Raw genomic sequence first — 143,429 nt, 5'->3', positions numbered from 1 at the left:
TTTCAAAAAAGCGGGCTTCTTTTATTTCATATCGCCATCGCTTATATAGGGGAGCCGAGCCAATCAGCATAGACAGCGATATGCATCCACCAATCTTAAGCTTGTTACCAAGTACCCACAGCATAGCAATAGTTCAACAGCCAATAGGTAGTACTTCCTGTTTACAATCAGTCACTCTAGACACACCTTCTGGCAAATCGCCAGGCGCCATTTTGCAAAGCTCTGCGGTTGACGGATCTCCGGGCCCCTGGAGCATCCGCCCTCAACACCCACGGATGCCTGAAACCACAGATAGCACCGAACCCCATATAGACTATGTTCTTTCCTGTGCAAAATCATGATAAAGTTTAATTTATGAATTAGGCAGAGGAAGACATGAACAGCAATAACTACAATTAAAATAAAACAACTATAGCCATCTGCAGTAGTAAAGTTAAAATAGCTTATTGTTCTGTCCTCACCCTTCTTCTTCTTGTGATGATGTGAGATGACAAAATGCCTGTGGGATGAGATGAAGTGAGGTGGATGATGTAGGCATTTGATTACCATCAGGCTGCTCTTGACCTTCTGATGATGTGTCAGGGGGAGGATCATCTGCTTCTGGACAGTGGCTGGCTGTAAGTAACAGAGACCATGGAAAGTGAAACTGAACAAGAGGGGACTGACTACAAGTCACTCAGAGAAAGACAAACACCATATGGCTTCACGGATTCATGGAATTTAAGAAACAAAACAGATGAACAAAGTCGAGGGGGGGGGGGGATAAACCAAAAGACCGACTCTGAACTAGAGAGAACAAATTGGTGGTTTCCAGAGGGAAGGTGGTGGAGGGATGGGGGACATAGGTGAAGGGGGTGAAGGGTACACTTATCATAAAGTACACTGAGAAATATAGTAGGGAGGTTTTGAATTACTATTGTACACCTGAAACTCAGATAACGTTGTATGTCAATTACATTGAAATTAAAATTTTAAAACATATACACAAACAACAACAAAAACAAACAAACAAAGGAGACTGCTAGATATTCAGAGTTGTACAGCTATCACCACTACCTAATTCCAGAACATTTTCATCAGCCCCAAAAGAAACATTGTACCTTCAGTAGACACTCTTCATGGTCTCCTACTTCTAGCCCCTTGAAACCACTAATCTCCTTTCTCACTCTATGGATTTACCTTTTCTAGAGAGTTCATAGCAATAAAACCATACAATATGTGGCCTTTTGTATCCAGCTTCTTTCACTTGCATAGTGTTTCACAGGTACATTCATATCGTGATCAGTACTTTGTTCCTTTTTATGGCTGTGTAATATTCCATTGTATGGCTAGACCACATTTTGTTTATCTATTCATCAATTAGATGGATCTTCAGGTTGTTTCCTTCTTTGTTTCAATTATTTTGGGCATATGAAGAGGAGTGAAATTGCTGCATCATATGGCAAGTTATCTAACGTGCTGTCCTACAACTATTCATAGTATCCTCTTATAATCCCTTTTGTTTGGTACAGTCAGTAGCAGTATATCCTCTTTCATTCCTGATTTTCGGAATTTGAGTCTTCTATCTTTTTTACTGTTAGCATAGCTAAAGATTTGTCAGTTTTGGTGACCTTTCAAAGTTTTGTTGCTTTATTGGATTATTTTTCTGTTCTCTATATCATTTAATCTTTATTATTGCCTTTCCTTTGCTTGTTTTCAGTTTAGTTTGCTCATTTTTTTTATAGTTTATGAAGCTTAATATAGTTTATTAAGCTGTTAGTTTGAGATCTTTAATATATGTGTCACAGCTATAAATTTCCCTCTTAGCTCTGCTATTGCTGCAGCCCGTAAATTTTCCTTTTCACTCATCCAAAAGTATCTTTAATTCCCTTTGCAATTTCTTCTTTGACTCATTGATTATTTAGAAGTATGTTCTTGACTTTCCACATACTTGTTATTGGTTTTTAATTTTATTTCATTGTGGTCAGAGTACCTATTATGACTTAAATCCTTTTAAATTTATTGTTTTATGTCCTAAACTATGGTCTGTCCTATGGAATCTTCCATGTGCACCTTAAAAGGATGTGTTTCCACCATTGTTGCATGGAGTTGCCTATAGGTATATGTTGGTTCTAGATTTTCTATGGTATTGCTCAGGACTTCTGTTTCCTTGCTGGTCTTCTGTCAAGTTGTCCTATAACTGGATGTGGGTATTGAAGTTTCTAAATATTGCTGTTAAATTGTAATTTTTGCTTATAACACTTTTTTCTCCTATCTTATTTAAAAGACAACTGTGTAAAGTAATAATTATAAATGTATACTGATGACTATAAAATGGATAAAGCTGTGATTTGTATAACGTGACAACATAAAGGAGAAGGGAGGGAAAGATGATATATAGGATCAATGGGGCTTTTTAAAGATTTATTTATTTATCTGAGAGAAAGAGTGGGGTGGGAGGGGCAGACAGAGAGGGAAAGAGAATCTTAAGCAGGCCCCATGCCCAGCACAGAGCTCGATGCAGGGCTCTATCTCATGACCCTGAGATCATGACCTGAGCCAAAATCACGAGTTGGATGCTTACCTGACTGAGCTACCCAGGCACTCCAGGGATCAATGTTTTTATATACTATTGAAATTTCGTGGGGTGCCTGGGTGGCTCAGTCATTAAGCATCTGCCTTTGGCTCAGGTCATGATCCTAGGGTCCTGGGATCGAGCCCCTCATCAGGCTCCCTGCTTAGCAGGGAGCCTGCTTCTCCCTCTTCCACTCTCTCTGCATGTGTTCCCTGTCTCACTGTGTCTCTCTCAGACAAATAAATAAATAAATTCTTTAAATAAAAAGAATTGATACTAATGTGAACTAGATTATTATGGTAAGATGTTAATTGCAATACCCAGGGCAACCGCTAAGAAAATAACTCATAGAATACCATAAAGTAAATGGCACAAGTATTAAAATAGTAAATAAGAAAATATCAATTTAACATAAAAGAAAGTGTTAATGGGTGAATAAGTGAACAAAATAAAAATAAAACATAGAAAACAAAGAACAAAATGATGTGTATATCTGACCTTATCACTAATTATGCTAAGTGTAAATCAATTAAGCACTTTAATTAAAAGGCAGGCTTAACCCACTGAGCCACCCAGGTGCCCCTACAATTTCATTTTTTTAAATAGACTTTATTTTTAAAGTGGTTTCAGCGGCCACTCAGGTGGCTTGTGGGTTAAGCCTCTGCTTTCAGTTCAGATCATGATCCCAGGGTTCTTGGATAGAGCCCCACATCGGGCTCTCTGCTCAGCAGAGCTTGAGCTCCCTGCTTCTCCCACTGCCTGCTGCACCCCTGCTTGTGCTCTCTCTCTCTCTCCCTCTCTGACAAGTAAAATCTTAAAAAATAATAAAAAATAAAGTGGTTTTAAGTTCACAACAAAGTTGGGCAGAGAGTAGAGTTCCCATTTTCCCCCTGCCTCCACACAACCCTCCCCCCTTGATGAACTTACTTGACACATCATTATCATCCGAAGTCCATAGTTTACGCTAGGTTTCACTCTTGTATGTGCTATGGATTTGGACAAATGCATGATGATATGTATTCGCCTTATAGTGTCATGCAGAATATTTTTACAGGTCTAAAAAAATCCTCTGTGCTTTGCCCATTTTTTTCCCTCCCTCCCTAACCCCTGGCAACCACTAATTTTTTTTTTATTTACTGTCTCCATAGTTTTGTCTTTTTCAGGATATCGTAGAGTCGAAATCACACAGGATGCAGCCTTTTCGGATTGGCTTCTTTCACTTAGTAGCATGCATTTAAGGTTCCTCCATGTCTTTTCAAGGCTTGATGCTCATTTCTTTCTAACACTGAATAATATTCCATTGTTTGGAAGTACCGCGTCTATTTATTTATTTTTTTAAAAGATTTTATTTATTTATTTGACAGAGATCACAAGTAGGCAGAGAGCCAGACTGAGAGAGAGGGAGAAGCAGGCTCCCTGCTGAGCAGAGAGCCCGTTGCAGTACTCGATCCCAGGACCTTGAGATCATGACCTGAGCTGAAGGCAGAGGCTTAACCCATGGAGCCACCCAGGCGCCCCAGTACCACGTCTATTTAATTATTCACCTACTGAAAGACATCTTGTTGCTTCCAAGTTTGACAATGATGAATAAAGCTGCTCTCAACATCCATGTACAGATTCTTGTATGGACATGTTTTTAACTCCTTTGGGTAAATACTGAGAAACACAATTGCTGTATCGGGTGGTAAGAAAATGTTTAGTTTGGTCGGAAATGACAAACTATCTTCCAAAATGGCTGTAACCTTTCACATTCCCACCAGCAATGAAGTGTTCTCCTCACTCTACATCCTTGTCAGCATTTTGTGTTGTCTGTGTTCTGGATTCTGGTCACTCTAATAGGTATATAATGGCGTCTCCTTGTTACTTTAACTTGCAATTCCCTAATGACCTAATTATCTAATTTGTTGTATTTGAGTCTAGTTGACACACAACGTTACATGAGTCTCAGGTGTACAACATAGTGTTTCAACAAGTCTACATGTTCTGCTGTGCTCCCCACAAATGTGGCTGCCTTCTTTCCCCACATAGCACTGTTACAGTACCATTGACTGTATTCCCTATGCTGTGCCTTTCGTCCCTGTGACTTGATCATTCTATACCTGAAGCCTGTATTTCTCCCTCCCCTTCACCCGCTTTGCCCAGTCCCCCAAAGCATCTCTTTCAGACACTTATTTGCCATGGGTATGGCTCCATCAGTGAGGTGTCTCTTCAGATGTCACCCATTTTTAAATTGGATTGTTTGGCTCCTTATTGTGGAGTTGTAAGCATTCTTTGTAGCTCTGTTCATTTTTCTTCATTCTTTCTTCTTTCTGTTCTTTCCATTCCTCAGACTAGATCATCTTACGTTCCTTCATTCTTTTACCCAAGCACATTTGCTGAGGAGCTGCTCTAGTGAGTTTTTCATTTCAGTTGTTCTGCTTTTCATCTCTAGAATTTTCATTTGGTTCTTCTTTTTTATTTAAAAAACAATTTAAGAGGGCCATCTGGGTGGCTCAGTTAAGTGTCCTGCTCTGGATTTGGGCTCAGGTCATGAGCTCAGGGTTTCGAGATCAAGCCTTGTGTCAGGCTCTGAGCTCAGTGGGGAGCTTGGGGTTCTCTCCCTCTGCCCCTCCCCCATCTCTCTCTCTCTTCCTCTCTAAAAAAATAATAATTTATGATATTTTGCAACTCTTCTTTCTCATACTTTCCTTTAGTTCTTTAGACATGGTTTCCTTTAGTTCTTAAATATATTTAAAATAGCTTAGTTTACCATCTAGTAAATTCTCCATCTAAACTTCCTCAAAGACACATTTCTATTCATTAATTTTTCCCTTTGTATGGACCATAATATCTTGGGGGTGGGGTTTTTACTTTTTTTGCATGCTTCGTAACTTTTGCTGCAAACTGGACATTTTATTTTATTTTTTATTTTTAAAGATTTTATCCTTTTATCTGTCAGAGAGAGAGAGAGAGAGCCCAAGCAGGGAGAATAGCAGGCAGATGGAGAAGCAGGCTCCCCGCTGAGCAAGGAGCCTGATGCGGGGCTCTATCCCAGGACCCTGGGATCATGACGTGAGCCGAAGGGCAGATGCTTAATCCACTGAGCCACCCAGGTGTCCCCAAACTGGGCATTTTAAACACTATAATGTGACAATCCTGCACATCAGATTCTGTCCCCTCGCAGAGTTTGTTGTTGCTCCTGTTTGTTGCTATTGTGATATGTTTGTTCCGTGACTTTCCTGAGTAAATTATGCAGTCTGTATTCTTTTTGTGTGCAGTGTCGGAAAAGTTTGAATCAGTTGGGAAGGTCTTATTCAAATGTTCCGTCTCTGAGTCCTACCACACAATGCACACACGTCACCCCCTACAATCAGCCACACTGACTTATACTTAAGGGAGAGTTTAGTAATCCATGGTGGTTAAGAAGATAGGCTTGAAGGTCAGGTTCCCTGGGTTCGAAGTCTTACTCTGACACTTACCAGCCATATGAATCTCAGCAACTTCTTGATTTTACTCTCAGTTTCCTCATCTTCAAAATGGGTCTACTAACTGTCTCATAGATTTACTGTGTAGAGTCATAATGATATAATAAAAGCGAGGTACTTAAAATAGGTGTCTGGTATAACACAAATGACATGGTCAACAACCATCAGCTAGTATTTTCTTTTTAAGGTTTTATTTATTTATTTGACCGAAAGAGACACAGCAGTGAGAGAGGGAGAGGGAGAAGCAGGCTTCTTGCTGAGCAGGGAGCCCGGGTTGGGGCTGGATCCCAGCACCCTGGGATCATGACCTAAGCCGAAGGCAGACGCTTAACGACTGAGCCACCCAGGCGCCCCTCATCAGCTCTCATGATTAGGAATATTGACATTATGCTATTTCTCAACAAGCCCTTTGCCCTTGGTATATTCTCTGGATGTACTATTCTTTCCCTAGGATTTCTTGTGGCCTCCCTCTGCTTGGCATTTGAGGTTCTTCCCAAATATTACCTCCTCAGAGAGGCTTGAATGACTATTTTCTCTAATGTTTTAAAGGATTTATTTATTTATTTTTTATTTATTTATTTAGGAGAGGGAGAGCAAGAGAGCAGGTGGAGTGGGGGTGGTGTGGGGGAGGGGCAGAGTCTCCCTCTGTGCTGAGTGCTGAGCCTCATACAGGACTTGATCTCTTGACCCTGAGATCATGACCTGAGCTGAATTCAAGAGTCGGACAGTGCAACTGAGTGTAGGCTGGAATGACTATTTAATCTAATGAAACTGTCCTTCACCATTTCATTACATTACCCTGTTTTGCTTCTTTTAGAGGCTGTGTCATCCTTTGGACTATTCTATTTATTTGTTACTTCTCTAGTAGGTCCTCGTTCACTGTACCTCCAGATATAAGGCTCCAAGAAGATAGGGACCATGTCTACTTTTGGTTACTCGTCATCAGATCCTTAGGGCCTGTAACAGTGCCTGATGCAAAATGGGGACTCAATATATATTTGATCAATCGACTTCCTTTGCACCACCTTTATTGAAAGAAAAAAAAATAATAGAATTTATGGGAAAGCAAATTCAAGACCTAAATGGAGCAACATACTGTATTCTTGGGTAAGAAGACACAATATCATAAAGGTAAGAATTTTTATTTCCCATGAGAAGGGAGAAGCAGACTCCCCAAGGACCTGGGAGCCTGATGTGGGACTCGATCCCAGAACTCCGGGATCATGACCTGAGCTGAAGGCAGTGGCTTAACCCACTGAGCCACCCAGGCATCCCATCAATAAATTTTTTTAAAAATCAAATAATACAGGGGCACCTTGTGGCTCAGTCAGTTGAATGTGCAACTCTTGGTTTCAGCTCAGGTTATGATCTCTGGGTCCTGGGATCACCCCCCTTTGGGCTCTAGGCTCAGTGTGGTGTAGGCTTCTTTCCCTCTGCCCCTCCCCCACCATGATCTCCATCTGTGTATATATGTGTGTGTGTGTGTGTGCATGCACGTGAAATAAACAAACCTTTATAAAAAGAAATAACCTAAAAAATAAAATATGAATAAATAAATAAAAATTTAGGGGCACCTGGGTGGCTCAGTCAAGTTAAGTGTCTGACCTTGATCTCAGCTCAGGTCTTGATCTCAGGGTCGTGAGTTCAGGCCCTGCATTGGGTTCCATGCTGGGCTTAAAAATATATATATTTAGAAATAACTGAAATGTCCATTTGCTGTGGAAAAGGCTAAAGAAATTATGACCCATGCAGATTATGAAATAGTATGTATGTAGCAGATTAATAGAATAAATTAGATCTACACTTGTCAGCACGGAAAGACCTCCAGAGCTTACAAGGACTTGTAAGCAGGGGGCTAGGCACCCCTTTTACTTCTCACTGCTATGTTCTCCCTTCCTCCCTTAAAAAAAAATCCTTCAGTTTTGGGGTGCCTGACTGGCTCATTTGGTGGAACATGGGACTCTCTATCTCAGGATCATGATTTCGAGCCCTGTGCAGGGTGGAGAGATTGCTTTAAAAAATAAAATCTGTTTTTTTAATAAAATCTTTTTTTCTTAATCCCTCAGCTTTGAATCTTGTAATCAGCCTAACCCCTCTTGTTGCCCATGTTTTGCCGATGGGGGAGTGAGCACCATTCTCTAGTTAAACGCAAACAGCAGAAAAAGGTATTAGATCACCTTGTTCCCTTTGCAAGGGAAAAGGCCCAGAGCAGTTAAAGAGGCAGGCCTGAGAAAGAAATAGTATTCTGTGATAATTGTTGTTAAGAGGGGAAAGTCACACCTCTCCACCCGGATTTCTGAGGATCTTAAAATGCAGTATCTGCCAGGCCACAGGGGAGCAGGGGATGGGGACCGTAAAGCAAGCGTTCTTTTCACACAGGAAGTTCTCTACTAGCGGATTTTTAAAGATGTCGGAATGTCTTATTGGATCAATTTACTGAACTTGATAAAAAACACTGTGTAACCGAGAAAGCACTGGTGGTGCGAAGCAAACGTGACTTTTGTTTTACTTAAAAATGTTTCTGACATTCCCAGCTCAATTATAGCCAGCGCTTCTGTCTTTTTTCTTCCATTGAAAAGCATAAAAACAATAAGTAACTTCAGGATGAAGAAAGGTTTGCAAGCGCTTTAAAACTATGAATGACAACGTGATGGTTGGAACAATGAGAAAAAGGGGGAGGAAGAGGGAGGAGGAGGAAGCAGGGAAAGAGAAGGACAAAGAGGAAGGGACAGGCAGGGCTAGGAGCGCTCTCTGCTTTAGAGAAAGAAGTCAACCGACCAGGCCACCGACCAGGGCAGTAATATCACAAAATGGCCTTCTGGAGTAGATTTGCTTTCTTTTATAAGCTTATAGTTTCTGTTTACACTGTCAAAGCTTTTTGAAGAATATGATACTACTTCTGGCTTGTAAATTCCTAGAGGGCACAGGCCGTGTCTTACAGATTTTCCTATCTCACATAGCATCTAGACAATTCCTAGCCACCGGTGGAAGGAATGAGGGCAGAAGCTGGTGGATGTGAAGTATTTTTAAAAAGCAGTAAAAAAATGTAGTTGAATAAAATTTAAAAATGCGTTTTTCCACCTATGACGTTAGGTTAGTTGTGAATCCATACTTCCCAAAATAAACATAATCTCTATTTTGCCCAGGCATTTATAGTTTATTTATGTATTATTAACTTTTTAGTTGCCTTAATAGGCACCAAAACTTTCATGGCTCGTTAAACTTGTATTTTTCTGTGTGTCCCGGACTTTTCATTTTTAAAGTTTTAGAGCAACAGACAAATTCACCTAAATGCATCAGTTGTTAATACTTTGGCAAACTGATTTTATAGAGCTATTAAGTAGCCAAAAAGAACATGCTTTTGGAACCACTTCAATAATACAAAGAGTGTTGAAGGTTTTTTTGTAGAAAGCAGAAAGAGGATTTCATCAACTCTGATGAGACAGTCCAACCTCGAACATTTCTAAGACTTTAGGGCCATGATGAAAGGGACTGCCAGACTGATTTTAGCTCACAATTTTAAATCAGCCTGAGACAAGTAATTTACAACAGTTCTTTTAACATTCACATTTAAATAGAGCGTGGCTGTAGATTTTAATTAAAACATGGAATTTTTTGGTTGTAAATCTATAAATGATTTTGCTTAATAGGCATACCATATAGTAGTCTTTTAACTGGTGGTGTATACTGAGTATAATTTTTTTTTAAAGATAAATGTGTCATTTAGCACAGAACCTGGCATGGAAGCATGCATTCTTTTTATTTTACCTGCGCTGTAGAGGAGAGTGGAATCTGTAAATTTAGAATTAAGTATGGCATTTGCCCTCCCCTGTCAGGATTGAGTTCTAGCCTGGGTAATAAACATTTGAAACCCCATTGTATATATCCTGGGAATTACTCAAATATCTGAGCTAGTTTCCTGCAATGCGGTTATCTTTGCTCACAGTACATTGCCAGTTTTTCTTTCAATAACATAAGAACAAAATTTAGAACTTCGTGATTTGTCTCCGTTGAATTCTGGTGCCTGCCTCGAGGTTCATATGCAAATTAGGATCTTATCTTAATGTAGCATCCATATCAGTTTTGAGGAATATGAGTATTTATTTAGCTCTCCCACAATACAGCGTTTTCACTAATGTTACCTCATTGGTTCTTCGCAATATTGCTAGGAACCAGCTGAGGCTGTAGAGGGACATGGAAATGTACTCATCCCATGCACGGATCAAAAACTTCTGACATTTTTCCAGAGGGAAGATTCAGAAAGGTGGAGATTCTTCACATACGCTAACTGCTACCTCAAGGAAGAGGCTGTGTGTTTATTATGTTGCTTCCAGGACAGAACTAAAACTAATGGGGTAAAAAATGATAGTGATAATAACAAGATCAATTTCAACATACATGATGTGCTGGGCACTTATAATTATCACTTTACATACCTTCTTTCCTTTTACAGTGGAAAAGATATTATGCCCATTTTGCAGATGAGAAACGGAAGCTTTGAGACCTTGGGTAACTTGCCTAAGGTCACAGAGATAATCAGAGCTGGTGCAGAGATCTGAATACGTGTCTGCCTCCAGAGCCAGTGACTTTGTCCTCTATGCTGTAACTTGTTTTCTTTATGTCGTACTGCCTATACACGGCAAACAGCAGTACCTGAAGGAGTCATTCCAGAACACTTTAGGGGTAAATGGAGAACTGATGGTGGCCATGCAAACTAGTGAACAAGGTGTTGGCTCATATTGAATGCTGCAACTGAGTGGGGAGAACCTGGGGCATTCTGAGCATTCTGGGACAAAAGCATGGACATCTGTCCTGGAAAAGAACAAGAGGTGTTAGCTGACAGTTCCTAGAAGTCAGAAGGCAAGATGGCACCCAGAAGCCACATGGGTCAAGAGTGGAAAAGAAGCTGAATACCACCGTCCATCTAGCTGCTCAAATCCAAACTGATCAGCCATCTTCGATTGGCTCCTTTTTTTTCTTACCCTCCTTCAGCTGGTTCACCGGGAGGTCCCACTGGCTCTGACACCAACATCTGTGCTGAATGCCTCCAGGTCTCTGTCACCAGCATCCTGGTCTCAGTCCTCCTCATCTACAGTAGCTTCTAGCTGATGGCGCTGACTCAAGCCTTTGTTCCTGTGGTCTGTTCTCAGCAAGAAGCCAGAGTGATTTTGGGAGAGTGTAAACTAGGTCATGCCATTCCTCTGCTCAAAACATGTCAGGGGTTCCCCCGCTGCTCTTAGGATAAAGACACCTTCCTTCTCAAGACCTAGAAAGATCCCGCATGGGCAGGCCTCCATCCGCCTCCCCAGCCTTCACTCACCCTGCATTCGCCCTTGCTCTCTCACGCTCCAAGAGATACAGGACAGCAGGGAAGAGCCAGGACTCTGTGGTCTGGCGGCCTGGACTTGACTTCTGGCTCAATCACTTCACAACTCTGACCCTGGGCAACTTACTCGATGTTTCTGTACCTCAATGTCTCCTATCTGTAGGATGGAAACAATAATAATACCTAGCTCATAAATACTAACTCCCTTAATTGAGAGAATTAAGTGAGATTACATATGAAAAGTTCCTCAAGGGGCTCCTGGGTGGCTCAGTGGGTTAAAGCCTCTGCCTTCAGCTCAGGTCATGATCCCAGGGTCCTGGGATCGAGCCCTGCATTGGGAGCTCTGCTCAGCGGGGAGCCTGCTTCCCTTCCTCTCTCTCTGCCTGCCTCTCTGCCTATTTGTGATCTCTGTCTGTCAAATAAATAAATAAAATCTTTAAAAAAAAAGATTTTATGAAAAGTTCCTCAAATAGTGCCTAGAATATAGTGAGTATTATTGTTATTATTATTCCCAACTCAGTCTTGCTTCAAGGCACTTACACTTGCTGCTCCTTCTATCTAGAATGTTCTTATTGTGGGTCTTCACTAGGCCAGCACCTTCTTCCTCCCTAAGACTGCAACACAAATACCACCTTACTAGAAAACATCCCGACCTCTCCCACCCCAACCCAGTCAACTCTGTTACAATACCTGCTTTCATAGCACTAAACTTTGGTAAGTGAAGGAAAAAATGCACCTGTCTTCTGCATTAGAACATAGAATGGACTTATGAGGTTCTTTGCAACCTTGACTGAGATCAAGGGATCAGAAACCTCTGTTTTAGAAATCTAGCTTTATGCTGCTCATTTATTCCATAATTGTTTCCTTTTTTATATCTCCTGAATGATTGGTAAAGTTCTCTTGGAAAATGTCAAGCTCTCCCAGCTGTGGTAAAGGGCAAAGACCCATCTAACTACAGATACAAAGATAAGAGTCTACAGATACAAAGATAGGGGGTTTTTGTACCCAACTGAGCTGGATTCGGAGACTAGGAATGGGGAGAGTGGGAGAGGCCTGGGGAATCCAAGGGAGAGAGCCCCAGGAGTGTGGGGAAGAAACAAGGACTAAGGACACGGCTACAGCTGGTGACTCTTCTTAGGGGAACTGTCATGTTTTGCAGCCAACTGTGTTAATAAGGAGGGCTGAGCCGTCGCCAGGCCCATGTGTCACTACCGTGGAACACAAGTTCCACGGGGAAGGGAAGAGCCTCAAACTCTGCTTGGTGCACAGTAGGTGTACTATGGGACTGACTATAGCAGATGCTTAGTACTTGCCTACTGTGTGCCAGGAGCTGTGCTAAGCCCTGGGCATGCATTACCTGCTTTACACCCCACATAGATCTTTTGATGGGCATTTTACAGAGAAGGAAACCGAGACTCAGGGAGGTAAAGTGACTGCCCTAAGGTCACAGAACTAGTGTATAGAATTTACACCCAAGTCTAGGCTCTTAGCACTAGTGAATCTCTAAGCTCTTTGCTGACTTTAGTACGATGTGTTTTATCTTACACTAGTTAGAACGGCCAGAATTAACCAGACGGTGAACAACTATGTTGGAGAGGATGTGGAGAAAGGGGAACCCTCTTACTCTGTTGGTGGGAATGCAAGTTGGTGCAGCCACTTTGGAGAACAGTGTGGAGATTCCTCAAGAAATGACCTGCAATTGCATTCCTGGGTATTTACCCCAAAGATACAGATGTAGTGAAAAGGACCATTGGTACCCCAATGTTCATAGCAGCAATGGCCACAGTCACCAAACTGTGAAAACAGCCAAGACGCCCTTCAACAGACTAGTAGATAAAGAAGATGTGGTCCATATATATAATGGACTATTACGCAGCCATCAGAAAGGATGAACACCCAACTTCTGTATCAACATGGACGGGACTGGAGGGGATGATGCTGAGTGAAATAAGTCAAGCAGAGAGAGTCAATTTTCATCTGGTTCCACTTACTTGTGGAGCATAAGGAATAACACGGAGGACATGGGGAGATGGAGAGGAGAAGGGAGTTGGGGGAAATCGGAGGGGGAGATGAAGCATGAGAGACTGTGGACCCTTGGAGGGGAGGGGGTTAGGGGTTGGGTGATCTTGGTGGTGGGTATTGTGGAGGGCGCCTATTGCATGGAGCACTGGGTGTGGTGCATAAACAATGAATCTTGGAACACTGAAAAAATATAATTAAATTAAAAAAAAGAAAGATGGTGTGTTTCAGCGACAACTACACTTCACAAAAACAAAACTTCAGTTCTAATCATTATGCATTATAGTAACGAATACTGTGAATTAAGAGACAAGACAGTATATTTTACAAAATTACAAAATTCAATCAAAAAAGAAAACCAGTTATTTCCAAATCAAATATAACACTAGAACAGTGATTCTCAGCCAGGGACGATTTTGACCCCAAGGGGACATTTGACAAGTTCTGGAGACATTTTTCATTGCTACAACTATTGGCATTTAATGGTTTGGGGCCAAGGAGGCTGCCACAGAGCCCAGAAGGTAGAGGGCAGCTTTCCGCAACAGGGAACTGTTTGAAAAAGTCAATAGTGATATTGAAAAAGTCAATAGCGATACGGTTGGAAAACCGTGTGGCAAAAGAATGCTTAAGGCCAAAAAGAAATAAGCTTCTTTGGGAAAATGTCTCAGAGGAATGGAACAGTTCTAGGTAGCACTCTTTATCTCCCCCTCATGATGGGCTAGTTCAAAAATTAAACAGAAGGGGCCCCTAGGTGGCTCAGTGGGTTAAAGCCTCTGCCTTTGGCTCAGGTCATGATCCCAGGGTCCTGGGATCGAGCCCCGCATCGGGCTCTCTGCTCAGGAGGGAGCCTGCTTCCCCCTCTCTCTCTGCCTGCTTCTCTGCCTACTTGTGATCTCTGTCTGTCAAATAAAGAAATAAAATCTTTAAAAAAAAATTAAACAGAAAACGTGCCATTTGTAATTTATCCCTGTGGGTCAAAATCAGCTTACTCCTCTGAAACTTACCATCTCCAAGCAGAATGAATCAAACTGTCCAGCTGCAGAACTGACCGCCTGTGATTTTGTCCACCAACACATTTCTTTGCTCCTTTAATTCTCAGCAATCCAGGGGAGCAGACAGGGTTCAGAAACCTGTCTGAAACCATAAGAGACTCTTAATTCTAGGAAACAAAGTAAGGGTTGCTGCAGGGGAGAGGGGCAGGAGGAGGGGTCACTGGGGGATGGGCATTAAGGAGGGCAAGGGACGGAATGAGCACTGGGGGTTATAGGCAACTGATGGATCACTGACCTCCACCTCTAAAATTAATAATACACCATGTATTAATTAAATTGGATTTAAGTAAAAATTTCAATTAAAAAAAACCACACACACACACACACACACACACACACACACACACACACACAAAACCTGTCTAAGCTCATGATTCCCGGCCAGCCCTAACCTCTGGCTATCATCTTAACTGCAGTAGCTTCTCCTCGGGCCTGAGACACTGGAGTCCTGGTTCCGTGAATGATAGCTTCGATTTTGATTAAAATTCTTTAGCCGCAATCATATTTCCTTTGGTCTTTGTGGTGAACCGTGTGACATAAATGAATGCATCAGCACACACAGGACCGAAGAGATAGAACTCTGACGATTCTCAGCTCTTCACAAAGTTCTTCCATAATTGTGAATTCAGGGCACAGTTTTGATGCCAGAAACAAACGGTTTGCAAAAACTCATCTTAGTGCTCTTTTCTCCAAAAGGTGGATGATAACTATTGCTTTGTTAAACTTTATGAATTACATTACAAAAGAGAAAATGCCACTCTAATCCACTTTCTACTGATGACAGCAAGATTAACTGTTGCCTCAAACTCCTGTCCCTCCCACGGACTGACAAAGTATTTGTTAAGTGTTGCCCAGGGATCCACCCACTCATTAAAAAGGCCCACGTTGCAAATACCAATCTGGAAACCTTCTATTGGCTTCTAGAGCAAATACAAATAAGCAGATTATGTCGATTTTCCCCTGTCTCTTTGTATCTGTAGCTAGATGTGTGGAATGCAACATGATGAAATAGGTAGATTTTAAGGAAATCGTAGCATACAGAAATTTTGCTGCTGGGGAAAATACATATTTTAAGAGATACTAGCACCAATAAAAAGTCCTGCCAGGGGCTGGGAGTTGGGGAGAATGGGGAGTAGTGATTTATTGGGTACAGTGTTTTATTTTGGGTCAATGATCACGGTTATTTTTCATTTCGTTTCGTTTGGACTTGGGGTATTTTAGGAATACGTGTTTTTGTATGATTGGATTAGGATTGAATTTAGTAATGAGAACAAATTAACTTTAAAAATTTACTATTTTAACCACTTTAAAGTATTCGGTTCTATCACACTCGATACATTCCTGTCATCTTGATCCTTGATGAACACGTTTTGGAACTAAACAGTGGTGGCTGTTGAACCACATTGGGAATGTACTAAATACCACTGAGTTGTTTCATTCTAAAATGGTCAGTTTTATGTGGTGTAAACTGCACCTCAGTTTTTTAAAAAGTGTATGTGCATGGCTGTCAAAATGTGGGATTCTATGATGTACATTTAACTTGGTGTTCACAGGGTTAACTTGCGTGTTTGCATACTGAAGGTGTTTATACATATTATAATTTTCCCCCTTTTTGATAAAACAGGATTTAAGCTAATAAAGGTAACCAAATTACCAAGAAATATAATCCAAGAATATTAAAAATATGTCATTGAATTTTAAATGATTGGGGAACGTAAGTCCTGGGAATGCAGGATATGTCCTGAATGTCTAAGTCAATTCCAGTCCTTCAGCTCTGTAATGAACAGCAGTAGGTCTTTCATGCACTGAAACCAATATGATTTTTTTTCCCCTACCGTGCATGTCTATTTCAGCTGAAAGAAAAAGAGGGGGAAAAACACGCTTATGAAATATTCGACCTTTCTATTTATTGTAGATCACTTCCTAGCTGATTCAGACAACTGGCTTTTTGTCCAGGTGTCTTGTTTATCTCTCCCTGTGTTATGGCGATAACCCAGCCATTCTGAAATCCCCATCTGCAAAACCAGGTGGGAAACTAACACAGCATTACTACATTCCTCTAGAGCCTCTTTTAAAAAAGCCTTCGGCAGAAATAGATACCCCCCCACCCCACCTTCTCCGAGGCCAGCATAACTCAAAGCAGCGATTTCAGAGAACAATTTCATTTATAGGTTAATTCGTCCAACCCCCTGTACTCTCCCCCAAAGGCCAATGTATCTCCTGTGGTGTTTGGTATTTCCCTAAACTGAGAGGTGGAAATAAAAAAATTTTATATGCACGCACCACAGAGAGAATCAGAAAAGTGGAAAGAAGTAACTCTGGGGCAGTGCTAAAATCTTGGAGAGACAGGCTCGCGCGCGCGCGCGCGCGCGCACACACACACACACACACGCAGCCAATCCTTAAAGCCTAGTGCCTTCCCTCAGGCTGGTTTTTTCTACTCCCTCTTTTCTGCCTGGATGCACGTGTTGGGGGAGGGGACCAGAGGCAAAGTTCGCCCAGCTTCCTTTCTCTCGCTAGCAGCCCGGGCCGGGAGCCCCCGAGTTCCCTCCCCTCCACCCACCCCCGCCCGCATCCAAGGAATAGCCCCTTGCATCCCCCACCGCCCCCCCTCACCCCCGGGGGTTTGGGGAGGGGAGGGCCAGCGGGGGCGGTAATGACACCTCGGACCAAACACAAACGACAATTATTAGACTGTATTAAATTTTTAATGAATCATCAAGAGAAATGGGGCCATTTTCGTTTCCACTGGACCCGTCTCCTTTCCATGGGCATCTCTTGGCCGCGCGGACCGTCCCCACCTCCCCGGAGCCTCGCAGCTCGAAGGCGAGCAAAGAGTCCCCAGATAACTATTTAGTATAAACAAACCGTGCGGCTTTAATGGAATTACCTCAGCCTGCTAGTAAATAATTTATAGTAGGCAGTAAATAAAATATGGTTCTATGTCTTTAAAAGAGTTGTCAAGTGGAAAACACTCACCAGAGGGACGTAAACCCCGAAGATTGCCACGCTTACAGACGCCGGTTGGGCTCGAACGCCGGGGCAAGACAACGCGTTTTCATACCCCGAAGGAAGGCGTTGGTGCTCCCGGAGCCGAGCGGGCAGCTCGCAGGGAAGGTTCCCGCGGGGAGAAGGAAAGAGACACGGTGTCTTTTTTCACTGAGCTGAGGGGCAAGTGATTAAAATGCAAAGGAAGGGGGCAGCACGTTCAGAATAATACCTTGCATTTGAAAGCCTAGACGCTTTCAAATTCGTTGTCGCGCTTAATCCTTGCCGCCCGCTCTTGCGGTAGAAGCAGGCCGGGCCCCTGATTCCCATTTTGCGGATGGGTACAAAAAAGGCTCTGAGGCTAAGGGACGTCTTCCAGGGCTGCCTGCTGGGGACTACCAAGTAGGACGCGAGAGCTCAAGGGGTCTTTGCAAGTCCCGCCCGCGCAGCTGGGGTTCCCCGCGGCTCCCCCTGGAGAAGCTGCTGCCCTCCACCACACACACTCAGGCTGTCCAGCCCAGCACACTTGCCTAGTATTACAGCTCTTCGGCATCTCTTCTGTTTTCCGTGACCTAAGGACCCTCTAGATAAATTTTTTGCCCCCCTCTTCCCCACATCATCCCCCCTGGAAGGCGCATCCCCAGCTCGGAGAGGAGGACAGATTTATGAGCGTCTCCTCAAGGTTACCCCCAAGACAACCTTGACCATGAAACCAGAATCTTGAACACTTGACCTAAATTTCCAAGGGCATCTGTTTCCGTCTGTAATTGTCACCAGGCTTCATTTGAAATTCGATCCTGTGTCACTAATGGTATTAACAGGAGCTGAGGTCCAACCTTCCAACGGGAGACTGTTGCATATGATTTTACTTCCAAACGAAAGTAAATCAGTTTCTATAAACCTCCAACAACCCCCTCTCCGCGTACAATAAAACTGTTGTCGCAATCAATAAATCTCTGGTTTGGAGCAATGAAAATTAGATAACTGTTCTCTCTTTCTGTCTCTACCCCCTTCCCCATAAGACAAAGCCACTATTCAAAGAATGGGGCGTCTTGTTAACCATTTCTGCAGTCCCTGGCTGTACCCGGCGCCTTTCAGACACGCACCTCTCAGTCATAGGAGAGAACCAGACGTTTAATTATGGTGACTTTTGTTCTATCATTAAGGATAATAAAGGCAACCTTTTCGCTAGATACAATTATAGCGCAAGCTGCTCGAACACCTGCACGGATCGCATTTGTCTCCAGCGCGTTTTCTCTCTCCTCCTCTAAACTGCCTTTGAATTTCTCCTTCTCTTCTGACCACAAGATTTAATATGTTGCAAGAGATAGATTTCACGAAAACGCGTTGTCCCTTCTGTAGCTACATCTGCTCCGACCTATTAGGAAAAGTAAGACATTTTGATACTAATTGCAAATAAATTGTGATGTGTTCACCGAGTAATTGATTTAATGAAGTTCATATGAAACTCCTGAGATTGGCCAAGTGAAAAACCCCCTGGTGTGTCTATTGTGGAGGGAAAGGAAGGTTGGTTTTTCGTTTTCTTTCTTTCTTTAAAAAAAAAAAAAATAGAGGTGGCGTGGCGGGTGAAGGGGGCTGAGAAGGGAGGGGGGGTCGGCACAGATGTTACCTCCGCAGCCGGCGCAGTGGCGGGAAGGGGCAGCGGGGATCGCTTCGCCCGCCCGCCGCGAGCCCCCAGTCCAGCCAAACCGAGCGCAGGCGGCCGCGCCCCGGCCAGGTCCCGGTGGCCGGAGGAGTCGGTTCAGTGGCGGACGCGGGCCGCCAGCGTCCTGGAAGCTGGCGAGGTTGCATGGGGGTGCTGCGGCTAAGCTCTGTTTCCCGCTCCCCGTAGGGCTCGACGCCGGTCTCTAAATCCCTTTCTCGGCCCGAAGGCCAACGGCCAGCAGGCTAGGGGGTGAGGAGGGGGCTCCAGGCGGCTCTGATCTCCACCCTGGCCCCCCAGGCCGCAGGCCCGGAGAGTCGCGGGGGCCAGTACTCGCCGCCCCGCGTGCGGGCCGTGGGCTCCGGGGTGAGGGGCCCGGGCCCCCTCACAGACAGGAATCGAGAATCTCGACAACCGAGCCTCCTTCGGCGCTCAGGCGGGGTTTTCTTTTTCAACCTTTGCAAGTTCAGGGGCTGGGGCTTGCGGCAGAAAGGGAACACGAGCTTTCTCAGCACCTGCCGTACGCCAGACCCTGAGCTTCACAGCTAGCTGCCCCTCCGCGAGCAAAGGGTCCTATCGTTCCCCCTGAACAGAAGTAGAAACTGAGGCCGGAAGGACCCTTGGCAGCATCCCGCCCACAAAGTCCCGGCTACCCTGGGCCACCCGCGGAGCCTGGCTCTTTGGGAAGGAGAAGGCAAGTTCTCACAAAAGCTTTCCTAGTTTAGCCCCCCGGCCCCCGCCAGCCCTCCAAGTACTCTCCTGGGTGACTCAGCGCGGGGAGCCTGGGGACAGGGCGGAACCGGCCGCAGGGCCCGGCCCAGATCTCCGAGCCCGCGGCGCGCTGTCCGAGGCCCGAGGGTGGAATTTTTGTTTCGTTTCGTTTTAAAGAAAGAAGAGCTCGTTTGAATCGTCAGGGCCCAAGCTGAGCTACCGGCCGGCTCCAAGTTCCTCGGAGTTGCCCTGCTGGTGAACTTTCCCCGACCGGCTCCCTCGCGGTCCGGGAGCCGCTAATCTGGGTCCCCGAGCGCCAGCGGGCCGCGGCGGGGTCGGGGGCGGTGCGCGCAGGGCCGCGACCCGCGAGCCCGGGGGCAGCGCTGAGGGGTGGCCCTCCCGGCCCCTCTGTCCCCTGGGGAAGCCGCGCCGGCTCCGCGCGCCTGGCGGACCGCCCGCCTCGATCTGGCCGGTCCCCACCCAGGAGGGGGCCAGGCGTTTAAAACCCCGGCGGAGGCCCACAGTCGGCGCCGGGGTCGGACCGTGGCCACGTTCTCTGCCCACGAGGCAACGCCCGGCGCGAACCCGGGCGAAGAAATCGGCCCTTCGCTGCCTGCCCCCGACATTTCCGGCTGGGTGGCGCTCCCCGGCCGGCCCCGGAGCGTCCGAGGAGCGAGCGGGCCCCGCCTGGGCCGGGCCGCCGAGGGGCCCCCTCGTCCGCGGGCGGAACCGGGCACTTCCGGGGAAGCGCCGCTGCCCGGCTTCGGTCCCGGCCCGCCCGGCGCAGGCCCACCCCTGCGGGCGCTCTCGGTCGGCCGCCTTCGTTGCTCACGCCCCAGGACCTCTCCGTGTGACCTTGGTGGGGCCCTTTCCCCCGCTTGGGGGTGGGGGGCGCAGAAGGAAGGGGGCTGGCCCTCCTCGCTCCGGAACGAGGGGACCCAGCTAGGCGTCCCCTGCCCCGGGCTCAGCATTTCTGGGACCCAAGAGGGACCGCCTGGCCCTCTGGAGCTCCTCCCCCACCCCCAGGGCCGCGGCGTCGGTGAACTGGGAGCAGCTTTCTTCCCTTCCAAGGTCATGAGCACACCCTCCTGGGCCGCGAATCCCAGGCCCCACAGCCCCCCTCCCGCCCCGCTACGGCCCGGTGGCCGTTCGAGGGCCCGGGGCGTCGAGGAAGGGCTGGGCTCCGGCGCCGCGGGGCTGGAGGACGGGGGCCTGGGGCGAAAGGGTCTTCCGGATTGTGGAGGGAGGCGCGGCCTGGGAGAGAAAAGTTCGGATTTGAGCCGCCTGGCCCCCCAGGATTGTCGGGACGACCTTTCCTCTCCAATACGTGGGCACCAGCCCCTGATGATCTCGGGCAAGGGGCAAGCGTGCGGCCATTGTGAGCATTTTTCACATTCCTGGGGCCCGGAGAAGATTGACGGGGGACTTGGGAGACCTGGGAGCCGCAGCGTCCCGCTTAGTTTGAAGTTGCAGCCCGCGCGCTTCAGGGCTTTCCCCCTCCCGGGCTCGGCGCGTCCCAGGACGCTGCTGCACCCCGAGCCCCGGCTGCCCTCTCCCCGCCCCCACCCGCGCGCTGCAGCGCCCCCTACGGCCGGGAGGTGGCACCGACGGGCGCGGGGAACCCGGAGTCCCGGATTGGGGGCGGGAAGCTCGATGCGCGCCAGCCCCGCCTGAGAAGCGGTCACCCGCGGGGGCTTGGCATCTGAAAGTGCGATTTGGGTAGCTGGGAGTGGAGATTTACGATCCTGGAGGACAGAGCGTGAAAGGGGTATCATCATCAGTTTTGACTGAAAGAAAGAAAACATATCTTTAACAAAAAGAAGGGCCCTTGCCATTCACCCCCGTTGTTAGGACAACGTGAACTATCCTTGAAATGATTAGTTCCACTTCAAAGGAATTTACATTCAATAGTGAAAACTCGGCCTCTTTTTATTTATTCGAAAAGACTTTTCACTACGGCGAGTCATATGTTCGGTCCTTCTATTTATTTTTCCGCATTCACGGTGCACTTGTATTAAATCAACACAGAGAGCTGCACAACGTCCTCATTATGCTGACCAGCCCGGGTTCCGGGACCGCGAGCTACAGGTAGACGGGGTGGGGGAGAGGGTGCTGGGCTTTAGGTCCGGGGCCACGCAGGCACCCTCCAGCCCCGGGGGATGGAGCGGAAAGTGAGGGAAATAGGTCTGCAGAGAGGGACGCACTCCCGAAAAACCCAGACCTACGCCCAGCCTAAGCACAGTAACCCCAGATCTTGAGCGCTTGGTACAGTGCCAGGCACGCTTTAGGTGTCCAGTGAAGGAAGTGGACGCGAAGTTCCCAGGGACACCCCGGAAACATCTGTGAAAAACCAATCGCGATGGCACAACTTCGCCAGGTCCAGTTCAAGGCGATCTCCACGAATCAAGGAGACAAACCCTACCTGTTAGCAGCCTGGGACGTTTGCTGGCACGCACTCCCAGGGGCCACACTTCGACGCCCCCACCCTCCTCCCTGGGCCTCCACTTGTCGCCAAATCCAGGAAATCTCTGATCAAAGGGACAGAAACAAAAAATTTAGGAGTGGACGGTGGTCGGGGCTGGGCGCTCCCTCCTCAGCTGTCCCTGATGCACTTCTGGGCAATGGCTAAAAGAAGGTTCCAGCCCTCCAGAGACCGAAAGGCATCCACTTGCTCTCGGCTTCACCCCACCCCCCACCCCAGCCCCTTCATCCCCACTCCCCACTCATATCTGCTCTTTTCTTCAGCTCCGGGCTGAGTTTTTTTTTAACAGAAGGACCATAGCAAACTTTCTATTGGTGATCCTTTTCAGCTTCTAATTAAATAGGAAAGAATCTGTGTTTGACATAGTATTCAAGAGTTTGTCCAGCATTTCCTAACATGTCTTGATTCAACAACCCCCCCCCCCCGCCCCGGGAAAAAATTTGAGCCCATACCTTGAACTACTGTCAACAGGAATTCTAACAGTGGTCCTTTCTAACTGGGTTTTGGGGTCTCCTTCACTGGATTCAGAAAAAGGGAGCACAGGCTGTTAGGCTAGGAGTTAAAGGCCGCTGGCCTCTGCTGCTTGCTTGGCAGCAAGGATGTGCGTGGGGAAGGCCCTCATTTTCCTGCCTTGGCACCAGATTTTTTGGGTTGAATGAAGACTCGGGTTTTGTTCCTATCCCTCTTTCCTCCTGGATTTGCTTCACTTTGGTCTGGTGCTTTCTTTTTTTCTTCTCTCCAAACCTGAAGCTTATTGTGAGGAATCCTCCCCTGCACCAACCCCCCTTCCTGCTCTAAAGCTCTGGGACAGCTCCGCCCCCGTCCTGTCATCTCCTGACCCTTATGGACCGTCCCACTACACAGTTGAGTCAGAACCCCAAGCAGAACTCTGGATGTGCTGAGCCCCAGGTGGCTTGAGAGAATGCCTGGTCACCTCACAGAGCCCCCAACCCCCATCCCTCCCCACCCCCAGCCAGATCTCTGCTTTAATCCTAACGTTGAACTCCTGGAGACTTCCCAACAGGCTGGTGTTTGCCGTGGTATCAACACTTGACTGCAAACACATTCCAGTGTCCATCCCAGGGGGGCTGCCTTGGAGGTGCCTCTCTTATCTCAGGCAGGAAAGAAAGGAGAGAAGGAAGGAGAGAAGGAAATAAAGGAAGAGAGAGAAAGAGAAAGAAAGAGAAGAAAAAGGAGAGGCCCCAGTAGAAAGCAATCCGGGGAGGGCGCTGGGAGGCCTCCAGCTGAAAAGGCCAGAGAATGAGAGGCTCAGGTCTCCCAAGGCAACTCTGGTGGGGGGAGGGCAGGAGGAGGCGTGTGACAAAAGTGACACATCCTAAAGCACACCCCAGGAGACCTGGGGATCTAGGAAGGACTCAAAATGTATTTCTAATTACTTTTCATGCTCCCAGGAAAGGGGCGCCTTTTAAGTTCTATTTTAAAAGCTTGTTATTGTACTGGCTTATCGTCCACAATCGGAAAGTGCTGTGTTTATACATTTTAACTTTTTTGTCCAGGGCAAGAGGATGGCAAAAGCTAGAAATGTACTTCTCTGGCTAACTCTGAACAAAATCAGAGCCTAGACACTTCTTGAATAATAGTTTTCCCACTCTAAACATTGATGAAGAGTGTCAGGGATGCTGGTTTGCCAAAAAAAGAAAAATGTATAGATTCTCTGGAAAGAGTAAGGGAACGTTCGCTCATTCATGTCTCCTTTCTGTTTGTCTCTCAGGTGGCCTGAGGCTCCCAAAGCCCAAGTGTTTGGGTCCTGCGGACATGAGTGCAGAGCAGACATCCGGTCAGCAGAGGGCACACTCGTCACTGTCAAACCCCATTTCCAGATTGGGAGGCGACAATGGTAGGTGGGGGCAGGAATGGTGGGCCTAAACTGGTTGGAATGGGGCTCCCATGGAGATCTAGGAGATGAGAATAAATGACTGTTTCTTGCAGGTTAAACACAAAGAGAACAGGAGAGGACATGTCGCTAAGTTTTACAGGGACAGAGTTTCTGAAAAGTAGGACTATCGCAGGACTGGAAAAACAGACCTGTAAAATCTTGATTTGATGAGTATGAGGTTGGGGTCAGAGTTTTCAGTGAACGCAGACCCGATGTCTGCTGTCTGGCCATGATGCCTTGAAACACTTGGGCCTTCTCAAAAGCAGGAAATGCTGTAAAGAGAACACCGGATGTGACACTGAAAGTCCTTGGTTCTAGAACCTCCCAGGGAGTTGTTAGGCAAGTCTCTTCCCATCTCTGAGTTTCTGAGTCTTCACCTACAATATTAAGGCAAAGACAGGGAACCAGATCGTCTCTAAGGCCCCCTCCTGCTCTAACAATATGCGATTGGGGGAAGAGAATGAATGTACACTTAGAATGTAACCCTCATGTTCTAGGGCTCTCAAACCATGGTTTCTAAAAGAGTAACAGGCAGGCAGGGGTGAAGGTGGCAAGCAACACTGACCACTGTGATACGAACTTCTTGCATTGTGCAGTCTTTCGGAGAGCTTTTTGGAGAACGACACTCGTTCTTGAGTGATGGGAGCCACACGTTCCCAGAGGCTCCCAGGCGGGACTCTGGTAGCACGTGGGGAGTTGCAGGTAGAGATTCTGGAGAAAACAAAAGCCAGAAGCCAGGGCGTTGTTCCCAAAGGGGAGATTCGAGGCGTGGGACCAGGCCCCAAGACTAAAGTGGGAGTGGGCCCTTCATTCTCGTGGGTTCTCTCAGATTCAAGAATGCCATTGTCACTTCTTGTGACAGATCTGTGCTCCTTGGGGCTTTTCAGCAGCAAGGTTTGGTTTTCCTCTATGGTGCGAGTTTTTACACTGATGTGAACACCTGAAGCGGTGGCCTGAACTGGGTGTTCTCGTTTTTGTCTGGAGAGTAGAGTAGACTTGTTTAGCACAGAGTACCCCCATCACTGATTCTGTTATTCCACTTTTTTGGTAAGATTTTATTTATTTATTAGAGAGCGCGCGTGTATGTGCATGAGCTGGGCGAGAGGCAGAGGGAGAGGGAGAAGCAGACCTCTCTCTGAGCAGGGAGCCCAACACAGGGCTTGATCCAGGAATCCTGTGATCATGACCTGAGCTGAAGGCAAATGCTTAAGACGCTTAACCGACTAAGCCACTCAGGCACCCCCCTGGTATTCCGCTTTTAATTGGCATGAAACTTCTAAAATCAACAACAACAAAGCCAAGTACAGCTGCGAATGTGTCCTTGAGCCTTGGCTGAGCGGCTGAGGACCTGAACAGGCAAAATCAGGAACTCCTTGAAGGCTTGAGATCTACCATGTTCTGGAACCTTCCTCTCCCCCGCTTCCCCTCCACCACTGCGCCTCTCAGCCTTACGTGGTCCCGCTGAGGGCACATGGATGATAAAACTGCAGATGGGGGAACCTGGAGGTTGGCAAAGTTCGGTGTCTGGGACACCCTTGGGGACAGCGGTCACTGGGCCCACTTGGCTATTGAGCCCATGATGTGTGGCGAGTCAGACTGACGCATGCTCTAAGTGGAAAATGCACAACAGATTTTAAAGGTCTCGTACAAAAAAAGAATGCTAAATATCTCATTAATAATTTTCATATTTTACATGTGGAAATGATTCTGGCTTAAATACAGCATATTATTAAAATTACTTTCGGCTGTGCCTTTTAACTGTTCTCCAGTGGGGCTACCAGAAAATAGAAGTTACACATCCAGTGCACAATGGTGCCTCGAATTCTGTTTCTATTGGGCAGCCCTCCCTAGGCAGCTGGCAGAGTTCCTGAACGCGGACTCTGGGCCCAGCACCAGAACAGACCATGCTTCCTTGCTTGGCGCATCTCTGGAGTCAAGTACGGTGCCTGACATGTGGCCGGTGCTTCCTCTCCGGTGAATGAATGAATGGATGCCCCGTCCCGGGTGCCAGCCCTAGGCAACACTGACTGTGGAATGGTCAGCCAAGATGACATGCTTTGCCCAAGCAGCTCCGCCAAGCCCTAGTGGGGCTGTAAGTGCAAAGAGCAGAGGGAGTTGCAGGAGCCCTCCGTTCATCATCCAGTTCAGCCAGCCACACACTAGCTGTGTGACCTTGCGCAAGTTGAGTCTCTCCAGATGTCCTTCCCTCCCTTGGGGACAGCAAGAAGGTCAGGCCAGACAGTTGCTCTAGGCCCGGTCTGGTGCTGATATTCTGAGTCTGTGTGCAGGGAGGGGCAGAGAAACCTTTCAGCAGAGTTCCTATCCCATCCAGGATCTCGGTGGAAGGGCTCTGCATGCGCCCTCTTGCCTGCTTTGCTGCCTGGCATCCTCTTGGCCTTGTTCTGTCGCACCTTCCGGTGCCCCAGGCAATGCTCGACCATCTTTCTCCTGTATTGCTCCGCCTGTCCGGTTGCTGGTGATGGGAAATGAGCAAGGACCAAACCTTTCCATAGAGGGGGAGTGGGAGGGTCCGGGACTCCTTGTCTCTTTTCACTTTTGGCACTCGGGCAGCGGTAAGGGACAGTGCTGGCAGATGAGAAGCGCAAGAGTTAGAGCCATGGGGACCTGGGACAGCATCCCAGTGGGACACTTTCAGTTTCCCTCACTAGCGTTTGCTGACCCGCTGGCGCTCTTAAAATTCCTGCAATGGGCGCCTGGGTGGCACAGTCTGGGAAGTGAGAGACTATTGATTTCCACGTGATCTCAGGTTGGTGATCTCAGGTTGTGAACTCAGGTTGGTGAGATGGAGCCTCAGGGCCGGGATCTGCACTCAGCATAGTCTGCTTGAGACTCTCTCTCCCTCTCCTTCTGCCCACCCAACCCCTACCCTCTCTAAAATAAATAAATCGAAAACCAGAATTTCCCCTAAAGATGGGGTTCTGGGGTATCATTTCAAAGCATTTGCTCATCTAGCAATTGAATGGGAACAAAAAGTCCCTAGATCAGGGGTCCCAAATGTAAATGCTTTCCGAGGGGTCCGGCCAGGAACTTCATAGGGCCAGGTGGGTGAGCGGAAGGCAATCAGGAGTGGTAGGAGCTGGTTCAAACCGGAGGGCTCATCCTGGCTAGGGACATTCAAATTCTTCTTCCTTTTTAAAAACACAATGCTGTCGTGACTAAACAAAACACAGGCCGGGCTAGAACTCTTAGCCACTGTGCTTCCGTTTGCCGTCCTGCCTGCCTTACAGGTTCTGACTAGATTCTTTCTAAAATTCGTGATTTTCTGTCACAATGTTGGATCCCACTAAGCAGGGTTGTGGGAGCATTAGCTATGTTTAAACTTCACACCAAAGCAGAGTCTTTGTGAGATTGGCACCGTTTGAAATCTGATTACACATTTTCTGCAGATTTGCCCCCAAACTTAAAAAACTAGCAGTTGTATACACATAAGCTAAGCTTCATGATAACTTGGCATTTCTTCCGATGGGGAGACTTGCTCTTGGCTCATGATTTCAGGGTCCTGGGATCGAGTCCCATGTGGGGCTCCTGGCTCCGTGAAGCGCCTGCTTCTCCCTCTCCCCTGCCACTCCCCCTGCTCGTGTGCTTGCTCTCTGTCAAACAAATTAATAAAACCTTTAAAAAAAAAGAGAGAGAGAGAGAATGGAAAGGGGAAAATGTGCAAGCAGCTGCTTTGTCTTACAATCTTTCTGAGGAAAGACTAACATTCAGGGTCGCATTTGTCACATGCCTACGATGGGCCAAGCGAGGTGACTGACATCCCTGCTCTCCTAGAGCTCCTGACTGATGAGAGCAAAGGCTGGGTTTTGGTGAAGCTCAGACCTCACTTCTTCTCCCCAGCGCCCTCCCTGGACCCTCTTGAGCAGTTAGTGCATCCTTGGCCACAGCCCTTGTTAGGCCACATTCTAGTCACCTATTTACTTGAAGGTCTCCCAGTGTAGACTCCGAGCTGCCCGCAGGCAGCACTCAGGCTTCATCATTGGAGTATCCCCAGGACCTAACACGGTTCCCGCCACGGAAGTTGCATACCATAAAAGTGTGCTGAATTCATGGGCGAAGATGGGACAATGCCATGGACTGTTTGAAAATGACCAAGGAGGGGCGCCTGGGTGGCTCAGTGGGTTAAAGCCTCTGCTCTCGGCTCAGGTCATGATCCTAGGGTCCTGGGATCGAGCCCCGCATCGGGCTCTCTGCTCGGTGGGGAGCCTGCTTCCTCCTCTCTCTCTGCCTGCCTCTCTGCCTACTTGTGATCTCTCTCTGTCGAATAAATAAAATCTTAAAAAAAAAAAAAAAAGAAAAGAAAATGACCAAGGAGATTCGAGGATAGTGGACTCAGAACAATCTGTAGTTTCATAAATTGAGGCAGAGCACTCAGCAGTGGGTTACTAGAGGTCAAAGGAGAGAACAGCTTGATTCTGGGGTAACATAGGGCTTATGCTAGAATCCGCTCTGACCACGTTCATTTCAGCAGGCCATGGAACACAGTAACACTGCCATTCAGTGGAAAACCACTAGATTTTGGAGGAGGTAGTAATTTGAAGCAGAAGTGTAAGAATATCCTTAGAGTATATTTCCCCTCTTCTGGGTTTGAACTTTTTTTTTTCCTTTCCTTTTCTTTTTTCCTGTTTTCTTTTCTTCTTCTTTTCATGGGGTGGGTGGTGGGGTGGATTTTTTTTTTAAGATTTTATTTATTTACTTGACAGAGAGAGATCACAAGTAGGCAGAGAGGCAGGCAGAAAGAGAGAGGGGGAAGCAGGCTCCCTGCTGAGCAGAGAGCCTGATGTGGGACTCGATCCCAGGACCCTAGGATCATGACCTGAGCCGAGAGCAGCGGCTTAACCCACTGAGCTACCCAGGCGCCCGGGGTGGAGTTTTTAAAACCCAGTGTGCAGCTTTTTGATTTAAAGGCAATTGTTGGGGACTTGGGCATTATTTTTCGGTTTGTACTGATAAGAAATTCAAGTCCATTTAGATTCCCATGGATCTTGCCTTCCTTTAAAAAAAAAACTATAACTTTTATGCCTTTTTTCCTATCTCTTTTTCCGCTCATTGCACATTCGTATTTTCTAGAACAGCACCCTCCTAACCTCAGACACAAAACACCCCCAGAGACATTTGGGAGAGCATCTTAACATGGGGACAGTGCTTAAAACATGTCCTATCCCCCATGACATTTCCAAAAAATTGTTTTAAACTCAATATACCCCATCTTACAGCCCTTGCTTGATCTCCATCTTTTCCTTGTTACCATTCACTCGGTAAGCTTCCAAGGAGGGATGATTTCACCAGGCTGATGCAAAGGGTCCTGTAAAATGCTTCCAATTTTCTTTCCTGCATGCAGCCATTTGATTCTGTGTTTTTCCAGAGCCCTTGACTTTGTACTCAGGCAGATCATGGTCAGCATCTGTACCTCCTGAAATGCCCGCCCCCCCAGCATCTGTATTTTGCAGCTCTGGGGCCAGGTCATCCATGACAACCAGGGTCCCCTACCTGGCTCCCTGCGTGTTTCCAACTGGCTCCCAGTCAGAGCACTGTGTGAAAAAGGAGCCCTTTGAGTTGTGGGTTGGAGCCTTGGCAGGGAAGCTCCCTCTGCAGTGATCACAACGCACCTCATTAAGCATTCTTTTCTGCCCCATTTTCTCCAGAGAGGAGGCTTGGGGTCTGTCATGTTGGAGAACTGCATGATTCCCCAAGACATTTCAACCCTGCCATGTGTTTGTTCCCAGTTGACTGAGTTCCTGTCAGTTGAGGAGGGAGTTCAACATGGTTCCAGCCTGAGGAGCAGTGGTTCTCTTGACCTTGGCTGACGGGGCTGCCCGCCTTATCAGCAATGGAAAGTGCTTCTGGCCATTCCTCCTTTTCCTGCACACTTCTTGGCTGTGGGGAAACAGACACACACAAGTGCCATAATCACTTTTCCTGTCTGACCCCAGGCCAGGGAAGCGCTAAAAGGAGATCCCTTATTTCTAGGAAATAGAGTAGTGTGTGCATGCATGTGGGGAGGGGCTGGGGGCAGGAAGGAGGCAATTCAAGTCAATCTAAGATCTTCTGGCCTCATGTTTGCATTTGAATATGTGAAAGGAAAAATCCGAAGAATTAGTCATCCCGCTGCCAACTCTGTCTTCGTTCTACAGTAGAGGCAAAAGCACCTGCTGTGTGTCCAGCTTGGCGCCTGGTACAGAAGGAAACTTAGGGGACAACATCTTTGCCCTCTAGCTATGGCCCATCTTTCTTTGGCTCTGTGAGGCCTTGCAGGAACTGTCTATCCTTGAGGCCTCTAGTTCTTTCCTTCAGGCCACGTCTCAGGGTGGGTTCTTTGGGAAGCAGATTTGGAGACAGAGTTAGAACGCAATGGATTTATGAGTGGGCTCCCTAGGGATGAGCATCTGTGGAAGGCAGGGAGAGGAAGCCTGATTAGGCTGAGGGAGATGTGCTGGGATGCAGGCCCCATGATTGCTCTGCTGGCCTCACAGGGCTCTCCAGAGGGAGATGGCCCTTCAGTTGCCCTGCATTAGGCTGCCATGGCTAGCCCTTCATGCTGCCATGGGATCAGTCAGTAGATGTGTGCCAGCCTGAAAAGAAGTCTGACCTGGGGTGGGATGACTCTGTGAAGCTAAGGCAGTTTCTGAAGTGTTGGCTGCCAAAGACCACACGTACAAAGTACCGCCAGCCGCCGCAGAGCAACCCACCTGGTCCCTGGAAGGAGCCCCTGGGGGAGGGGGGGTTACAGTGACGACACAACCCACTGTAAGCTGGCTTTTCAGAAGCCAAACAATCCTGCTCACTGAAGTCAGCAATGACCCCCTAATTCAAAATCGGCCTGTCCTGATCCTCTTTTATACTTATTTTCTGAGTAGTTGGCACTGTTGATCCACTTCTCTGGCTTCCAAATCTCCCTTTGCTTCTGCTGTGCTTGACTTTTACCTTCAAAGCCATCACTCTGTCTTCTTCATTGAACCGTTCAGTTGTAGGTGCGATCCCCAGCCCCTCCTGCTGTTCTAGCTCCCATCCTCTGTCTCCGTGCGTTCTTTTTTTCTGGGGCTGATCTAGCTCATCTGTCTCCAAATGCCAGTGATCTGATGACTCACTAGCCACATCTCCCTTCTGAGCTCCAGCTGTATTTCCAACTCATCACTAGATATCCTCACCGGGAATGGCCTGCTGCAGCAAACTCAACCTGTCCATCTCCCCTTGCACTGCCAGAACAGAATACCACAGGAGGCGTGGCTTAAGCAGCAGAAATGTGTTTCCTCACAGTTCTGGAAACTTGAAGTACAAGATAAAGGTGCCAGCAGGGTCGTGGTCTGGTGAGAGCTACTTCCTTGGGGTAAAGACTACCACCTTCTTGCTGTATCCTCATGTGGCCCCTTCCCTGTACACACATGGAGAGAAAGAGAGAGATCTCTCGTGTCCCTTTGTCTTCCAATAAGGACACCAGTCCTATTGGAGTAGGGCCCCACCTGTATGATGTCAGTTAGCCTTAATTACTCCCCCAAAGGCCCTATTTGCAAACAATCACATTAGGGGGTCGGACTTCAGCAGATAAATTTTGAGGGGAGATACAAGTCAGTCCAAAACACTGTCCTAAAATGAATCCTTCATCTTCTCCTACCTCTGTCCCTCAGACCTGCTCTTCCTCTCTTACTCTTTTCTCTCACCTTCTATATCCCAGATATACTATTTATCTCTTGCTGTGTAACAAACTATCCCAGAACTTAACATCTTGATGTAGTAAACACTTAATATCTCACTCAATTTCTGTGGGTGAGGAATCCAGCAACACCTTAGACCAGGTGGCTCTGGCTCAGAGTCTCTCACGAGGTTGTGGTCAAAATGTCGGCTAAGGATGTAGTCATCTGAAGGCCTGACTGGTTACTTAGTGGCCATTAGCAGGAGACCTCAGCTCCTTATTAGCTATGACAAAAGGAATTAATTCCTCCAGAGACGGGCCTCTCCATTGAGCTGCTTGAGTGACCTCATGATGGGACAGCTAGCTTCCCCCAGATGGAGGAAACCAAAAGACCACCTGCCTTTTGTGACCGAGTTTTAGAAGTCACATGCCCCTCACTCACCGTATCCTACTCAATGGAGACAAGTTACTGAGCACAGCCCACACTCAGAAAGAACAATGAATTTCCTCTTTAAAAGAGGAGTATCAGATGATTTGTGGACATAGATTAAAGTCTTCCGAACATCTCTCATAGCCACTCAACTTCCATACGTTCTTAGACCACTACACCGGCCTCCTAAATGGCCTCCTCTCATTCCTTTCAGTGTTACTAAAACCGGCTATAATCACGTGAGCCCCACTGGCTCCCTCGAACCTGTGGAAGAAAGCCCATGTTCCACAGCGTGATCAAAGCTCTCCATAACTTTGCTGGAAACTTTTTTTAAATTTAACTTTAAGTTTTATCCTATTATCTCCTGGTAAACAATCCATATACATTCTGACCTCCGTGCTTTTGATTATCTCTTTACTCTCTCCACCTGGGATTGTCATAGCTGTTCCAAATCATTCCCTTGTCCTGTATCCAGGCCCGGTGACCTTGCAGTTCCACGAGAGGGAGAACATATTTCTCGGCCCTCTGACTTTGGACTCAGTTCTGTGCTTTACTCTGGTCTGGAGGATGTTAGTTGTGACGGACTAGTCGGACGTACTCTCTGTGAGAACAGCTGTCTTTGTGTAGCTCCTGCCCTTTCAGCCTGGGCTCTAGAAAGGACACAGGCATGTACACACACACACACACACACACACTCACACACACACACATACGTGTGCGTGTGCGCACACACACACACATATGCATGCACACACGCACATACCTGCATCATGGATCCAAGCCCCAGTGGAGCCCAGCCTAGATCAGCTGACCTATAGAGAACATATAGTTGTATAAGAACAAATGATTGTCTTAACAAGCCCCTTCATTTTGAGGTGGTTTGTTACACAGCACAATTGTGGCAACAGCTAACCTCATCTGCTCTTCTTCCCTCCTTTCTTTGCTGGTGAAAATTCCACTCACCCTTCAAACTTCGGCTCAGGAGACACCTCCTCTATGAAGCCTTCCCCAGCCTTTACAAGGAAAACTAATGGCTCCTTCCTCTGAAATCTTATGTTTTATTGGCATTTTATTACAGAGGCTGTTTCTTTTTGCTTTGTACTTTCCAATTGCTAATGAATTTGTAAGTTTGTTGAAAGCAGGTGTCCCATCCTGTCCTTGATGTGATCTTCTGAACATCGAGCATGTGGTAGCCTCCCAAGAAATGTTCAGTGACTAGATGAATGAATAAAAATGGTAGATAACTTACTACTCAATTAGGGGATATGAAACACACACATTGGAAGTTTTCAGAGTCAATCACAATGGACCAGGATACTCCAGATTTAGTAAGTAAGGTGTTCATTGACTAGTAGCTTCTCAGTGAAGGTTTTATTTTAGTGGTTCATGAGTCCTTGGATGCAAGGAAGAGACACTCACCCAACCTAGCTCCAAAAAAAGGAGAGTTCATTGAAAATAAATGACAGGGGGGATTATCAGAGAACCAAAAGTCAATAAACAAGGTAAGCCCAGCCTTGTAAGAGCTGAAAGCCATCAGGACTTGACACTACACAGATCACACAGTCCTTGTCCCCTGGCATCTCCAATCTCTCTGCCTCTGTCACTGTGGACCAGCTTTCTTACTTCTCCTCCCCCCTTGCACACGAAGCATCAAGATCATGTTCACACGGCTGTTTCCCATAGCTACCTGCCTTGGTCTCCTGGGGCCTCAGTTCCATATTCTCGGCAGGGGAATTAGATTGGACCAACTCGATTTAGGTAGATGGATTTAATCAGCTGAGGGCAAGATGGGTGGATTGACTGGGACAGCTTAGGCTCCCCTCTTCATCGGTGACCACAGATGGGAAGCAGTTCTGAGAGAGTATGTGGGTAGACAGGCCCCTCCAACTTGCCCGCTAAATGGCTATTGCATCAGAAGGTCAAGACCATGTCTTAGAGGATGGGGATTAATAGCTTTTGTTTCGTGGGCATACTCAGCTGCCTTAAAGCTGCCTTAAAGTCTGAGATTGTCAGAACTTGTGTGGGCTGTAGAAGGAGAGCCTCACTGTCCCGCGGCCATCTTGCCTGATGCCTACAGTAGGCTGGCCTCCCGAGAGCACTCAGCACAGTGTCTGCCGGATGACAAGCGGTCCATCGGTGCTAGCTGTTACGATCTGGAGTTGTGGCAAAAGGGCTGCGTTCCTGAAGATTTGGATCTGCGGACTTCTAGATTTGGATCTGCAGCACCGTCAGGCCCTGAGACTCAGGATGGAACAGGAGGCTAAAAGGACACAGCAGCCCTTTCGGCCCTCTGTGCAGTAACCATCTTGCAGTTATCACAGTTTAGTTAACTTGATCCACCAACTGGAAGACAAGACATTCTCAGAGGCCACTGGTTAGAAGGAGATGGAAAACCTAGGGATCAGGCATGTAGATGAGGTTGTGGACTGTCTGTATTACTTCTTCAGAGGTGTGTAGGGCTCGGAGTCCCCGCCCCTGTGTGATCACGGTGATCTCCCCTCTCGGCTTGCTGATGAGAACCAAAGGGACCAGAACACAGCTACTCAGGAGTCATGCTATGGAGTTGGGAGGCTGTTTGACAGAAGAAGTGTTACAGAGGGGAGAGCTTTCAGGTGATTATCTGAGAGTGGGAATAGGGCTCAACAGGGGACAGGGAAGTGCCTACCCCAAGCAAATACAAAGATGGGGGCTTTCAGAGCACCCCAAAGACAAGACAAATGTGGGTCTGGATAGAGGGGACAGTTTTGCTATTTGAGCAAGCTGCTCTGGGCCTCGAAAAGGCACTGGGTTGGGCTAGCTCCTAAGCTTCGTTAAAGCTGACTGGGGGGAAGAAGAAAGAACATTTGGCCTTGGGTCTGTCACGTTCACCGGTATTTCCTGAGAGCCTCGCACGGAACCTGCCCCACGGTACTGACTGGAGGCTTTACCAGCTAGCATTCGTTCATTGATCCCTTTGTTTCTTGTTTCTTCATTTACTTGATGGTTTATTCATTTGTCTGTCCAATCGTTTGGGTATTCATGCCTTACAGGTTTTTCCAACTTCAGGACCATTGATATTTTGAGCCAGATTGTTCTTTATGGTGGGAGACTGTCCTGTGATCTGTCGAGAATGCGGAGGATTCTGTGTTCTTTCTACCTGCTGGGTGCCTGGAGCAGACCTCCCCATGCGGGGGGCAGAGTCACCCCTGATGGAGATTCACTGAGATTCCCCGACAATGATGATTTCAATCTGAAATCAAGAGGTACCCCTAGTGTTCATCTTTTCCATGGATAGAGGGAGCTGAGAAGAAGAACCATCTTAGACTGGGAGTGTATACCATGTAACTGAGGAGGAATTGGCAAGAAAGGAGTCAGAGCAAAGATATTCAAACTTTTTGGCCTTGTGCCCTTCTAAAATAATTTTGAAAAAATAAGCATCCCGCACACATATTCTTTACTTATTTTTTAGGCTAGTGCAGTATCATGCACAACATACTTTTTTAAAAATGGTTTTCTACAGCTTTATCATGATCTTTTTGACATATAACCTGTAATGGTTTAAGGTATATTGCGTGATGATTTGATACATATATATACTACGTAATTATGATTAGTTCACACCTCCATCCACTGACATAATCTGTTCTTGTGGTGCTAACATTTCCGGTCTATTCTTGTAACAACTTCCAAGTATATAATAGGGTGCCATTGCTTACGGGCACTACGCTGGATGTTTACTCCCCAGACCTCGTTCATCTTAGAGCTGGAAGTTTATACTCTTTGACCAGCATCTCCCCATTTCCCCTGCCCCCTCAAACCCTGGCAACCACTGTCCTACTCTCTATTTCGATGGGTTCGGCTTCTTTGGATTCCACATATAAGTGAGAACATATAGGATTTCTCTTTCTCCATCTGACTCCTCTCACTTAGCTTAATGCCCATTCATTATCCCTTCATCCGTCAATGGATTGTTTGCACGTCTCAACTATTGTGAATGATGCTCCAGTGAACGTGCAGGGGCAGGTATCACTTTGAGATAGTGTTCTTATTTCCTTTGAATATATACCCCAAAGTAGAATTGCTGGGTCATACAGTAGCTATTTTTTTTTTTTTTTTAGGTACCTCCATACTGTTCTCTAGAGTGGCTGTACCAGTCTGCTTTCCCACCAACGGTGCCTGGGATTTCCCTTTTCTCCGCAACCTCCCCAGACAGTGGTTGATGAGGATTTTCTGCCTGATTAGTCCATGTTCCTGAGATCACTGTTCCTCATTGCTAGATGGCAATAGGATTCCATATTGATTTTCTTTCCATTTTTTTCATTTTATAGCTATTTAGGAAGGACTCTGACATAAATAGGTGTATTGGACTAGAAGGAGGAGTGGAGTTTTGTTAGAGCAAATGTCACCTGACTTTTCCAAACTCGTTTCACCTTGCATGCTCCCCAAAGCACAGAATGATTGTCACTGAGAATTGTTTTACATGATGGTAAAATATACATCACACAATTTCCTGTTTTAGCTATTTTAAGTGCTCGGTTCAGTGAATTTAAGTACACGCCACCATCCCTCTCTACAAACCTTCCACTTTCCCGAACTGAAACTCTGCCCCGACTAAACACTGACTCTGCATTCCCCCCTGCCCCAGGCCATCCTGCTATAGACCACCTTTCCCCTTTCTGTCACTAGGAATTGGAGCACTGTAGGTTCCCTGGACAAGTAGGACCAGACAGTGTGTGTCCCTTTGTGGCTGGCTTATTTCCCTTAGCATCATGTCTTCAGGGTTCATCCGTGTTGGAACACGGAACAGGTGTCAGAACTTCTTTCTTTGTTCAGGCCGAGTACGAGTCCATTCTGCGTCTGTACTGTATTTTGTTTATTTATCGAGTGATGGGTTTTCCAGTCACTTCCACTGGTTGGCTCTTGTCAGTAAAGCTGCTTCCCACCTTTTTGCTGTCTCAACCAATAATAGCAGCTGCTTCTACCCCTGGGCTGTGGTGAATAATGAGACAAGAAATAGCCCTTTGAATCTCTGCTTTCAGTATTTTTGGGTTTATACCCAGAAATAGAATTGTTGGATCACAGGGTAGTTTTATTTTTAAATAAAATATTGTCTGCTGGGCTGGCTGCCTCCTGACCAGCAATGCCCAAGAGTTCCATTGAAAAACATTTTTAAATGATCCCTCAGCTGACAATACAACTCCGCCTTCCTTCAATTTTGTTGAAAGCAAAGAACTGGAGACCACCTACTTGCAAAGAGATGTGTTACCCACTTTTTTGACACTAGCACAGTATTTCAAATTGCCTCCTTGTTTGTTTTCCCCAGACGTATTGACATTCCTGGAGCAATGCACCAGAGTGAGAGTTGGGATGGGCGAAAGCTAGCCTTTCTTTGGTGAAGTGTGAGAAGTTTGGAGGCGACAGGAAAGGTAGACAAGCCAGACTGACTTGCTGCTCCCACCATGGATGCTTTCTCAAGTGGATAGGTTTTAGGGGAAAAAAGTACATATTGAAATTGAGGACCTGGAACTTAGTTCTCTTAAAACTTCATCCAAAGTCTTCATGGATTCTCGGGAACATACAGACCCTGGTTCGAAGACCAATGGGACCTCTTCGGAGAAGGGATGGGTTGAACTGGAAGAACTTGGAGAGATGAGTAATATCATAAGTCAGTGCATCGGAATGGCTTGTCGTGGGGGAGCTTGTTGTGACACGGTTCGCTGGGCGCTACCCACGGCATTTCCAAGTCAGTAGGTCTAGGGCAGGGCCCAAGAGTTGGCATCATTCATAAGCTCCCAGGTGATGCTGCTGCTGTCCTGGGCCCCACACTGAGAAGCACTGCTCTTAACATCAGTCAAGGGAACCATGGGCATCCATGCACAGACCTCCATAACTGGCTGATTCTTGCCTCGAGATTTCCCACACTGTACGTAGCAAATGAGCTTATCCACCTTCATGGACGGCTGCAGTGTTTGGACACTGCAGGGGAGAAATTCAGCTGGTGCTGTAACTTGTCACCCTGTCTTATACTCCCATCCCCCACCGCAAGGCCTGTGGAGTTGGAATTAGTTAGGTCTGACTTCTCTAACATCCATTGTAGATGCCTGATGACTATTTATGGAACTGAATACTACGGATTGTCTTCCCACGAGAAGTTGTGATGGGTACATTTATTAAGTAGTGTTACCAACAGGAAAATGTAGACATTATTTCTTAGGGTCACAACGTGTATTGTTATCCTTTGGAGAGAAATTCAGATATAATCAAGGAGAGCATAAAAGGAAATAATGAGCTGTAAGATGTCACCCAAACCTAATACTAACCTTTAAGTAATAACACTATGTTCACTGTATCTCCTCTCATTTTCTGTGACCATGAGGCAAATGGGCCTACGTATTTAATGAGGGCATTATAAAAAGATCTTAAATCAATTGGTTTTGCGGATAGGTAAGGTACTATCGATTGCATAGGATAAAAATGAATCAAGCACGTATCCTACATTAAAAAGTTCCCAGTGTACTAGGAAGGAGCACATTTGAGCTGAAATGCCCCAGTAAAGTGCCCTAGGGTAGACAAGTAAGGGATTCTGGGATTTCACAGTACAGAAGTGTTACTTTCAAATCAGATTTTGGAGAAGGTGGAATGCTCAGGGAAATTCCTGTGTGGGCAATGACCCTGGTGGCAGGCCACGGAGGACAGGCAGGAGCTGACGCTGGAGAAGGACTGGTAAGGAGTGGTGGCAGAGAATTTCAGGCTGAGGGGACGAGGAACAAAAGCTCAAAGCCACTAAGGCAGGAAATCCTGAGAGCTAGAGAAGAGCTTCTGCACGACCGGGGGACACACAGCCCATGAAATGAGCGGGGACCACAGATGGGACCAGATCATGGCAGGCCTCGGATGACAGACCAGCTGAGGAATTTGAACTTTCTTCTGTAATGGGTGGGCAACCAGGGATGGGTTTTTAGCAGGAAGTGGAATGATCAGAGATGCACTCGAGGAAGATTCATTGGAAAGGAATGTGTAGGACTGATGAGAAAGAGCAGAGCCCAGAGGCAGACAGAGACCAACAGCAGCAGTCTAAAGGGGACAGGGAGAAGAGTGCAGATGATGCATGGGTAGCGCCAACAAAGCTTTGTAAGTGGCTGGTGCGAGACGTGGAGGGAAGAGGAGTCAGACGTAATGCTGAGGTTTCAGGCCTCAGGGTAACGGCAGAGATGGCGACTAGTGGAGGGACAGGGTTTGGTGAGGGCATGGATGGATCTGCTGGTCTGAGGGTCCCAGGACACCACCCTTTTGGATGCCCGACAGGCAGTTAGACAGAGGTGAGGCCCGGGAGAGATACCAAAGTCGCAGATGGAGCCGTCTGACTTCCTCCTATGGAGATGATGCGCGAAGTGCTGTTACAAGGTGGAGAGCAGGCTGGGACTGCCATGGGCGGCACGGTAGACGGGGGAGATGTGGGCACGAGAGTCCAGCACCGACCCCGGGACACGCGTCGTACCACTCCCGTCAGTCCCCATGTTTTTGCTGGTGTGTCCACTTCAAGCTCGGTCAAGCTCACAGCTGCGCAGGGAGAGAAGGAGGACCCGAGGTGGTGACCAGAAGGGAGTGACAGAGAGGGGATATTGCCTGCGTGAGAGGCTCCAGGGAGGTGGCGTCCATCCAAAGTTGGTTGGCTTTGGCGATGACATCTCAAGCCATCTCCACACAGTACACAAACCTCTGAGGTGACCCGTCCCTCCCCCATCCCCCGCCCCCCCTGCCCCCTGCAGCGATCCCTGCCTCCGATTATTGGCGCTTTGGTGTGACCCCTGCCCTTTTAGCGTGGACTGGGCCTGGCCACCTGTTTCCCACAGGATGCATTCCACCCACCAGAATGCAGCAAAAGTGATAGATCTTGCTTCTAAGATGAAGTTTAAAAAGACTGCGACTTCCACGCGACTCACATAGTCTCTGGCTCTCTCCCTTGCTCACTCTCACAAATGCATGTGAGAGGAGAGAGGCCCGCGGAGAGGCCCCCGCGGCCGGGGACTGGGGCTGGCCTCTGGCCGGCAAGCAACGGCCTTCCGTCCAGCTGCCCCTGAAGAATTGAATCCTGCCAACAAGTACATGACGAGGCTTGGGAAGGAATTGTTACCCAGCCCAGCTCTGAAAAGAGCATGATCCCGGCCGACGTCTTGATTGTAGCCCTTGAGAGACCCTGAGCCAGGAGCGCCCGCCCCAGACATCCAACTCCCGGACCCACAAAGAGTGGGTGGTAACAAAGGTGTGTTGTCTTAAGTCACTACGTTTGAGGGTAATTTGCACGGCAAGCAATAGATAACTCACACACTGAGGGTAGGAGCCAAATCACTAGGGTTTAAGGAGTACCTCTTATAAAGAAACGCAGGCAGGGGGGCGCCTGGGTGGCTCAGTCGGTTAAGCATCTGCCTTCGGCTCAGTTCATGATCCCAGGGTCCTGGGATCGAGCCCCGCAGCGGGCTCTCTGCTCAGCGGGGAGCCTGCTTCCTCCTCTCTCTCGGCCTGCCTCTCTGCCTACCTGTGATCTCTGTCAAATAAATAAATAAAATCTTTAAAAAAAAATCACCCCAAGCTGATTTTCAAATGGCTATAATAAATTATTATTTAGAGCTATTAAGGTTACATAGAATTCCTGTAGCCTCAGGGCCATTTGAAGTGTCATTACTTAAACATTGGGAGATTTACGCATCTTTCTCGGGTTAGTTCTTGCTGAGAACCTACAAAATAATCATCACCACCCCCATACTTGGGTATTGTGGTACACCTGACAACAGCCTTCTCTTGCGTGATCCCGGGAATGCTTGCTGCCTGTGAAGCAGGCGTGGCAGGACAAAAGAAGCAAGCCCCGTGGACACTACTGTCTTTCTACCTTTGGACCTTGCTGGGTGAAGGCATGTGGACTGCGCAGCGGGCTGTGTCGTTGCGGTGGGGAGAGAGGCGGCCTGGGCAGCCGGGACACATCCTTACAAGTGCACGTATTGAAAGCTGCTTCTTGCCAGGCTCAGGAGCGCTGAACTCCACTTGATTAAACAGTTCTCCCACCCCCTGCCCCCTCCCCTGCCCACTCCCACCCCAACCCCTCCCCTGTGCACCCCCCCTCCGCCTGCCAGCACAGCTGTTGCTCTTAGCAAAGCACTGACATTAACCGGCACTTGATCATTTTTATGGGCACAACACTTGATACCAGCAGTATCTCTGCCAGCTTTGGAAAGAAAACTCTCTCAAGATCTCTGCGTTTGGGCAACATCTGCGAAGGGCTACTACAGGGCTGACCCGTTTGCGGGCGCACTCTGGCCTGTGCCTTTAGAGCCCGACTTGTGCGGGCTCCCTCATTGTCCCAGTCAATCGGCCAATGTGATGCCCCGGGCAGCCAGGCCCCTCACCCGTCCTGGCCCCACCTGCTGCGCTCCACGCGGGGACTTCCAGTGGGAATCCACTTGAGGGGGCAAAAAAGCCTAAATGCGGCACCTTATCCAGTGGTATCGGAAGGCCAGCGCCACCCTCACAAATGTGCTTGAATTCGCAGCCTCTCGACAGTTGTGCCACGCTAGGGGTAGAGAAGCCAACCAAACAGGTGTTTATTTGTACCCTGTCGGTCCCTGGGAGACATGTTTCCTTTCCCTGAAGGTGATGGTGGTGGGAAAATGCACGTATTGGTTTGGTTTGGTTTTCTATTCCATGCATTTTGACCTTTTCGTGGTTAGAAAAATGACCTTTCCATGCATTTTGTCCACTCAGTGCCAAGGTTTCTAAAATGTCGCTTATGAAGACAGGCTCCTCCCCAACATCCTCACCGCCCCGCCAACTTGGCCTTTTCCGATCTGCGATAGATAACTCATGATTGACTTAAAAATAATTTCTGTCTTCTGGGTAAGGAGAGAGATTTACCCCCACCCCAGATTATGCACAGAGGCAGGAAGACAGTGAAAATGCCTGGGGTTTCATTCATGAGGGCATGACTAATTCAACACTATTATGTTTGTTTACACGGGTGGCTCCTCCCATCTTCTGTTTCAGTTTTGAGTATTGTCATAGTTTATTTATGTGCTGTTTAACGGAGACATCCGTAGAGTACATATTCTGCACCAGCTGCTCTTCTGAGCCCTCTACCGTGATGAACTCATTGGCACTTCCCAGGAAGCGGGCACCATTATCGTCATTATTCCTATTGCAGAGACGAAGAAACTGGGGCACAGAGAGGTTAAGGAACTTGTCCGGAGTGACACAGCTAAGGAATGGTGGAGCTGAGATTTGTCCCCAGACACCCCATGCTTACTGCCTTCTGCTGTCTCTGTGAGTCGCTCCATTACTCTTGCTTCTAAAGGTTTACAAAGTGCTATTTTAAGTCACCCCAAACTGCCAACTACAGACTGCGCCAGAGCCCTGAGTAAACAGAAATGATGTCAGCACAATCCATTCCGGGTAAATGACTTTCAGCCCAAGGTGGGGCCTCTCAGGGGCTAGGGAGAAGTTGCCTGTGAGCCTCGGGCACCGTGGGCACCTTCTCTTTTATCCTTTGAAATTTACCCATCCTTTGGACCTAGTTCAAATGTCCCCTTGTTTGAGACACAGCCCCCGAAAGGCAGGAAGCAGGGCAGATTTATGGTGGGTGTGCCAGAGAGCAGTCTGGGAGAATCCTCCGGGGGGAACTGTGCCCTGGGCTGGGCTCTGACCAGCAACCAGCGATCTGGGAAACATTTCTAGAGTACTTACTATATAAATGCGCTAGCTTCCTATAATCTATAGGTTTTCTTATCATCTCTGTTTAGTGTGTGTGTGTGTGTATGTGTGTGGTTTGTTGTTGTTATTTTTTTTTTACTGTAGCTAACATATGGCATTATATTAGTCCCAGTCTTACTATCTCTGTTTTACAAATGAGGAGTCAGGGGTTAAGTAACTAACCCAAGATCACACATCCGGTAAGTGGTAGAGCCAGTGTTCATACACATACGCGTGCACACATGCACACACACACACACACACACACACACAGGCAGTTTGGCTTCCATTACCATGCACTGAACCACCGCATGATAGTACGTGTGTGGGAAAGCCAGAGCCACTGCAAGAGCTACAGCAAATATTAGAAGGGAGTTTCGAGAACCAACGGTGACCTAGGCCTCTGGGCAGAACTGCGTGTCCTGCTTGCCAGGACTTTCACAGCTGTGTACTGCTGTAGTTCTGGCCAGGTGAGCCTGGGCTTATCAGCATGGTCTCCTGAAGGTTGAGAGTTCTTTGGGACAAGAAAACAATTTCTCTGAGTATTTACCCTTTTCACCTGAAAGTTTTTTTAGAGCATTCATTCATTCAGTAACTCTGCCATATGCCAGATCCTACCCGAGCTCTGGAACTGCAGTAGCAAATATGAGCAAATCCCCTGCTTTTGGGTTTTTGTGCTGGATGTTTCTATTTTGTTCCCACTGTAAATTCTGGACCATTTTTGTCATCCCAATTTTATCCCATCTCTAAATGCACCAGAACATAGTAATCCTCTGAACAGGGGTGCCTGGGTGGCTCGGTCAGTGAAGTGTCTGACTCTTGATTTCTGCCCAGGTTATGATCTCAGGGTTGGGAGATCGAGCCCTTCATCGGGGTCACGCACTGGGCGTGGAGCCTGCTTAAGGTTCTCTCTCTCCCTCACCCCCTGCCCCTCCCCCCTCTAAAAATTAATAATCTTATGGACGAGTCAAATAAATGCACATAGTTTTAATGAGATGCAGCTTGGTGCAAGCAGACGGTATGGGCCCTTGGATTTCATTTCAGCCCTGACTCTGAGAATGTGGCAAGTCCCTTGTGCTCCAGGAGGCGATTTGTCTTCTAGCTCTAGCATCATCTTGTTCTGAGTAGCCTTACTTTACCCGGCTCTGCCACAGGAATAATAATGCCTTGGCCCCTTTCTCTGCTCCAGTGTCTGTCAAGTGCTGAAGCAGGTGTGAGCCCCTGTAAGCGGGGGTGGGGATTTCAGTGTCTGTGTTTGGGCACGCTTTGCCTCATTTCCTAGAACCCACACTTCAGAGAACTTCAGACTCACAGAAAAGCTACAAATATCGATAGGTTTTTCTACTCTGAGGCCTTTGATAGCCAGTTGTCCACCGGATGCCCCGTCACCCCCGAATGCTTGGGTGTGTTTCCTGCAAAGAAGGACGCTCTCCTACCTCACCCCAATATAAACAGTAAAAGTGTGATGTTGACGCTGACACGTCGCTACCATCTGAGCTTCCAAATCCCTTCGGGTTTCTCCAGATACCCCAGTAATGTCCTTCAGAGCACAACAGATCCAAATCCGGGATCACAGGGTACATTTAATTTTCCCGTCTTCTCAGGCTCCTTACGTCTGGACGGTGCCTCGGTCTTCTCCTTGCTTTTTATGATCTTGATGTTTTGAAGGGTAGAGGGCCATGTCTGCCATAGAGTGACCCTTAATTTAGGTTTGTCTGATGTTCCCTTGTGATTTGGTTCAAATTATGCATCTTCTGCAGAAACAGCACAGAAGCGATGCTATGTTCTCGTTGCATCCTATCAGGTGGCCCATGATTTCAATTTGTCCCATTACTAATGATGTTCACTTTGATCACTTCATTAAGGTGGCAGAATCTGCCAGCCTTTGCCACTGGAAAGTTATTCCCTTTGTAATTAATAAGTATTCTGTGGGGAGGGGAGGTACTCTGAGACTATGTCAATATCCCCTTCCTCATAAAACTTTCACCCATTAATTTTAGCATCCATTGATGTTTCTTGGCCAAATTAATTATTACTATGATGGTTGCCAAATGGTGATTTTCTAATTCAATCACCCCTTAAACATTTATTAGTCAGTTTTCTTTTTTCTGTAAGGGAAAAGCTTTTCCTTTTCCCCATTTATTTATTTATTTACTTACTTAAATAGGGACCTGTGGGCTCCTTTGTTTCAGTAAGGTGTTACAAATCTTTCTTCCCTGGCTATTCTGGAACCTCTGATGCAATTCAACATTTCTCCCCTCACCAGAATGTGGGGCACAGAGCAGTGGAAATATTAAGCCTATCCTCAGAGACCTTGTCCATTTCTCCAAGCCCCCGAGCCCCACTGCACAAAGTGTACCATACCATCAGCATTTTCTAGAAGGCAATAACGACTAAATTCATGGAGAGTATAGACTGTCGGCCAAGTTATTTACCTGTGTTATTTGATTTTGCCAATAATTTATTTCTGCGAGGTAGATGCTACCATCAGCTACAATTTTTTATTTGTTTTCTGGGCCAAACTGTCGGTTTCTTCTCCAATCCATCCTTGGAGTGCAGCTTTCGGAAATCATTTACGGGACTGAGTGGGTTGGATAAGCCTGTGTGCTGGATAAAAACAGAGATTGTGCAATTCCAGGTGTGAGAAGTCAGCACACTTTGGAGACACTGGATTCAATGGCAAAATAGGAAGGGAAAAAAAATATTCCAACCCTTTCCCCACCCCTAATGTTAGCTTTAACACCCAACATTTTTGGTCTTGGAGGGAAACTTTGCAGCAAATGTTCCTGTCAGAGCGGAGCATGCACAGGGCCATGACCATCTCCACCAGTGTCTCTACTGGTCTCCGAGACCAGGCTGCTCAGAGTATAAGCACCCAATGATTGTACACCTTGCACTTCTTGTTGAAAGTCTGAGAAGGTAAGTCCAACCGTTGGCAGGACTTCGCTGAATGTGATTGTGCAAGACGAGCTTGGCAACCTCTTCTCCCCCCCCCATTCATTTATTCATCAAATATTTACTGAGCATCATGGGTCCAGGTGATGCATAACAAGGTGAATAAAATCATTCAGAGTGGCGTGTTGGAGGAGTGAAACGAGCAACCAGAATTCCACGAGCGATCAGTGCTAAGGGAACATAAGGACAATCCTTCATTCAGTGGCTCTTAAAACTCTGTGCTTACGAAATATTCCACTATAGTTTTGTATTCTTGTACTTGTTGGTACATTCCGTGAATGGCTATTTACTGACGATGCCATCCATGTGGGGCACCAGAAGCAGGAAGAAGGACAGATGCCTTCAAAGAACTCGCTGTTCAGGCCAGGAAATTGCCAAGCGGTGGGACAATGACACTCCCGAGTGGGAGAAACATAGGCTTCTGGAAGCACGGGGCTGGGGCTCTCACCTAGTCTGGGTGAGAATTAGGGAGGGTGAAGAAGGCTCTGAAGGCTCTTGGGACGGAGTGACCTTGAAGCTCTGAGGGGAAGCCAGCCCAATAAAAGGGTAGTTGGGTTTTCACAAGGCCCAGGAGGCCTAGAGAGTGAGACTGCAGGAAGAGGAGGGGCTCAGGGAAGATCCAGCCCCCGGGTCACGGGTGTACCCTACTCATGGACACTGTGCACGGCCGGAGGAAGGGAATCTCCTGACATCAAATTTGGAAGAGCAGGATAAGGGGGAGAGGAGATTTATTTATTTATTTGCAAGAGAGACAGAGAAAGAGAGCGTGCCCAAAAGTGGGGCAAGGGGCAGAGGGAGAGAATCCCAAGCAGACTCCTTTCTGAGCGCGGAGCCTAACCAAGGCCTTGATCCCACACCTTATGAGATCATGACCTGAGCCGAAACCAAGAGTCGGATGCTTAACCAACTGCACCACCCACGCACCCCTTAAGTGGATATTTTAAACTGTCTCTCCAAACACAAACACACACACACACTTTGCCAAGCTTACTTATATCTGTGTTGATACTGTTGACACACCCCTGTGCAACTTTCCAGGGACAGCCCCTGGCCAGGCCTCCGGCTGGTGACCACATTAGTCATGGCCTTGGCAGCCACCCCAAAAGCTAAAACCACAAAATGCAGGCTTAGGGCAATTCACTAGAAATACTGCTTTATTTTATTGCATTTAAAATATGTTTAGAGGCCTGGAAAGAAACACAGGCATCAGTCTGGACCTGCTCCTAACTCAGCCACTGGGTCCTCCAGCCCGCTGCGGCCGGCGGCCCAGAGTGGTCTTTCCTAGTGAGCCGACCCACGGCCCCAGCGCTTTGCTGCCCAGTTGCACGGGGAGTGGCAGAAGGAAGAGTCTGGAGCGGGAGGTGAGCCGCCTGGCCAGAACGCCACCTCAGGAGCACCAGCTGCAGCCCGCACGAACTCCAGTGCTATCTTAAGCAAAGTACGTAGGCAGACCCGGAGGATCCTGGCCTGACTACTTTTAACCTTTGTGACCTTGGGAGTGTGTCAGGGCCTGTCAGAGCTTCAGCTGCCTCTTCAAAAAATGGGAATAAGGCGACCTTGAAGGGCTTGAGGAACGGTCAAACAAGATGACAGCTCTAAAAGCAATCTTGGACCAGGAAGTATCAGTGCTTTTGTGGTCATTCTTCCCTCTGCCCAAAGGACAGGCCTGCGGAGAGCCAGCTGGTTCCTTCCTCAAGGTGAAAATGGCCGCCGGCGTCGCTGAAGGGAGAGAGAGTATGCCAGGGCCCTTGTCAGACGACAGGCTTGCCGGGCAGGACAGGGCAACCAGCAAAGCAGGCTTCAGGACCACAGTCTCATGGTGGCCTTATTTGGAAGGTTTCCTTCCGTGGGTCCTCCACTTTGATGTTCCCAGGCTGCCCTCCGAGATTGCCCAACTGTCGGGGACATCCAGTGCCTGGAGACAGCCCCCCCCCCCCCCCCCGGGCTCAGTACTCAGGGCCACCCTCCTCCCAGAAGGCAGCACACAGTGAGCATTGGGATCTGCTTTTACTCATTCCAGCCCCATCGGGAAGAACAATTACAAATAACCCTATTTGACCCCATTTTACAGATGAAGCAGTTGGAACCTGGAGAGGTTCACAGATGTGCTCCAAGCCACTAGGCTTGTTCTACAGAAAAGAACCACGGTCCCAACTAGATGCCTTCTCTCAGAGCACACTTTCTAGGGAGGGTGAAAACAAATTAACTTGCAAACAAATTCATTAACAAGTTAATTTTCCCATAAAGGGAGATGTTAGAAAGACAATAGAAGAAGAAAGACCTTTGAGGAGGAGGCTGTTGAACTGAAAGCCCCTGATTGACAGAGGAGGAAGTTTCCAGGTAGAGGAACACACAGGCCCTAAGGCTACCAGGCTAGAAGCAGGAGGACTCATCATCAAAGGAAGTCCTTCTGATGGGAGAGGACGTTGCTCAGAATGGAGCCCCAGGACTGGAGAGGGAGCCATGTGGGTGGGCTCTGGACCCACTGATCAGTGGTGTAGAGAGCCTGGAATCAAGGGCGTGAGGAGGGCGGGGCTGGTACTGGGAAGGAGAAATCTGGGGAGGGGGGAGGTTGGCGCGCCAGGGCGGGGAGTGGTGTGGAGAGCCTGAGCTCTGCGTGGGCCACGTTAAACGTGACATGTCCGATGGAGGAATTAGATCACAGACGCCAACAGCTGAAGCTGACAGGGAGGCTGCTGGTAGCAACTCAGGGCTCCAAAGGAGCATCTTAACCAGGGCCCATGGGTGCGGTTGAAGGGGTCTGTAGACCCCCTGAAATTCTGTCTCCACATGTACCTCCTCTTGAATTCTTCTGAGATGTCGATTAAAACGATCCATTTAAAACACCCAGACTTGATCTCGGAAAAAAGACACAGGTGCACGCATCGTCACTTACACAGCCCATCTGGGGCTTCCGGCCCTAGCGTAGCCTCCGCCCGCATGCTCGGGGCTCTCCGCAGAGCCTCACCCCTGCAAGGCAGTGTCCACCTCCGAGCCCTTGCTCCTGCCGCCCCTTCCACCTGGAAGGACACCCCTGTATCCCTTGCCCCCTGTCGATTAGCTAATCTCTGACTCTACCCTTTATCTCTGCCTTTCCCTGCGTGGAGCTGTACACCAGGTCCATGCCCTCCTTGAGCTTCTGAGAAGCCCCTTGAAGAAGGGCAGGCTATCAGAAATCTGGTCTAGTCCTCAGCGCTGGCGGAACACGGGGAGGAGCTCCTGGAAGCCCTGGCATTTGCCTATAGAGCCAAGAGAGAGACACAGAGAGAGAAGTCAGTGGCTGGGGGCGGGTGGGGGAATGGAGAAGGGAAGGAAAGTGTCTGCGGGTCCGGGGAAGATGGCGGGTTTAAAGACCCCGGGTGGGGAACCATGGAGTATAGGGGAACTCCTGAGGAGAGGGCCCTGTAGGCCAGGCAAAGGTGCAGCGGGCAGACCTGGAGAGGTTTTCAGTGGGACTTGATCAGATACGCATTGGAGAAAGGTCACTGACAGTCTCCGGGCGAGCAGCTGGCGTGTTGGGTTCAGCTTGGTGAGCAGGAGGACCCACTTACCCACTCTCTACCTTTAGCCTGTGGAAACCACAGTCACTTCCAGCAACAGAAGCTGGCTTCTCTTCCTCTCCCCAGAGACAAGAGTCATCCTTCCTTGACCGTAGGCCATGTGGAACATGGGACAGAGAAGGGACCATGGCCCTGCTCCAGAGAAAGACATCTTTGGACAACACCGTTCTTCCTGTTCTGTACCCTGACGTTCTGAACTGCTTGGGAAGCACTTACCGCCGTCCGCCATGAGCGGTGCGGCTTGCAAGTCCCACTGTTGCCTTCTTGGGACCCACTGCTGTCAGCCTGGCGGGAAACAGAGAACCGTGATGTTTATGGAGTTGGGGGGAGGGGGAACCCACAGAGAGCAAGAGCTTGGATGTTCTCGAGTTGCCATACAGGACTGGGAGGTATAGGAAAAATGTAGCATTTTTTTTTCAAGATCTCATTCATTTATTTGACAGACAGAGATTGCAAGTAGGCAGAGAGGCAGGCAGAGAGAGAGAGGAGGAAGCAGGCTCCCTGCTGAGCTGAAAGCCCGACGCGGTGCTCGATCCCAGGACCCTGGGATCATGACCCGAGCCAAAGGCAGAGGCCCTAACCCACTGAGCCACCCAGGCGCCCCAAAAATGTAGCATTTGATTCTGATAATTAACTGGTGGAGTCGTAATAGGGGTGAGTTTAGAGACAATAATGCATGCAGAGTCTCTTCTGTGGTCTCCTGGGCTCTAAGGTCTGTCTGTCTGTGTCCAAAGGTCGGTGGCACTGGCCGAGAAATTTGCTCGGGACATTTGGGAAATGCTCCCTGCTCCGCGGAATCCCATCAGGTCTGAATGCAGGCTCAAGAGTCAGACTATCTGAGTTCAGAATGTGCCACTGCCACTAGGCTCTGGAACATTGGGCAACTCAAATTCTCTGAGCCTCTGTTTACCCACTTGAAAATCGGTATGTTAATACCACCAGCTTCACGGGACTAGTGTGCGGGTCAAATGGGGTACCATACGCCAAGGACCTGGTGCCTCCTGTTAATGGTTGGAAGTTCTTGAATGCTTACTCGTACCTGTCCCTAAAGCATCTGGCAAGTCTTTCCCCACCCCCAATCATTCCTTATCTTACTTCTTATTTCTATAAATGAACACTTTTAAAGACTTCCTTAAATTCACTGGAATAAAAAGTCTCAAATAAGATTAGTCTGAAAACCCACATTTGGAGCTATGAAGTCATTGATTTGTTTCCTAATATGATTGATTTTGCTCAGGAGTCCATATCTGCATTTAAAAAAGCCTAACGGAAACAGACCAGATTTTAAAGTTTCCATCATCATGCAGAAAGGGAGTAAATGGTTTAAAAAAAAAAAAAAATCTGTGCCATCTGCCCTGAGACCTCTTCGCGAAGAGGTGATGGCTGTTCTTTTTTCAACACATCTCCACTTTCCAACGTCCCTTTAAGGAGCCTATGTTACTTATACACATTTTTAAGACTCGCAATTAAAACGAAGAGAAAAACAGTACAAGTGTCGTTCCAGACTTGTGTGAACATTCAGAGCAATGCAAAATAAGCTAGTTACAGCTTCAAAAAATTAACTAGTTTAATTCATGCTGTTTGTTCACCGAGAGTTAATTTAATATACTTATCCTAGAAAATAATGCATTATTCAGTTTAATCAATATTCATTTGTTCTTTGCATAATCATATTTGCAAAGGCATTTATTAATAATGTGCCTGCAGACTCACAGCGAAAAGCCAGGCTATAAGTAGAGGAAAATTTTTGAAATAGAAGAAAAACAATGAATTTACCAACATTAGACAAATGATTGATTCTAATATAATATGTCGCAGGTTCCCATTTAAAATGCAGCCAGGAATCTTCTGCGTATGTGTTTTCACTGGGAAGCAGCAGCAGAGACACTGTCAATTAATGAATATCGTGTTAATTCAGAAAGAAATTAAATCTGGGTTATTATCAAATAGTTGGCATATTGGTGCATGTAATGTTGGCTCTTTCTCCATAACCTCAATTGACTGGAACAGTCGATGCTCTGGGTATTTGCAAATGTTTCTTCTTGCGTAGCTGACAAATACATATTTTTCCCTTCTAATCTGGATGCTTTGCATTATGTATACCCAGATAAAGCTCACGTTAGGTTTTGAAAACATTCGGACTTGAGAAATGTCACCTTTTACAAATAAAGAGGTTTCCTCTGAAGAAGTCCTGTTTGCATTGTCGACCTTTTCTTTGAGGATAGCGTTTGGGTTGTGATTATCATTGCTCATTGATTGATTTTGATGTAATTTTTTCAGAGTTCAGACTTTCAAGAAGCAAATGGGAGAATGGGCTGAAAGGACTGCTGACCAGCCTCCCTGCCGTATGCAGGACAATGCACCCGGCAGAGCAATGGGTAACGTTACACTGGTGCCTTCATTTCCATTTTATTGGCTCAATATAATTTTTTAAAGCTGAAATATAGTTATTGATATATGTTTTAAACGGAACAACCTATTAAAAGCTCTTTTCCACTATGTTGGAAACTTCCAAGAAAAATATAGCCTGGGGACAGAGGTTGGGGGAGGTGTTAACACTAAATCGAGTTATATACATTGTGTACACTAGCAATCAGAGGAGCCCTGAAGAATTTTACAGGGTACTTTCTGCAACATGCAACATTCTGCTCTTCTAAGAAGTGTCTAAAGCCTTAAACTCCATTATTATTCAGAAATAGCTGTACGGAAAAGGTGTCTGCTGGTAAGATGATCCCCCACACGTGGGGGAGCAGGGTGGAGAGAAAAAATAATTAAGAAAAATTTAAAGATTTTATTTATTTATTTGACACAGAGAGAGAGAGAAAGAGAGAGAGAGAGAGATATCACAAGATCACAAGTAGGCAGAGAGGCAGGCAGAGAGAGAGGGAGAAGCAGGCTCCCCGCTGAGCAGAGAGCCTGATGTGGGGCTTGATCCCAGGACCCTGAGATCATGACCTGAGCTGAAGGCAAGAGGCTTAACCCACTGAGCCACCCAGGCGCCCCAGGAAAAATTTAATTGCCAGAATGGTCATGGGTAGCTTCCAAATGAGTGGCTCTCACTTACATATACTCCTTGGGCAGAATATACCTACCAAAGGAGCAAAGTATGGTGATGACCCTTGAGCCAGCATTTGATGCTCCAACTGTTTGGAAAGATAAGGTGTATTCTCCCTACTGAGCTTAAAAGGGCATTGAGCAAGCACAGCAACTACTGGCCGCCTTGAACGAGGCAATGACATACAGTTGATTTCCTATAAGATAAACCCCGTTCCAGAAGGGGCAGCTAAATGTTTGAGTCTTCAAAGGAAATATTTACCCAGGGAGAGTTGAGCAATGCAATATGTTTAACAACATCTGTCTATTGAAACAGTGTTTCTAAGCATTTAGTGTAAAAGTTCAAGTTATCTTCAGATGTGTGATTTTTGAAGTCTGGTTGCATTGTTTTTTTATTGTGGGAAAAACCCCCACCTTCTTATATTCTCAAATGTGATTTGTATTACTTCTTAGTGGGCAGAGAATCCTCATGAAAACCGCTGTAACTTTATAGTTGGGGTTGGTGAAGGCAGTCTGGTTTAATTTGCAAAACCAGACCTCAGAGCCAGCATTGCTGGAAGATATCAGCTTTGGAAAGGCAAGGGCTTCTGTGCGTGAAAGTGGCCGGCTCCCAGCAGCTTCACCGGCTCACGGAAGGCTTCGACTGGGCCACGCCTGAGTTCGCCGTAGTCAATGCCCGATCGATCCTTTCTATGGGTTGGCAAGAAGACAATGATTTACCAAAACCTGAAGATCATATTCACATCTAGACACAGAGACAAGCTTTCTTTAATGCGCCCAAGAAAAAATGCTTCGGGCTCTCTGATTCTGTATCAAGTTCAGGGGCTTCTTGGTTTGCAATTTTTAGAAATGACCCTTGGCATTGGCTGTGGTCCCAAGGGTCTGCCTTTTTACTCCCCTGCCAACCCAGTCTTAGGAGTTTGTTGAGGAAAGACTTCATTTGACTCTCCTGCCAGGTCCATACAGGTAGCCCAGGCACAAAAAAAGCAAAAAAAAAAAAAGTATTATAGCGCAACTCCGGGTCCTAGCATGGTAAGGTTTTTCTGCTTGGAGATGCACTCTTACTTTGTAGATGCCCAGTGGTCAGGATTCATCCTGGTCAAACAGGGGCACCGTGTCTTATGCAGCGGAGACCTCTCCCAGTTGAGAAGTTTTATGGGGTGTGAGGGAGTCATCTCGGCCGGGGGGGGGGAGCACTCTTCCAAATCCAAGGGGAGATAATACATTTTATAAAGGATCCCAAGTAATATACTTGATGTCCCCTGAAGGGGTTTTTAACTTGTTCACTTTTCTGTCAGTTTCTTGCCAAAGTGAAGAACGACCGCGTCATATTTACAAATACACTCATTAAATGAGGCTATCTTTCTGGCTACTTACCCCATGGTTTCACGGCTGCAAAGGTGAGGATTGAGCCAAAGCTACTCTTTGCCTCCACATCTGTCCGGCTTCGGTGTCTCTATCTGGTCTCAGGTGTTATCCTTCATTTAGCAAAACCTTGCTGTTTCCTACCCCACCCCACTGCCACCGGTACTGAAATGCCACAGTGATTCATACATGGACTGTGCATGTGTATGTCTCTAGTAGGGCCGCAGTGCCAAGTTTTGAGAACTGTAAGGTTGCTGCGCTTTCGTTTTTCGCACTAGCTATCCCAAAGGCTCTGCCTCCAACATCCTATAATCCAATACGAGAAATATACCTGCCTTCAAATTAAGCCATTCATTTGAAAACGCTTTTGATTAGGAAGTTTTCAGAACACGCAGAAGTGGATAAAACAGGGCAGCCAAGCCCCTCTTGACCCGTTACCTGGCTTGATCCGTAGTTATGATTTTGCCATATGGGCTTCATCTCTCCCTCCCTGCCTCGGGCTGCATTCTGCCGAAGCAGATGCCCGAACTGCGTCATTTCACCCCTGTGTACTGCAGAATACCTTTTAGAAGTACATGGGCATTTTCTTAACATAACCAGAAGGCTCTTTTCAGAGCTTAATAGAATTAATGATGATTCCCTGGCATTGCGTGATACCCAGTTCATAATTCACGTTTCCTAGATTTCTCAAAAGTCCAAACCACTCATGCACTCGTTCCTCTATGGGAGCAAGTGGGAGCATCATGTCCTTACCCAAGTTTCTATGCCCCCCTCCAGGGTCCCACACTTGGTAGGGGCTCCATTAGTTTGTTGAATCTGGCCTCTTCTCTGGTTCAAGGACAAAAATCAGAAGTGACCCAAGGAGAAGGGTTTTTCCAGGGCAGCGGTGGCTCCCGGGTTAAAGGCGGAGAAAGCGAATATTGATTTCTGTAGCCTCCTGCCCAAGTGTGGTAATTCTGCTCGTGAATATCATAGGCATATTGAAAAGGCCACCTTCCCGCGGCCCATCTCTGTTCGCTGCTCGCTGCAGTGTACATCTGCAGTTAACTGAGAAGCTGATTAAAGAATCAACTAACCTAAATTGGGTGGTTTTGTTGTCTCCTTTTTCATTTGATTCGGCTATAAAAGATTAAGTAAATGCATTTCCCCTCCCTCCCAAAGGTGCAAAATCTCGAACGCATGCCAGCTAACTGTTCTCTCTTATGACTAATTGATGTTTTGCACTCACAGCCTTGAAAAATAATCCTTTCCATGCCCAGTGCTGGTTGTAAGGAGATATATTACGTTGACAGCTTGAGCCCTTGTGAAGGTATGGAACTCAGCATGTAAATAATTGTGTCCGCAATTTAAACATTTTGTATAAATGGTGCACCATTTGGGGTGAAGGCCGTGCTTGCCAGCACTTGGCCAGCTGTGCCCAAAGGTGCTGCTCAGCCACTATGTGGCCACCGCAGCTTTGACCCGCCATGTGTCACCTGGCAGGATACCTAGCACAAGCCTCGGCAGATAGGGAGTAGTCAACAGATGCTCATGGAATGAATGAATGAATGAATGAGTACTGAGAAACCAATCTTAACTCCTTAAAAAGTTTATTTCTCAGCAGAAAGAGAAAAAAAGAAAAACAAACTCAGCTCATCTCAGACGAGAACCCAGAAGGCCGGCAGTGCAGGAGGCTCTGCCTGAGCTCAATCCCTTGTGCGAGGACCGGCGGCAATGGGTTGACTCCCACTGGCTAGCCCCAGGGTGCCGGTGACAAGTCACACATAACAGTGTTTCATTTATGAAAAGCACGAGAACAGACTGACTCAACTGGACATGTTAAGAGCCCGCATGGGCGGAAGATTCGGAGGGGAGCTGCTGACCGGTACAAAGGTTTAGACAAGAACTCAAAAACCATACCTGCCTTTTGACCTGCTAATCTCACATATGGGACCATATCCCGAGGAAATCTTCCAAAAGACAAAACTGAATCTGATAAGGCTATTGAATGGCAAAGCCCTTTAGAACAGGGGAAAATTAGAGACAACCCAGATGCCCAACAGGAAGGGGCTTGGCCAAGCCAAGAAGAGCAGATCCCCTCGGTGGTACACCGAGTGGCCAGGAGGGCGTCCCACAGGTGGTTTGCTTCCATGCATGGCAATGTCTGCACGGAATCATGTTAATTAGAAAAGTAGGAACATGGAACATCACGGCCCCAGTGATTACAACCCTATACAATTATACCTGGTATTTATTTTGAAAAGGGTCAGAGAGGCATCAGGAGTGATATAAGCGTACCCCTGAAACTAATACAATACTGTATGTCCACTATTCTTCAGTAAAATAAATACATAAAGCAACTGTAGATATTGTATATTGTAGATGGCAGAGACTATATGGATACTGTAAGGTTCACTGAATTCCTTTACTGTCTCGTGGATGGTTGTTTAAGTGTGCACTGCGTGGCAAGGAAAGGAAAGGGGGGAAGAGAGGAAGGGAAGCTGCCAGCTGTAAACTGCTGTTGAAAACATTCTGTCATTCGTTGATATCCGTAGATTAAGAACAGCAGAGGGAAATGGAAGTAAGAAATCAGAAAGAGCCAGGAACATCCAAATCTGGTTCATAAGCCTAATAGAAACTTGAAATTCCCTTGGAACAAGATTCCTTCTGAATGCCTCGCAGCCCTGCATCAACAATTGGAAGTCATAATGACCAAGATGTACTCCTGCAGGGAAAGACAACTTCCCGCAGCCAGCAGTATGTGTCCCTTAGCTAAACCACTTCTCCAGTGATGATGTCACTATTAAAGAAAAAAATCAACATCTGCAGAGTCCACCGTCACCCCGCAGGAAACAGCATGTCAAAATCTTTAGAATTGATTTCTGTGTATTTGCAGCACACCTCCCAGATTCTGTGGCTTAAATTAATCACTAATGAAAATTAGAAAGCATTAGTTTGGGATGTATTTGCAGCATGGCAACTAAAGGTGGGGAGTATCGTGGAAAATAAGTAAAATCATTGCTATAGGACTTAGTCCCAAGGTTCGCTGTGGGACATCTTTAGAGATCTTTTAAAAATCTTTTGTCTGTGCCAAAATTAGCCTTCATTGTTGCTGATTTTCCTTCTCTGTATTTCTCTGAAATGCAATTATAATTAAGAAGTGAGACTGTAATGTGTTTTGGAAGAAAGAGCATCACACGCCTCCGTCTCTTGGAGCATTTTAAATATTACAGGACCAAATGGGGGGGGGTCACCCTTAAAATTATTTAGGGTATCAAGACAGGTAATCCCAGCACCCAAGTTGGGAAGAAGCCCAAGATGAGGACAGACAGCCGAGATGTGTTTACTCTGAAAGTTTTCATTTATGCCACCATTATATGGGTGCGAAGGGACTCTGGCAAAATGGTGGCTCCCCATCTGGGATCTCTGGGTGCGGGGTCTGTGTGAAACAGCTGCCCCCCTGCGAGGCACTTAATATGCCGGCACAGCCTTAAGAGCCATGGCCTTGCCTCCACACACAGTGACTCTCTCTGGCATTTCTCTCTGGCATTTGTGCTGATATTAAAGTTGCAAAATCAAATATTAAGAAGCCATACTGTTTTCCTCAAAGGAGAAAGATTTACCAGTTTAATTAAACAGTGTGTCCCTTTCTTTAGCATCTCCCTGTCTTCCGGTCCCCATGGCTCCCTGGGGAATAGAAAGAACTTTGGTGCCACTAGAAACCTAGAGCCCCAAGGAGCCTAAATGCTTGGACTGTGTCTGTGAGCCTGAGATCTATTTAAAGACAAGTGACTGAGTCTTGCTTTTCTTCTCTTAGCTACTGTTGGAGGTATGTGCAGTGTGGTTTTCCTCTCTAGTTGTCCAACAAGCAGCAATTCTGTTCATTTTGTGTTGTTGTTGTTTTTTTAACAAGGGAATGAAGACGTAGACGCTGATCACCCCCTACCTATCCTTCACCTCTGCCTTCTCAGAATCTCTGGGATTCTAGAGAAGTTCCTCATCTTTGCCTTTTCATATGTGCAGGGGTGTGTGTGTGTGTGTGTGCCCGCGCACACGTGCGCACATGTGTGCAAAAGAGAGAGAGAGATGGTTACCTTCCTTCAGCTATAAAATGGAGGCAATACTTCTTGTTCTATCTAATTCAGCATGTGGGGTTCTTACGAGGAGGAACTGAGATCAAGAACATGCAAGTGCTTTGAGAAAAGTTGAGAGCACACTGCCAGTTGAAAGTGGTTGCTATCTTTTCCTTTGAGATCCTGGTAGTATTTATGCTACAGGCTGCGCGTGGGGCTGGACGATGTCTGCATTTCGGTAGTCATCCAGTGAAAGGTAAATACTTTTCCAGTGAACTTAACCAATGGTTTGGTAAGGTTTGTCCATTAGACAGGCTCACACTGTTTCCATATTGGTCCGTCTTTGAGTTCTGGGTTAGCCCTGTACTTCATAAGTGCAGGAGACATGACCAAGGGAGCCTCCAGATCACTTTAGGCAAAGGAGAGGGTTGGGAGCAGCATGGGTAGGAGGAAATGGACTCTCTTTGTCATGGCTTGCTTCTGGAAAAATGTGCCCCAGGGGAGAGGAAAGCGGCTTGGATGCTATTTTCTTTGGCAAAAGGTAATTAAATCAATATAAGTCTTTATTCCAAAATCTTGTTAAAAATATTCTTCAGAAAGTGCTGGGGTGCCCCCTTGAACTGAGGCAGTTTGTAATTAAGATCATGACCTCAAGCTGTTGCTAAGGAGTATCAGCTCTCCGAAGCTATGTGAATCCATTCACAGTCAAATTGAAACGGTAGGCCTGCTTGGTAAGGCTTTATTCAGAGACCTGAGGAAGGCTTTGTTCAAAATGGCTGCCTTGCCCACTCCCTGGTGGTCTAGTGGCTAGGATTCGGCACTTTCAAAATGGCTGCCTCCATTGGCCTGTAGCTCCACACTGGAGAATAGATTGCATCCTATGAGGAGAGTATGGGGTTTTCCCAGGTGCCACATGCCCTGGGGAATCTTCACCTTTTCGGGGCATAGGTGTCCTCCCTCACCTTCACACGTTCAACACTTGGTCCATTTTACACCGGTCTCCTCAGATTGCCATCTCCACACCTACTACTGTGGGCCACCGAACAGTCACTGGACTCGGCGGGCATTTTGAGGTGTCACAGGAGCATGCCACAGATTTCAGCAGCTGACCTACGTGGGGTACATCAGTTCACACCATTTCTCTTTATAAAAGTGGGTGTCAAGTAGAAAACAGAATAATAAAAGTGTTGATACTAGTGAAAAGAAGCTTGGGTCTCTCAGGCATAATTGAGATAAAGATAGAAAATATTAGATGGCCCTAAACTAGAGATTCATTAATCTTCGTCATTGGATTCAGGTTTTGTTTTGTTTTGTTTTTTAACTTAAGACTCTAGAGGCTCAGTTGTGAAGGCAGAGAACACAATTAGAGAATGTGTGCAAAATGCCATGAAAGTATTATATAGATCGGCCTGGAGTTTTCAATAGAATTTCTAGTTTTCTGGGAATGGAACACCCACATCATGTAAGACACTTTTCCACACGCTCTCGAACCTCTGCATATACTTTTGGGAATCCATTAGGCATGAACACAGCCATGTAAGCATTGGGAACTGTGGCACCAGCTGCCATCTGGCCAGCTTCTCTCTGTTCTATGGACATAAAAGTTCAGTCTCTTGTTTTGTTGTTGTTGTTGTTGTTTAATGAACGTATAATGTATTATTTGCTTCAGGGGTACAGGTCTGTGAATCATCAGTCCTACACAATTCCTACACAGTCCTACACAATTCACAGCACTCACCATAGCACATACCCTCCCCAGTGTCCATCACCCAGCCACCCTATCCCACCCCCCCACCCCCCAGCAACCCTCAGTTTGTTTTGTGAGATTAAAAGTCTCTTATAGTGTCTTCCTTCCCTGTCCCATCTTGTTTCATTTTTTTCCCCTCCCTACCCCCCACAATCCCCTGCCCTGACTCTCAAATTCCTCATATCAGAGGATCATATGATAATTGTCTTTCTCTGATTGACTTATTTCACTTAGCATAATACCCTCTAGTTCTATCCACATCATTGCAAATGGCAAGATTTTCATGGTTTTGATGGCTGTATAGTATTCCATTGTGTATGTATATCACTTCTTTTTTTTTAATTTTTTATTTTTTATAAACATGTATTTTTATCCCCAGGGGTACAGGTCTGTGAATCACCAGGTTTACACACTTCACAGCACTCTATATCACTTCTTCTTTATCCATTCATCTGTCAATGGACATCTGGGCTTATTCCATAATTTGGCTATTGTGGACATTGCTGCTATAAATATTCAGATGCACATGCCCCCTTTGGATCACTATATTTGTATCTTTAGGGTAAATACCCAGTAGTGCAATTGCTGGGTTGTAGGGTAGCTCTGTTTTCAACTTTTTGAGGAACCTCCATGCTGTTTTCCAGAGTGGCTGCACAAGCTTGCATTCCCACCCACACTATGGGAGGGTTCCCCTTTCTCTGCATCCTCACCAACATCTGTCATTTCCTGACTTATTCATTTTAGCTGCTCTGACTGGTGTGAGGTGGTACCTCATTGTGGTTTTGATGTGTATTTCCCTGATGCTGAGTGATGTTGAGCACTTTTTCATGTGTCTGTTGGCCATCTAGATGTCTTCTTTGCAGAGATGTCCATGTCTTCTGCCAATTTCTGGATTGGATTATTTGTTCTTTGGGTGTTGAGTTTGATAAGTTCTTTATACATTTTGATTACTAGCCCTTTATCTTCCATGTCATATGCAAATATCTTCTCCAATTCTGTCAGTTGTCTCTTGGTTTTGTATACTCTTGCCTTTGCAATACAAAAGCTCTTGATCTTGATGAAGTCTCAGTAGTGCATTGTTTCTCTTGCTTCCCTTGCCTTTGGTGATGTTTCTAGGAAGAAGTTGCTGTGGCCGAGGTCAAAGAAGTTGCTTCCTGTCTTCTCCTCCAGGATTTTGATGGATTCCTGTCTCACATTGAGGTCTTTCATCCATTTTGAGTCTATTTTTGTGTGTGGCATAAGGAAGTTGTCCAGTTTCATTCTTCTGCATGTAGTTGTCCAATTTTCCCAACACCATTTGTTGAAGAGACTGTCTTTTTTCCATTGGACATTCTTCCCTGCAAAGTTCAGTCTTTTAACCATAGTATTTCTCTGCCTCTCCTTTATCCTGACCAAAGTCCTGTCAACCCAGCCCCACCACCCCCAGGTGAGCAGAATTGGCCATACAGGTCTTTAGCCAACACTCCCTTTTCTGAGCCGCTCCTACAGCAAAATTACTACTTTAATACAGGCCTGCTCAGAACTGTTCTGGTCTCACTCCAACTGAATCATAAGCCCACTGGGGTGAGAATGTATCTCTTGCCTCTTCTCCATAAACACAGGGTGTAATTCATATATAGAAGTCCCCCCCCCCACAGCCAAAAAAAGAAGTCCCAACTCCCAGTACTTCAGAATGTAACCATAATTGGAGATAAGGTCTTTAAAGAGGTGATTAATTTAAAATGAGGCCATGGGGATGGAGCTCTGATTCAGCATGACTGACATCATTATAAGAGGAAGAGACATCAGGGCCACATGCACAGAGAAACAACAATGTGGTTATCCACAAGCCAAGGAGAGAGGCCTCAGAGGAAACGAACCCTACCAGCACCTTGGCCTTGGACATCCAGCCTCCAGAACTACGAAAAAATAATTTTCTGTTGTATAAGCCATGCGGTCTTTGGTATGTTGGTTGCTATGGAAGCCCTAGCAAACTAATGCAGGTATATCATAGGTACTCTCTGAATATTTCTAGGTTATCTCCTTGGAGGAAAGGGAGAAGAATAAACAAAAGGAAAGCTGTTAAAATACAGCAATACAACCAAGGTAAAAAAATCAACTAAATATACAAAGGAATAACAATATTAACTAAATAAGCAGAAGTTAGGCTAACAAAAACTGGTAACTCTACACATATGGGGGGTCATCACAGACAAGTTAAGATTTATGGAGGATTTCCTATGTTCAAGGCTATAAATGCAGGCAGTCTGACTCTGGGGCAGATATGTGCTCTTAGACTGGCCTAATGCCCCACTCACCGAGCATGCTTTCAAGTGCTTCAACCCTGAAAGCCTCAAATACATTTTGCCAGATGCCTCTAGGTTTGTTTTGTTTTTTATTTTTAACAGTTTTATTGGGGCATAATTTATATCCTATAAAATGCACCCCTTTTAAGTTTATAGTGCCTTACTTTTGAAACTTCTGCATTTTGAGTGAAATAGAATATTTTGTTTCACTTATATTTAGTTCATCAAGATGTAATTTCATAAAAGCCATTTGATATTTCAGAATCCTCCAGTTCTCCCCTATAATTTACTTTTCTCTAGAAATAGTAATTGCAATTAGCGACATGTAAATAGTATCCAACCCCACCAATCTGAGTTCTGTTCAGCGCTTCTAGCTACTAATTCTTGAGTGGGTTCAAAACTCCAACACGGCATAAAATTTAATCCCCAGCAGTTGAATCTCTGAACTGGATTTTTCAGTACAGATAAAAGGATACATCTTGAGAAGACCACTGTTAAATGTGGCCAAACAAAGCCTGCTAGAGATTTGGAAGAGTCCATTGGACTGGCCATTTGTACATGATCCTGTTGTTCGCTTAACATTAAAACAAAAGGTTTAGATGTGAAAAAGCTACTTTCTGCAGTGGAACCGAGCCCATTTTGGGCTGGGTATTAAGTAGGATCACGAAATCTCCTGATTTCCAAAGGAACTAATAAAGTTGTTCAACTCCTTTCTAACACTTAAATGCCCCCTGCAACATGCTGCTTCTGCCTGAATCCTTGATGGAGGTCTCATTACCTGTCTTGAGAGCGCGAGAGCAGCCTCAATCATGAACCCCCACCTCTTTATGTTGAGTACAAATTTGCTGCTCTGTGAGTCCTGCTAATCTGTCCTTTTGTTGCTTTCCAAGACTATCTGGAAAACAATCAGCTCCTTTCCCAGCCCCTAGCTCCTCTGATGTTGGAAGGCAGTTCCCAGGCTCCCAGCAGTCCCTCACTAACAAGCTTTTGAATGCCTAGATTACAGTAGGAATTCTCTGTGCATATTTATCAAAATACCTCTTACAATGTGTCCCCGAAAACCAAGCAAAATCCTCTGAATGTGGTCCAATCAATACAGAGGACCTTCATCTTCCCTTTCCCCCAACTTTATTGAAGTATAATTGACAAGTAACAGTTATGGATGTTTAAGGTACACAGTGTGATGATTTGACAATAGGTTGTGAAATGATGACCATGATCAAACTAATACCTCCATCACCTCCCATAGTTACCATTTTGTGTGCATGTGGTGAGAACATTTAAGATCTGTCTTAGCACATTCCGAGTATAAAATATGTTATTATTAACTGGTCACCATGCAGTACATTAGGTCTCCAGAACTTACCCCTCTAATAACTGAAAGTTTGTACCCTTTGACCAACATCTCCCCATTTCCCCCAATTCCCCAGCCCCCTGGAAGCCACTATGGTTCCATGAATTCAACTTTTTTTTTTTTAAAGATTTGTTTATTTGAGAGAGAGAGAGAGAGCAAGCGTGCATGCATGAGTAGGAGGGGCAAAGGGAGAGGGAGAAAGACGCTCAAGCAGACTCCATGCTGAATGAGTAACCCCAGGCGGGGCTCAATCCCAGGACCCCGAGATCACGACCTGAGCTGAAACCAGGAGTCGGGACACTTAACCAGTTGTGCCACCCAGGCACCCCTTGACTTTTTAAAAAAAACATTTTATTTATTTATTTTGAGAGAGAAAGGGAAGGAGAGGAAGCACACATGAGTGGGGCGAGGGGCCACGGGAGAGGGGGAGAGAATCACCAGCAGACTCCCAGATGAGCATGAAGCCTGACGCGGGGCTCAGTCCCATGACCCTGAGTTCACGACCTGAGCCAAAATCAAGAGAAGTTTAACAAACTGAACCACCCAGGCGCCCCCCATCAATTTGGCTTTTTAGATTCCATATACAAGCAAGATCACAGTGTTCGTTCTTCTGTGTCTGGCCTATTTCATTAGGGTAATATCCTCCAGGTTCAGGGTCCCTCACCTCTGGCTTGGTGTTAGGCCAAATCATATGCAATTGTCAGTTTGTAAGCCAGAAATGGTTGGGTATCAGCAACTTCAACTGGTCAAGCTACTATATCTCTATTAATACAACCTAAGATCACATTACCTGTTTTCAGAGCAACATCATACTGTTGACAAAGACGGACCTTAGTCGCCCAAAATTTAGAACTCTTTCGACGTTCTGGACTCACTGCTGATCCACCTTCTCTCGTATTGAAATTGTGCAGTTACGTTTGTGGACCTAGGCCCTCATTTGGCATTTCTTTCAGATAATATTTGAAGAATTGGAGATCTTGGTTCTAGGATCCAGAACATAGACTCTCCCTCACCTTTGTGTCATTGCCAATCTGGTCCTCATGCCACCAAAGTCCTCATGCAGGCCTTTGGTTTGGTATCTGTCCTCTGGACCCGGTCGTACCCCTTGGAAGGGCTCTTTGATTGCCTGGGAAGGAATTCCTGTATCTGACCCCAGTGAAGCCTCTTAGACCTCTATCAGAGCTGGACACTTGATGCGACCTCCCATTGGGCCTTCCCCACCCCCACCCTTCCTACCCCCCACCCACCTCCACCCCCAGCACTAATATCGGCCTTGCCAAACCCCTCTGTGGGGAAGTGCAGCCCTGCTTTCCAAGACATTGCTTTGAACGGAACTCTTCCAAATGCTTGAGGAACTCAGTGCCCAGGAAAGGCAGCAGGGGGGACTTAGAGCCAAAAGAAGCCAGTGTTTACCTATGAGGCAGGTAACACTGTTTGCCCCTTTTCTAGATGAGAAAACTGAAGCTCAGGATGACTGGGTGGCTCAGCCGGTTCGGCGTCTACAAGTTGTGATCCCAGGGTCCTGGTATTGAGTTCCACACTGGGCTCCCTGCTCTGCAGGGAGCCTGCTTCTTCCTCTGCCGGCTGCTCCCCCTGCTTGTGCTCTCTCTCTCTCTCTCTCTCTCTGAGAAATGGATGAATAAAATCTTCAAAAGAAAGAAAGAAAGAAAAGTGAGGCTCTGGGGCTCAGAGAACGTAGGTCATTGGCCCAAGTTCACACAGCTAGAAGGACTAGAACTGGGCTCTAAACACAGGGAGTCTGGCCCCGGAGCCCCAGCCCTGGTGCCCCTGGCTGTCTCACTGCTCACTCCCTCCGCGCTTCCTGGCGGTGTTGAGAACAGGCCGCGGTGCTTAGACAGTGAGTGGGGGTCAGAGGAGAGCCTCCTGCTGCAGCTCTGCGGGGCCCTTCCTTATGGAAAGGGCCATCGTCCCCACCGGGGGCGCTCTGATGGGCCCAGGGCAAAGTTAATGAGCAGATGGACTTGCCTCATCAATGTTTCTGCAAGGATCGTTGCTGTTTGAGTAATGTAGTACAGCTTCATAAACCAGAGGGGTTCCAGCTCTACGGGAAACTGGATATAATAACAGAGTGTTTGTTGTCAGCTGAATAGCACTGGAGGCTGGCTGATTTGTTGGGGTGAGCAAATAAGCCCACAGGCAAGCTGAAGTGCATCACAGACTCTGAACTAGATGGGGCTTTAGAGAGTCATCTAATCTAGTAAGCCATAAAACTATCTCCTCCGAATTCTGCCCCACTGGCTGCACACACCACCGCCACCGTAGTCCAGCTTGAACACCTCTGTGAATGGGGAACTCACTACCTCCCTGAGCTGCCTCTTCTGTCTCTTAAGAGTGACAGAAAGCAATTCAGTCCTGGCGAATGACAAGGGGTTCTGTACCTGGCAGCGCATCACTTAAGTGGCTGGGGAGGCAAAGTCTCGATACTTCTAACAAGACCTCTGTCTCTGTGAGGTCACTCCTATTCAAGAGGGAGAAGGACTTCAGACTTTTCTTAGGAAGCTATCAGGAGAAGCCTGGTTAGGTACATGGAAATGCCCACAGGAAGTTGTGTAGGAGTTTTCTGACGGAGCAGCCACGGGAAGCTTCCAGGCCATCGCCACTCGGCTCCACTGCCCTTTGTCCGGCCCCGGGCCCCCCAGAGACAGGACTCCTACAGTGAACTTGACAAAGGAAAGCAGAGAAAGATATTCCTGAAGGCCGGCCCTCATTTAGAGGGCTCTCTGGGAAACAGCTGGGAATCATGAGCCAGGCAGGTCAGCCATCCAGCAGGCAGAGAGAGAATCTCTCTGCACCAGCACAGTCTGAGGCCCCAAAGAGAACAGGCAGCAAAGCAGAAAAGAATTGTTACAGACCCAGCAGAGAAAGGGCCGGGGCTCAGCCTCCTCAGCGCGGGGTCAACCTGCTCAGAGGCCTTGGCACTCCGAAGGTAATGCTAGCCAAGGCCTTGAGTGACAGTAGTGGGTCCCCGTTGTATGAAGAACTCGGGCTGTGCCCGCACTTAATGGGTGTGAGCTCCTTGAAACCACCCACAATATTGCCAGAATGCAGATGTTCTTGTTTTCCTTGTTCTTCAGGCTCAGAGAGGTTAGATAATATGCCCTAGACCACACAGCTGGTAAACGGCAGAGCCAGAATTCGAACCGGAACTAGAACCAGAACCACAACCGGAACCGGAACCCAGGCTTCTCCAGCTACAGAATCCAGGCACTCACCACTTGGTGGGGCTACCTGTCCCACTGAGGCAGGAGGGAGTGTTCCTCTGCTTCCACAGCCACGGTGGATTAATTCTTCACATTCTTCCTGGAGTTACCATCTTGCTAAAATTGCCAGCTCTCCTCCAAACACTTGGTGGTTCCATTATTGCTTCTGACACAATGTTCCAGACCTTAAGATAGCATTTAAGGTCTCCTCTATTCGGCCACAACCTACTTTGCTCCTATTGCTAGCTTCCCCTCTCTGTCTCCTTCTCCCTCGTGCCCCACTGTGTGGGCCGAGTCAGCGGCCTCTGAAAGGCCGCAGTTCACCCCATCTTGGCTCCCGCTGTTCCCTCCGCTTAGAAATCCCTCCCTTCTTCACCTGGCTGGCTTATTCCTTCTGGAAGCCCAGTCGACATGTCATCTCCTTTCAGAAGTCTCCCTCAGTCCTCCCACTGGGCATTATCCCTTCCTCTTCACCTTTCCTGTATCCCTTTGTGAATGATGACCTCGTGATGTCTCACGCTGTCTCACGTTACTGTCACTCCTGTAAGAGCCTCTGTCTGACTCAAAGGAGAAAATTCCAGGTGCCCAGGGGAACCATGCCATCCATTCGGTTCCATGGCTGAGTGGATTTGCCGGCATAGGGATCGCTCAGCCCCAAACGTAGCCTCTTCTGTGGGACCTCTCTAGGCCTAGGCCATGCCAGGAAATGCAATCCAGGAAGGAGAGGAAAAGGAACCCAAAAGAGGCTTTGAGAGCTCGGACAGTCTTGCCTTGTTCGCTTCCAGGTGCTCCCATCAGCTAATTCACTTCCTCTGTGGTTATCTCCAGTCAAAAAGCTTCAACACACCCCCCCAACAAATCTTGCTAAAGACAGACTTCCAAAATATTTTAAGAGCATGAACAGCATCTCTTTGAGGGTACCATGCATGCAAGAACCCAGCATTTAATGTTGAGCCGAAAGAAGCCAGAAGCACATATCCTGTACCACTTCATTCAGTGACATTCAAGAAGAGGCAAAACTCACCTATGGTTTTAGATATCAGACTAGTGGTTACCTTTGGGGGTCATCAGCTGAAGGAGGCACTGAAGGAAATTTCTTGGATGCTAAAAGTGTTCTTTATCTTGATTTGGAGCGTGGGTCCACAGATGTATGCATGTTTAAAAGGTTACTAAGTTGTGGGGTGCTTGGGTGGCTCAGTGGCTTAAGCCTCTGCCTTTGGCTCGGGTCATGGTCTCAGAGTCCTGGGATCGAGTCCCGCATCGGGCTCTCTGCTCAGCGGGGAGCCTGCTTCCCTCTCTCTCTCTCTGCCTGCCTCTTTGCCTTCTTGTGATCTCTCTCTGCCAAATAAATAAATAAAATCTTTTTTTTAAAAGGTTACTAAGCTGTACACCTGAAGTTGGTGCACTTCCCTGTTGGTGTGTTGTACCTCCATTAAGGAAAATTAAAAACTGGGCGGCCTGGGGGGCTCCGCCAGTTAAGTATCTGGCTGTCGGTATCGGCTCAGGTCATGGTCTCAGGGTCCTTGGATCGAGCCCCTAGGCAGGCTCCACACACAGGAGTCTTGCTTGCGATTCTCTCCCTCTGCCTCCCCCTCCACACACTGCACTCTCTTTCTCCAAAATAAATAAATAGATCTAAACAATTAAAAATAACCTTCCCTCTCATTTCCCACATACCAAATTTTCAAAATACTTGGAGTATTTTTTTTGGTAGAATAATCTCTATACCCAGTGTGGGGCTCTAACTTAACCACCCCGAGATCAAGAGGCACAGGCTCCATGGACAGAGCCAGCCAGGTGCCCCACATTTAAATCTGATCAGAGCAGGTGGCTCTCAGAAACACCATTTCCCATCTCCCCTCCATCCCTACTCATTCTCAGGCCCAGATGACACATCACGTCTTCCGTGATGCATTCCCTGAACCCCATGCTCCAAGACAGAAGCAATACCAACTAGTCAGAAGCTCAGCACAGAGTTAGAGCCTTGGTGGTCAAAGTGTAGACACAGACCAACAGCATGGGTGTTACCTGGGAGCTTGTCCCAACCGGAGAATCACTGGCCCCACCCCAGCACTACCCAACCAGAATCTGCATTTGAACTTGATCTCAAGGTGACTCATGCACAGTAAAGATTAAGAAGAAGTTGAAAAGAGCTCTTACTCAAATTTAAAAGTGCTTCCCAATCACCCCAGAGGCCTTACAATGGCAAGCCTTACAATTGTAAATAAGAGATTCGGATTCAGTAGTTCTAGGGCTGGGAATCTGGATTGCAGTAAGGGTGGGCTTGAAAGTTTCCAGGAAATTGGGCTCAAATTTGGAGAGCACTTGTTGACGGAGTCCACACCGCAGATGCTAACTGAGCTCCTCGCCACTTCCCAGAAGCCTCCGGAACAGGGATCCATCGCGATTTGAGACCTAGTGAGCAAAAGAGAGGTTCATGGGAAAGAGGAAGCCTGGGCCTTCCCCACCAGGGCTCAGAGCTGCCCTTGGCTTACAGCTCGTGCCCCCGGAGAAGCCCACATTCAGTGCCACCCATTTTTGGCCCCCTCCATCTGTTTCAAACAGGAGAACACCCACCTCTCCCGGGAAGTCGGGATGTCGGTGACCTCAGAGCAAAGCCTGTTCTCCTCTAGGCCAAGTGCCACATGCCCACTGCAGGCAAACCGGGGCCACAAGGTGTCAAAGAACCCTGTCACGAGTCACTGTGGGCCAAGCCTCCCTGGAAGGTTGCTGCTGTGAGTACCCAAAGGTCTCTGGCAAGCCCCGCCCCCTGGAGCCAGAGAGCAGGCAGGAGGCTCGCAGGAAATGCTGGTCCCCCTGCTGGGAAGCACTCGCCCCCAGTAGAAAGCGGCGACATTCAGAGGCTTTATCCATGGTCTGCGCTGAGTAAAGGATGTCACTAAACCTTCAGCCATTCAGCCAGAGTGGCCAGTTATGGGACGGACAAAAATGCAAATGAATGCTAATACCCAGAGCCGGAGAGAGGTAGACAAGGGGACACAGTACTGGGCAAGCAGAAATAAAGACTAACTTTGGGGAAGGCGTTTTCACAATACATATTCTGAAAGGAAGGGGCAGAAGTGGGGTACTTAGGGTATCTTGCAGAGCTTCAGCTGAAACGGCCCAAAATTCCCCTGAAAATATAATTTCCTACCTTTTTTTTTCCTTGCCCCTTGTATTGGTTAAAGTTGTAAAGAATGCGAACGCCCATTGCTGGTGTGCACGTGAAGAAATGGGCACTTTTATTTACTGATGATAGGGTTAAAATTGGTCTGTCCTTTCTGAAGGGCATTTTGGAAGTAATTATGAAGAACCTTAAACGTGTGTGCTTGCTAATCTAGCAATTCCATTCTAAGAACATATCTGAAGGAAATAATTGTAAGTATGTGAATAGATGTCTACACAGGGACATTTATCATAATTTTGCTTGTAGGAGTGAAAAATGGGAAACAACCCGCATAGGCAACAGCAGATGGGTTAAAGAAATGATGAGTCAGGATGCTTGGCTGGCTTAGTTGGTGGAGTGTTCCGCTCTTGATTTCGGGAGGTCTTGGGTTTGAGCCCCATGCTGGGTGTAGAGCTTACTTAAAATAAAAAAAAAAAATTAATACAAAAAACTTTTAATAATTTTTTAAAATATTATTTGAGGGAGAGAAAGAGAGAGTGAGCATGAGCAGGGGGAGGGGCGGAGGGAGAGGGAGAATCAGACTCCCTGCTGAGTAGGGAGCCCTATGTGGGGATGGATCCCAGGATCCCAAGGTCATGACCTGAGCTGAAGGCAGATACTTGACCGACTGAGCCACCCAGACCCCCCGAATTTTTTTGAATAAAGAAATGATGATCCATCTGTACACTGGGATCCCATGTAGCCATGGAAAAAGTGACTTCAGTCCATTTTTATGGATATACAAAGATGTCCATGATACATAGTTAAATGAAAAATTGGCATATGTGGTAGGATCCTGGTTTTTAAAATATCCATATGTTAGCATGGATTTGTAAGCATAGGAAAAATCTGTTGTGATAGATGTGGGGAGCATCTAGTCCTTGGATGGGAAGATTACAGAGGCTTGTCAAAACTACATTGCTTTTTCACATTTTGCTACAATGAATATGAATTTTTCCTAAAAATTTTTTAAAGATGTTATTTATTTATTTGACAGACAGAGAGAGAGAGAGAGATCACAAGTAGGCAGAAAGGCAGGCAGAGGGGGAGGTGGAAGCAGGCTCCCTGCTGAGCAGAGAGCCCGATGCGGGGCTTGATCCCAGGACCCTGAGATCTTGATCTGAGCCAAAGGCAGAGGCTTAACCTGCTGAACCACCCAGGTGCCCCCTAAAATTTAAAAATAGTAATTCTTTTACAACCTAAAGGCAGATCAGCCAGGATGAAGACATGAAGGAAGGGCTGATGTGTGATTAGTCTAACATTCTGGTCTCCAAAGCACAGAGAACCTCCAGAGTGAAATGAAAAGCAATTACAGCTCGTTCTGGAAATGGACTTAACTTAAATGGCTAAAGAACAGAGATGAGGTGTCACTGATAGAAGAAGGAGGAGGAGGAGGAGAAGGTGGCGAAGAAGAAGGAGAAGAAGAGGAGAAAGCAGAAATGGAACCCATGTGTTTTCCCTAAAAAAATAAAAAGGCTTCATTGGTGATCCTTCTAGCCTATCTACTTGATTTATAAAGGCAGGAAGCTGAGAACAAAGTACAGTTAGTTGCCACTTTCTGTAGACACACGGATTGAGATCTCATTCATACTTAGATGACACACCCGTCCCGTTGACTCGCCCACCATCAGATGGACTCCTTGCCGGGAACCCTGACCCCCCTCTGCCGCCCCCTCCGCCCGCCCAGCTTGCAGGACAGAGCAGAAGAAAGCGTGGACAAACGGGCATCTTGGAGAGTCGGCAGAGTTGCTGAGAAGCTTCATGAAATTGAATCTCTGAGGCTTACATGAAGAGCAACCCCGGGAGTGGGGCCAATGCTCTCTCCAATAGCCACGAGGCACCCAGCCCAGTGCAGCCAGCCCAGGGCACTAGCAATGCTGGCCCGGGGTGCGGGGGTGTTGTGCGGTAAAAAGAGTGTTTCATCAGTCATCCCCAGAATGTCCGCTCTTACCCTAAATCCTACCAAGAACTATGCTTTTTTTTTTTTAGAGAGAGGGACGGGGAAGGGCAGAAAGAGAGAATCTTAAGCAAGCTCCACACCCAACACAGAGCCCTGCAAGGCTCCATCTCACAACCCCGAGGTCATGACCTGAGCCAAAACCGAGAGTCGAATGCTTAACTGACTGAGCCACCCGGGCGCCCCAAGAACTGTGCCTTTCAAACTGCTGGCCATGACCCATGCACGGGTCCTGAGATTCCAACCAGCATGTTAACAAATACCATAGAAAGAAATGGTACGTGTTACGGTGGGGAGTAGGATGATGTGCGGTAGAGGGTAGTGCCTGCCGGGTGCTAAGAGAGCAGGCACGCTGTGTTTGTGCGCATGGCGTGCATGGACACAGATGTCTAAGTGGCGTTTCATGTATTCCTTACTTTGAGACGTTCGAAACATTTGAAAGTTGATGGTCAAGAGGTTTCATGTTTAGACGCAGGGTGTCACTTGAATCCCCCTAACCCATGGTTCCCGCCTGCCTTCTGCTTTGGACTCATCAGTCTCTTCACCCAAATGATTTTTGGCTGAGACTGACTTTTAAAAAAATACAGTTCCAATGCCATGGATTTTGGAGATGTCCAAAAGCCGACATAAAATACCTATCAGAGGCTCCCTGTAACCAGGAAGGAATGCTTGAATTTGAAGCTCTTTTTTCCCCCACCCACTCATCTGCAAAGGATAGATTCATCTCATCAAACAAAAAACATTTGTACTTCCTATTTTATACTTTTCTAAACCATTCTATCTTTGAAAACATGCTTTTCCCATTGATCGTTTCTAGACAGTGGGCTTGTCTTACAGAAAAGAAATATGTTTATTAAGTGGCTAGTTTAAAAAAAAAACAAAACTCAACAAGTATAAGAAAAATTAATCTCAACAAAATATTTCCTGGACCCAGCTGCCGAACAATTGCCCTAGTTTATAATTATGAATAAAATACCCTTTGAAAAGACCTCATCAGAATCAGAGAGAAATGAGAACAATAGGGTAGGTATTACAAAAATTGGTTCTTAAAAAATAAAAGATTGGTTCTTCTCAGATAATTGGTTTTAATAAAATGGTAAAAGTGTAGAAAACACCAGGCAACTGTAATTAGGATAATAATCTATTGTTCGACAGAAGTATGTACCCTGTTGTCTCTGGTATTGGAAAGCAACAAAGAAAATGGAGCAAAGGATGGGGGATATGTTTGAAGGATGAATGTGTTTGAAGGACAGTTGTACATTGAGCCGTAGAAGTAATTAATTAATATTTCCTTTATTGTGGAACCAGCCAAATATAGAGAGTGGCTGCTGGGTTGTACCCAGGCTCTTTTAGAGAGAAGCCCAGGGAGACTACAGGACTGCTTTTAGATAGGACTGTCTATACATGCTTTCTATTTATTTACTTAGGTACGACGGTCTTCTCACACAAAGGATCTTCTCTCTACTGTTGAATTCCATTCTCTAAGGGTGCGAAACTGCCATCCGTCTCTTTAGTTGGGAGAAATTCCAGGAACAGTGGATCCGTAAAGATCCACGAAGATCTTAATTTGATCATGACCTTGACAAAGATGTGTTTTCAAGACAGCGGCCCTAACGAGTTACAAGATGGCTAAATGAAAAGATCTGCTTTTCATCTTTATTTTTCAGGAAAAACTATGGGGGGGGGGTAGAAATCAAACCATCCACCCCACTCTGGGCTGGGGAGGAGAGGGAATGTTTTATCCAGACGTTCCCAATCTCTGTCTGCTCTGGGTCAGAGGACAGCCAGACCTTTCTCTGGTGCCTATAGAAGAGCATGGCCTTGCCCTTGCCCATCCCATGGAGACTGCCATGTCGTGCGGGGCTAAAGGCCTCACGAGGAAGAAGCTGAGCCAAATGAGCTACAGGGAGAGGTTCTTGCCTCCTAGACTGCAGTTTCCTTCTCTTCTCCTCGAAGTGCTGGAGCCTCAAACAGTTTGGTCCCAATGATCCTGATATATTCCATTTGGCATTATTATCCAGTAATTAATAGCACAGGCTCTAGAGCAGGACTATGCAAGTTTAAGTCCTCTGCCATCTATAGCTGTGGGCCCATACCATGTCCCTTAACAACCCTGAGCCTCAGTTTATTCATCTGTGAGCTGGGAGTGAACACAGTGCCTACCTCCGAGGCCTGTGGTGAGGACTAAATTAATTAAATGCAGGTAAAAGTTCTTAGCCTTAAAAAAAAAAAAACAAAAACTTCTTAGGTTTGGAGCATAATGAACACTTAAATACTAGCTATTTTGATAATTATCATAAACTAGTGGGAATATCCATTTCCCCTCTTCTTTAGTCTAACAGGAGTTTTGCAAATGCGTTAAGGAAGAACTAGGTGACCCTAGCTAGTAAAGAAGTTTAGGGGCGCCTGGGTGGCTCAGTCAGCTAAGCGTCTGCCTTCAGCTCAGGTCATCATCCCGGGTTCCTGGGATCAAGTCCTGTGTCAGGCTCCCAGCTCGGTGGGGAGTCTGTTTCTTCCCTTTCCCTTTGCTGCTACCCCCTCTCCCATTCTCTCTCAAATAAATAAATAAAATCTTCTAAAAAAATCAGAAAAAGTTTAGACTTCTACCTTTCTTCAAGATTTTATTTATTTGTCAGAGAGAGAGCACGAGCGCATGCAGGAACACAAGCAGGGGGAGCAGCAGGCAGTGGGAGAAGCAGGCTGTCCCTGGGATCAGGACCTGAGCCAAAGGCAGATGCTTAGTTGACTGAGCCCCCCCCCCAGGTGTCCCAAGAAGTTTAGAGTTTTTTTTTTTTAAATCAAAGGACTTATCCTTTTTAAAAATTGTATTTATTTATTTGAGAGAGAGAGAGAAAGAGAGCACAAGGAGAGGAGAGAGGGAGAAGCAGGCTCCCCACTGAGCAGGGAGCCCGATGTAAGGCTCGATCCCAGGACCCTGAGATCACGACCTGAGCCGAAGGCAGATGCTTAACCCCCTGAGCCACCCCAGTGCCCCAAGAAGTTTAGACTTTTAAAGGAAACCCTAAAAACCTCGGATTGTCTTTCCTAACACTTGGTGCTTTTCCCCAACAGAACCTTGTCTGTCTGTCCCCTTCCCTTGGGTGACGCGTGCTACCGGCCCGGCCCATTACACAACACGTCCTTCCCCAGGTCTGCACTCACCTGGTGGGACACTCGAATTCCAACTCGGCTGATTCTGAGGGCCCTGAACTGAGGGGAAGAGAGAGAGAGAGAGAGAGTGTGTGTGTGTGCGTGTGTGTGTGTGTGCGTGCGCGTGTGTGTATGTCTTTGTCTGCCAAAGTCAGATAGCTGGATCTTTGCTTCAAGGAGAGTGCTTTGAGCTTCTCCGTCCCTGATGCTGTTTGATTCCTCTCCACACCTTTCCTGCCAAATGGCATTGCGTCTTCTGCTTTGAGGACTCCCAGAGCGAGCTCGCTACGCCCGAGGCTGCCTCGCTTGTCTTTAGCAAGCTCTTTCTACTACAAGTTCCTTCTTATTTTGGTCTGAAATCTGCTTCCTTCCAGCTTCCATCTAGATCCTAGTCAGCCTCCTTGGGGGCCTAACAGCATAGAGTAAAATAAAGCTGTTTATATCATGAACATTAGTAGGAATGGTTCTATTCCTTCCAAATGGAAGGATGACATATGTCCCCATCCGCCCTCACAGTCCCTTGAGATGACTCTCTCTCTCTCTCTCTCTAAAATAAATAGATAAATCTTTTTTAAAAAATCACTTAAGTTTCGTACATTTCATGAACTATCAGAAGTCAGGACATTGTTTTCTCTCAACACAGACCAGATGACATGTGGGAATAAAGTGAGTCAGTCAGAGATGCTGTCAGAGACACTCTGAGGGCACTCCAGGTCCCGATGAACTGTAGATCCAGGCAATGGGGTGCTGAGACCAGCACTCTGAGAAGAATGCCATGTTCCCCAGGCTGACTGGCATGTCTCCCGAGCTATAGACTCATAAAATGCACTTGATCTCCTTTAAGCCTATCAGTGTTCCTTTACCCACCACTGGGCAAACCCTGAAGCTGATAGACCCCTCGAAGGAGGGGAGCAAAGGTGTGTGCGTGTGTGTGTGTGTTTTGGGGCGTGGAGAATATCGTTTACACCACGTGTATATTTTATGTTACGAATTTCTTTTAAAACGTAACCCCTTTTGACCTCCATTGATTGTATGTAATTTACTTATTTCACACTCTGCACATTTTTAAGGTCATTTTAGGCACTCAGGGGAAAAAAAAGACATTATCTTAGGCTTTCCTATTTATTATTTCATTAACACAGTGGTAGAACAGGACATTGGACATTGCATGGGATCAGTGCCTATCTGCCCAAGGAAGATTTGATAACTGAGCACCAAATGCCCTTTTCATCCTCTTCCTCTTCTGTGCAAAGGGAACAAGCTCTTATGTAGCTCTCCAACTTTTAAGCATGGCTTTTTGGTTAAATAAAATTGTGTTTCTAAATAACAGCTCGGCAATATTATTCTCTAAATTGAAGGGAGGGAGGGAAAAAGGGACTTGGATTGACTGGCCTTCGATTATGTGCTAGATGTTGCTAGATATTTTTACTTACATCGATGGTAAGATTTTGAGGGAGAGTTTAATTTATCTAGTAAAAATAAAAGATTATGTTTATTTCCAAGTGCTAAAAAAATGAAATACGTTATTAAACCTGGATGTGCCTAAGATCTGTTTATCCCACAACTTCCAGAGCCTGTTTAGATGGACACTAGTATTTTTTAAAAGATGTATTTATTTATTTTGAGAGAGAGAGAGAAAGAGAGAGAATGAATCCCAAGCAGACTCCCTGCTGAATGTGGAGCCTGACCCAGGACTCGATTTCACGACCTTGAGATCATGACCTGAGCGGAAACCAAGAGTTGGGCGCTTAGCAGACTAAGCCACCCAGGCACCCCTGGACACTAGCATTTTTTAAATGTTCTGTTTTGGTTTGGTTTTTTAAGATTTTGTTTATTTTTTTAAGTAAACTCTGTAGCCAACACAGGGCTTGAACTCAGGATCCCTGAGATCAAGTGTTGCATATCCCACCGACTGAGCCATCCAGGCATCCATAATTTTTTTTATTTTGAATTAATTTTAGGAGGACAGAAGAACTGCAAAGAGTACAAAGAGTTTCTGTGTATTGTTTGCTCCACTTTCTCTGATGTGAACATCTTACATAACCACAGTAAATTTGTCAAAGCTAAGACTGTTAACATTAGTACTGTACTAGTAACTAAACTTCAGGCTTCACTTGGATTTCACCAAGGTTTTCCCCTCGTGTCCTTTTTGTGTTCCAGGCCCAAACCTAGAACTCTATGATGCATTTTGTCATCAAATCTCTTTAGTCTCCTCCAACTTGTAAGCATCTCTCTGTCTCTCACTGTCTTTCGTGACTTTGACACAGATGCACGCTAGTGTTACTGGGTCTTCCGTGGGGAACAAAAGGAATTCTGCGGTCCATGAAATTTAGAAAATGCTAGATTAAACAAAGACATCTTGGAAACTAGAAGAATATGCTAATGTGTGTTTTTTTTTTTTAATAATATACAAGAGGGGCCTGCAATGGGCAGCATTTCCCAAATATTTAGCCTCAGAGGCTGTGATTCACAGACACTCTCTCGGGACTAGGGTTCTGGAGAATCTATAGGGAAATGTGGATTTATACATTTTGAATGAGTCATCCTCCGCCTGTTCTTCTGTCTCTTACCCTTACACACCTTCTTCCCATTCCTTAGTGAGCCGCTAGAGTGAAATTTCCAGAGAGAAAAACTGTTGCAAAAACTCTCTCCAGCCTACCCTTAGCTGTAGGGCTTGAATTTCGACTCTTCCGTCTGCGCTCCGAGCCCACTGCAACCCGGCTGAGCGCGTCTTGCTGGCCGCAGCTCCCTCTCCCCTGACAGCTCTGAGCTCCAACCTCCAGCCGCACGAGGTGCTGCTCCAAGATCTCCCAAACCTATCTCTTGCCTTTCAACACCCCCACGCTGCCTTTCACATCTTCCTCCTCCATCTTGCAAAACCTGCTTCTTCCTTCTGGTCCATGCAAATGCCACCTCCTTTCCTTCCCTCTTCCCACTCCCCACCGCCCACCCCAGCCACTGTCTGCCATCATAGACACCTGGCTCCTTCTCCTTCGCGCTGCACACAATAAGGGCTTGTCCAGTGCTCCACAATGAACGAACCAAAGTCTATAGTTCAGGCTTTGCCAGTCTCTCATTTGAGTCTCATGATAATCCCGTTTGGAAGGAGTTATAACTACACCCAGGTTTCTGATAAAGACACTGAGGCAAAGATTGATTAAGTGACTTGCCCAGGTGTCATATAGCTAATCAGGTGGAGAGCGATGTTTCCTGATCCCAGTTAGTGACCGTGTTCTTTTCCAACTCCCCACATGGGCTTCTGGAGTAAGTAAGCAAATGCCCATCATCGAACATCAAGCGCCCACCACGTGCTAAGAACCGGGAGATGCAGGACCCGGAGATGCATACGAATGAAGGAGCATTTCTGCTGGGACAGGCAGGAGTGGCATATTTTACGGACAAATACATCCTGCCCTGAGAGAGGCGGTGAGAAGATAAAAGGATCCGAAAAGGCTCAGAGGCAGGGACGAGTTGGTGGCGACCAGAGGGGGAGAGCTCCTCGGTGTCCCCGATCAGGGAAGCTGGGAAGAGCTGCGTCAAGCTAGAAATCTGTTCGGAGACAGTGATGAAGGCAACACTCTTTGATTGCCTAAAATTGGCTGTGCAGAAATGGATGGCACTGGAGACGTTTGCTGCTGGGGAGAGAATATACTTTAAATTTAATGAGGACAACTCTAGAGGCCCTGCTGATTCCTGATTGATAAGTACTAAGGCGCCTCACTTCACTTGCAGGCGCAGCTGTCTGCATCGCTGGGTAGTGGGCAGCAGCCGCTCGGCCCCCAGGAAAATCGTCTCTGCCTTTTTGCCTGCTCACGAATTCACCTCCTGGCCAGCTAGCGGGAGAAGGGGCAAGCCTGCAGCCCTGCAACCCCCCGAAAGGTTATTTTGTCCACAGCAAATGTTGCCTATTGAATTCTCCAGCCTGATTAGAAAGGATTATTCCGAAGGTCTGTGAAGTATCTAGTAACCAATCTTCCTGAGTTATTTTTGAATAGCTATTGAATGGATAATTTCCATACCCATTATCAAAATGATATGCTGGAGGTGAAATTTAGCTGTATTGTATTTGATCAGTAATTGCAGAAATGTTTCCCTCAGATTTATTGGCAGGTCTCCTACAGGCGCAAAAGACTTTGGGATACTTTTTGGTTGACACAAATGCTTTATTATTGTAATATTTTTGTTGCAGTGGGGGGGGGATGAGATTTATTTGGGCATCTGAAGATGAACTGAAAGGGTTTTTTTCACCTCCTGAGAGCAGCCTTTGGCAACACAGCATCTTCCATCAGCAACAGCTGCCAATAGAACTATAATGCAAGCCACATATAGAATTTGAATTTTTCCAGTAGCCCCGTTTTAAAAATGTGAAAAGAGACCACCGAAATTCACTATTATTGTATATTTTATTTAACTCAGTATATGCCAAATATCCTCATTTTAACATAAGGCCAACGTAGTTATTACTCAGATAATTTACATCTTTTCTCTTTCACACTAACCCTTCAAAATCGGGTGTGTATTTTACCCTGACAGCGCGTCTCAATTCAAACTAGCCACTTTTCAAGGGCCCGATCACCCCATGTGGCTAGTGGCTACATGCCAGGTGCTGCAGCTTCCAGTTAGTCCCTGATTTGAACTGGTTTTATGGTTTGCTCTGCGCCTGGGCCAAGGAAAAGCTCAGACTGTCCTCATCTTTTATATGGAGCCCTGTCCCCCCGTGTCAACCCTGTAGAGTCCTAGGCACGCTCTGCCAAGGTTGTCAAATGTAAAAATCCAAATCATCTGCTGACAGTCAGGGCAAGTCATGTTGCATGATAATGATTTCTGCAAAGAAAGGAAACGGCAGCCCCCCACATCGCTTTTGGAAGGAGAGGGGAGTCGAGACAGCCAGCTGCCCGGTGATTCAAGTGCATAAAATTCCACCAACACATCTTTCCAACTTCGGCCCCCTTCAGGACTTAGACCCTTCCCCTTGGCTAGGCTGGGCTTTCCAGTGATGATTCTGGAAGCAAATCCCGGTAGAACCAAGACAAAGATGCCTCATTGGGTTGCTTTTATATTGCCGTAAGAGAATTCTGAAATGAATGTCATTGAAAATTGGCAGGTGAAATTGATTCTTCTTGATTGATGGTCCTTCTAGTTACAGAATGATAATGCCATGTCAGTTCTCTTTGCTGTGGTGGGTTTGGACCCAGAGCTGCATATCCTGGGCAGACTGAGGGAATGTCATTATATGGGACATTTATGGCCATGGTGTAGGGGTGTAGGCTACTGTACTTCGGGGAGCGCTCAAGCTAATTTTGATGTGTGTGGACTGATTTGGGATCGATGTCTCCTTTCTGATGGTGTGACCTGATCCTGTCATTCTCTAATTGGTTCACATGTATGAGATTTGTCTCGCTGGCAATATGGTTCAATTACTGGAAGACAAAGTAATTCATCTTCTACTCTTTTTCTCTGCCCTCCCCACCCAAGCCTAGCACAGTGCTGACGGTGCCATTAACCCTTGCCCACTTGATCTAATTACCAGTTATCCAACAATCTACCTCTGAGAAAGCTATGGCCGTTCTTCTGGAATATTGGCAAATTTCTGGGGTGCCTGGGTGGCTCAATGGGTTAAAGCCTCTGCCTTCGGCTCGGGTCATGAACCCAGGATCCTGGGATCGAGCCCCACATCGGGCTGTCTGCTCCGCAGGGAGCCTGCTTCCTCCTCTCTCTCTGCCTGCCTCTCTGCCTACTTGTGATCTCTGTCTGTCAAGTAAATAAATAAAATCTTTTAAAAAAATATTGGCAAATTTCCACTGCTTCTTACTCCCCTTCCTTGAATGGCTTCATTTAGGTGTTTGATGTGCTAAGATTAAAGCAACTGATGGTGAGCGCGTGTACTGTAGTGTACATGTGAGCCGGTAAAACCCTCAGTTACCAGGTTGATTTGTCTATGGCATTGCAAACTGTTGGCTGATCTCTTCCTTCAAATTAATGGAAAGATCTGGCTTTTGACATTCTCTCTAATGTTTCCAGTCTCATCAATTCATCAGGCATTTTGCTGAATGTGTTCTATATGCCAAGCCTGGACAGTGGCTTAAAAGAGCTTGGCCTCTGTGCTCAGCAGTGTCTTCTGAGGACATTTTAGAATATTGTAGTATATTCTTCCTCATAAGAATAAATGGAGGGGCGCCTGGGTGGCGCAGTTGGTTAAGCATCTGACTCTTGGTTTTGGCTCAGGTTGTGATCTCAGGGTCATGAGATTGAGCCCCATGTCGGGCCCTATGCTCAGCTCAAGGTCTGCTTGAGTTTCTCTCTCCCTCTCCCTCTACCCCTCCTGCTCATGGGCTCACTCATGCACTCTCTCAAATCTTTTTTGAGAAAAGAATAAACAGAAATTCAGAAAAGCCAAAGGATTAATACTACTGACAGGAAACATGATCTCAAATTTAACTGAGACAAACACGGAAATCACCGGATATGTGATAACATGGTAAATATTTAGCTTTGTTGGATTTTCTTTTTTTTTTTTAAGATTTTTAAAAAATTTATTTGACAGAGAGAAAGACACAGTGAGAGACGGAACACAAGCAGGGGGAGTGGGAGAGGAAGAAGCAGGCTTCCAGCCAAGCAGAGAGCCTGATGCAGGTCTTGATCCCAGGACCCTGGGATCATGACCCAAGCCAAAGGCAGACACTTAACAACTGAGTCACCCAAACGCCCCTTCAGTTAGATTTTGGGCTTAAGGCATTTCTATCTTCAAGTGTAAGCAAAAGGATTACAATTATGGGACAGAAATAAAATTATGAGAACGTATTTTGAATATTACGATGAGAAAGTAAGGTATAATTCAGGATTTCTACATCATTTTTTAAATTCTCTGAGAATCGACCCCCCTCCCGTGTCCCCAGTAATATATGAGTCTACTGTTTGACTTTGATACATCAGATTTTTGCCTGTATTTTCAGGACTGCTTTCTACAGGAAAGCGGGGAGCTACTTACATAACATTTGGAGTTATCAACTTTAAGATTTAAGATGATAGCTAAACCCTGGTGCTATTCCCAGCTGGTGCTATTTCCTAGATGTCTGGTTGGTTGGTGTTCTTGGCAATATCTTATTCAGTCAAAGTCTTTGGTTGACAGAAGTATAGAAGGTTAATCCATTGCTAAGGTTAATCACTGTTTTTAAAAATCATACTTTTTTAGATTTCTCCTATTATTTGTTTATTTTATAGCACTCAGGATTGAAATGGACAGAGGGTGAAGTAAAGTAGTATAGGAGATTAAAAGAAGGTAAACAAGGAGCGCCTGGGTGGCTCAATGGGTTAAGCGTCTGCCTTCAGCTCAGGTTATGATCCCGGGGTCCTGGGATCCAGTCCCACAGGGGGCTCCTTGCTCAGCGGGGAGTGTGCTTCTCCCTCTCCCTCTGTCCCTCCACCTCGCTCATGCACTCACCCTCTCTCTCTCTGTGTCTCTCTAATAAATCAGTAAAATCTTTAAAAAATAATAAAATAAAAGAGTAAATAAAAGCTACCTTCCAAGCCTGCAATGGTGGCCAGGAAGAACAGCTTTTCCACAGTGGTAAGGTCCTGCAAATCCTAATTTTTGAACATTTTATGTCCTGATTATAACTAAAAGCAGTGTAATATGCTGAGAGGCACATGAAACATATTAGCCCATAATAATGTCCTTTTAAAAACAGAAGCTGTCCAATTTGCTGGGCTGAAAGACTGTGTCGCCAGGCACTTCCACCTCTTTGGAAATTAGTCCCAGCAGGTGAACTATTACGTCCCTACCTGGGGCTGGGAAAGGCTTTTTAGTAGACGCTGGGAGCCCCTGGTCTCCTAATCTTGGAATTTATGTAAAATAACATACCCGTGAACTTTACAAGCCAAATGAATTCATTTAAGACGTAATTTAAACTCTGCTTTGTTGAAAGAAACTAATGAGAATGGCTATTTTTATTTTAAATAATGCCTCTTCCGCACCACAGCCCGCTGTCCTCTCTTAGGCCAACATTCAGGTCAAGGCTCAGCTGATATTTAAAAAGTTATCTGTGTCCTATTGAGGACTCTCAAAAGTTGGAATTGATTTCCCTTTCCTGTTGTGACACTCACCAGAAATTGACAACAAAACCGGGCTGTTCTCATGGGTGCTGTTACTGCAGATGGGATGTTGAGGTCCATTAGTTAAGACAAACCACGTCCCTGCCTGTTGGGATGACTCGCTGCTTGTTTCTGAGACGCTGCACTGAGAGCCCTGCTTCTCGAAGTTTAATGTGCAAGTGACTGGCCCAGGGAACTGGCTAACATACACGTTCTGATTCTGAGCGTCTGGGAAGGGTCTGAGACTGAAATCTCTTACAAGTGTCTTACAAGCCCCCAGGTGATGTCAATGAGACTGGTCCACAGCCTGTTGCAAAGGGCCTTGAACAGAGGCAAGTCTGATGCATTCAAGAATGCCTGTGGTCTTCCTTTACAGACAGTCATTTAATTCTGACAGGTACCTTGCAAGGTGGGTCATTATTTGTGCATGAAGGAAAAGGGCTGAGGGAGATGTACTTGTCTAAGGACTAAGCTCTTCTCTGTACCATCCTGTCCCCAAGTTTCCAGTCTTAGGACCATGTCCAAATGTGCCATCTAATTTACTTGCTTTTCCATGTGAATTCTGTGACTCTCAAAAGAAACATGATTCAAACTGAAGGTGATTTACCCCATTGTAATGTAATAGGGACAGATGGCTGGGCTAGCAGTTTCTTAGCTCCAGACATACTACTTGTCACTCGGCGTCCCCAAAACACTGCAGTTATACTCAGGAACGGCCCAGTGTCTCCCAAAGCAGGCAAGCGGGCTTTGGTGTTAGCCTCTGAGCCCATGCGTCTGTCTTTTGTCGCTCACCTCTGTTCAAATCTCCCGGATGCCAAAACAAAGCCAGTCCCTCAGTTTGATGAACACGAAGTCAAGAAATCAGTTTCCATTCACCATCGGACTCTCTTGCCCATGAAGCTAAGTCCAGAGGAAAGACATGCTGGGCAGGAAACACTTTGAACAGGCATTCAAAGAAAACACATGTTGCTTGGTCATGGATCTAACATGACCCGAGCTCTATCAGTAAACAAGTTTCTTTAAAACAGAAAAACGGAGCAAGGGACAGAAAGCAGAATTTATACCCAACATTTGTTTTAATTGAAATACAGATGACACCCAATTTTATAAAAAAAAAAAATATATATATATATATATAGTCAGATGTATAATATATATATATATATATATAGTCAGATGTATAATATAGTGGTATAATGACTCTATATTATACTGTACTATACTATACCCAACATTTTTAAACAACTCGGTTTCTGCTGGATCGTAAAAGCTCATCTCATTCCCCTGGAAATAAGGGAGCTGATGGGAATAAACCAAACAACCGAATGATTCCACCAAATTTAGCTCCCCAGGCAATTATCAGACACCTGCTGCATGCAGTGCTTGGGGTGCTAGGGAGACTTAAAAGAGTAAAGGCCAACCCCTGCTCTCAAGACATCATGGGGCAGGTACACAAATGACTCAGGAAAGGTCCAGTAAGGTAAAGGACAGAAAGAAAAGGCCAAGAAAATGGTATCAAGATGCAAGGGAGGGAGAGATCATATTCTGTTGGGGGCATCGGGAAAGACTTTGTGCGGAAAGTGGTGTTTGACACGAGACTTGTAGGTACAATTTCTAATAGAGCCCTAGCAAGGGGGAAAGTACCCTGGAGGAGAAGCATCATAAGCAAAGAAAGACACAAAAGCAGGAAAGTGTAGAATATATTCAGGGCAGTCCGGTTTGGCTGGGATGTCCAAGAGGCTTGGCACAGAAATAGGAGCAAGCAGGAGACACAACCAGGCAAGTGATTGGAGGCCAAATTGTAGGAGACCCTAAAACCCACTGATCAGGGAGGCTATTATTGTTAAAGGGCACTCTGATGGTTTGTATGATTCCTAAATTATACCCACGGGAAACCTCTTTAACTCCACTAAAATGTCACCAGCCCTGATCCAATGCTGCAAATAGATTATGGCAATGTTGTGTACAAAATCTAAACACTTCGGTGTCACTCTGCCAGATACTAAGGTGTATTGGAAAGCCAGAGTGCTACAAACAGTGTGGTACTGCCTCGAAGCAGACGGATAGTCCCGCAGTCCGGAATGGAGCACCGGAAACACGCATATGCCCACAGTTTCCAGTCTATGAACAAACTACCCTGCTTCCCTCCGTCTCTATTCCACAGAACAGCCGGAGTGATCACATTTTTTTGGTAAGATTTTACTTATTTGTCAGAAAGAGAGCACACAAGCAGGGGGAGCGGCAGGCAGAGAAAGAAGGAGGCTCCCTGCTGAGCAAGGACCCTAAAAGCTAAAGGCAGCTAAAGGCAGATGCCTAATCGACTGAGCCACCCAGGTGTCCCCAGCGTGATCACTTTAAAACTCTAAGTCACATGATGTCACTCTCGTGCTCCAAATCTCAGCCCACTCCAAATAAAACCCGAAGTCCCTGGCATGACCTGGAAGGCCTTCCGCGTTCTGGTTATTCGTGACTTCTCCAACCTTATCGTCTAACACTCTCCTCTGAGAGAGCTCGGCTCCAGGCACCTCCTTGCCGGTCCTTTGCCGTTCCTACCGCAGGACACTTGCTGCTTCCTGGGCCCCTCTAGCCCTATAGCTCAAGTCAGGTCTTTACTCAGATGTCACCTATGTCAGCTAAGAGTGCCCTCAGCCTCTGTCCCTTCGCACTGTTTGTCTTTGCATCTTAGCACTCACCATCCCTTGAGGTGCCATCTTCTCAGCTTATTTCCACCTCCTCCTTTAAGAGTGTAGATACTGGGGCACCTGGGTGGCTCAATGGGTTTAAGCCTCTGCCTTCGGCTCAGGTCATGATCCCAGGGTCCTGGGATCGAGCCCCGAGTCGGGCTCTCTGCTCAGCGGGGAGCCTGCTCACCCCTCTCTCTGCCTACTTGTGATCTCTGTCTTTCAAATAAATAAATAAAATCTTAAAAAAAAAAGAGAGTAAATACTGTGAGGGCAAGGATTTTGTGCTTGGCTAACCGCGGTAACCCTGGTACCCAGCACTCAGAAGACAGGGGCCTCAGGCTCCTTGACCAACTGCAGGGCTGACTGATGCCTTTGCTTCCCACCTTGCCTGTTCCAGCCTACTCTGCCCCCTGCAGTCATGAATCTCATCCTTTTACCCTGATTGAAATCCCCCAGGGGTTCACTATCAAGGTCCTTCTCACTTAGGCCCCCACCCAACATTTCCAGTCTTCTCTCTGACTTGTTTCTGGCCCAGCAACCTGTCTGTGCTCTGGTCCCATTGTGTCAAGTTTTTGTTTGCATTAATGTATTCCCCCAAAATAAGATCTTATGTAAAACCCTCATGTAGACAATGGACCCTATGTCTCCCAACACCTCTGAACACCCCAGGTCCCCCACCATGAATGTCCTTCACCACCATCCATGCGGCTCCGAGTCCTACCTACACTCAACACCTAGTCACAAGTCATCTCCTCCATAAAGATTTCCCTGGTCTCACCAGACATGACTTTTTCCTTCTCTGAACTTTGGCCATATGTCATTCACGGCCCTTGCTTTCTGTATCAGGGGGGCTGGTTTATAAGTTGCTTGCGGGCAGTACGCCCCTTTCCACGAAGTGGACAGTCAGTGTTTTCTACATGAATGACTCACCATCCCGGCCTCCAGGGTCCTAGGGCAGCGCCTGGTACCCAGTAGGTGCTCAATACGCTTTTTTTTTTTTTTTTTTTTTTGGGTGGACGAATGTGGAAATGAGTTTCTTACATTATCTGGAACAAAACCAATTTTTAAATTGAACTTATTTAGCTCGTTATTTGTTTCTTTTTCTTTCGGTCATAAAAACAGACAATGCATCCAGTCCCCTGTGGTTCCCCAAGGCTTCCGTAAGCTGCCAAATAACATTACTGAATTTATGATCGGATTAATGAAAAGCTTGTAGCAAAATTATCCTAGTGAGGAAATGATCCTTTTGGGGACTTCAATTTCAACTGGTAAGACAGCATTACTTTTAAATGAAAGAAAACATCTCATTGTGTAGCTTTTGCACAGCTGATAAATATGCCAGAAGGAGTTTGTCCCAGATGCAAATAGGAAGAAACTCACCACAGAAGACTGGAGTAAAGGGACACATGCCGTGCGACCTTACAAAAGTTAGTCCCCCTCTTGGGGCCTCCATTTCTGAGTTTTTTAGTGTGTGAATGGAGTTTTCATTCCACTGGTCCCCAAACTTCCCTCCAGCCCAAGCCATCTACGGTTCTCTTGGATTATAAGCAGTTTCCACTGGATGGAGTCCCAGAGAGCTACCCTGCTTAAGCCCCTGGCATCCAGTCCCCCTGTTCCCCGAGGACGCCCTTCCAGTCACCCCACTGCGGACCAGGCACACAGCCCCCTTTGAACCCGTCCTTGCCAAGGACTCGCCGGATACATTTCCACAGCAGGAAAGGCAAATGAAGATCTGTCCAGGGGAAAAGACTCGTGCTGGCAAGACAGTCTACTGGATACATGAGCCTTCGAGCCCCCACATAACCAAGTGGCTGAAAAAGGACGAGCCCACCTGCCCCAGCTCACGCCTCATGCTGTCCTTGTCACTGGCTGGCCAGGCAGCGCCGCCCTCATCCACTATGGACCAAATGTCTGTGTCCCCCAAACTTCATACATTGAAATCCTAACCCCCAGTGTGATGATATTGGGAGGTGGGCCTTTGGGACCGGATTCGGTCATGAGGGGCAGCCTTCATGAGTAGGACTAGTGCCCTTACATAAGAGACGCCAAGGAGCTCTCTCCCCCACCTTCCACCGTGTGGGGATGCAGTGGGAAGATAGTGGTCTACGAAAACAACGCGGGCTTTCACCAGACACTATACCTGCCCGCACCTTGTACTTGGACTTCCGGCCCCCACAACTGTGAAAAATACATTTGCTATGAAGCCCCCACCACCACCCCTGGGCTCTGGGATTTTTGTTATAGTAGCCCAAGCTGACCGAGACGGGACCTCGCTGCCCTCCACGATCGCCGGCCACCTTGGCCTGCAGACACCTGTCCTGTGGTTCTGCCAGGCAGCTGGGTACTGCTCCCCAGTGGGAAAAGCTACCTCCTCACATGTCCACTTCCTTCTCCCCACACACATATAAGGAGCCCGTTCTCTGAGCTCCTTTCCTGAGAGCACCACAGTGAACCTAACAGAAGGAGGGGGTGTGTTCTCAGTAACTCAGAGCTACCCCCATCGGCACCAGAGAGGGAGTGAGCTTTCTGTTCAAGTGGCTCAGCAGGCCCTGATGTGCCCTCACAGGACAGGGGTTGGAACTCCGGCCTCGTCAGCGATTAGCTTCATGCCCCTGATCAAGTCTACTTCCCCTCTCCGACCTTCTGTTTCCTCCTCTGGTGAACATGGGTGCTAACAGTACCTTCTTCAAGGTTTGGGGGGAGGAAAAAATGAGCTGATGCTTATAGTAAAAACCTTAGCATGTCTCCTCGCATATAAAGCAATTCAACAGATATTGACTATTATCACTACTAGGATTAATCATAAAACTTCCCAAGTGGGGATAAGCCCCATGAATTCTGAAGGTGTTAGCGGTGGTGGGTAGAGCGGCAGAAAGATTCCAATCAGGATTACTTACAATGGTAGGAAAATCATATCTATATGGCTGACTATGTGGCCATACTACACACGTTCCATCTATGAACTTAATTCCTGCAACAACCCTGGGAAATAGGTGTTATTATCATGACGGCTCTCCTGTTACAGAACCAAAGATGTGAAGACACTTGTCCACAGTCACATAGCTGGAAAGTGGCAAAGAGAGGGCGCGATCCCAGGTCCCCTGGCCCTTATTGCCCCTGGCAGGTTGTCTCTGCAGAGCTCAGTGGACAAAATGCAGACCGAGAGGCAGCTTCCTTACCCCACACTGGTGTGGTAACCCTTCCAGCCTTCCAAGGGTGCCTGGGTGGCTCAGTCAGTGAAGTGTGTGCCTTTGGCTCAGGTCATGATCTCGGGGTCCTGGGATCAAGCCCCGCATCAGGCTCCCTGCTCAGGGGGGAAGCCTGCTTCTCCCTCTCCTTCTGCCCCTGCCCCTGCTTGTGCACCCTCACTCCCTCTGTCCAATAAATAAAACTATTTTTTTTTAAAGTCGCTCATTAAGATTTCAGGGTGTTCTGAAGCTGTTTCTCCATCTTTCTCACTCAGTGCTTCACATTATTATTCAGTGAAGCAACGGTCTGTTCTGTTCACTCCAAGGGAGAACCATCAAACCTTCTGTATGTCTATTTGTTGAGTGATTACAACCTGCCAGCGTTCTTCTAACAGCTGCTGATGCGTGTCAGCTCACGTAATTCTCCGCCCAACCCCGGAAGCTAGGTCCTGTCATCATCCCCATTTCGCATATTGGAAAAGCAGGGGTCCGCAAAGCGTTGCTTACCTGAAATCACAGAGAGGGCAGCCTGTGTCCTTGCTTTTGAGCTTTGAGCTGCTCTGGGGTGCCTTGCTCTGCCCGTTCTCTAGCAGTATCCCTCCCACGGGACAGGGCATCTGCGGGACCACCGAAACATGTCCACGCACAGTGTGGCCTCCCTCTACCTGCTCGAGACAAAACCTGGAGACCCCAGGACCCCAGAGAGTCCTGCCCAGATGACTCCAAATGCACTCCTGGGGCCTGAGGCGGACTCTCCCTTGTGTCCGTCCACACCAAGGCACATGGCCATGCTGACAGTGTGAGCACCCTAGCTCCGAGGAGTGATGGAGGGATGGCCATTTCTGGGGGCTTCAGGTGAATCTGGGATGCGCGGGCTGAGGGGAGGCACGGTACCCAGGGTGGGAAGAGGAGAGGGGCAGGCTAGAGGACTCGCTCTCCCTGTGTGTCTGTGTTCCAGCCCAGGATTCCAAGGAGCACAACAATTTTAAATTCCAACCTGGCCTTTCAGATTGTCATAAAGGTACATTTGTCCGAAGAGAAGGCTAGAACAAGTCTTATTGGCCCGTTTTCTAGTTTTTCTCTGCTGACTCTTGTCTCAGCTTCTCGAATGTTCGGCTTGCACCTAGATATACACAGAGTACAATTGGACTTCCCTTGCAGGAATCACCTTGAAGGCCACTTCTTCCCAGAATGCCTTCCTAAGGGCATGAACAAGAACTATCCTGCCTCTCCCCTTCTCTTGGGCCAGCCTTTCCCCAAGACTGGCCAGCCACACTACCTAAGCTCCCCTCTGTTCCCCACAAGACTGTGAACGAGGAACTGAACCTCCCCTGCCTGCTAGCCCCTCTGAGCCCAGCACAGTGTCTCCCCAGATGTGTGCCTGGAGATGTTTGCTGACCGAAAGATACAGGAAGTAAAGGCAATGCCCTTGGGGGAGCAAGGAACGAATGTGAAGCAATCAGGAAAGTCTTTAGCATAAAGACAGGTGAAATGACAAGAGTTTCCTCTGTCCCACCTTTTTAATGGCAAATGGCCACTCTACAGAGAGCACCGGGAGGAACTTGAACTCACAGCCACCCTGGTCTCATCCCTACCCTCCCTATGACTCTCCACTCCAATATCGGATGACTTTGAAGGCAGCCTCAAACAAAGCTTTTGAACTGCAAGTATTTGGGCCTGCAAAGCAAGAATTTGTTAGCATTGCGCCCGGCTGAGCGAGTAGGGGAGCAGAACTCAGCCCCGTGACAGCAGAGGCCCTGGGCCTGGGTCTCAGGCAAACTGGTAGCCTGTGTGCCAGCGGGGAGGCAGTCTCTTCCTCCTACTGTGCTTCTCAGTGGCCAGGAGCTGGGGCCCGCGTGGGGCCAGCATGGAACCTGTGGCCGTGGCGTGTCACTGAGCTGGCCATCTTACTTCGCTCACTGCAGACACCGGACTCAGTAATTTCAGACACCTTTGTGCACATCCATGCTGACTTGTCTTAATTCTGTCAAAGCTTTCTCTCTCCCCTGGAGCTGTCTGGGAATTCTGGTTCATTGTTGCTGGCGGTTTTTTTCTTCCTTTGTGCTTAACTTGTTGAAATACGAAAGGGGTTGGACAGTGTCAGACAATATGGCCCCCGTCACGCCACATTTTACATTGAAATCATCTTTAAGGGCTTTGCTCCTTGACACAGATGGTCTCCATATCCTAGGAGATGCTCTTTTGGCACGAAAATGAAAAAGCTCTGCCCCCTGTGAATCGAGAAACTTGGCGAGTTGATTCGGGCTCAAATCACACGAACACTTCATTGTCCCAGGGCCTCTTCGTTTCTCCTCCTGTCGGAGCGGTTTTGACTCCTCTATTAAACGCGCGGCCCACTTTGCTCTGGTCTTTCCCACTTGGTGTTGTCTCTGTTCCCCGCCCCCGGCCCCGCCCCGCCGCTCGCGCTGAAGCTCCTCCCTTTTTTTAAGGCACGCCCCGGGACCGGCCCGGGGCCACGCCCCGCTCCCCTGGACCGCGTTCGGAACCTTTGTGCGTCTGCAGCCTGTGTGCGGCTGGTGGCTGGGCCGGCCCTCCCTAGCCTGCTGCCGAGGGCTCTAACTTTGCGGTGGCCACCTCTTGGGAGCCTCGCTTTCTTCTTTAGTGAGCTTTTTGGCTTCTTTAGTAATTAATACCTCTTACAGTGAGAGGAGTAAGCAAGTCTCTAATCACCCACTCCGTTTCTGCTCCCGACTTGCCTCCTACTTCACCAGCTCTGTGGCTTAGACAGCGCATCGTTGTTCTTAACTCTCTTTCCCCCTGTTTAGGTCCCACTGACTCTGCGCTTTCCAGCTCTTTCTCACGGATTTTGCACCCACTGGGCCAAACTGACATCAGACACTTCATTCTCCTGGAAAACATTTCTCTTCCACCTCACTGATATATTCCATACTTCTTCCTAGCACAGACGCCACTGTAAGGGGTCCAAGGACTCGGGAATGAGATCTGTAATGGCTATTCCCTTCCTCCTCACTGCTGACCTCCAGGAAGCCAGGGATGGCATCTGACCCGTAGCAGGTCCTTAGTAAATATTTGTTCCAAAGAAAATAGGATAAATGAATGAATGAACATCCTTGAATCAATTTATTTAGGCATTTCTTCTACTTTCCTACAGTTTGACCTCTTATTAGTCTCTGTGAGGTTGATCTTGTTTGTTATTACAAATCAAACCAATTGTTCCTTAGGAAAAACTCCGCCTTTTCCACAATTCCATATACTTGAAGCCAGACACTTCTTGTTTATGTTTGCCTTTCAGCTTTTATGTTTGTCTATATATTGCTTCCTAAATCCACAGTTTTAGCGGATCAATGGAATCTTGTTTTCACAGGGAATTTTTTTTGTCTGACTTTCATAGTATAACTGAATCAGCCGTGCTACAGTGTTAAAACATTCTTTATAATATAAATGAATCATTCAGTTTTCTTCATAGTCTTTATAACCCTCTAAGTTCTATGATTCGGTGCCAGGAAATGTTTAATTATGTGCAGGTATGCCAGTGTATAGATCTGTCAGTTGCATTTTAAGAATTATGAAAAATACAAATTCAAGGAGTTATACGGACCTGAGAATAAATGATGTTTGAATTTTGCTCTTGCTCCCTTTCTTGTTTTAAGATATTAAGTTGAACTTTCCAGGTTCAAGAGATTCCAAGAGGAGCAATTCTGATGATCTCAGAAGCATCCATTTCAAAGGTTTCTTCTCCCTAATAAAGACTAAATGCAGACGGTTGGAATCCTGCTACTGCATTTTATGTTCAAATGCGGTCAGACTTGGACTAAAATCCTAGCCGTGCTAATCATTATTTGGGTGAGATTGAGAAACATGCCTTACCTTTCTAAGCCTCGATTTCTTCAGCTCTGAAATGGGATGAGCAAACGTTCTATGTACTGATACAAAGAAGTGACAAAGATTAGCATCTAGAATAAAGATCCCCCCTTAAGTGCATTAAAAGAAAACTAACAACCTGAAGGAAAACTGGGCAAAGTAGATGATGGTTGGACTAGCAATTCACAGAAGAGCGAAGCCGGATGGTGAAAACATAAAGGACACAACGCTACCCCTCCCCAGTTACCATGGAAACACAGATGAAGACCACAAGAGATATGTCACTGCCCATGATCCAGTTGGCAAAAATATTGGCGTCTGGCCATGTAAAACAGGGCCGGAAGATAGAGAAATCGATCTTTTCACACATTTCCTGATCCCTGTAAGAAGATGTGTACGTGGGTAGCCACTGCGACATTGTAATAGCAGAGAACTGAAGACATAGGGGCACAGAACTGGAGAGGAAATGTCCAGCAACAGGAGGATGGCTGAATAATGGTAGTATATTTGTACAGAAGAATACAGTCTAGCAGTGGATCTGGACAAACCAAAACTACACGCCAACACGTGGAGGCATCTCAAAAACCCGATTTTGTTCTAAAACCCACCTGTAGTAGGAAGCACTTCTTGTGAAGGCATCTCTGTGAGGTTTAAAAACATGGAAAACAATACTGTATCCATACTGGCCTATGTTGTGCAGACAGAAGCCTGCAGTAAAATTATAAAGACATACATGGGAATGATACACCCCAAATTCTTGAAAATGGTTACCTCTTTGGAGCGGGAAGAAGGGAGAGAAATGTGATCGTGGAGGGGCACACAGGAGACGTCCATGACCTCTCCTGTTTTATTTCTTGAGCTGGGTGATGGGAACAGTTGTGAACTAGCTTCTCATCTCTGTGTCTGACGAAGTTCTGAAATGGCCCACCCTCACAGTAGTGGTGTGAGGCTTAAGTGCAGGGATGGATTGAAAATATTCAGCACAGTGTTTGACACCTAGCGAGTGCTCTATCAATGTCAGTTCGCTGCCACCTTAACCCCCCATCCCCGCTCCCCACCATGGCCTTTAAACACAGGTGTAAGTTTTGGTAAATATCCTTTGGTGGTAACATAAAACTCCAACTTAAGACTTGAACCTGCTTCCTACCGTCTTGCCTTCCCCTGCTGCTTCCCTCCCCTATATTCTGATGACACTCATCCCCTAGAACAGCAGATACTAATTTTTATGACTTACACCAACTTTGCTTCCCTGCCTTACTTGGAGATGGAAAGTCACAATCTCCTCTCAAAGGTCCCCAATGGTACACAGCCCAGTCCTCCCGATACCGTTCGCAAAATACCTTGCTTACCTATTGCTGTGTGACTAACTACCTCAAAACTTAGCGGCTTATGGGGTGCCTGGGTGGCTCAGTGGGTTAAGCCTCTGCCTTCGGCTCAGGTCATGACCTCAGGGTTCTGGGATGGAGCCCCACATCGGGCTCCCTGCTCAGCAGAGAGTCTGCTCCCCGCCCCTCGCCTGCCTCTCTGCCTACTTATGATCTCTCTCTCTGTCGAATAAATAAATAAAACCTTAAAAAAAAAACCTCAGTGGCTTACAATAACACCTACCTGACTTGCTCGTGACTTTTCCAGCCTCAGCTCCCAAGCCACCATGACTGAGACGCTCTCGCTCTCCGTGCAGTCTGAGAGCTTCTCCCCACTCCATGTGCTCTCTGCAGGCAGGGCAGCTGGACATCTCCCATAATGGCTCAATGCTTCCAAGAGCACAAAACCCAAGACAACCAGACCCTAAAATCCAGAACTGATGCAGGGTCATCTCTGCTGTACTTTATAGGTTCACTCAAGTCCCAGCCCCAGCCCTGATGTGAAGACAGACAGACAGACAGACAGATGCGAGTCATCTGCCCAGCTTGGTGTCTCAAGAGAGTAGAGCTGGGCCCCCAGGGTCACAGAGGAGGGCAAACCGCAGGCAGCACCGAGCAGAACCTTCAACCATCAGAACACATCCTTCCCTTCGCCCCAGGCTCACTGATAGGCTTCTCTCGACGACGTAGAAACGCTCTTTCAATGCCACACTCATATATATTGCACAATTACGGTGCTAGGCACTTTGCCGTCCCCTGGGAAACTCCAGAATGCAGAGCGGCGCTTCACATTGCTGAGAAGTTCACAGCGCAGCCGACAAAGAAGTAGGGTTAGAACCTGTCCTCCCAGCTGACATGAGGTGACCTCACGAACCAAATCAAAAGCTGGGAGACCTCCGGGCGGGATGATGGCCACAATAGCCACTTGACCTAACAGGCTGAGCCCTCGGTCACAAAAGGGCATCTGATTAGTCTAACAAGGCATCTTTTTTAAGTTTTGTTTTGTTCTGGGTTTTTTTGGTTTGTTTTGTTTTATTTTTTTGTTTTTTGGCTTTTGGTTTTATGTTTTTGTTTTGTTTTGTTTTGTTTTGTAAGGGCCCAAGGCTGTTACCTGTGTGTGGCTTCATTGTTTATATCAACTTTGTTTTAGATTCTGAAACCTTTGCCCTATGGGACCTAGTACCGTTAGCCTTGCTCGTAACAGGTGCCGAGCAAACATTGGTTTTTAAGTTGAATTGGATTCCTCAGTGATTTCTGTTCATGCTAAGAAACGTGCTTTTACTACATGGGATACTGAGAACACTGCTGTAAAAAAATACCCAGTAAGCCCCCAAAGACACACAGATACATTTTTTTAAAGTTCCCAGACATTTCCAGCAGCAAACAGGCACCACTTGTACTCCACAGCTAATCACTTTTAATTCTTCCAGCAGTCATTTTGATAATATCAGACATAATGAAATCACTTATCAGTAACGTGGGTCTAATTCCCCCTATGCAAAATAGTCCACTTTAATTCAGGTTTGGAATCCCTGCCAGAGCCCTCGAGGCTGCTCTTTCTATAGGGTCATTACGGAAGGAAGTTTATTTTTATGATAATAAATTCTTGCCCAAATAGATCTCGCATGGTAACACAGAACCCCACAGTCATCATATGACCCTGGTGAACACCAAGTGTACTGAAGTGGGTGATGAAGGTGACAAAGATGGGAGCATGGGTCTTTTTTTAAGGACCGTTTTTTCTTGGTGTTTCTCTGGCATCATGAAGTCCCTTTGTGTGGTTTTTATCCGCAGTTGGGATACTCAAGAGCCATATGCTATTTTCACTCTTTAAAGCGACATGAACTTGGTTAATGGAAGACAGAAGGTGAATCCCCAAGGATCCGCAACTAAAAGCATTACTTAACGAGGGGAAATCAGTCTTCTATTTGGGTTGGTGAAAATCAGCAGAAGACAGGTGCTGGGTGGCCGGGAAATGGAAAGGAAGTTGAAGAAAGGAACACGGGGGGGGGGGGGGGGAATGAGTCAAAGCCATCGCCATGGTCTTGACCCTTCCTCATAATGGGATCCTTTCTCTTGTCTGGGCTCTTCTTTGCACACACGGAAGCTGACAGCCTAAAATTGCAGGAAAAAGAGTGGTGGTGCTGTTAGTAGCTAAGAGGGGGGGAAAAAAAAAGGTCCAGACTCGTCCCCTGAACGAGACAGGTACTCTGTCTTTTAGTATAAAACTTGGAAAATAAGGACAGGCACAGCATGAAAAATAGCTTTGTTTTAAAGTATCTCTTATGAAAAATAGCTTTGTCTTAAAGCATCCAAAGAGGGAAAAAAAAGACCAAAATGCAATCTTCAACTTGCTGTGCATGTGTTTTATTCATTCCATTTTCCTGTCTTGATATATCTGTGCATCCTTACAAATGGATTCGTGCTCTACCAGTCGCTATTCGTGTTAGACTCCTCAGACTGAATATGCAGGGGGGAAAAAAAATCCAGCCCGAACTCTCTTGAATATTTTGTTGTTGTTGTTTAACTCAACCGGACCTGTGATTCATTAACTGCTTGTCATGTTTTGATATGTGGATCAGGAATTATCAATAGCTGGCCAAATTTCATAAAAAGAGCTCATTTCTGGAGAAACGAGCCCGTTGCCATGCCAACTATCGATCTGCCCTGATGGAGGCTCGGCAGTCAGTCACGGAATGGGCCCCGTCAGGCAAGGCCCTTCTGTCTGTCCATAGGAAATCACTGGGTTGCCGACCTCAAATGACTTCCTATAAATGACTTCAGGTTCACGGTGGAGAGGACTGGGGTACACGTATTGCAGGAAAGACTCGGCCTCACGATTGCCTGAGACACATGCATTCCATTGAGCCCCTGAAAATGCTGTCAGATGGCTGTCTGGAAGGCACCATCATTGAAATACAGCACTGCATTCCGACTGTGCGGCATTTAGCGTCTAATAGCCAGAGAGAGAGAGAGAGAGAGAATGAACAGCTTAATCTATTACTGCTTCATGTTTATGAAGTGTAAATGCAAAGAAATCTGTTTACTCTATGTCATTATGTGCTCACTTCCTAAGTTGGAGGAAGCCTAATCGTGCCTTTGTCAAAGAGAAGTCTGGGGCTGTCCTTAGTTGCATAACATAAAGGCCAGGGGGAAAAGAGAGAGAAGAATCAAAGAATTCTTTGAACTTTCTGAAACTCTGAAAACTCCTTTAAAGTGAAGAAGTCATCAGAATATTGGAAAATGTCACAGCCTCTAATTTGAGAAATTCCATTTGCTTTTATAGGAGTGCAGACAAATTTAAACATAGGGATTGTGTTTTACTATATCGCTATCAAGCGAATAAAGTTCTTTTGATCTGTGTTCAACAAACACTTGTTTGAGTGCCCACAATGCAGAAGGCAATGTTCCCGAATGGAAGACTGCTGCATGCTAACCATGGCTCTGGAATCATCCTGCCCTAAGAATGGAGATGAGAGACACAGGTGTCCTGTTTAAGCTTTGTCCGGCAAGCTTCAAGCCTCGTGGGCCTGATGTTTCCCTCCCCAATCAACCAAACTCAGGAACCAGTTTATGATGGTGAGACAGGCCCACGCTCAAAACAGAACCAACGCTCACATATACGGTCAATTGTTTTTTGGCAAGAGTACCAAAAATGTGGAAAGGACAGTCTTTACAACAAATGGTGCTGGGAAAACCGGATACCCATGTGCAAAAGAATGAAATGGAAGACTTACCTTATATTACATACCAAAATTAACTCAAAAGAGCTAAGACCTAAAGGTAAGACTTAAAACTATGAAGCACTGAGAAGAAAACTTTGGAGGAAATCCTCATGACTTCTGATTTGGCAACAACTTCATGGATGGGAAAAAAAGAAAAGAAAAATTAAGGTGTCTGTCTGGCTCAGTTGGTAGAGCATGTGACTCTTGACCTTGGGGTCATGGGTTTGAGCCCCACATTGAGTTTAGAGATTACTGAAATAAATAATATTTTAAAAATACATTAAAGGGGGTGCCTGGGTGGCTCAGTGGGTTAAGCCTCTGCCTTCCGCTCAGGTCATGATCCCAGGGTCCTGGAATCAAGCCCCACATCAGGCTCTCTGCTCTGTGGGGAGTCTGCTTCCCCCTCTCTCTCTGCCTGCCTCTCTGTCTGCTTGTGATCTCTCTCTCTCTGTCAAATAAGTAAATAAAGTCTTTAAAAAAATAAAAAATAAAAATACATTAAAGTCGCATTAAAAAGAAAAAAAATAAATAAATGGGATTTCAAACTAAAAACAAACAACCCAATAGAGAAGTGAGCAGAGGACTACATACACGTATTTCCAAAGTAGATATACAAATGGTCAGTAAGTGCATGAAAAGATGCACAACATCATAAATCGTTAGGAAAATGCAAATTAAAACCACAATAAGATACCACTTCAGAAGTACTATGAGGGCTATGATGACTAAACACCCACACAAGGAAACAAGGGTTGGTGAGGATGTGAAGAAATTGGAGCCCTCATAGGTTGCTGGTGGAAATGTTAAATGGTACAGCCACTGTGGAAAAGAGTGGTTTCTCGAAAAGGCTGAATGTAGAACTACCATATGACTTAGCAATTCCGCTCCGAAAAAACTGAGAGCAGAGACTCAAGTAGATATTTGTGTATAGCAGTATTATTCATACGAGCCCAAAGATAGGGAAAAAATGCAAGTGTCCATCAACAGATGAATGGATAAACAAAATGTGATATATAGGTAATGATGGCATAGTATTCAGCCATGAAAAGGAATGGAATGTGTTGCATTGCTACAACGTGGATGGACCTTGAGACAGTCTGCTAAGTAAAATGAGTGATACACGAAAAGACAAACATGGCACGATTCCACTCATATGAAGTACCTAGAACAGTCAAGTTCATAGAAACAGAAGGTTGAACATTGGTTACTGGGGCTGGAGTGAGAAGGGAATGTGGGGTTATTTAAGGAGGACAGAGTTTCACTTTGGTAAGATGAGAAAGTTCTGGAGATGAATGGTGATGATGGTTGCACTACATTATATGTTTTTAAATGGTTAAAATGATAAGTATTACATTGTGCATATTTTACCACGATTAAAAATAAAAAAAAACCTTGAGCGATTTCCTGATTAAAAAAACAACAACAACAGAACCAGAATCATCTGCTATCATTCCCTCTTCTAATTAACATAGTCAGCAAAGACGTATTTCTCTACTTCTGTCCCAGCTTCCCATGGTGTTCTAATTGTCTGCTGTTTCCTCCATCTCCCCCACTGCTGTGAGCATCTTGAGGGCAGAGGCTGGCTTTTCTTGACAACGGCGAGTTGGTTGGGAATGTGGGCTTTGGATTCAGATAGGCCTTTGAGTCCAACTCCAAATCTGGCTCTAACGAGCCAGGGGGCCTGAAGCAAGTTCTTAAAGCTCTCTCTGACTGTGCTTTCTCACTCGAAAATTGGAGATTGTTGTAAATGAGCCGATCCCGGGACACCTGGGTGGCTCAGTCGGTTGGGTGTCTGCCTTTAGCTCGGGTCATGATCTCAGGGTCCTGGGATAGAGCCCTGAGTCAGGCTTCCTGCTCAGCAGGAAGCCTGCTTCTCCCTCTGCCTGCTGCTCCCCCTTCTTGTCCTCTTCCTCTCTCTCTCTCTGACAAATAAATAATAAGATCTTTTTAAAAAATCATCTTAGTAATAATAACATTAATTTGGGAGCACCTGGGTGGCTCAGTGGGTTAAGCCTCTGCCTTCGGCTCAGGTCATGATCTCAGGGTCCTGGGATTGAGCCCTGCATCAGGCTCTCTGCTCAGCAGGGAGCCTGCTTCCCCCTCTCTCTCTGCCTGCGTCTCTGCCTACTTATGACCTCTGTCTGTCAAATAAATAAAATCTTTGAAAAAATTACATTAATTTTAATAATTAAAATGAAGTGATTTTTAATATGAAAAACTAATAACTTTAATAAGTATGATGATTTACATTATAATTATTATACCCAACACCTAACGCAGGCCTAGCACATAGCTGGACAGTGGCAGGTGAGTCACAGGGGATGTGTTCCCGCCACACTGTAGTTGCCAGTTGGAATTAACTTTTTCCTGGCCTGTCTCCCCACTAGACTGCCGGTTCCTTGAGGGTGAAACTGTGTCTTACCTCAGTATCTAGAGCATGTTGTATCATGCTTGATCCACGGTAGAAAATCAGTACATTTCCCAGAGCTCTTCTCCAGACCTGGGAGGTTTTGTGATTATTTTTAATGAGGAATGGCAGTTCCTTGTTCCTGCTTCCTAATTAGAATGTGGCAGTACAGAAAGTCACGTTGTATTTGCCTGTTTACTTGTTTGCCTCCCTCATCTAGACTGTGAGTGCCCGGAGACAAGGGACTGTCCTACGTTCATCTTTGTGTCCCAACATCGAGCAGGGTCTGACACACACTAGCAGGTGCTCAGAGCATGTATAATGCATGAAAGAAGCGGACTGAAATTGGATCAGATGTCTGCATTTTCCTTTATTAAAGAATTTTTACACTGGGAAGGGCCAAGTCCTGGAACAGTGCTTTGTATACAGTGGGCACTCAGCAAACATTCTTGAATGAATGAATGAACCTTATTCCTTCCCTATACAGATTGTCAATGTGAGGTTTGGGCTTTTCCTTTCTGAAGAAGGACACTGCAGAATGTTTCTTACTCAACGTCTTATAATCGTGTCTAAATGATCTCTTCATTGTGAATTGAGGCTTTACAAATACATAGGAGTCTGTTTGTGTTTTCAGACGTTAGAGAGGAGGACGTTGGAGATGATGATGGATTGAGGGGTTACCCACAGGGAAAATCATAAAAGTCCCAAGAATTCTCTGTCTAAAGGACATTTAAATAGCAGACAAAGAGGAAGAGAAAGAAAAAACAGGGAATGTAGGAGAGAAAAAACTCCTGGATGTTTGCACCCTGCAATCTGGTGGGAGAAATTAATAGAGCATCACTTTTCTTTAGAACGATGGTACTGTCTTACCAGGCTGCTCTCTGGCTCCCCTGTGATCGCCTGCCGCAGGCCCTGAGAAAATGTTTTCCAGCTTGCTGGCTAGTTCATGCTCTCGCTGTTTGCAGTGTGGGGAGTCGGGGTTAAAAACAGTCCAGTGACTCGGGTCTCTTGTGCATAATTGTCTCTGCCTTCTGAATTCCATATAGAGTGCTCCCGACTTCCTTTCTTTAAAAAAGCACTACAGGGTCGCCTGGGTGGCTCAGTGGGTAAAGCCTCTGCCTTTGGCTCGGGTCATGGTCCCAGGGTCCTGGGATGGAGCCCCACATCGGGGCTCTCTGCTCAGCAGGGAGCCTGCTTCCCCGTGCCCCCCACCCCCATCTGCCTCTCTGCCTACTTGTGGTCTCTGTCAAATAAATAAATAAAATCTTTAAAAAATAATAAAAAAATTAAGAAGTATTACAAGGGATGCCTGGGTGGCTCAGTCAGTTAGGTGTCTGCCTCCTGCTCAGGTCATGATCCCAGGGTCCTGGGATGGAGCCCTGCCTTGTGGTCAGGCTCCCTGCTCAGCGGGGAGTCTGCTTCTCCCTCTTCCTCGGCATGCCCCATCCCCATCCCCATGTGCTTTCTCCCTGCCTTCCCTCTCAAATAAATAAGAAATCTTTCAAAAAGAAATAAATATCACTATAAGAGATTGCCTAGAGCGGATGCTGTCCTTGGAATGCACTTGGCCATCAGGAGCATTGAGCCACTCTGTCCCTGGGTATGTGGGTCGTCCCCATCACCAGCAACCCCTCCCTCCCCAGGCGTGGTGCAGCCCGGGAGCTGTTACACGCAGCAGTATTGCGGGTCAGCCCCAACCTGCCGCTCCTGGTTCCCCTGGGCTGTCAGCTGTGTCGGCCGGCAGCCCCGCGTGGCATCCATTCTCCATGGCTGAACCGGCAATCCGTCCACGGCCGGGTCAGCCCTCACAGGGACCCAGAATTTAGCTCCAGTGACAGGTTAAATCCTGCTAGAACAAATAGTGCGGGCTGGTGCCAAATTCCTTTGCTGTACAGGAACTCAGCTATAATAAATAGTACTTGAAATCCAGCCGTTAGCGGGACTTCCTGCCTGCCATATGGAGTTGTGTGCATGTGTGCGTGTGTGTGTGTGTGTGTGTGTGTGTGTGTGTGTGTGATGATATTTTGAACACTCATTGACCTGCATCATTTGGGGCCCTGCCGGGCTTCCTTTCTAAGCCTGAGTGTCTGAAGAGGGCTGGCTACTCAGGCAATGGCTTTGAAAGGGTCCTTTCATCCTTCAGTACTTGTAGCAAAGGTAGTGTTGAGATACACAAAAGTGGGGCTTCCCCGTTTTCACAAAGAAGAGGCCTGTAAGTACCTCTAATTGGAAAAGGCAAAGGAGGCGTCAGTTTGTCCAAATATGCCAAAGACAACAACGCTGAAACATTTGAGGATTTACAAAGAAATTATACAAATGTCATATCCTTCTGTCTCACAGCCCAGCCTCCTCTGACCTGAAGATGAGCCTCTCAGATTCCTTTTGCACCTGTTGTAGTAAGGCAGTTTGAAGATCCCTCCTCATTGGGGTATGCCCTACCCATGCAGTCCTTCCGGACTCTCGTGCCCATATTCTATGAGGTCTCATCTTCACTAAATGCCTATCTATTGTCCCAATAAGACTAGCTCTTAGCTCACGAATGCAGGACGCATGCTGGGCTATGTTCTGCAGGAAGAGTGAGGAGGACCCAGTTTTGACTCTTCTGTGCAGTGCTCATGGCGGATGAGGAGGAGAACCCGGGCACGGTCATCTGTTGCGATTCGTGTTACAGAGATGGGCACACCGTAGATATTTGAAACTACTCACTGCTGTGTTTTCACACACACAACCAAGCCAATAACAACACAGAACCTAGATTGCATGCTTTCTTTTGATTTGGGTATTTACTCCGTGCTCTTTCTTAAAAATGGGGTTGAGGGCGCCTGGGTGGCTCAGTGGGTTAAGCCTCTGCCTTCGGCTCAGGTCATGATTTCAGGGTCCTGGGATCGAGTCTGCTTCTCCCTCTCTCTTTGCCTGCCGCTCCCTCTGCTTGTGTTTTCTGTTTCTGTCAAATAAGTAAATAAAATCTTAGAAAGAAACAAAAACAAAACAGGGTTGAATATGGGGAGGTCCCAATACAGTCATAATTTCAACCAAAGCCTCCCCTGTGTTTTTTGTTCCTAAAGTTAAATGTCTGAGAAGTTGTCTTATGGACACTGAGATTTTTTTTTTAAGAGGTTTAAACATTTACTCAGCATCAACGAGGTTCCATGCGCCATGCTAACACTTTAATTAGTGTAATTCCTTTTTACAAATGGGAAAATGGAGGCTCCAGGGGATTTAAATAACGGCCAAGGGGACACAGTCATAAGCGGCGGGGCTGAGAAGGACCCTGAACTTCTTATCAACTTACAGCTTAATGTCATTACCAACTAATATTTCTCCTCCCGTGACTGGGGCAGAACATCCCCAGTGGGAATTGGAAATGCCTTTCACCTAAGGAAATATACAAGAAGTGGTATGTAGGTGCCACTGGGGGCAAAGTAGAAAAGAGGCAGGGAATGAAATCACAGAGAAAAAAACCGAGTCAGAAACTGCTGGCCAATGGGAAAGAGGCCTCCTCCCCCTCCTCCACCGGCCAGATTCATTTGTTTATAAAACTGATGGATCCCGTCCTGGTGTCAGAGACTGCGGATTGGGAGCCTGGAAATTTAAAGAAGCCTGCCGCCTCTTCCAAGCTGGACAGGGAGGGACTGTCCCCAGCCAAGTACACTTCTCCACAATTATATTCAAAGCAACTCCCCGGGTATACAGCATGCCAAGCCGTGCATGCTGCACTCCCATGGCCAAGGTCACATGATTCTACTTGGCACCAGGGCAAAGCCATGATATATTTAGAGACTTCTGCCCTCACCGCATTATTTCTTCTCCTTAGCAAGTCCAAAGCAGAGGCGAGCCCCAGCGTGGATATATTCTTCCTGAATCCCGCAAGGCTGCCTATCAGATTACCCTACTGTTCGGTTGAATAGAAACATGAGCCAAACTACAGTCACCTCGTGCCAAAACAGTTGAAAATTCTCTTTCGTTTCTCCACACACATGTTCAGACTTTTTGACACAAGGAAATGTAAGCGCTATTAAAGCACAACTGGAAATATGCTGTGACTCACTGATTCCAGAATGAGCTATTTGAAGTGGGTAGTACAGAAGTTTAATAAGAACTCCAATGATTCTTAATTGTGACAATGTTTCTTGGGGATCGGTATTTCCACTTAGGTAGAAGGGCGTTTGGGGACCCTAGAGTTACCTAGCCCCCAACTCGTAAGCTAAAATGAACGTGCCCCTGCCAGAGATATCCGCTGGCTAGCCCTGCCAACCTGGTCCCTATCAGATGGCTCCAGAAGGTCTGGGAGAAAGATGTGCCCTCCCTCAGAAAGGATGGAGAGAAAAGATCCCACCTGATTTTTAGCTGGTGAGGTTTCTGGGGGAACTACCACCATTGCTTGTAGTCAGGCTACAAGTATAACCACAGGAGTTTAGAATGATTTCCCAGAGGCATAAAATGCTGTCTGGGACAGGTTCGGTGACTGTATATAGAGACTCAGTGACTGTGGTTACCGGGTTGAGCTGGAACCTTGGCTCATCATGACCCCGGGACGGCGCAAGTCAGGACATCCTGCTTCTGTTTTCTATTAGGCTGGTCTGAATTCTTGAAGTAATGGATCATGGAGATTTCTCACCTCTTTCTTAGTAAAATCCTCTGCTCAGAAATAATCCAAAGAGCCTAGAAATGTCATGTCCCCTCTCCCCCAGCCCCATTCTACCTGCACCCGACTGTTCTCTCAATGCTGTCAAACTAGATCTTCACTTAGGACAGAGAGGGCCTATAGGAGTCATGCAGTCCAGCTGTCTCGGATTTACACCTGAATTCAATAGAAACCCAGATAGTGGGGCACCTGGGTGGCTCAGGGGATTCAGCGCAGGCTTTCAGGTCAGGTCATGATCCGCTGTCCTAGGATGGAGTCTGCATGGGGGAGGAGGGAAGCTCCCCTGCTCAGTGGGGAGTCTGCTCTTCCCTCTGCGCCTCCCCCTGCTCATGCTCTCACTCTCAACTAAATAAAATCTTTTTTTTTTTGATTTTTTATTTTATTCATTTGACATAGAGAGAGAAGCGAGAGCAAGCACAGGCAGACAGAGTGGCAGGCAGAGGCAGAGGGAGAAGCAGGCTCCCTGCCAAGCAAGGAGCCCGATGTGGGATTCGATCCCAGGACGCTGGGATCATGACCTGAGCCGAAGGCAGCCACTTAACCAACTGAGCCACCCAGGCGTCCCGCAACTAAATAAAATCTTAAGAAAAAAAAAAAGAAACCCAAGGAACCCAGATGGCTTAAGGGACCTGTCCAAGGTCACTTGTCCAGTTTAGGGTGCCCCAGAGTGTTGTTCCACTCTACCACCTTCTATGTCTTAAGATCTCAGTTCCAGGGGCACCTGGTTGGCTCGGTCAGTGGAGCGTGTGATTCCTGATTTCAGAGTTGTGAGTTCAAGCCCCATGTTGGGCGTAGAGACTACTTAAAGTAAATAAATAAAATTAAAAACTTAAAAAAAAATCACAGTTCCAGGACTGCTACTGGCAGAGCTCAGACCCAGGACTGACTCAAGGCGCCATGACCATGACTCCGTGTCAGGCTTCTGGCTTCCTTGTTAGGGGTAGGAGTTGAGTTGAGCTGTTGAGAATGTAGCAGTGATTAAGGAAGGGAAAACCAAAGGGGTTGGGGGAGCTCCACACATTTTCCCAACCCCCCACCAAGCAAGTAGCTCAAGGCCAGCCCAATGGGTCCTCTCTCCCCACCTTCTTCCAGTTCCTCCCAGGGCATTTTGTGACCCCTCCCACACATCAGAGCTGCTTCTGAACTCCTCTACTCACACTGCACCTGAGAATGCATTGGGATGGAAATGAGAGTCTCTGTGTGGGTCCACATTCCCTTGGGGCAGGGTTTTTGGCTGCCCTGGGCCAGGATAGGCCGCTGAAAAAGGGAATATTTGCCCTTTCATTGGGAGGCGGTGCCGGCCGGCTCTGGCTAGGGTCTTTACTGACGGAGGCTGGGTTAGGGCATCTCCAGGCGGGAATGGAATTCTCTTTGGGGATCTGAGGGACAAACAGCATTTGTTACCGGTTGGTATGAATGCAAGTAGGATAAAGTGCTGTAATCAGAGACTCTTGCTGGGAAGGGGTTTAAAAGTGACTTTATACAGTTTTTCTCCAAGCCCCACAAACAAGGTGAAGCACATTAACCCCTTCTAGCCATGCTGCCTGCTTTGGAAGGAAGACACTTAATCAGAGATTATTTTGTTTGTGTTTGTCGCTATCACTGAGCGGCCACTACAGTGTGTCCCTCGCTCTATTTCACTTAATTTACCTCAAAACTCTAAAGATAGGTGCCATTATTAACCTCCTTTCGCAGATGTGGATACTAAGGTTTGGAGTTCATAAGTCACTTGTCCCAGGTGAAGAAGCTCGTCAGTGGCAAAATGCAGAGATTCAACCCTTCCAGAAGCCCTTTGACCACGCCTGTTCACTGACCCCAGGGCTTCTGAGAAAGAGAATGAGTGAATGGAGTGTGTTTGGGGGGGGGGACAAACCACACAGAAAGGGAGAGAAAGACACACACACACACACACACAGAGAGAGAGAGAGAGAGAGAGAGAGAGAGAAAGAAGTTTCTTATTGGGTGGAGAGGTCAGGCTGGAGTCCCCCTTTCCTCAGCCTGAACAGAGGGTGGGAGCCAGTTCAAAGTTCGTAAGCAATGGGGCCTTGTGAGGTGGTCCCCGAAGGGCAACGGTCCCCATGCCAGCTAGACTAACAGTGGCAGCCTCTGTCTCCCCCACAGCACCCTTGAGTTCTTGTCCCAAAGCCCCTTAGGACCTGCGTGCGCCCAGCAAGCTTGTCCGGACTAGAGCAGTATTTAGCCACTCAGTGCCCCTTCCGGAGACACTCCAGTGAGCTGAATAAGTGTGTGCTCTTCCTACTTTAACCTCTCCAAAGCAAAAAGGCTGTGCCCATTCAGCCGCCCAGAGTGAGGGTGGCTTAAGACCAGGCTGGCTGCTGGCCGCCTGGGCGCAGAGGCTTGGCGGCCAACGGTGCAGCTTGTATGCACCCCGCATTTCCCTCCCGGATGCTCCCTGCGCTGCAAGTCTTCTGGAAGGTCTACCCAGAACTGAGTGCAGGCCCCCCAGTTTACACCTGACCCTGCATTTTGCAGAGCCCAAACTGCATGTGGCCCCAGGTGAGTTCGAAATAGCAAGCAGAGCAGCTGGGCACTCTGAAATGTAAGGCATTTTCCAAACAGCAACGGACACCTGGGGCAGCCACTGTCAGGAGACCACTCACGCCCTGTAAGTCTCCCGTAGCTCCTGACTGTGCCCCAGTCATGCTCCAGAGGACATCAGGCAACTTCCCGGCTGGCTGCAGTCCCTACAAGCTCGCCTCCCACTGCTTGGGCCACTGGTGTCCTGCTCAGCACTTCTGCAGGACAAGGACCCGCAAATCTTGCCTTAGCCCCCCATCCTCAGGATCAGGTCATTTCAACAACGCATTGTACTTGCCGGTATCAAAGACATTTTCTCCCCTGATTCTGATATCCACTCAGAGGAAGAGGAAGGGGATTGTCATTGCTCCCAATTTAAAGATGAAGAAACAGAAAGGCGATGTGACTTGCCCAAGGACTCCAGACCTACAGCTCATGCCAGGCAGTTGCTGATGTCAGACTCGGTGGCCGGTTGTGTTTCCCACCCAAAGCCTCTCCAATTTTGCCCCCTACTTTCCAGCCTGGGAAGGAAAAGAAGAGGTTAGGGACCAACAATACCGGTAGGAGAGGAGGCTTCCTACTTGGTTTGCTGTGGCCTCCTAGCCAGACACTTGGAAGCAAGTCACTTCAGCCTCATGCCTCGGCTTCTTTGCATATAAGATGGGGATAGTAGCATCCAGCTTAGAGGGGTGTGGAGGGGATTTCTAGAGAAGATTTGCATTCAGCGCCTCCTATTTAACAGGTGCTAAGTAAATCCGGGCTTTCTTGCTTTCCTGGAAGCTCTGAACACTGGGTCTTGCAAAGTTGTGAAGTCGTTAAGTTGTTAAGTGACTGGCAAGTCCAAGGTAAGGTGGGGAAGCTGAGAGTAGAGTCAACTGTGATCTGGCAGGAGGCAGATGTTCACAGGGACAAGCAGTTGGCACAGATGTAAGTCTAAAAGAATTCCAAACACAAGGGGCTCGTCGGTGCTCTGGGCAAACAGGGCTGAGCCAGGGAACGGCTTTTCCGCGGGCCGGACTTCTGGGGAGAGGAGCCGGAATGGGGGCAGTGGGAAGAGGGGCGGTCGCGCCCTGGCCTCTGAGGACCCTCAGGCCTCAAAGTGCAGTGCACCAAGTGCTTGCCGCAGGAGAGCTTGGTCATGATCCTCGACCCTGGAGAGAGCAAGGGACAAGTTCTTCCCACCCGCCTCTTGCGGGGGGGGGGGGGGCGGGGTGCGTGGGGCGGTGGCCGAGTGCACAGCGCCTAGGCCCAGGAAAGTGGGACCGGGGAGAGGCCCGGGCAGCGGTGGAACGCAGGGTAGTGGGGGGGCATTGGGCCCGGGACCAGCATCCTGCTGGGCGTGGGGCTCAGCGCACCGCTGGAATCTTCGCGTATTGCCTCTCACCGGGGTGCAGGGCAGAAGAGGTCCCCCAGAGAAATGGTCACAGCGCGCGGGAAAGGAGCTATTTGTGTCTGGTGTGCTCTACCTGCGCCGTTTACCAGACAGCTTCTCAGCCGCCCCGGAGGGAGTCCCGACCTGTCTGCAGCTCCGAGACCGCCCCGAGCGGAGGTCAGCCTGGGCTTCCCAGCAGGAGCTTGGGTCGCCTAATTTTTTTCAATCCCTAAAGCTCTAAAGCCCCAGTTTGTAGCTTGGCAGCCCAGAAGCAAAGTGGATCTTCTGTCTCCCAGAGAGGGTGCACGGCAGCCCCTTCAGGCTGAAGTCCGGGGAAACCCAGGAAGCCGGCGGGGCGGGGGCGGGGCAAGGGGATGGGGGAGCCCCTGCTGCGGCCGAACTACCATCCCTGGCCCTCGGGACCGCCGGGCTCAGGGACTGGGTATGGGGCTGCACCGCCAGGCCCCCGGCAACCTCTGCCTGCCGCCGTGGAACACTTCCCGCATGGATAGGGCTCGGGACAGGGGAGGGGATAGAAGATTCAACTATTTAAAGGACAGACGGCTCAAAGGACCTTTTTAGCTCAGGGGTGGTGGGTGGGTAAGAGGAATAGGCAAGAGCCCATCCATTTGCCCAACAAACATAGGGTCAGTCCCTGTCCAGGGCGAGAGACCAGGCGAGAGACCAGGCACTGTGCCCCTTTCACAGTGGGGGAAACTGAGGCCCGGACAAGGGCCAGGATTGGCCCAACGTCAACTTGGAGGAGCCTAGCTGAGAATGGAAGCCAGATGCTGATTCCGATTTGAATGATGCTTTGAATGATGCGTGACACTGTCCCTTGTCTCAGAGGTAGACGACACACACACACTCTTACCCACACCTTCCCACCCCTCAAGGGAAGGGCTGGATCAAAAGGGCGGGGGCTACCTCGCTTGTCCCAGCAGCGGGAAACCTTCAGAGCTCCCCAGCCCCAGGGCCTTGACGGCCAGCCGCTCCTCCGGGTTTGGCCTAAGACAACCGCGGGCTCCCGGGCGGCGGCGGCGAGGCAGGCGGGCTCTGCGAGCCGGGGAGAGCGCGGCTGCGGGAGGTAAACGCTAAAGAGGGCTCCTTGAGCGGGGACATGGCTTCGCTCCGGGCCTCCAGGCTTGGCCCTGGGGCCCTCAGCAAGGGCTGGTCGAGGCCCCGAGTCGGGGAGAGGGCCCAGGAAGGACTTGCGCGGGAAGATCAGCCCGGGCCCCGGTGGGGGGTTGGGGGGGGCGGCGACCGCTCGGGTCAGACCCGGCGCAGGCTTGTCTTCGGGCACTTCCGCCAAGGGTTCGGGGAGCCAGAAGCTTCCCGGAGCACCGCGGCTTGCCACCCGCGTACACGCCAGTGCTTATCTCCCTGTCGCGGCGGTTAGCAAGCCGCCTATTAGAGCCTTGAAGCCGTCGAGTTCACACTCAAATTGCTTTATGCCTGGAAACAGAAACCTAAGCGTTCACCCCGGACTCCTGGAGCCAGGGTGCAATATAAAAAGGGTAATAACGTGTTAGCTGTAGGCAACAAGTAATTCCCTGCATCAAAAGAACCCATTACTTAGAGGATTTTTTAAATCCATGCATACATAAATACCAAGAATTTATCGCGCTCCCCCACTGCACTCAGCATTTCATTAATTTCCTGCTCAGAGACAGGCACTGGCGTGGTCCGGGAGTCACAGCAAAATCTCAGCCCTTGTCAACTCGCTAAACCTAGGCAGGTGAAACCCCTCGCTCTTGCATTCCAGGATGGACCTGCTCCTGTGGCCCCTGGCGTTTGCAGCGGGGCGCCTTTTCGTCCGTGCAAACGTCTCTGGAGGCTGTGGCAAAACCCCATCCTTTGTCTTACAAAGCTCAGAAGGGGAACACGACCCCGAGAGACCGGCTCCCAGGTAGGCTCCTCAGGTCTCCCCAGGTGCACCGGGGGCTGCAGCAACTTCCCTCGTTACAGGGGTGGAGGGGGCGGGGGCGCCCCTACATGCAGGAGTCCGGGGCGGGAACTCTAAAGAAGCTACCAGCTGAAGGGGCCTGCTCTCCGTGGGGCGGGACCCGTAGTGAGAAGGGAGCCCCTGGGAGCCACGGAGCCCCAGGCAAGACTGAGCAAGGATTTCCGCGGATCGGAGCCCCAGCCACCGAGTGGGCCGGGAGCTGGAGGTCTGGCCCTAAGGGGGTTGGGGGATTCTTCTTCCTTCGTTTTAGGGTCAGCCTGAGGATCCGTGGTCACTGATAAAAATCTCTGGTAAGGGAGGGCAGCGATTTCCCTTCCAACGAGAGAGAGCCTGGGGGCCCAGCAAAAATTGGGGGGAGCTGAGCATTCCCTTTCCCTGGCCCTCGGTTCCTGGATGGACCCAGGCCCTTGCCAACAAACGATAAGTCCTTTGGGGGGTGCCAGAGAAAGAAACTGGCAGGTGAGGGAAAGAGGGGCACGTGAGCTCTGGAGGAGGCAAGGCAGTGGTAGTCGCGTGGAAATTGAATGTATGCACGGAGGGCGCATGTGATCGGAGTCTAGGGCGTGTATGTACTAGTGTGTATGAGAGAGAGAGAGAGAGAGAGAGAGAGAGATAAGAGGAGCAGAATGGACAGATGGATCACACCAGACGACTATTTCAAAATGCAGAGTTTGGTCTTTTCTACAAATGCATAAATCTCACACAGCTTTCACTTATTTATCCCTCGAGACCTTAGCCAAACCGCACTCCCTAGTTCAAGTTCGAAGTGGAACTGGAAACAAAAGCAGGCAGCGATTCCGGCGCTGCCGGGAAGGAGGACCACAAAGCCTCCTCCCTCTTCTCCCCTCCCGGAGCCGGGAAGCCAATGTGAAGATCAAAAGCTTCCTCGTCACCCTGGCGGGGCGCGCCCTCGGCCCCGACAGAGGCAGACTCAACGGGGATGGGGGGGTGGGGTGGGGGGCAAAGTGGGTCTGTGGGGCTCTGGAGCTGGGCGGTTCCTGCCAACCTTTCCTTGCATCCAGGGAAGGCGCGGGCGTGGGGGCATTTCTCCCGTGGGGTCTCGGAAGGCTGTACGTATTTGTACTTGGCCTTTCAGGACCACCGCACCTGTTTCACGGCTCCGTGGTCCCTTAGGCCAGGAAGCAAGCGACTGGACTGAGTCATTGTGGGCTCAGCCAGCCCAGGGCCAATGGGTCCTACCGGAGGGCGTCTCCAGCTGGGCCTCTCTTTGGGGGGGGGGTGCGGATTGGGGTTCTGCAAGCGCTGCCACGGCCTACCTACGTGGTCTCCTGCGTGGCCCCTCTCGCCAGGGACCGCCTTTCTTGGAAGATGAGGGCAGTCCTCCCGAGCCTCTGGGTATGATGGGGGCAAGGAGGGGGAGAACAGAGAGGAGAAACCTGCCGCTTGCTAGGAACCATCGTACTAGCGAGAGCCGGGGATGGTGAGGCAGAGACCCCTTACACCGGAGCGATCGGCCCTGACTCCTCCCCCCACCCCCACACTCCTGTGTCCCACTTGCTCCGGGGAGAAGGAGCTTCCCCAGGGGCCCCATGACCCCCCGTCGTCCTGGGTCCTGCTTTCCCTGTGCCGATGGGCCAGGAGGGCGACTACCGAGCCTCGCCGATCCAGGCGGTGGGCTGTGAGGCGAACGCGCGGCCATGATAAGCCGGCTCCCGGGCATTGACCCGAGTTGACGTCGGGATACCCCCGCGAAGTGGCCGCCACGTGAGAAAGCCTGGGCAGCGCACAATGCGCCGGCGCCTGGTTAGGGCCGGGCGGGTGCTCAGGGAGCCAGGCCTGCACTGTCCGCGGCCTCATCATTCATTTCCCTGGACGTGCTGGTAAAAATGCATCAAAACAGGCTGCGGAGCGCGGTATAAAAGCACAGCGGGATGAACTGCTTTCCAAAAAGAATCTCGGTGATTGGACCGGGCTCGGCGTGATTGACAAGAGCTTAGTTTGGTAAAGGGAAGACACGCAAGCTTTCACAGCGGGATCCCTTTTCTAAAATATATCACACTAGCCTTTGAAAAGCGCCGCACACTATAAGGAAATAGCGTTTCACGGCTCGCTTTATGGTGCGATGACATTTCTTTAAAACACTGAGAAGATCAAAAAAGGGAGAGAGAGAAATAGAATGTGTTGCAAACACAATGTTTTAATTAGTTTATTCTGCGCGTTGCTTTTATCTGACGTATACATTGCGGGTTCCCCTTTAATTAAACAGCCCCTCTCGAGCAGCGGCGGCGGCGGCGGCGGGCGGGGAGGGAGGCGAGGCGCTGTGCCCCTTCGCTCCCTTTAGGAAAAACGGAAGGGTTGGCCGGCCCCAGAGCCAAGCTCGCAGGCCCCCTTTGCCCTTGGGGCCTCGAGCAGCAGGCTGGGGCTCCCGGGCTTCGGGAAGCCGCGGGCCCCGAGCGCCCCACGGAGGCAGAGGGGAGGGAGGAGGAGGAGGAGAGGAAGGGGAGGAGGTTTCCCCCCTAGGGAACCGAAGGGAACGGAGGCCGTCCTAGAAGCTTGGGCTTGGCGCCAGCCTCCAATCCCCTCCCCTTCGGTCTCCCCCCACTGCGCCCCCGCCTGCAGCCGACGTCCCTCCTCGCCCACCCCCGCCCTCTCGGGTCCCCAGGCTGGTGGCGGGAGGGGCGCGACAGGCACCCGGTGAGCTCCAAGGGGCTCTGCTCACTCCCCAGCTTTGGGCTTCGACTTCCGGCTACCTCGCCCTCCCGGTCCCAAAGGAGCGGATCCTCTGATTCCTGACCAACAGGAAGGGGACACTTCGCCAGCATCTGCTCTGTGAAAGCGCGGGCGCCCCAGGCGCTGTCATAAGTGGCGCCTCCAGAAAGGCGAGGGAGAAGCTGATGGTCGGATGTGCTGTGAGCCCAAGCAAGGCCTTTTCTTCCACACACACACTGAGCGCTTACTTTGTGGGGGAAGCTCTGCAGCCTTCACCCCCCCCACACACACACACTAGCCACCCTGTCCCTGCCACACAGGCCACCCGCCCAGCCTCAGCCTCAGCCCCAGCCCAGCCCTGGAGCCCCGCGCTCGGACAGCCCCAGCTGCTGGTGTATCCATCTTTGCCGCCCTGGCTGGTAGGCAGTGAGGGCAGGCTTGTTGGACGAGGCCTTAACCTCACAGGGCATTGTTTGTTCATGCTGCTGGTGAGATGAGGAAACTCAAAATAGAAACCTGTGGAGTCCGGGGAGAGAAGGAGGGACCTAAGAGGCGCCCCCCAGAACCTAACCCACTAAGCTGGTGGACTAGCCCTAACACCTCGATTTTGTTCCTTCTCCTGAAACTGGAAGTGGAAGTCAAGGGCTTCGTCCTGGGAGCTGGGATGGGGGCAGAGGCCAGCCACCACATGGCTGGGATGCCTCCTTTCTCCAAGGAAAATTTCCTTCTGACATCTTTCCACTCTAGGACAGGAGACAGAAGGCAGGGGTGAGCTGTGGGAGACCTCTGTCACCTGTTTATACAAAGAGGTCTGCAGTGTTGCCTCTCTTCGGGAAAGGGAAAGACCCACTCCTTCTCCCACCAAATATTTTTAGGGACTGGCGTTTAAAAATTGGGATTTGTCTGAAATTTGTGGTCTTCAAAATGGACTCCTTTTTAAATCCTGCATATTCTCTCCATGTAACGGTGTATGAGGGGTTTGGCTGGAACTTTTAAAACAAGTGCAAAGGGCGCCTGGGTGGCTCAGTGGTTAAGCCGCTGCCTTCGGCTCAGGTCATGATCTCAGGGTCCTGGGATCGAGTCCTGCATCGGGCTCTCTGCTCAGCAGGGAGCCTGCTTCTTCCTCTCTCTCTCTGCCTACTTGTGACTTCTCTGTCAAATAAATAAATAAAATCTTAAAAAATAAAAAAATAAAAAAAATAAAACAAGTGCAAAGATCATTTGATAATCATCAAAATGATTCATTGAATACGTAGTTTCTATGAATGAGAAGGTTCAGTATTATAGTGCAGGGGCACAGTATGTTTTCCCCATTGTACTGTCCTCCAAAGGTTCTTTTTCTTTTTCTTTCATTAAATTGCTTGTTGGGGACCTACACTGTAAAAACAATCAGCAAAGATTAAGTGATATATTTGATGTCAAAGTAGGGCCAAACCAGTTTCCAGAGTGGTTTGCCATCCAACTTTTTTGACCTTATACCCCAAATCATGATTTGGACCTACCAACCTGTAGAATGACAACATAACTTGAGAAATTAAGTGCTTGTATGGAACTGAGCTATAAAGCACTATCCCATAGCTAGTTTTGTGTGTGTGTGTGTGTGTGTACGTGTGTATTTCGAGGAGTTGTGGAATTGAGCAATTAGGAATAATAATAAGCCTCCCATTGTTACCAAGTAATCTTTAAAATTGTTTTAGAGGGCCCAGAATGTAAGTAATACTAAAGGGAGACCCTGATCCTGAAGGCAAAAATTGCAGAAGAGGACAAAAAGAAAATAAAATGGAAGAAGCCACTCCCAGAACTGGAAAAATAAGGGATTCAAGCTGATTTCTTTTTTCCTCACAAAAGGATAACCTCCTCTGGAAAAGTTCCATCTGGGTATTCATTTCAGCAAATAAAGAAGCTCTGCTAGCTACCTCCAACTCTCAAGTGATCAGTGTCACATTCGTGAAAGGTCTGTTCTAAGACTTCAAATCCTGCCATTTGTGTTCAGGGTGTTAAGCTGTTTTGCTACTTCATGTTCAAGTCCTATACCCCTAAATCTTGTACCGCGCCCCCCAACACCTAAGGCTGTGTCTTGCACTTAACAGGCGAACTGTATACTGTATATATCTTCTGGATAGAGTGAAACCATATTGGTCCTATAAAAACAAAAGTTCTTTCCTAGGGAAAAAAAAAAAGAAAAAAAAAGTTTCAAATTATGCTGCGGCTTGAGCTGCCACCACTTGTCCCCATCTCTCTCTGCCTTCTGTAACTTGGAAGAGTTACAGAGATGTCCCCAGAACCTGAAACAAATTGCATATTCCCCGGACAGCACTGTTCCTTGTAATTATCTAGGACCCGAGGGGCATATGATTCCCCCCATCAGTCCTGGGGAGTCTATCTAGGGGGAGGGGTGGAGGGGGTCAGCAAATAAAGTCACCCCCATCCCCCTCGCCTGTCTTTTGGAAGGAGGTCAGGACTGGGCTGGGTAAAATGGACAGAAGTGGGATTAGAACAGCCTTTCTCTTCGAGTGACTCCATCCCTCGCTGTCTTCCAGTCAAGATTTTGTTCTATAACAGCTGCAGTGTAGCACTTAAGTTGGACTAAACCCCATAGGACCAGTCTTAGGAGCAAACCATTTCTTGACCAGAAGCCCTTGATTTCTGGGGCACCTGGGTGGGTGGCTCAGTCAGTTAAACGTCTGCCTTCAGCACAAGTCATGGTCCTGGGGTCCTGGGATTGAGTCCCAGTCTGGGGCTCCTTGCTCAGCGGGGAGCCTGCTTCTCCCTCTGGCTGCTGCTCCCCCTGCTTGTGCTCTGTCTCTCTCTCTAATAGATAAATAAAATCTTCAATAAAATAAAATAAAGCTTGTACCTAATATAAAAAAAAGAAGAAGAAGCAGCCCTTGATTTCTTCCACCTTAGAGCAGGGTATGGCAAGGTTTCCTTTCTAGAAAGGAGAGAGTGAGGAGAGTGAGGCTGGAGTTGAAGGTGAGGTTTTCCTCACGTTGTGGGCAAAGAGAACGCATAGGGCTAGGAGTCTGCAGTGGAGACCTCAAGCTCACCATCAAAGCACACCCACTTAGTGTTATCTTCCCCCTGGGTAGTGATGCCAGGGCCGAGAATGTAAGCCCAGGATGGTCGCAGGGTGGGAGCCAAGAGGCTCCAGATATTGAGCTACTCCAGTCGGCTCCTCCCCTGGGAAGCTGGGGCTTCACGTGCTTCTGGAGAAGAGGGCTACTCCTTCCTCTCCCAGATCTGAGGCGGTGTGCGGGTTGAAAAACAATACCATAGATTGCAATTTAACTCTCTAATTCAGAGCTACAAGAATAAGAGATGGCGCCAGAGTTAGAGCCTTGAAGGGTATGCACAAGGAAAAAGGATTCTCCTCCACACCTAGGGGGCGTACTAGAACGTGGGGGCGGACAGGCAGGTGTGTGCCCCTCCTCTCAGTGGTTAAGGGCTATATCTAAGCCACCAAGCGGGGGTCGCTGGCTTCAGTGGAGGCTCCTCTGGCTTCAGGAAACCCGTCCGGGAAGAAGGAGGGAAAGAAAGGTGAGAAATAAAATCAGGGAGCTTTTGGTAAAGTCAGAAAGGGCTATCTAGGGGATGGGGTGGGGCCGGGTGGAGGGGCCTTCTGGAGTGTTCTCGAAGCCGCTGAGCGGAGGATAGTTTTGGCCCTTGGTACTAGCGCTGAGGGAGTAGCAAAAAAGGTGTTCTAGGCCGCGTTTTCCCCTCCATTGACCAGCTAGATGAGAACATCTGTCCAGAAATGTGCGATGGGCAGGGAATCAGGAGAGCGAAACGGTTGAACGGTCGTCGGCTGATAAAATGGGCTTCACAAGGCCCTTGGTCCTGAGGAAAACTTGACTTTTAGCTCTCAACGGCGGCCAGAGGGGCTTCTACCCAGTCGGCGTTGACTGCGGCACCTGTGTTGAGGTCGGGGTCCGGGGAGGGACAGGGCTAGGCAGAGAGGGTGGCCCTCAAGGGCCCCCCGGGGGTGTTCTTGCGTAAATCAGGCTTTTCGATACTGGAAGGACCGCCTGGGAAACTGAGAGAAAGGGGGAGGGAGGATAAGGTGCGACGTCTTGGGAGCCAGTTGGAAGAAGGGAAGGGGCCCCGGGGTGACCGCAGGCTGAGAAAATGAGGTGCTGCTGCGGCAGCGATAGGTCCGCTCACTGTACTGCGAGGCCTTCGGTTCACGGGGTTTCAAGGGCCCCAGCGCACGGGTCTTCAACAGTCAGGCGTCCTGGGCCTTGTGCCTTAGGGGATGCCAGGTTGGGGGGGGGCGATAATCCCTGAGATCTGGGTTTTGTTTTTTGTTTTTTTTTTTAAGATTTTGTTTATTTGTTTTACAGAGAGACATCATAAGGAGGCAGAGAGACAGGTTGGGAGCGGGGAGGAGGAGGAGACTCCCCTGAGCAGAGAGCCGGATGCGGGGCTCGATCCCAGGACCCTGAGATCATGACCCTAGCCAAAGGCAGAGGCTTAACCCACTGAGCCACCCAGGCGCCCCTCCCTGAGGTCTGTTGCCCCCTCCCAACCTTCCAAGAGCTGATTCTCAAGGCAGGGCCAGGAGAGGCTCGTTTTAATTTTATTAATTTTTATTTTATAAAATAAATTTTATTAATTTATTTATTTTAAGATTTTACTTACTTATTTGAGAGAGGAAGTGTGTGAGAGAGAGCACATGAGGCGGGGAGGGGAGAGGCAGAGGAAGAGGGAGCAGCAGACTCCCCAGCTTAACCGGGCTCTATCCTAGGACCCACTGAGCCACCCAGGTGCCCCAAGTGGCTCACTTTAAATTTTATGTCACCCACCACAGTCTCACCAAGATAGCTCCTGGCTGGCCCTCTTGAAGAGAAGGGGCCCCTAGCCCCCTCAGTGAGCTGGAATGGGAATGTCACCCAGAGCCTTTCTTGGGCGTGCCTTCCTTTCTTGGCCTTACTTGGGTCACCCGATTCCCAAGTTGATTTTCCCCAAATGGCACCTGAAAAACCCAAGGTGCAGGAAATGCCACTTTCTCCACTGTCCAGCTCATGTAACACCTTGTAAGGCCACATGTCCGTTGGGAGACAGTTTAGCCCATCTAGGCTCATTTAGGCCAGACTCCTCAATTGTAGGGTTACCAGATAAGATAAAGAAGGTCCAGTTAAATTCGAATTTCAAATAAACGTCAAATATTCTTTTCACATACATACCTCCCATGCAATATTTGGGACATATTTATACTAAAAAAAAAAATCTTTGGGGCACTTGGGTGGCTTAGTCAGCTAAGCATCTGACTTTTTAAAAAAAAAAATATTTAATTTATTTATTTATTTGACAGAGAGAGAGAGAGATCACAAGTAGGCAGAGCAGCAGCAGAGAGAGAGGGGGGAAGCAGGCTACCTGCTGAGCAGAGAGCCTGATGCCCAGCTGGATCCCAGGACCCTGGGTTCATGACCCTGGGTTCGTGACCTGAGCTGAAGGCAGAAGCTTAACCCACTGAGCCACCCAGGTGCCCCAGCATCTGACTCTTGATTTCAGCTCAGGTCATGATCTCAGCTTAGGTCATGATCTCAAGGTTGTGGGGTCAAGCCCAGCATGGAGGCCCATCTTGGGCTCGGTGCTCAACAGGGAGTCTGCTTAAGAAATCTCTCTCCCTCTACCTCTGCTCCCCACTCCTGTGCTCTCTCTCTCAAATAAATAAATAAATCTTCCTAAAAAATTTGTTGTTCATTTGAAACTCAAATTTACCTGAGCCTCCCAGATTTATGTGCTAAGTCTGGCAACCCTCCTTACATCTGGAGGAACATTTTGGTCTGTTTGCCAGCCTGTGCCAAGTTCGAAATGTCAAGTGTCATGGGCCAAAGTGGAGTCTGAGGACCCAAGACTGAGAGCAGTGGGAAGTGTAACTTTTAAAGGTGACACTTAGTAACATCCATCTGGCCAGAGTTCAGGTGGGAGAGGGACAGACACAGCTAAGAGGACAAGCCTGACTGGTTCAGTCCACAGAGCATGCAATGCCGGGGAAACCGCTCATGATCTCAAGCTTATGAGTTCGAGCTCTACGTTGGGCATGGAGCAAACTTAAAAAAAAAAAAAACGAGGAAAAACTAAGGCAGTAGCTGGACAACTGGGCTGCTGGGAGCACCTTAGAATCTTTATATTAACCTGCTTTTATATCTTAAAGGAGAGGGCATTCAGGGGTGCTGGGGGAGCTCAGTTGGTTGAGCATCCAACTCTTGATTTTGGCTCAGGTCATGATGTCAGGGTCATGAGATCAAGCCTGCTTGGGATTCTCTGGCTCCCTCTCCCTCTGCCCCTCCCCCTGCATGCTTACACGTGCGTGCGCGTGCGCACTCTCTCTCTTTCAATTAAAAAAAAAAACTGGAAGGAGGGGCGTTCAGAGAGGGAACCTAAAAACCCCTGTCCAAGTTACTGGCTGATGGCAGTTTTCTGTAGGAGACAGGGAGGGGGTTTTGAGGGGAGAAGAGAAGTAGGGGGGGGGATTCCAGGCCCTTACTGAGGAGGGACAGCTGAATTGGTGGAGAGGTGACCTCTCTGTTCCTCAAAGCCCCTCAGGCCTGGGGAATTGGGGTCACTTCCCTTGGGCTTCCTGAAGGCAGGCTGCTCATCGGCCTTAGCCGGGACTCACATGCTTTGCTTAGTTTGGGGGCTGCGGTTGCCCCTCAGGGCTCAGTCACGCAGAAAGGGTCAATAAAGTACTATCCCAAGCCAAAGAAGAAAGACAATAAAACCACCCTCAGGGTCAGAGGTCACCTAGTCACTGATTGAGATATTCACAACTCTTTTCCCTCTCTCCTCTCTCCTTGTCCCCTCTGGCTCTCTGGAGGGCTGGCCCTCCCTAGACTCTTTACTTTCCGCCTTTCTCCAAAGCCAGAGTTCTCCCTGGAAATCAATGAGGTGTGGGGCTGGAGGAAAAAAAAAATCATGTCCTATAAAATGAAGCTTGAAAAAACTGGAGAGTGCTGGTGGATGCCCCCCCCCAAGCCCCCAGTTAAGAATACCTAGCCTCATGGCACCTGGCTGGCTTATCTGGCGGAGCGGGCGACTCTTGCTTTTTCTCTGGGGTTCTGAGTTCGAGCCCCGCGTTGAGTGTGGGTTTACTTAAAAACAAAATCTTAAAAAAAAAAAAAGAAAGAAAGAAAAAGAAAGAAGGAAACCTAGCTTAGGTGATGGCTGCAGCCCAGCTACTCCAGGGATCCGCAAACTTTTTCTGTAGGGGGTCAGATGGAAAATACTTCAGGCCTTGTGGATCACGTTCAGTCCCGGAAGCATAATCTTCCTCACCCCTTTCTCCTCCTTTTTCTGCTTCTGACTCCTTGAAGAATTAAACCACAAACACACACACCTTCCCTCCAGAGACCATGCAGATGCAACCCAGGCCACAGGCTCGGTTTGGCTTGCCGGTTGCCAAATCACATTCAGACTAGAAGTTAGTCTCATTTACCCCCACTCTGTCTTGTTTGGAGGTGAGGAAAGAAAAGGGGGAGAGGGAGCTCTGCTTTGTTTTAATATCAAAGAACTTTCCTCCCATCCTCTCACTAGGAAAGGACTTCATGAGTGACTCTAAACCCAATGCAAAAACTCAGGGCAATTCGAATTTACAAAATGCCCTTCCTGAACTGTATGGAGCTCCTTGGGAGTTGAATGGGCTGGGGACAGCATTTTTTTTTTTAGGTGGCTGGGAGGCACCCTCTCATTGTGGGCCAAAGAGAAGATCACTGGGGCTACTGTAGCCTCTGCCCCCAGGGAGGAGGGAGGAGGAAGAGGGAATGGTGGACAGGGCCTGGACTAGGGGAATGGAGCCCCAGACCTAAGCAGCACAGCTGAGACTCACTGCCAGAATCCGTGAATTGGCACAGAGGTATCCACCCCTCTGGTCACTTCGGAATCAGGATCCTGTCCCCAAAGCAGAGAAATTAAGCCAGTACCTCAGCATAGTCTAGCCCCTTTATTTTGGAGCCGAGATCATTTACATTTCAGAACGAATGGAGCATTTGGCTGCTGGAAGGAACTTAGGGTCCGCGTGTGCTCCAGAACGTCAGGCAAGGTTCGCAGGATGCGTAGACACTAATCAAATGCATCATTGTCTATGGGCCTCTGCCTGGGCACTCCCCACCTACAAGAGGTTCTGATCTTGAAGGGGAAGCCCTCTTCCAATGGGACTTGTCCTTCTGGCACTCAGAGCCACTGCCAGTGTGCCTTAGAGCCTGGAGGCCCACATCTAGGCACCCCCAGAGCAGTAAAGATGCCGGCAGCAGGACCTGATGGGCTGCGACCACCGATCACTATGAGCCCTGCTCCCAGACTCGGAGAGAGAACACTGCCCGCTGCCCACAGCTTCACTCCATTTCCTGTATTCCTGGGGCTCTCCTCATAACCCCAGACTGGATTCTGATCGCTCTAGTTCAGTTCCCTGCCTTCTTTCTCCAGGTTCAATCCTATTTACTTTACTTTAGCCTGAATCTCTGAAGTTCGAATATATATCCCGCACAGCCTTGATTGACAAGTACAATGAGAATGTCTCGTTCGCGTCTGGTTTGCATTTCATTACATTGGTCAGCGATGTGTCTTGGAATGGAGGACAAAGGCAAAACAGATTTTTTTAAAGGGTTGATTAACAATATCTATTTGCTCACTCTATATTGTATTTTCAGGGCACTGGAGGGCTTGTAAAATATGTGTCGAATGATGGGAGTGTGGTGAAAACTCTAATGTGGCCAATCAAATCTGCAGCCCAAATGAGCGGTTGGCGAGTATGTCCGCAGGTCCCGGGGCTCGGGAGATCGATAGTTGAGCTCGGCCCCTGAAGCCAATTAAGAGCTTTTATCTTAGCATAAAAATAAAGAGGAGTTAAAAACGCATTCCTTTCTCAGCTTTCTCGCCCTTCAATTTTTATCGCGACGTGCAGTTTTTCTTTTAAAAAGATCTGGGACTCTGAAGAGGGTGGGGATTTATGTAAAGAAAGTGTCGTTTACCAGGGGAAAAAAATCGTGAATAATGGTGAGTTTCAAGGACATGTTTCAACGTGAAACACTCTTGTGCTCCAGTAGGAAGAGGCAGGGGCACCAAATTCAGCGTCTTGGAATAATTCCCTTCCTGGATTCAAAGATTCATTTATTGAAATAAATCAGGAAGCATTGGCAGAACGGAAATCCGCTTGCTGGGTTTAAAGGGTCTTTAAAATGTTGCGAGTGTTAGATTGCAAGTCTTTTCTAAATACAAAACAGAAGAAAAGACCGCAGTGTTTCCTTTGGACTTGAAAATTGCTAGGTCTCCGACTTAGGATAATTTCATGTCCGCCACAGAAAATGTGTTTTGAAAGAAATCCTGCCCGATAGCACGACGTGCTGTACATGTTTTGTTTTCTGGAGGAGGCTGGAGTGAGGAAAAAAGTGATGCAGAGTGGGGTCTGGGGTGTGCGGAATAATCAGTTCGCCCCTACCCGCCACCCCATGTCCGGACGTTCTCTTTCCCTCCTGCTTCTCTAAGATGGATCCTAAAATTCAGGCTCAAAAGCTTTGCTTGTTTGGCAATGACCAGTTTCACTGATTTTATTTATTGCTTCAGATTTGGGCATGAGAATAAATCTTTTTCCTATTTACTGTTTGAACTCAGTGTGAGGGAACGGATCCCATTCTATTTCCTATCCGTACAGACATGTGGATATTTAGACCAGACCACATACAACTGGGGGACGCATAAAAGAGATTTATTGGTTAATTTACGCTGCCTAATACACATGTAAACCCCAGTAAGCCAACACTGCCGGAGGAGCCTCGGTTATTGCGTAAAACAAGACCCACGACCCCTGGGTTCCAGCTGCCCTGCCTCGGGCCAGCCGGGCGATTCCTTTCTCCACCTGAGAAACGAGGGGACGAGAACTCCTGCCTTCCCTCTCCAGCCTGAGTGCAGGCAAAACTTTTCTTTGCTTTTCTTTTTCGGTCACCGCTCCACTTTTAGACACAGCTCCCCAAAGCCCTCGGTGCCCCGAAGTCCTTCCCGGGGTCTCCTCCGAAAAGCCAGTTGCAGGGTGAGGGCTGCAGGTAATCAGGTTGACTTCGCTGTATCATTATTACTCTGACTGCCTAACGGGAGTGGTTGGCTTTGGGGGAGGGGGCTTTGTTTTCATAGGCGGTAAACTTGCTGTCTCTGGAGATATTTTGCCTTCTATCTGTTTCGAGGGCCAAGGTTCCCCCTCCCAAAAAGGAAACCTCCACCGAAACCAACCCAAAATAGAATCCGAAATGGTCTGCCTCTGTCCTGCTGTTCACAAAGCCCACAGCCTCATCCTCGCGGGGCCATCTGGGGACCCTGCGCCTCCCAGAGCAACGACACCCCCTCAGAGTCGCACACTCGGACTGGGCCGGGCTGTCCCAGGAAGGGCTCCACCGCCCGGGGTTTTGGCCTGGCTGAACCGCCTCAGGTCGGCCCCTTAACAAGCATCCCCCCTCCCCACTTCTCGGTTGATGATCTAATTGAATTATGCCTTTTTGTTCCAGGGACTACAGAGCACGTGCTGGAGGCAATTAATTATCGGAATGTGGCCATATCAAAACGGACACTGGGCACCGGGTAGGTCAGCAGCCGCAACATCCCCCTGCCCTGTGCCCAGGACCCCTCCCCCCGAAAGGGGCCGGCTGGGCTCCCTTTGCCGCCTTCCTCCCTCGGCCCCTCGCCTCGCTGCCCGCCCTAACTCCCCAACACGCCAGGTCCCAGGTTCTCGGGGTGGGGTGGGGGGGGTGGGTTACCTGGCCCGGCTCTCCGCAAACCCTTGCACCAGCGCTGGCCGTGCGAGGGCCTGACAGCCACCCACCCCCTCACCCCCAGCCCGAGCCTCGAGAACCGCTCTCTGCACGGGCGACGGGAGGAAATCCAAACTTTTTCTATGCAACTCCGCGCCCAGGGCCCGTGGGGGTCGGTGGGAGGTGAAGAGAGGTGGAGGGAAGGAAGGATAGAAAGGGCAAAGTGAAAAGAAAGGGGTAAAGAAAGCAAAGCAATCCTCCCTTTTTGTAAACCTGACTCCAGGGAATTCATTTGCATGATTTAGGCATATTTGTTCTTCTCTGAGCACCCCCCCCCCCCCCGCAAAGAAACCTTCTGCTGAGCGACATTGAAACTGTTCTTGGAGAGCCTATTTTCAGAAGATGTAATCATTTAAGTCAGTCGTGAACTCACCTTCCAACCTGGGGAGAGAGCTGTGGATGGAGAGGGAGAATTGGGGCGAGTTTGATGGGAGGGGGTGACTACGGTAAGTGTGCTACCGGCCAGGGTTCCCCCCCCCCAGCAAAATGGCAAAGAAAGAAGGTGAAGTCTTGGCCTGGCCAGGCGGATTGGGGGGCAGGAAGTGAAAGGCTGCGGTTATAAAGCGCTGCTTGAGGCTGTCTCTCCAAGCGCCTCTGAACTTGATCAGATGTTCTGTTTCCTACAGAGAGATGGCGGCCAGGCTGTGAGGCTGACTCAAGGCACAGACTTTGGGGGCTCAGCCCTGTTCGGGATGTGACAATCACAGTCATCTTTCTGTGGGCCTTTTCTTTCCACTCCCACTCTCTAGCATTCTTTGCAAATGCCCTGCCGGACCAAAAAATGAGTGGATTTATGGCCCCGTCTGAACCTGGCCATTAAGTCTAGAAAGACCTAGCACCAGGCCGGGGCGGGGGGGGGGGGGGACAATGTGATTCAACACACAACTCTGGAAAGTAAATCCTCAAGGGGTGAGAATTCCCTGAGGTCACTACGTGCTTCTCTGGGTAGGAGTAGAAGAGAGCAAAGCCTTGGCCGTTCAGAGGGAAGAAAAGTCTACCTCACAGTTCCCATTCCTGCCCACCCCCCCCCCCCCCGCAACTTTTGCTTTTGAAAATGTTGAGAATTCAGAGCCGATTACCCCTTGGGTTGGAAACCGCGCGGATCCAGTGTGTGTGTAGTGCGTTCAGTGCGTTGTGTGCGTATGTTGTGTGCGCAGGCTAAGTGTATTCTGTGCGTGTATTTACTCTTGTTGTGTGTTCGGTTTTTTATGTGCCTGTGTTTTTACTGTTCTGTGTGTAGTTTGTTGTCCTACTGGGTTGTGTGTGCTTACTCCTCTGTTTTGCTCTGCGAGTTGTTAACTGCTGCGTGAGTGTTCCCAGCTACGTGCTCGCGTTTACTGTGTTACATGTTTGCTGAGCTGCGGCTGTGTGTCATATGGCGGGGTGGGGGGGAGTGGGGCAGGGGCAGCGGCGCACAGAGCCACCACTCACTCACTGAAGAGTCAGCGCTTGGCTCAGACGGAAGTTAAGCGAAATCGGCTCTAACTGTAACCGTTTCTCCTCGTCTGGGCCTCGGACGGCCAGCAGCAGCTCGGGGCCCGGACGGCGAGCTGGCCAGCCCGGGTCCGTACTCTCGGGGCCATCAGGGCCCAGGGTGGCGTGTGGGGAGGACGCGGCTCATGGGCCGCGAACCTGGAACGGCTACGCTCCTCCTAGGATCGGCGCCCAGCGGCCGCCGAGAGGGCGCTTTCTCCGGCTGGTGAGGCGACGGGGGCCCAAGCGGGGCTGGACGGCCAGCGCCGCGCCGACGGTGGGAACGATCCCCGAGGGGCAAAGAGTACGTTTGGCCAAAGCGGGTACAGCGCGTGAGGGGTGCCTGCCCGCTTCGGGCAGGAGGGAAGCCGGGGAGAGGCCCGGCTCCGCCCCGCCGGCCGCTGACTCCAGCCTGGCTCGGGTTCCCCACAGCAGCGCAAGCTCCGCGGAGCCCACTCGCGGGCGCCCGGCCGCCGCCGCCGCCTCACCTGCCAGGCGCCCCGCCACGGCCCAATCAGCGGCGGTCGCTCGGCTGCGGCTGCCATGTTCCCCGCTCCGCGCTGCCAATCAGCGTGGCGGCGGCCAATGGGCTGCGGGGCCGGGAGTCAGGTGACCGAGGGCCAGCTGGCTCCCCATTGGCGCGCGGCGCGCGGCCTCCCGCTCGGTTTATGTGAGAGGAGTGAGTGATTGACTTTATCAGTCCAAGGACATTACTCTGGAGGCGAGGAGGCTGGGACTCGCGCGGCGAGCGGCGAGGACCGAGTCTGCCTCCAGCCCGCTGCCTGCCCGCCGGCCACGAGCCGGCTCGGCTAGTAAGCGCAGCCCAGCCGGGAGGCCGGCGCCCAGAGAGCCTCCCGACCCCGCGGTGCTGCGCTCTCTCGGGGAGAGGAGGGGTGCCCGGGACCGGATTGGCCAACTCCGCCCTCCACTTATTATTTTGCTTATTTTTCTTTGTGCGCTCTTGTTAGTTTGTTAAACCAGATCTAGTCCCAGAGTCTTTTCTCCTCCCTTCTCCCCGCTCCTTCTTCCCCCCTCCTCCCCCCTCCTGCTCCTCTACTTCCCCTCCTCCCTCCTATCCCTCTGCAGGAGACTCTCACAACGACGGAAAGTTGCAGCCCCTGGCACCGCCGTGGGGGTCTCCCGGCAGTGTCCAGCCGCCGCCACCCCTCGCTGACTACGGCTCTTCGGAGATCTCCTCCTTCGCCCGCACTCTCGCTCAGTTCAGCGGTATCGCCTGTGCCCAGAACGCCCCACCCATGACGATGCTCCTGGACGGAGGCCCGCAGTTCCCCGGGCTGGGAGTGGGCAGCTTCGGCGCGCCGCGCCACCACGAGATGCCCAACCGCGAGCCGGCGGGCATGGGGCTGAATCCCTTCGGGGACTCGCCCCACGCCGCCGCCGCCGCCGCCGCCGCCTTCAAGCTGAGCCCCGCCGCGGCTCACGATCTGTCTTCGGGCCAGAGCTCTGCGTTCACGCCGCAGGGCTCGGGTTACGCCAACGCCCTGGGCCATCACCACCACCACCATCACCACCATCACCACGCCGGTCAGGTGCCCAGCTACGGCGGTGCCGCCTCCGCTGCCTTCAACTCCACGCGCGACTTTCTGTTCCGCCAGCGCGGTTCCGGGCTCGGCGAGGCGGCCTCGGGTGGCGGGCAGCACGGGCTCTTTGCCGGCTCGGCGAGCAGCCTGCACGCTCCAGCAGGCATTCCCGAGCCTCCCGGCTACCTGCTCTTCCCCGGGCTGCATGAGCAGGGCGCCGGGCACCCGTCGCCCACAGGGCACGTGGACAACAACCAGGTCCACCTGGGGCTGCGCGGGGAGCTCTTCGGCCGCGCCGACCCGTACCGCCCGGTGGCCAGCCCGCGCACGGACCCCTACGTGGCCGGCGCGCAGTTCCCTAACTACAGCCCCATGAACATGAACATGGGCGTGAACGTGGCGGCCCACCACGGGCCCGGCGCCTTCTTCCGTTATATGCGGCAGCCCATCAAACAGGAGCTGTCGTGCAAGTGGATCGACGAGGCTCAGCTGAGCCGGCCCAAGAAGAGCTGCGACCGGACCTTCAGCACCATGCACGAGCTGGTGACACATGTCACCATGGAGCATGTGGGGGGCCCGGAGCAGAACAACCACGTCTGCTACTGGGAGGAGTGCCCTCGCGAGGGCAAGTCCTTCAAGGCGAAGTACAAACTGGTCAACCACATTCGAGTGCACACGGGCGAGAAACCCTTCCCCTGCCCCTTCCCGGGCTGCGGGAAGATCTTTGCCCGCTCCGAGAACCTCAAGATCCACAAGAGGACCCACACAGGTAAGGGGGAAGGCAGGCGGGCGCGGGGTTCACCGCGGCGCCGCGCCACGAAGCCCACTAGCCACCCGAGGGAGAGGGGTGGCGACCAAAGAGGGGCGGCGCCCCGCCGGGGCCGTTCGGGAAAGAAGCGCTGTCAATGTCCCTCCACCTCTCGCCCTTCCCGCCCCGCGGCGCCTTTGCCCAGTTCTAACTTCCCCTGCGGACGGCTCCGCGGGCTCAGGAACTAATTGGAACCTTCTCGCGCCCAGGAACAAACTGGCGCCGCCTCTTTTTGTCTCTCTCTTCTGGGTTACGAGGAAGGGACTCCGAGTGTGAGGAGAGCGGATTGCTTACAAGCGACTTAGCTCTCGGCACACATTCGGGGAAGGCAACCATAGAAATGCTAATGAAAACTAACTTTCGGTTACTTCCGCTCTTTTTTACCCTTGATTGGCATATCTCCTAATTAAATGACTGATACTTTTGTCAAACTATTTTTATTTGGAGTTCCAGGTTCAATTCAGCCCTTCGGGAGGAAAGCTAAAGTAGAAAAGGCACCTCAGTTTTCGTGGCTTGTTCCGAACATCTTGTAAAATTGTCCAGAGCCCCCGGATTATATATAGTTTTCTCTTTTCGAACGTTAAGTACGACGACCCGTGCTTTTTAATACTGGTTTAGCAAAACCGCCGCGTTTGAAAGAGGCGAGTTAAAAGGTACAAAGAAGGAACTGAACGGGATTGCCCCGTCCCCGGTCCATTGTCCCGCCCGGGCTGGGTTACATCGCGGAGGTGGCGGCGGAGCGTGGCCACGCGTTGGGAGCCCTGGGCCGGGTGGGATGGAAGCACAAGTTAGGGGAAAGTTTGGAGGAGCCCGAGGCTCCCCCATCCTGTGCGAGAACAAAGGGACGCGCAGGTTCGGGGCCGGCCCTGCCCCACCCCAGCCCCGACCAACACTCCCCAGCCCAGTGGGCTCAAACAGCGCTTTCCATTTTTTCTCCAGGGGAACGAGATGCCACGGCCGCCCCCCAGTCGGCGCTCCCTCTCCGGCCAGACCGCCGGGCGCTCCGTCTCCGGCTGCTGGGCCCTAGGAAGCTCCGGGCCCTGACCACATTTTTGCCCCTTTGCGTTTTTGCCTCTTGCAGGTGAGAAACCGTTCAAATGTGAATTCGAAGGCTGCGACAGACGCTTTGCCAACAGCAGCGACCGCAAGAAGCACATGCATGTGCACACCTCGGACAAGCCCTATATCTGCAAAGTGTGCGACAAGTCCTACACGCACCCGAGCTCCCTGCGCAAGCACATGAAGGTAATTACCTCTTTATTAGCGGTCGGCGGTTTATAAAACACTCGGCCCGACACCGGGCCGTGGAACGGAAGCGCCCGCGCTGCCAACCCTGTATCCTCCACGTTAAATCCGATTTGCTCCAGCGGTGACACCTTGAACCCATTTGGGGCACCCGGAGGGGGGGGTGGAGGAGAGCACAGTTGGGAGAGCACAGTGGGGAGGAGGAGGGAGCAGAGGGAACAATTGGTTGTTTACTGGGAAGCTCTAACCGAGCTCGCCGGGGCTTGAGGTTGTAGTGGCCGCCTCTTCCCCGGCACAGCCCGCGGTGGAAACCCGGAGTACCCGCGCCGAACCCGGGGGTGGGGGGGGGGGTGATTCATTCGCTCTTCGGCTGCCCTGCAGATCAGACAATAGGGCCAAGGAGCGTGGTCTGATTCCCACGCACTCGTCTGAGACCTCGCAGTGCCCGGGGCGCGGGGGCCACCTTTCTCCGTACCTGCTTTCCCAAGCCAAAGCGGGCTTGGGGAAACCTGGGCCGGGAAGGGTGTATTTTGCACGCCCCCCAAAGACTAAGTGCTTATCCCACTCCATCCGCGGAGAAAGGGCACGAATAAGACAGGGCGGTGTATGCCTTTTCCGTAATGCCAGTCTTAGGGCTGAAAATTGTCGTGTTGGCGACCATCTCCGGGTTTTCTAGACATCGGTAATATGGAAATTAAAAACAAAACAAAACAAAAACCCAAATCAGCAGCATTTTTTCGTTTAAGTGGGTCACTGGGCGGTCTTGCTCTTACAGTGCTCGAATTCTGCTCTTGTTTTTTGCTTGCACAATGCCAGTTGGAATTATATTCATTATAATATATACATGTTAATTTTAGGTTCATGAATCTCAAGGGTCAGATTCCTCCCCTGCTGCCAGTTCAGGCTATGAATCTTCCACTCCACCCGCTATAGCTTCTGCAAACAGTAAAGATACCACTAAAACCCCTTCTGCAGTTCAAACTAGCACCAGCCACAACCCCGGACTTCCTCCCAATTTTAACGAATGGTACGTCTGAGGACAAACACAAACACAAACCCTGTTAACCATAGAATGGACCAAATGCATTTTAAAAAGGAAACTGAGACCAATCAGATGGAAATGGAGTTTTATAAGGCAAGAGGCCATATATAGGGTTACATCTTGTTAATTGCAATTGTCCAGGAAGGTTTTGGGGCGAGATCCAAAAGTAGCCATGCCCTTTGCTCAGGATTAGAAAATATGTTTTGGCATTTGAAGGATTTAAAAAAAAAAACAAAACTCTTTCACTGCTTTTTCCTCCCTCTTCTCTTGCTCTCTGCACACCCCATTCCTCAACTCCTTGAGCTCATTTTAACACTTGTCCTGTTTCTTGAGAGGAAGTTATAGAAGGCTTGTTGGTGATGGTGATGTTAAACTGATGGAAATTCTCCGCCTTAGTGGTGATTGTTTAAACTCTCACAGTCTTAAAACCGTGCCAAAGTCCTGTTATGTCTTGAACTTTTCCTCAAAGCATTACACTTGTGAATGTATTTTTGTCTAATGGGGTCGAAACTGTTGTTCAGTATTTTTTCAGGCTGAGGATGTGATGTTACTCTACACAGATTGTGACGTTTAGTATACAGTTGCCTTTTGTAATAACCTTTTTTTTGTAAATACATATCCATTGATGCCATATTTATCGTTTGTAATTTAATTATTGCTACAAGTGCCGGGAACTGAACAATATTTATGGAAAAAAATGTTTTCTAACAAATGCTGTACAGCTTTTGATTATAACTGCTTTAGCATTAAATTTTATTGTTTTGAAAGAAGAACACAATTTACAGTTTTTTGAACCGACTCCTTTCTCTTGTCTTGTAACAGCCTCCCTCTACAAAGAGGAGACGTAAGCAAATGAAATCTTGTTTGTTGGTATTTATAACTCACTCAGATCCCTTTTTAAATTGTTAAATTATTTTTCTATTGCAGTGTAGATTCCTTACAGTGTCCGTTTCCATCTGGGGGAGACCCTCCTTTCTTTATCTGTAGCTCAGATGGTTGTTTAACTGCCAGTTTAAATGTGTTTGTCCTGGATTTTTGGCATGCAAATCAGATATTACTGATGAGTTCAGTTAGTGGCCATGACATCTCAATCTTGTATTTCAAAGACTGAGAAGCTGGATTTAATCATCCCTGCCCTAAATATATAAACATAAGGTAACCTAATGAGTTTTATGTCCCTTAGTTTTTTATTACCTTACATAAAAATGAACATTGTGGCAGGATGCATGTCTGTGCATTCTGTTGAGATCACCCATATACATATATATGTTTGTATCTATGACTTATCTAATCTGCCTATCAAATCTATCTAGCTATCTATATATTTTCAAAAGTAAGCGTGTGTCTGAAACAGTGGTGATGAGTAAGGCCAGTTGAGCCGTGCTTACTTATGGTTAAAGTGCTTCTTAAAAGAACCATAGTCCATTTACAGTTTCGGAAGGGCAAAGGCTGATTTGTTTTGCTGTATATAGTTCAATTCATAATTACCAGTTACTCATAACATTTTTATAGCGGTGTAATAACTGCAGCGGTTCTGAAATGATACTATGGAAAGAGAAAAACATTTGCAAAAGATGTATTTTTAAAGTTCATGGTTTGTAGGCACAGATGTCAAGAGCATTGTTTCCATTAAAATCAATAACTGAAAAATGGTTGTTTGCTTTGTGATAAAATATTAACAATCCATTTAATCTTCAGCGAAGCAATTCATTTGGACAAACAGTTCTTTTACAGTTGTTATATGAAAAAAACTGATTATTATATTGGGGGGTTGGACTGGGTAGAGTATGAGAGACTTTTTTTGGACTAATTTAGGGTGCTGTTTAATATTGAGAGCCCAATCTCTGCATGAATAACCAGCTTGCAAATCAGCAAATAGAGTGGTGGAGATAGGAATTGTAAAGAATTTAGAAATGTAATGAATAGGCTTAAGTACCTCCTTCTCTTGAAGGAGCAATGCTCTAGGTTTTTGGTGGCAGTCAATTTGGTATTATACATAATCACTTTGAATTATAGAATTTTGTTCATTGTTCTTTTTGAAGAAATAAAGTCTTGGCACATCTTATTTATAACATTTTTGTATTTAGTGCCTGATTTTTTTTCATGTTCAAATAAATCAACCTTAAATCGAAATGCTTAGAGAACTTCTGATAATTAAAAGAAACTTTGATTTCCTGGATACAGTTGAAGCAGTCTAAGTTTTCTACTGACCTTTGTCAACAATTACTGACAGTTTCTAATTGCAAATTGCTTTGGATGCAATTTTTTGTTTGTGGAGAATGTTTTTTTTTTTTTTTCCACTTTCCTCCACCAGTAGACAAGGCAAGGGCCTGAATACCATCAACAGAAAGTTTGGGATGACTTCACAAGTGATGAGCAGGTAACCTGGTCAGTCCACCACTCCTACCCAGACATTCCAATCTTGACCTTGACATTGAGGATGCTGGACCAAATTCCTGTATCAGGATTTTTTCCTTCACTTCAAACCAGAGGCCGTTTTAAATGCTCAGCAGGTTTGCAGAAGTGTATGTTCATAATATTGGTGCTAAATGTCTTCCAACTTAAATCTAAATAGTGTTTTTCATCTGAAATATACATTGAGGTCCCATAGTTTACTGTTCTCTTCGTGAATTTCGTCTGCACCCCCAGCTTACCCTAATCTTAAATGGGAGTTGACTGGTGGGTTGGTTGCAGGATTCTCTCAGAAACTTGCTTCTCCTCCCTACCAGTAAAAATATTAAATATCTCTTTAGGAGACATAAAGAAGACTTTGATTTTTTTCCTTAGCAGGCTTGGTATTATTCTACTATAAAATTTTACAGTAAAGCGCTGTGTCCTGAGAGGGGAAGATCCCAATTAACAATGGCGATAAGCAATATTAAGACAAAGTAAAAGCTTGGCCCCTCTTACATGATTTCCTTTAATTCCGGTGTAGCATCATGTTTCTCCAATAGTTTGTGTCCTCCGCCCTGTCATTTGTTGGCAAGGAAGAGTTTATTTCAGTAGAAAACCTTTCACAGATTTTCTTCTGTAATCTGGCTCTGGGAGTGCACATTTATATTCTTGAATTTTCAGTAAAAACCTTAAAGAGTAAGCACCCCTCCCCAAACAAAAAACCTCGCAGCCCTAAAGATGTATCCGTTGGAAACCAGGAACGTCAGCTGGGCTCTTAGTGATCTACCTGTTATTTTCCTTCTTGCACCTGGTAAGACCTTTGTTAAAAGTCCATTATCTTTTCCAAAATGGGTGGTTTAGCTTAAGATTGCCACTGTTGGGTGGGGAAAGGGGAGGTGTCTATTTCCCAGCAGACAGAAGTCTGGCCTTCCTCCACTTCGGAAGGTTAAAGATCAGGGTCCAGGCTAAGCGGGCAGTCGGTCTCCGCTACTGCGAAGGTTGGAGAGCGAGCAGGGACCGCCTCCACTCACAAAGCCTCCCTGCAAAGTTGTGCTCAGGACCTCCTCGCCCCTCCCCCCTCCTCGCCGCCCGCTGTCCCCTTGCCGCTGCGCTCCTGGCACCCTCTGCTCCCCCCTCCCCCCAAACAGGAGAAAAGTCGAAGGGCCTCTTGCCACTCAAGTTTCTGTAAGAATCGCCACCGGCGTGCCCATGCCCCGAAGGGCGGGTTCTCTCGCCGGCAGCTAGGCTGCATTGCTCGCGGGCTGGCTGACCCTCGAGGCTTTGCCCCCGGGACGAGGCCAGGCGTTTCGGAAGTCTGGGATCCAGCTCCGCGCTGCTCGGGCCCCTCGTTGGGAGGCCCAGGGTCCCTTGCACACACCAAACTCTTGCAAGTCCCGGTCGAGGCTCGGGCCGCGGGGGAGGGGACCTCGCTTCCTAGGGTCAATTCTCTCGCGGTCTCGGCCCGCTGACCCTTTGACCTCCACCTACAGGGCCCTCGGCGGCCGTAAGCCGGCGGTCGCCCGGGTTCCGCGGACGCTTCGCGCCCCATCGCCTCCCGGCCTCATTAGGCCGGCGGGGCTGTAAAGCAGGAATCAGCCGCTGCCTAATCCGGACCTGGGGTCAATACGAGCCCAAACAATGGTGAGCTCTGAAGGCCACAGCGTAGCGCTGGCCGCAAACTTTGTGTTCCATTCATTTTCTCCACGCGGGGGGGCGGGGGGGAGGAGGGAGGGAGGAGGGGGTAGTAGAAGGGAGAGAGGCCCTCAGACGCCGGGAGGCCGCTCCCGGGCTGCGGGGCCTCCTAGGCGAGCGTCCTCTGGCTTCGGCCCTCCCGGTCTCCTCGCAGGGCCTGGGGCCGGAGGGGAGTGAGGCCCGGGGCCCGGTTGGCGGCCCGCGTGGCGGGGGGCGGGGTGTGTGTGTGCGGGGGTGCGAGGGTCCGAGGGCCGGCCCGGAGGGGGCCGACCCCGCGCCGGGAGCAGACTTTGAAGTGGGTTTTTAGCGCGCACGTGCGAGAGCCGGGCCGGGGCCGGAGCGGGGACCCGCTGCGAGGAAAGAGTAGGCTCGGCCCGGGCCCCAACCCCTCCCCCGCTCCCCGTCGCTCCGGCCTTTTCAAGCCCGCCGGCCCCCCCCCCTCCGCCCCCTCTCCCGCGCAGGCGCACACCCGGCAGCCGTCGAGCCGCTCCCGCTGCCGGGGGGGGGGGTGGGGGGAGAGTTGAAAGCCGCTTTGCAGCGCCGCGGCCTCGGCGGAGCGGGGAGGGAGGGGAGGAGAGGGGTGTGGGGAAGGGGGTGGTTTTGGGGCGGCTCTCGAGTGATGAACATGGCGGCCGGATGCGAACCCCCGCGGAGCGCAGCAAAGCGCTGACTGCGGGCTGCCGAACTGCTGTGTGCTTTAAACTCCCTCGTTATTCCTCGGCTCCGAGCGCCTCGCGGGGGAATGTAGGTCGTGGCGGCCGAACGTAAAACTGGAAAAAAAACGGAAGCGAAGAAGTTCTTCCAGGGCATTCTGGGCGTGGGAAGTTGGCGAGCCTTCTGGGGGGTTGGGGCTCCCAGGGGACTTGGACTTGAAGCCCGCTGGAGGCCGCCCCAGCCTCCCGTCCCGACCGAAAACCTCCCCTCCGGGCCCTCCGGGGTGGGGGATGCCATTTTGAGTTCTCGTGCGGGTGGGAGCCCGCAGCCAGTCCGAGCCCCCTAAAAATGCTAATGAGCGGACGCTTTCTCCTCCAGGACAATGGCGGGGCCCGGGAGGGGAGCACGCAGGTACCGTTTCCGTGTAGAACGGGCCATTGCGCGTTCGAACCCTACAGCTCGGGCCCCGTTTTCGGCATATCTCATTTAAACGTGGGCCTTTGAGAAATGGCACTGTCGCAGCTTTTGTGTGTGCTGGAACAGCTGGTGATCCTACGCTAAGGTGGGGGGGCAAAAAAGGTCACAGCCCCGAAAACTTTCATTCAGCTTTTGCTTAACTGCCTAAATCCTGGCGGGTGAAAGAACCCCTGGTAGCTTTGGGATCTCGAGCTCGTGGGTTATTTTTTTGTTTTGTTTTGTTTCGTTTTTCCCTGCAGAAAAGATTGCAGATTCACCTTCAGATGTGTGTTTCGGGAGGACAAAAAAAAAGTGCAATAGGAAGGTGTAGCTGTTGACCCCCGCCTCCCCTAGGAAAATAAGCGGCAAGAATTCTTTCAGGTTGCGTCTTCGTGGAGGCCAACAGCTAAATGAAAAGGCAGTCTTTTGGGGGCTGCCCACTGTCCAGCATTTGGGCACCTGAAGGTGTGGGGCAGTTCCCGGGGGGCCACCTTGGGAACGGCGCAGGTGGGTGGGCAGGTCATTAGCAAAGCTGGCCCAGATTTGGGGGGAAATCTGCAAAACAGTGCCTTTATCTGCAGAGAACAATTGATGGGGTTGTCTTTCCTCCTTTTCAGTGCACAAAGAAGACGGCTTTGGAGTAAGAATTTGGAATATGCGTTTAAGTTGTCGTGCTTTGCATTGGAAACCCCTGGGCAATTAAAATAATAAGCATGCCTTGTAGTATTTTCTGTTCTTTTCTTATGTGTAATTTCTGCAAGTCAAAGGGGCCACAGCCCCTTCTGCAGTTTGGAAACTTGTTTTGAAATTGCCACCAAACAGATCTTTTTTTCCCCCCCTTCGGTTGAAGTTTCCTTCCCGGGCTGAGCCACTCCCCCCCCCCCACCCCCTCACTGGAATGGAGTATTGACATCTTTGAGAGATCAAAGGAAGTAGATGGTGCTTGGTCTATACTTTATTTTTCCATGCTGTAGTTTGAACCTTGAGCTTTGAGCTTTTCCCTGGTTAAATCTCTTGGTACCGAAAGTGTGAAAAATGAAAAGTTCATTAACTTGAAAAAGCTTTAGTTAATGGTGAGGCAGTTTGTCTAAGAACTGCAGAGCCCGGATTGTCTCTTAAATTGACATTAAAATCAAGCTAAAGATGCACTGGTGGACCGTCTCCCCTGGATACCTGCGGTGTGCTTTGGGTCATTTGATATGGTAAAACTGGCGGATTTGCATAGGAGTTCTGTGAATGGAATTTCTGCAAAACTGGATGAGGGATCAGTTGGTGAACTCTTTTATTTGTTTGAGGACTCTGAAGGGCACTGCTTCTCCCACTGAGGCTTGGTTTCTATCATAACCATTGAAATTTACAGCTTGAAAAACACAAAGTTTGCAGAAAGCATGAAAAGGGGGAGTGGTCCAGAATACTTGGACTCATAACACGGGAGCAAAACTTCTTTGAATAGGATTCAAGAAACTCTGGTTTCAACAAAATCCCTTAAAGCGAAAGATAATCTGTCTTTAAAAATCACGTAACAGCAAACAATTTTGCATATTTTTAATGCAATGACAGTTCAACCTGTTGACAGTAATCCGATGAACAGAGAGAACTGTGAGCTAATGGTAAATGTAGAAAGAGCCATCAGCAGATGGCAAGTTTATTATGTTCGATTCCCTAATAGGATGTGTATGTTGTCTAATGTGTTGCGTTGAAACACAACGTCCTTGTAAAGACCATTTGAACGTGTGGTGTTACAAAGAAAAGATGCCATTGTGTTCTATTCTAAACTAGCATTTCTAACAACATATCCAGTAACAGTTTAAGACATTTTTCTAAGAGTGCATATAGCCTGTTTTGACCTATCTGCAGTTCACTTTTTGTTCTTTTGCCAGTGTTGTCCTGCTTGGTATCCGGGACAGTCTCTAATTCCTGACGAAGAACTTGATACTGACGTTGGTATGCAGCAGCCAGCCCTCCATAACACTACCTATCCTAAATGCAGGGTTAATGCCGAACCTACTGTGCAAGAAATGATTTACTGATGAGGTTTCAAAGAAAACCACATCAATTTGGATGTCTGTTACCTTGAAGTGATCATTTTAAGAGTAGTAGCTTCTTACCTAGGTAAAAAAAAGACTATTTTCTTCTTTTGGTGTATTCCAGTTCGTGTTGAGCAATCATTTGTGAAATGGAAAAGCAAAAATGCCCCCTCCTTACCAGCCCCCCCCCACCCCGCACTCCCTGCCGCTTTAGGCTTCTAAGTGGGAAGATGGAGGGGAAGACTGGCCTAACCCAGTGTGTATTATCTCATGCATTGTGTTGACCTTGTTGAAAATCTCTTTCAAATATCTGCATTCCACGTGTAGAGCTCAAGTGTTTAAAACTAGAAACACGAATGCTTGTTTTGTTCATTTTGTATGCTTGTGTCCAAAAAGCCGTACCCAGGATCCCTACAATTGTTGTTTGACTTAAATAAAACCATTAAAATTTTTTGCGATCATTGTTTTATTATGGTGACAACTCAAAACTCCTAAATACTGTTGATTGACCTGTTGAATTGGGACAATTTATATATAGCTGGGCTTTCACGGAGCAGTAAACCTGCAAAAACCAACCAACCAATCCACTGAACAAATGTCAAGCAACTGTTTTGAGCTCACTGTGTTTTCCCAGAGGGACTCGGGGCCAGGTGCCAGGGAAGTCGGGAAAAATGCAGAGTCGAGGATTGATAGGGGTGATTAGAAGGAAGCATGGGAGTTGGGAGGACCAGGAACACGGGCACACCAGTCTTTGGGTGAGCAAGAGAGAGAATGACAAAACTAAAGATGGCCTTGGAGAAGAAAGGAGGGCCTCTGGAGAGCAGACATAGCACATCACATTACGTGTCTATTATTCTGGGGCCCCAGAGTGGTTCTTGGGGTAGACAACTTGGCAACCATTGATTAGGACACTTACAGAATCATGGGATATAGGTGTTATTAAAACACAAGTTGTCGTTAATTAACTGTAGTGTTAGAGAAGATGAAGATCCTTCAGAGAAATTCTTGGAACTCCAGATACTTGATTTCTCATTTTAAATTTAACATCTGTAATCTAATGTAATCTGCGAGTGGCCATCATTCTATTTATTTGACGTGATTACGCTGTGATGAGGTATTGTAAATTGCAGCCCGAGAGAGTATATTGCTCTTGGTTCTTTCGATCCCGTTTTATTAAAATCTCTAAGTAGACTGATGATACTGTAATTTTTAAGTAGTGGGAAACCGGCTCATCTCCCTCTGATTTTTGTTGTTCATTTACATCAAGAGTGGGAGTATAGGCCAGTCAAGGAAGCCTATCATTCTTTGATTTTCAGCTCCCAAAAATTGGACATTTTTATATCCCCTTAGAACAATGCTAGTAGAATTTTTTGTTTTGTTTTTGTTTTTGTTTTTAAGAATAAGAACAGTGTTCTTTCAGACAGGCAGCAGAGTATTATAATGGGATTACTCAAAAAGCCTTTGGAAAGGTAGACTACAAAATTGTGCATAAGCCTGTTGGTTATTCTAAGGATTAACGAAAAAAGTCCATAGAGAACCTGGCACACAGTCATCCCTGAACAAGTGAGAATTCCCTTCTTTTCCTCTTGCAGGTAGCTATTGTTGCTTTTGGGTAGTTTCCTAGTTTTAATATTACGGATTATTTTGCTAAAAACACGCGCGATTTGTACTGGGGTACAAATGAATGCAGTTTTCAGGGACTAGATGGAGACTTAGGGTATATAAGAAATACTGCATTTCATAAGCATAATTGCTAGACTGGGCATGTGGGTTTATGAACATAGCTATGAATATTTAAACACGGAAAATTAAAGTGTTATTAAATGCCTGTTGTTCGTTATCTTCCAATGAATACACTTATTCTTAGATAAAAATAAGTCGTGTACTTAAAAATCTGTAAACATAGTAATTTAGTGGTTTTACTTTTAATGTGATAAAATTTTGCTTTAGTCAACAGCTCGATTCTTAACTACGTCTAAAGCAAATGACAATTTTACAATGTGAAAATTGGCATTCACGTTTAACAAAAAGATTAAATCGTATGATGTCTTAAATTATTCAGTTTCCCCCTACTAAATTTATGTTAGTATTATGCGGATGTGACTGTAGAATAATGAGGCCGATTTTCTTATGAGGCTTAGAAGCTAGCTTTGGAAGCGATTCTCAGAGAAGGGTTCCCAAAATGTTTTGACCAATGTCAGCATCCTCAGCGGAAGTTAGGGACTCCCGAGGTGGTGGCCTCACTTAAGATAAAAACACAAACAACGGCCGCCAGTCTTAATATTTTATGGTCATACTTTTGGTTTTCTTGTGTTTTGAAAGGATTCCCTGATTATTTTATGTTAAAAATGAGGCCTGAATGAAAGTAAAGAAATGCTCTATTACAGCATTATGAAATGCATTTTTTTTTTCCCTCAGGGATGGGTCTATTCGTGCAGTAAAGGCAAGCAGAAACACCAAACACACTAAGCTCTTTCCGGATGAACTGAGTGGGAAGTCTTCTTTCCTTCCCACTTATTTTGGGCGCTTGGAGCATCCCAGAGCGGTCGTACTGCTAAATGATAATGGCTTTGGTACAGAGGTCTGGAGGACTTTTCATTACACTTTCCTAAACTAGTTTACCACTTTTGTCTGTTTCTTTCTGACTTTGCCCCATTAGATGCAGGGGTTGGCCGTGTTCAATTTGTTTGGCGTATTGGTTCCTTAGTAAGAGTGAGGTTATGTTCAATGACCAATTCCAAAGCCAATGTCTAGTGCAGTGCTGTAGTGCCTCCCTTGGCCAGATCCTCCTACAGGTGACATTAGTCTAGAGTCTCAAGGATCAAATCAGTCAGCAGGGCTTTCCGGGTCTTCCTGTAAAATAGGAAGGTGGTGGCGGGGTGGTCAGAGGCAGGCAGAAGAACACCCTCTTTGATTTAAAGGAGAGTTCCTGCTCCTGTTGCCTTGCCTTCGGGAAAAAAATCCTTTTTGTTTTTAATCAGATCATCTGAAACCTCATTGGTGAAATGAGAAAAATGTCATTGCCAACAGTTCCCTCCATACACGTCCCAGAGTCAATACCAGGCAATTTGTGCTACAGACAAATAAACGCCTTACAACATTTTACTAGGAATTCAGTGCATAGGACTTGTTTACCGATGACTCACTAATGTCACCCAGCCAGACTTACGTGGAGGAGATCGCTACATTATTGATTGGCCAGCTGATAACATTTCTTCGGGGACTTCCCTAGTCTTCATAAAAAATATGTAGCCAGGGGTATTCACCGAGATGTGACATCTTGGTGGTGGTGATCACCCAAACAAAAGGTGTTTCCTCAACTTCTGACCATTGATGTAGTAAATGAAGATGTCTGGTTGAGGAACATCAGTGATTACAATTGATTCATCAATCGTCAGCCATCATGTTTCACTTTGCTAACAAGCTGGTACCCCACATCTGATGCTAACAGCCCTAGTCTTTCAAACAAATGACATGTTTGATAAAGAAATCTTTTCAAAATCATTATGCACTTCAGCATTTGTCTTCTCTTCCGGCCCGGCATCTGCGCATCTGTTCCATCAGGCGTCTATTCCTTGATCACGTCTGAGCCTTCCGTGGTTTTTGAGCCTGATCTGCGGGTATATCAAGGATGTGAAATGAAGCTTCTCCCATTGAATGTTCTGTCGTTGAGCACTGAAACACCACGTTTTCTTTCCCAGGCACTAGATTTAATCTTGTGAATGAGACTGCAGGGAAGCATTCTCACAATACTTTCTGATAAGACACTGTTGTGAAAGCAATTGAGTGGGGGAGGGGAGAGAAACCCTCATTTAGGAAAAACAGTAAGGACAACTTTTTTGGATTGTCTTGGCTCTGGGGACTTGAAACTTCGTACTACATTTGTAAGTGTTGAACGTTGCATTTCTTTAAGGTATCTCTCTGAACTGGTGAAATGAAAATTCACATGGTCCAACTGGTTAAAAATGGATGCGGTCCTTTAGGGAGCCCTGTTAACTGCATAATTTCCTTTTGTATGTTTAAAACTGAGAAAGTCTTAATCTCTAGTTTGCTTGTGTCGGGACTGCATGCATCTGGCCCCACTAGGTTCCCTGTAATTGCATATTGACTAATTGTGTAACACAACTATTTGAACACTGAATTTAAGCCCAGATGTTTCTGTGTGGGCTTCAACTGTAATTCACTTTCAATAAGTGAATAGTGGGACTCGGAACAAGAACCCCTTCCCTGTTTTCAAAAAAAAAAAAAAAAAAGAAAAGAAAAGAAGAGAAAAGAAAGATCTAGAAACAACTTTGATTTATCAGTCAACCAGTCTGGTTTTCTATTGGGCAAATATTTTAAATCAGGAGGGGCGCCTGGGTGGCTCAGTGGGTTAAAGCCTCTGCCTTTGGCTCAGGTCATGATCCCGGGGTCCTGGGATCGAGTCCCACATTGGGTTGTCTCTGTGCTCGGCAGGGAGCCTGCTTCCCTTCCTTTCTCTCTGCCTGCCTCTCTGCCTGTCAAATAAATAAAATCTTTTTAAAAAGTATTAAATCCAGAAATGAATTGGTAATTGCTAATCGCAAAATCCTGAGACACAATGAATGCTTCATCCCATGTTCTACATGTACTGTTTTCATGTTTTAAGTCGAGCATCCACACATAATATAAATATGTTAACTAGAATTAAATCATTTTGAAAAGATAATTGTGCAGTTGTTTTCAGTTTGCACTCATTCCTTTAAAGGTATGGTCTCGGCCGTTTTGTTTGTTTGTTTGTTGGGGTGGGGGGGATGGATTCAGTAGCCAGCACTGATTGAAACTTACTTCATATGGGTGTGGTGTGCAATAAAGGAATTGTGTCTTGTGTGTTCACACATATACGTTAAATTAGATGAAAAGTACATGTTCGCAGTAGTCTGGTGTTCAAGACGGAAGTTTGTGGTAGATTCAGGAGAGTGCCTTCTTTAGCTAAAATAGGTGGTTAAAACCCATTTCTTCCGGTTGAGAAAAGTACTGCAACTTGCTATGAGTGGCTTTAGTGTTTATGTTTGATTTTTACACATATTGTCTAGAATGAAAGAAGCAGAGGACCTCACCTATCCTCGGGTTGACCATTAGCTTCAAGCACCAGTCCAGCATCCTGGGCTCTCCCCCCTTAAAGGGTTATGTTCAGGCCACAGCCTGACCACCATTCCACCATTCCAGAAACTTCTCTACTTTAAACTTTGAGGAATGTTCTCAGGCAAGACTTCACTGCATTCCTCCTTGATTTCGTTAGGCATTCTAAAAGTGAGAGGATAGCCGTATCTAATTCAGGCCCAAACTTCAGTCATTTCAGAAAACGTTTAATACGAATTGCGAAGTTATTGTATATATGTAAACTAGTCGATTCATTAAATTAGCTGGGTGAGCTGGCATTGTGTAGGGACCAAATGAAGTTGGGGGGTGGTCAGGAGATTGTACAGATAACTAGGTGCTAAAGAAACTAAGCTTTGCGCCTACTCTGTGCATGGCTTGGCATAATCTCCCAGTTAATGAGTCTCAAATGAATGAATGAATAACTCAAGGTTTGCTTGCATGGAATATACTATGTGACTTAATAGACATTTTATCTTTTCTTTAGATATTTTCACAGAATTACAGGGCTCATGGGGCCGCCTGGTGGGTGGGGCTTGTGGGTCACCTGTATGAAAATTTCTTGGGGGGGCGGTTGGTTGGCTCAGCCTGTGGCTCAGCGTGGGATTCAGGATCTCAGGCTGGTGAGTTCAAGCCCCACGTTGGGTATAGAGCCTACCTAAACAACAACAGAACAACAACATTTCTTGAACCAAGGTTTGATAAATGAAGTCCAACTTCTCAGTGTCAGATCCTGGGGTTGGATATGCCTTTCAAACAAGTGTTCCAGATGAATCTGATCTCAATGGAAGTTTTAGAACTATTTCATAGAGAATGGCAAAAGTCAAAACTGTTGAAACTCTTCACTACCAATTTTCCTACTTGGTCAGCAGTG

The 143,429-nt window shown here is 47.9% G+C and overlaps 1 protein-coding gene across 7 annotated transcripts; it reads left to right on the top strand.

The window, feature by feature from the left end:
* Positions 1 to 23,991: 23,991 nt before the first annotated feature.
* ZIC3 (Zic family member 3) lies at positions 23,992 to 137,871 on the top strand. Of its 7 annotated transcripts, none has more exons than XM_082717587.1 (6): positions 23,992 to 24,117; positions 51,746 to 51,843; positions 123,803 to 123,875; positions 126,665 to 127,888; positions 129,009 to 129,172; positions 137,291 to 137,871. In XM_082717587.1, the coding sequence occupies exons 1-6, from the start codon at positions 24,036 to 24,038 to the stop codon at positions 137,438 to 137,440; spliced, it is 1,791 nt and encodes a 596-aa protein (XP_082573713.1). In that variant the 5' UTR covers positions 23,992 to 24,035; the 3' UTR covers positions 137,441 to 137,871. The 7 variants fall into 7 exon arrangements, with proteins under 7 accessions (XP_082573713.1, XP_082573712.1, XP_082573714.1 ...); XM_082717586.1 differs by lacking the exon at positions 137,291 to 137,871 and adding an exon at positions 130,030 to 132,285; XM_082717588.1 differs by lacking the exons at positions 23,992 to 24,117; positions 51,746 to 51,843; positions 137,291 to 137,871 and adding exons at positions 116,813 to 116,846; positions 130,030 to 132,285.
* Positions 137,872 to 143,429: the final 5,558 nt, after the last annotated feature.

This window comes from Mustela nivalis (assembly GCF_964662115.1).
Source record: "Mustela nivalis genome assembly, chromosome: X".
Lineage (NCBI taxonomy): Eukaryota > Metazoa > Chordata > Mammalia > Carnivora > Mustelidae > Mustela > Mustela nivalis.
The sequence above is the reverse complement of the archived record's forward strand: the minus strand, read 5'-3'. Positions and strand labels throughout refer to the sequence as shown.

Excerpts from the sequence above, each read along its gene's own strand:
- ZIC3 (XM_082717586.1), top strand. The coding sequence starts at position 24,036 with ATGAGTGCAGAGCAGACATCCGGTCAGCAGAGGGCACACTCGTCACTG. Across the intron at positions 24,118-51,745 it reads CAGATTGGGAGGCGACAATG|AGTTCAGACTTTCAAGAAGC; the intron begins GTAGGTGGGGGC and ends TAATTTTTTCAG. Across the intron at positions 123,876-126,664 it reads AAACGGACACTGGGCACCGG|GAGACTCTCACAACGACGGA; the intron begins GTAGGTCAGCAG and ends ATCCCTCTGCAG.